This window comes from Xenopus tropicalis, chromosome 9 (assembly GCF_000004195.4).
Source record: "Xenopus tropicalis strain Nigerian chromosome 9, UCB_Xtro_10.0, whole genome shotgun sequence".
Taxonomy (NCBI): domain Eukaryota; kingdom Metazoa; phylum Chordata; class Amphibia; order Anura; family Pipidae; genus Xenopus; species Xenopus tropicalis.
The window spans coordinates 62,951,388-63,083,704 of record NC_030685.2 but is presented as its reverse complement, the minus strand read 5'-3'; the positions used below and the strand labels follow the sequence as shown (position 1 = coordinate 63,083,704).

At 39.0% G+C, this 132,317-nt stretch overlaps 4 protein-coding genes and 3 long non-coding RNA genes across 7 annotated transcripts; 3 read left to right on the top strand and 4 right to left on the bottom strand.

The window, feature by feature from the left end:
* The first annotated feature begins 33,169 nt into the window (after window positions 1–33,169).
* Window positions 33,170–70,248, top strand: LOC101734585 (RNA-binding protein 25-like). The gene is made up of 4 exons (XM_018097287.2): window positions 33,170–33,241; window positions 66,940–67,326; window positions 67,640–67,717; window positions 70,043–70,248. Exons 1-4 carry the CDS (start codon window positions 33,170–33,172, stop codon window positions 70,046–70,048), a joined length of 543 nt encoding a protein of 180 aa, XP_017952776.2. The 3' UTR covers window positions 70,049–70,248.
* Window positions 70,249–75,080: 4,832 nt separating this feature from the next.
* LOC116407516 lies at window positions 75,081–77,145 on the bottom strand. The gene is made up of 3 exons (XR_004220379.1): window positions 77,111–77,145; window positions 76,103–76,205; window positions 75,081–75,738 (listed from the first exon to the last, which is right to left on the bottom strand). It is a non-coding gene; the product is annotated as an uncharacterized LOC116407516 (long non-coding RNA).
* LOC116407823 (protein kinase C delta type-like) lies at window positions 77,146–78,251 on the bottom strand. Its single transcript, XM_031893866.1, has 3 exons — window positions 77,999–78,251; window positions 77,400–77,528; window positions 77,146–77,253 (listed from the first exon to the last, which is right to left on the bottom strand). Exons 1-3 carry the CDS (start codon window positions 78,122–78,124, stop codon window positions 77,146–77,148), a joined length of 363 nt encoding a protein of 120 aa, XP_031749726.1. The 5' UTR covers window positions 78,125–78,251.
* Window positions 78,252–78,740: 489 nt separating this feature from the next.
* On the bottom strand, window positions 78,741–81,050 carry LOC108648813 (putative protein kinase C delta type homolog). Its single transcript, XM_031893865.1, has 6 exons — window positions 81,014–81,050; window positions 80,497–80,603; window positions 79,925–80,089; window positions 79,469–79,560; window positions 79,288–79,350; window positions 78,741–78,888 (listed from the first exon to the last, which is right to left on the bottom strand). The coding sequence occupies exons 1-6, from the start codon at window positions 81,048–81,050 to the stop codon at window positions 78,741–78,743; spliced, it is 612 nt and encodes a 203-aa protein (XP_031749725.1).
* Window positions 81,051–119,884: 38,834 nt separating this feature from the next.
* On the top strand, window positions 119,885–121,605 carry LOC116407512 (putative protein kinase C delta type homolog). The gene is made up of 4 exons (XM_031892849.1): window positions 119,885–120,034; window positions 120,399–120,490; window positions 120,609–120,671; window positions 121,415–121,605. Exons 1-4 carry the CDS (start codon window positions 119,918–119,920, stop codon window positions 121,557–121,559), a joined length of 417 nt encoding a protein of 138 aa, XP_031748709.1. The 5' UTR covers window positions 119,885–119,917; the 3' UTR covers window positions 121,560–121,605.
* LOC101734647 lies at window positions 120,051–130,849 on the bottom strand. Its single transcript, XR_004220378.1, has 3 exons — window positions 129,864–130,849; window positions 129,492–129,609; window positions 120,051–120,547 (listed from the first exon to the last, which is right to left on the bottom strand). It is a non-coding gene; the product is annotated as an uncharacterized LOC101734647 (long non-coding RNA).
* On the top strand, window positions 123,666–125,807 carry LOC116407515. The gene is made up of 3 exons (XR_004220377.1): window positions 123,666–123,775; window positions 124,646–124,748; window positions 125,113–125,807. It is a non-coding gene; the product is annotated as an uncharacterized LOC116407515 (long non-coding RNA).
* Window positions 130,850–132,317: the final 1,468 nt, after the last annotated feature.

Sequence of the window (132,317 nt, the reverse complement as noted above, 5' to 3'; positions counted from 1 at the left end):
TTACGCGCCATTTACGATCGTTTGGATACGAAAATTGAATAACTTTTGGTTCGCAACCACAATATTTTCGTACGAACACAATACAAATTTTCACACAATTTACACCCATCAGAAATTTTTCCAATCATACTTATAACAATCAAAAATTTGTATATATACAGGACCAGCCTTAGGCCAATTGGGCCTAATAGGGCCCCGCACCGGGGGGAATAGGAAAAGCTGTCCCGTTCTCCCCCAACAACAATTGCCTGATAATAAAGCTATGGGTTCTGGGTCATAAAACACAAAGTAGGCACTGTATTCATACTGCTATCCCAGATAATGTACTTTCACTGTGTAGTGTGTGCTTGAGGGCCATAGGGTAGGTGTTAAGATTAGGGAATACTAGGCCATCAGTGCGCCTCATTTGCCCATCTAAATTATGAGAAAGTTAGGTGGAGGGGAAGCCTACATGCCTCCTTCATCCCTGCTCTCAGGAATACAGCTTTGCTGGACACTGGATGTGATGTATACATGGAAAGAAGTGCAGGTATTTGAGTGCAAATACCCAAAGTATGGTGCAAAGTACTGAGAAGGGTACAGCGTACTCGGGACACATTCGGATGAATTTAGAATAGCTAAAGATGCCTTTCTATACCAAACTTTCTATACCAAACCTTCCCAGTCCTGTATATATACAGCAGGAAAGTCAATGTTTTTCTCAGTAAATATATTTCTAATGGGGCTATTGACATGAAATTTACACCAGATATTGGTAACAACCCAAGTAATCCACACATACAAAGAAATCAAAGTATCAAGTATTGAACACGATTACTGAAATGTATTTAATACTTATTAGAAAAGCCTCTGATGGTAATGAAAGCTTCAAGGTGTCTCCTTTATGAAGAAACTAGTTGCGTGCATTGCTCATGTGTGATTTGGCCTATTCTTGCACACAAACTGTTTTGAAGGTTCCAGGGGCATCTTCTATGAAAAAATTTCCATAGATTTTCAATTAGATTTAAGTCAGGTGATTGACTGGGCCATTCTAGCAGCTTTATTTTCTTTCTCTGAAACCAACTAAGAGTTTCCTTGGCTGTGTGTTTGGGATCATTGTCTTGCTGATATTTTCACCCTCATTTCAGCTTCAACATCATGGTAGATGGCAGCAAATTCTTATCAAGAAGATCCCAGGACATTTTTCCATTCATCCTTCCTCCAATTATATGAAGTCTGCCAGTACCATATGCTGAAAACCTCCAAACGTCACTGCTGGTATGGTATTTTGGGGTGATGTGCAGTGCCATTTCTCCTCCAAACATGTTGTATGCAATGACATCCAAAGAGTTCAATTTTGGACTCATCTGACCAGACTATATTCTCCCAGAAATTTATTGCCTTGTCCAAATGTTGTACACCAAACTTGGAACAAGCTTCAACATGCTTATTCTTCAGCAGTGGAGTCTTGCGCGGTGAGTGTGCATAGAGGCATTGAGTGCATTACTTATTCTTTTCTTTGAAACAACTGTACCTGCTAATTCAAGGTCTTTCTGAAGCTTTCTGCTAGTGATCCTTGGCTCTTGGACAACTCTTCTTATTATTCTTTTGATTCCTCTGTCAGAAATCTTGAGAGGAACACCTAGTCGTGGGCGGTTTAGGGTGAAATGATTTTCTTTCCGCTTCCAGATTATGGTTTTCCATGCCTTTTTGTACCGCCTTTTTCTTCATGTTTTCAATACTTATTCCCTGTGTCATTCCACTTTATTACACATACCTTAATTTAAAGACTTATTTGTTTTTATTTCTTTGTATGGGTGGATTACTTCGGTTGTTACCAACATCTGGTGTAAATTTCATGTCAATAGCCCCATTAGAAATATATTTACTGAGAAAAATGTTGATGTGTTCAATTCTTATTTTTACTGCTGTATATATATATATATATATATATATATATATATATATATATACTTCTTGTTGTTGTTTTATATATATATACATATATAATGGGGAATTATTTTTATTTAAAAGTTTTGTAGTTTATATATTTCACAGCTAACAGCTATAATAGTATTAAATCCACACTGAAGATATTTGCATTAATTTTATCTGTTATTTGCAGCTTTTTATTTCCTGTCATTTGTTATTTAGTATAAGCAGCAGCTGAACAAATCGCCCATGGCTCACTTTCCCTGATGCTGACAGTGACATGCTGAATGTGCAAGTACATGTTTATTATTTACAAGCTTCAAGGTATTCAGGATACTTTATATTCAAAATATCAATTCAACCACATTTTACGCAAACTAAACTCTTTCCAAAAACTGGTAAATTGGGGATTACCAGTGTAATGTTGTTCCATCCATTCCTGCAAGAATGTTAACTGTTTATTTTAATGGGCATTAGCAGCTTAGCACTGGGTGAAGTAATGAGAAAGGTTGTGGATACAGGAAGTGGAAGTGAGGGGGGAGGAGCACAGTGTGTGGGGAATAAAAAAGCTGAGTTCTACCCTGGAGACTAACATCTCTGTGTGGGTTCTGTTACACCCTTGCACACAGTCATCACAACCAGGACTGGAATTAGAAAAACAGATCCCCAGGGAAATGTTGGAAGAAGGGACCAGGCCTGGACTGGGAGTCAAAATAGGTCCAGGCATTTCCATTTCACAGCAGCCCAATAAATAGTAACATTTTTTAAATAGTGACATTTGCCAAATTCCACAAATCTCCAGTCCGGGCCTGGAAGGAACCCTAATGCATGTATTAAATATGCTGCTTCAGAATGGGTCTACTATGGCCCTTTCTGTGTCAGCATTTGTATTTTACACATCAAACATATTTAGCAATAATTGAGAGACTATTCATATGAAACTTATATCTACAATTATACCTACAAAAAAAAATTGTTATGCCCAGACAATGCTTTTAGGTTCCACCTAAAATCCAGTGATGGTTATAACTGGAAGATGCAGCTCTTGTCTATGGACAATATTGGACAGATGAATTCCAAGCATTTATAGCTGGACAGAAAACTAAGAATCACACCTCCATTTACTTGAATGGCAATCACTTGGACCCACACAGTGCAGTCACAGGTCAGGTGATTGTTGTCGAGAAACACATGAAAGTGCTCAGTGCGCTTGGGGGTCCAGCGATTGCAATTCAGGTAAATGGAGAAGTGATTCCAAGATTTCTGTCTGGCTGCAAAACGTTCCGACAAAAAAAAAAAACCCAGTCTGCCTTTGACTAAATTATTTTCTTTCTTCTCAAACTCATTCTAGGTTTTACATGCTTAAAGTGACATTGAACAAAAAATCCCCCAAAACTGTCCAGGTCTCTATGAAAAAGTTTAACATAAAACAGTCCATTTATAAAACACTTTTTCCCATTGTAATAAAGTATATATTTTTTAAGACAAACCCTCTGGCTGCATAAGCCACACACAAACCAATAGTATGTATGCATGCAAGTTTACATTAGCCAATGAATAGAGAGAGACATATATTTTACCATTTTTACCATATTTTTACCAATTTTGTTTTGCTCATTTCTTGTCATGTGCTTAGTGCGAAACACACAGAACCAGCGGCATTCCTGGGTCTACTGTTGAGGCATATGCACTCTCTATGCAGAAGGAAACACATTTCCATTTATAAAATTGGACATTTAGCTCTTAAAGTTACGAGGCGTGGCTTATTGCAGCACAACCTTTAGATCCCCTTTAATTCAAGAAATTAACACAAGGCTCATTTATATGAGGTGTATTTTGCCACTTATGTGAATTTTAGACACTTTGTAAACCACATACCCATTTTAGCTTCCTTAGAGTACTTGCTGGCAGTTTAAATCTTTTGTGGCATTTGTAGTTGGAAAAGGGATACTGCCGTGTCCTGCACAATAATCCCAGTAGGCTATAACCTGGGCAAACAGAGCAGAAATGTCAAGTGTCCAATTATAAAGCATTTTGTTGTAGGGAAACTTGATTTGTAGATAAAATGTTGGGCAACTATTGAAACCAAACAAATCATCTCAGCAGCAAACATTTACAGTGTATAACGAGTGCCTGGGGGAAATGTCAATTGAAAAGGTGTTAAAATAATTATCGTTTTAGAGCTTTTTTTGGTATATTTTGTAAAGTATTTATAAAGAACTTATATGAAGCTTTCAGTTCAAAGGCCAATCAGAACTGTTACTTTTTAGACAGCATCAGACCGTTTGTATAGGTATTGTAGGTTCCTGGCATTTTGACATTAATAAAATTAAAACCTACAAAATCCACTGCTGCTGGGCTTCTATGCAATTAATCAATGGGGCTGCTTTCATAAAAGGGCAAAAGGGGTTTTGCCCAGAACCAATCAGGACTGGATGGTAGGTAAACCACTGACTAATCAATGGTAAGCCATTCACTTTTGAATGAAGATCCCTCATTTAAATTAACTTGAAGTGTTTAGCCATATAAATTTTCTTTAAATGCCAAAGTTTGGCTACAGAGTAATCAGGGCAATCTGTAGAGTGCACCAGAGCATTGTTAATCATCCCTGAATGCTGTTAGCTAGGACAACCAACTTGCTGCCATAATTATTTGTTCCATATATATACTTCTGATACTTACCGTATATACTCGAGTATAAGCCGATCCGAATATAAGCCGAGGTACCTAATTTTACCTAAGAAAACTGGAAAAACTTATTGACTCGAGTATAAGCCTAGGGTGGGAAATGCAGCCACTTCTGCTAAGTTTCAATAATCAAATAATTAATAAAGGAAGCAAATTGTCCAATCAAAGCTTATCCTATCACCTACATCTAGAGGATATCCTGGGCAGTTGGCACCCATCAACAGGATCCCAACTTACTAGTTAACATACATAACAAAAATACTGTCTCTGTGTTTGATACCATTGCACTAATGTGGTCCTTAGCTGACGCGTCTCCATAAGCCCAGTAGATGATCCAATTGTAATGAAGTCAGCCCAATTTGGCCCTAAATGTGGATGAACAAAGTGGTACCAGATCTGCGCATTCAGTAACTATATGTGGCCAACCCCTTAAAATGCAAATATAAGAGCTGGCTCTGATATGTGATCTATGCACTCATATGAAAACTCCAGTGGCACTTATAAGGCTAATAATGAACTTCCCTGTAGGAGTGGAAGATCTAATAATATGCTACCGGAGTGCTGTTATCACAGTGTATGGACTGGGTCTACATATCCCTGTAGTAAGCATCTTAATTTTCTGAACTGAGCTTAGAGTTCTAGACAAGGATCATTTTATTTCCTTGGTTCCCTCTCCATCCCATTTACATTTTTCCTTGGCCTACAGCTGAGCAAACTAAATGGAGAACTGCTACTGGTTACTCGCCTTTAACAGCAAAGCGGTTGCTACTTTCAATTCATATAATCATAATTGTCCGTGCAGATCTCTTTTCCGGTAGGAGAGTGGTGGGTGAATACAGGCTGCGCCGCTGGCATTCATAATCACAATTGTCCGTGCAGAGAGAGCTGGAGAGTTTTCAGATGAGTGCAAAGATCACAGAAAGCAGGAGAGTGCCGAAACCCCGCCCCCCGCGAGTACTTGGGCGGACGCGTATGCGTATCCGCTCTCCTACCGGAAAAGAGATCTGCACAGGCAATTCTGATTATGAATGCCAGCGGCGCAGGCTGTATTCACCCACCGCTCTCCTACCGGAAAAGAGATCTGCACGGACAATTCTGATTATGAATGCCAGCGGCGCAGGCTGTATTCACCCACCGCTCTCCTACCGGAAAAGAGATCTGCACGGACAATTCTGATTATGAATGCCAGCGGCGCAGGCTGTATTCACCCACCGCTCTCCTACCGGAAAAGAGATCTGCACGGACAATTCTGATTATGAATGCCAGCGGCGCAGCCTGTATTCACCCACCGCTCTCCTACCGGAAAGAAGTTCCTAATGTCATCTGCACGGACAATTATGGTTATGTGCATTGACAGTAGCAATCGCTTTGATGTTAAAGGCGAGTAACCAGTGGGTGGTGGGGCGGCGTGCTCGCCGAATGCCATTACAGCCTGTATTCACCCACCGCTCTCCTACCGGAAAGCTGCCAGGGAGCGAGGAGCGCTTAGTCCCTTTATCCCCCTCCATCAGTGTATTTCCCAACAGTGTATAACTACTAAATCATGCCGAATGCCATATTCACTCGAGTATAAGCCGAGCATTCGTTTTTAAGCACTTTTTTCGTGCTGAAAAACTCGGCTTATACTCGAGTATATACGGTACTTCATCTATTATACAGGTATGGGACCTGTTAGATGGGATCTTTCCATAATTGGGATCTGCAACTTGGGGAGGGTTATTTATTAAAATTCATACCTGAGTAATTTTCCTATTTTGATTAACTTTGAATTTTACAAAAATGCGAATGTTACCTTAATTTTAAAAAAACCTGGATTAAAAAAGTGACCTAATAAAACCATCACAAAAAACTTGAACCCCTTGAATTTGTAATTTTTACTCAAACCTCAAAAAACTTTTAAAATACAGGTATAGGACCATTATTCAGAATGCTCGGGACCAAGGTATTCCGGATAAGGGGTCTTTCCGTAATTTGGATCTCCATACCTTAAGTCTACTAAAAAATCAATAAAACATTAATTAAACCCAATAGGATTATTTTGCATCCAATAAGGATTATTTATATCTTAGTTGGGATTAATTACAGGTACTGTTTTATTATTACAGAGAAAAAGGAAATCCTTTTTAAAATTCAAAATTCTTTGATTTAAATGGAGTCTATGGGAGACGGGCTTTCCGTAATTTGGAGCTTTCTGGATAACGGGTTTCCGCATAAGGGATCCCTTACCTGTACTTGGAAAGCTTAAATTGCATAAATAGTTAAAATTTTAACTAGAACAGCTTCCATTGACTTTTACATGACCTCAAATGCTTTTAGATACCAAAGTTTAATATATTTGTTTTTTGAATCTCATTAATTTTACTGCAAAGAAACTTGAATTGCGGGAAAAAATTACATTGATAAATCTGCCTACTAAGTCTACTAAGAAATTATTTAAACATTAAATAAATCCAAAATGATTGTCTTGGGGTTATGTAATAAAAGGCACTAAGTTTGACCAGGGTCATTAACCCATAGCAACCAACCAGCAGGTAGCATTTACTGGTCACCTGTTTAAAAACAAACATCTTCTTGGTTGCTATAGGTTACTGCTCCTGGGCAAACTTAGTGCATTTTATTGGGTTCATCTCCAATAAGAATTACTTATATCTCAGTTGTGTCCAATAAGAATTACTTATATCTCAGTTGTGCTTAAATACAAGCTAGAGGTATGGGATCCCTTATCCGGAAATCCGATATCCATAAAGCTCCGAATTACCCTGTACTGTTTTATTATTTCAGAGAAAAAGAGATATTTGAATTATTTGCGCAGAATAAAGTCTTTGGGTAATAGCCTTCCCGTAATTTGGAGCTTTCTGGATAAAGGGTTTCCAGATGGCGGAACATACCTTGCTATACTTGTGCTATATTTGCCTAATACAACGTTAGCATTAATGCTTAGTTTCTAAATACAGCTTGATGAAAATGTTCTTTTTAATCTATTGTGAATATTTGTAAGTTGAGTCATTATCTTAAAGGAGAATGCAAGTCAAAATTTAAAAACCATACTGCCCAATAGTCCTCCTATTGTTTAGTAAAAATGCCACACTTTGGGCTCACCTAATCAAATATTTACTCAGTCACACTTACTTCACATTTTCTATCTGTTTTCTTGAACAGGCAGCCATCTTTAAAAATGTATTCTCCCTTCCTTTCCCTCCTTGCTTCATACTGCACATGTGTTTCATCCCCCTCCCTCCCCTCTGCCAGATCCGCTTCTGATTGGCTGGTGGGCATGTGTAGCTCAGAACAGGAGACAGGATCAAGTTACACACATGCTCAGAGAATAGGAAGGCTGCCGCTGGCACCTACAGGAAGGGGAGAGAGATTTCAGTGATGTCACTGTAGTCTTCACACTGCTGCAGGCTGCCAGCACCATATCTCAGAGAAGCAAGCAGGGATCTGGGAATTTAGATATGCAGTAAGTACTTAAAAAGAATGCCTTTAGACTTACTTTTAATTTATATTAACCTTTTGTTGTCCTTTAAAATGCCACCTTGATTACATGACTGTGTGTATGTTTTGTTACTGTTGCTCTAACTGTGCTCCTACTGTATACTTTTACTTGCACATATGGTGCTAGAAATGAGCTTTTAATAAATATATGGGAAGGATCAGAGAGGTGCCTGGGCAGCAAAAAGACAGATGGTTTGTCTTGGCCAGCTGCAAATGTATTGAGCTGCCCGGTAGGAGCAGGATTGAGTAGGTCTGTAGCAATAAACCTGTTTGATTTTACAGTTTGCCTGTGGGGCACAACTTTAACATTTTGTCCTTCTGCTAGAAGAAATATAGCAAGTGAAAAATAAATTCTGATTATCACAGCAGAACATTCTGCACCCGGCTTTTGTTCTTACATTATGCTGTGAAATAAATCCTGGCAAGTTGCCTAGAGTTACATATGAGATATGTCTTTCTGTTCATTTGTGCACAATTCTCTACAGGCTTTATTGGTTCTTAAATACGCAAAATGCTTTGAATCCTCATCGGCTGTTTTAAATAAATAAATAAAGTAAACCCAAAGTAAGGGTTCATGGCTTGTACCAAATTCACTAAATTAGTTTAGGCTTAAACCAAAATGTAAACATTTTTCCAAAGATTCAAAATCTCCAAATTCTTAGGAACTCCCTGCAAAATTAAAAGTGATATAAACAGTGATATAAATAGGCTCCCAAACTGTGGTCTTTTTGTTTTAGTTTATATAGAGATATACTGTATATGGCTCATTAGGTCTGCTTCCTCAGCCTATATTATTTTCTTACTACAGACAAGCCAAACAAGCTGTTTACAGAGTTGGACTGGGCCGTCGGGTCCCAGGAGAAAACCCGGTGGGTCTCTGGGGATAAATTTGTGGTGGCTGCAGTGAGGTGCCAGTTCCATGGGAGGGCTTGCATCAGGGGCAGGTAGGGGTCTGTGACAGTGTTAGGGAGGCCCAGTGGCTAGGTTGGTGGGCCCAGCACATATCAGACACTGGCTGTTTGTAGTGCTTTGCAAATTGGCAACTTGGGGTTGAATTAGCCAGTTAGAGCAGGCAAAACTTGTCAGTGACATGAGTGTATCCAGAAAAAAGGTAGGTTGAAGAACTCATAAATAGATGATGATTCTGTTGAATCATGTGCAATTGTACATATTAAGGTTGGGATACACTGGAGCTACTGCCACCCTGGACATGGCAGTAATTCCGGGGTTTCCATGGCAGGTCGCACTTAAATGAATAGGATAATTGTGCTAAATAAATGTTATGTCATTTTAACACCATGCGAGTGACAGTCCCAACGGAAGCATCAGATGCAACAAAAGATGATGCAACTTAGAGCATACTTGAAATTATGCTGGAATACTGGAGGGAAATGTTGCACTTTCCACAATGCCTTAAAAAGTGACCCTTTTTGTATTTGAGGCATTCCCTTTAGGAATACTTTGCATTTTGCACCTGAATGAACAAAAGCAGGCTGGATATATAACTCCTAGACTGCAGGCAAGGTACAGGCACCCATATTTTAAACTGGCCCACCAGTGAGGAGGAAACTGTATCTCTCAATAAAAATCCTTTCGAATTGCTCTAGGAAACCGCAGTGAGAATTTTGACTGCTCTATGTATACATACTTACTGTTCTTGAATGAATAACCAGTTTGCACCCATTATTACGTTTGAAACACCTACTCTGGAGAGCTCAGAGGCACAAACGTGTGAGTTTTAGAGAAAGTATACATCCTATTTTATAAATCACATGCCTCCAATCACACCTCTCTGCATATTTATAAAGAATAAACAAAAACATACTAGCCACTATTAATCAAGTACTGCTGAGTGGTATTTTCTTATACTTTGGCTCCAGTTTGTTATGAAGGTATCTGAAATGTTTGGAAAACTTGCGAACATATTTTGGCTTACAATGAGAATTAACATAAGGAAAGTAATTAAATAATTCACATTTTTAATGTCTTTCTCTGTAATAATATAACAGTAGCTTTCTCTTGATGGTAACTAAGCTGCATGTATCCATATTGGAGGAAAAACAATCCTATTTAGTTTATTTAATGTTTAAAGGAGAAGGAAAGTCATTTTGGCATTTTACTGCCAATAGATTTGCCACATTAGTGCCACCTAGAACAATATATTTATTCTGCAGAAACTATTACCATACCTGAGTAAACAGCTTTAGAAGCTTTCTCCCTTTGCGTAAGATAGCAGCTGCCATTTTAAGTAACTTCATGCCTGCAGTCTAGCCGTTCAGATCACACATTCCTAAGGGAGGGGAGAGGGAGTTGTTAGCATTCTGGTGGGAGAGGGAGCAGGAGAGAGAGGAAAGAACTGCATAGACTCTGGCTCCAGGAATTAAGGATGTTTCTGAGAGAGGAAGTCAGACACGTGAACATCATGTTTACAAAAAAAGAGACAAGAAATCCTGTGTTTCTTTTGATAGAGTACTCAGTGCAGCGTTTCTGTGAGTGCTTATGGTTGTATTTACATAGACCTTTCTGATAAAGCTTACTTAGTTTTTACCTTTACTTCTTTAAATTATCTTTAGCAGGCTTAAAATACAGGTATGGGATCCCTTATCCGGAACCCCTTATCCAGAAAGCTCTGAATTACGGAAAGCCATCTCCCACAGACTCTATTTTAATCAAATAATTCCGAATTTTAAAATGGATTCCTTTTTCTCTGTAGTAATAAAACAGTACCTTGTAATTGATCCCAACTAAGATATAAATAATCCTTATTGGATGTAAAACAATCTTATTGGGTTTAAATAATGTTTTATTGTTTTTTAGTAGACTTCCAAATTACGGAAAGACCCCTTATCTGGAATACCTTTGGTCCCGAGCATTCTGGATAACAGGTCCCATACCTGTATAGTGATCCAAATTACAGAAAGATCTGGAAAATCCAGATCTAGAAAACACTAGGTCCCCAGTATTCTGGATAACAGGCCCCATACCTGTATAGTGATCCAAATTACAGAAAGATCTGGAAAATCCAGATCTAGAAAACCCTAGGTCCCCAGTATTCTGGATTACAGGTCACATACCTGTAGTACACCATAGTGCTGGGCCTAGACACACAACCTGCTGCACCATTCCCAACATGTTTCCTCCCTCCCTGTGCACATGTGTGCAGTCGTTCCTGTGTGCGTACATGCGTGCTGACAATGAGGTGCCCCGATGTGCCAAATGCTGTAATGAGCTGGCTAGCACCCCCCCCCCCCCAGCACCCCAGCATTGCTCCCTAGGCACATGCCTCTTTTGCCTACCCCTAGTTCTGGCTCTTGTGCACTAGTTCAATAGCATGCAGTTTAAAGGGCTTGTAAGTACACATCCCTAGCATATTATTTATTAGAATACCAGGGACCACAAGCAATGCTGACTCATTATATTCATATATAAGCATATACTTTTCACTTTTACTCTACTATACATGAGACTCTACCATAGAATACATCTTGAATGCAAGTCTTGCAGCACAATTGCTTTTTAAATAAAGCATAGTTTTATTTGGCAATGCTACATATTCATGAAATGATTACTGACTAAAAAATCAGTAAAGAATAATTACATTCCATTCCATTGGCTACAAATTTCTATTTTTACAAAATGATGTGGTATGCAAGGACATGAAAACAAATCTAGACCTTAACGTACACACAGTTGATTCCTGTTTAATTTATCCTTTTGAATAAGAAAAGGACGATAAAATGGTAAATCTTAAAAAAAGAGTTCAAACCATGAGGCTTTTCAGCTGCTAAACAAAATCTAAGGCCCAAGTTTTCCTGGGATAGTGTAATTTATAAACAGCAATGAGGGCAGAAGAAAAGCTTTGTCTCAAAAGCACATGTTGTTACTATTAATACAGATTTCATCAAGGGGTCTATGAAATCAAGGGGTTGAAGACCTAACAGCCATCAAATTGAAATAGGTAAAAAGGGGGAAATAAATAAAATAAAAACTTGCATAACAGAATACAATATAGTGGGTGAAGATTCAGCTTGTAATCAGTTAGATATGATTACCCTAGCGAAGTATGAGAGAATTTCCCCAGCTCTGTCACAGAATACAATGAATCTGCTTTCCTAGGAGCTTCCCTCTCAGTCAGGGCTAGATGATTTAAGGTGCGCAGCATCTGTAATCTGTCAGTTTGGGTGATTTTCCATTACAGCGGCAAGGGCTGCAAAGTATTCCATTCTGACTGATATTTGCAAAGGGAATCCTTATTTTATCCTTGCCTAATTATGATTCTTTTAAGGGCCATAGCACAAAAAAATGAAAAAGCAGTTTTCCATTCTGCAATGAGTGATCAGGGAGCTGAAATGGCAGGTTGCCTTCATTTTAAGGATACATTTATGAAAGTTAATATTATAATATTTTTTTATATTCTCCAAAGAAGGTCCATTGAAAAGAGACAGCTTCCCCTTAGCTAATATCTCTGGTTCTTTATTAAAAGCCTTACTGCAGAACTAAAGAGCAATTGCTTTGATGCAGCAGTAAGGTAGGGAGACTAAGAGACCAGGTAGCACATAAGGGCACATTCACTTACCTAGACACAGTATGCAAGGAGCAATTTTAAGCCCAATCACTATGTTTTTTTGCACAGTGCATCTTTATTTCCACAATTACAACATAATTTCGGACAAGAACCGGTGATTTCTTTATGCAATTGCGCTGCACCTACCACAGTTACATCCGATTTAGAAAATGGACAGGTGTATTGCTCCTGTGTTTTGCACTTTGCATATTGCCCTACTAATAGGAAATGGCTGACGTTTACCCTACTGTGTGCAGACTTAAGACTAATGCCAGACGAGGCGTAGGGCGGATATTTTCGTCAATCATCCGCCCTACGCCTCGTCTGGCATTAGCCTAAAGGATATAGCACTCTCTGCACTACTCCATATATGGAGCCTGTGATCCAATTTTGATTTAATCTGCTTATTTTCACTTTGTTAATATTTAATATGCCATCTGTCAGCAGTTAACAACTAGGGATGAACTACTTTAAATGATCAAAAAGACAATTTTGATGGTGGAGCTTAAAATGACAAACTCATACAAAGATGGAGCTATCGTTTTGCAGGACGCATGGTATAGGTAACTGAAGGTGAGTTTTCCAGTTAAAAAAAGCTTTCTGCTACAGAATCACAGCAAAGATCTTTATTTGATGACATCAAATTAAACATGAAGTGCTAAAGTGTTTTAGGACAACCCCCACTCTTAAAGATATCTAATTGTGAAACAATAATAGATATTCAGGGCCAACTTTACAACAGGAGGAACTATTATTATGAAAGAATGAAGGAGTAGAAGCAGGAATATAGTCCTCTTAAATCTATAGTTTTGTTGGGTGTCTGCAGCACTTTACACTGGTTTTACTTTATACTTTATTCCCATCAGTACAGGAGGAACTATTATGATGAAAGAATTAATGAAAGAATGAAGGAGTGAAGGAGGCATAAGGTCCTCCCAAATCTTTTTGTTGGGTGTCCATCAGCCAACCACTGTGTCTGGTTTAGTTGCAATATCAAGTTCTGCCCTAGTGGATCTTAAAACATAAGCCCCTAAAACATCCATTCAAACATCAGAGAACTGTATCAGGAGTCAATGAACCTGCCTGTTGGTTTTTGGAGTGTGGGAGGCAACAATCAATCCTAGGGCCCCAGTGCTGCAAGTCAGCAATATTAGCAATGCTCCAGCATGCCACCCTCATCAGAAACAAACATACCTCCATTTGGATATCTTCTGGCTGAGATGCAATGCTTCTTTCCATGTGTCATCTACAGCCATTTCTACAGGGTACACCTCTCCTACACCTAGTCCTATCAAAGTAACCCCACAGAATTTCAGGTGTCACCTCTCTGAAGAGTTACAATGTGCCATTGTGATTGGAATAGTGCAATAATTTATATGCTGAGGACTTCCCATACCAGCCAGTTGAACTTAAGAAGCTGCTCAGATGAGTAGTAAAACATCTTCAATGATTACTCAGCAATTACTCCAGTTGCTTTAGATTTACTTATACTAGATACACCATGACCTGGATGAATGAAAATCTTCATAGTCATTTCTACAGGGGTTACTAAAAATCAAAACGGTCCATCACATCATATACTGTATCTTTTCAAGGAATGGCTTAAATATATAGATTAGTTGTTCCCAAAAGGTGCTTATTTTGATTGATTCTCAACAGAACTATAGCAGAGTGACTGTTAATGACCAAAATATACAGTACTAGGAAATATAATGTTGTAGAGGTTGTTCATGCCTTACATTAATGGCTTTCTTACTAAACATCTTACTGTAGATAACAAGAATTACTATTCGTACGTAAGATAACATAGTAATAATAAACATTTCTGTTTTTGTTGATTTATTTAAATTTTTCCCTCTAATAATGATTAATCCAAGCTAGAAGCTAAAGAAAAAACATTTGCAAAAGAAAAAAAGAAATAATAATCTTGCAGCTGGTCATTCATTAACTGGCAACACATGGGCACCATACAGCCAACATTCATAAAATTGGCAGAGAAATCATTTACATGCCCTCCCACTTCTGTGCCATCTGTAGTACATCCATTTCCCTCAAGGTGCTGTTTTTCCATCGAGTTTGTGCTGTTCTGATAAGAATGAGTCATGGTGGGCTAATCCGTGCTGGCACAACACACAGAGCCATACATAATGTGTCATAATAATGATACGTCTGTTACGGCAATTACAAAACCATCCTCAATAAAACTTGTCAAATATATTCAAAGGAATACAAGGAATGCAAATATTGTTACAGCAGAAACATTCAATTATTATGATAATTAAATTATATCATTTGTTTCATTTTTTTCTTCGACTTTTATTTAATTTCTAATATGGCAAAGTGCAAACAAACCAATAAATGGAAATAAAATTATAATGATAAAGCGGTAAATTCAGATTGGTAATGATGTTTATTGTTTTTGTTAGCATATTTTAGTTTGGGGGAAACAAGGCAGGGAATGAAAAGGAGGAATCCCATAATGCCATGATCCTCTCTCTGCCCCAGGAAGGATCCTTGAGGTTGGATGGAACCACACATTTAAAGTGCTAGATTAAATGAAGATGAACAAACTGAAAGCTTATTTTAGAATGCACAGCATGGTGCCAAATGCAGTTTTATGGATACAAATCTCCATAATTATTTCACACAATGCTGTCATTGTAGCTGCATGCTAAGGTACATGCTGTTCAATTGTGTTCAATGTGCCAATACGCAGGCATGTTAGAATCTGTTGTCATGACTTGCACAGAAGTTGTGGCAAACATTTTCAAGTAGTTATAGTGTCAATTCTGGGGCACCAGTATGCATGGCATTAAAGGAACAGTAACACCAAAAAATGAAAGTGTATAAAAGTAACTAGAATATAATGTGCTGCTGCCCCGCACTGGTAAAAGTTGTGTGTTTACTTCAGAAAGTCTACTGTAATTTATATAAATAAGCTGCTATGTAGCCATGGAGGCAGCCATTCAAAGGAGAAAAGGCACAGGCACATAGCAGATAACAGATAAAACACTATTGTATTCTACAGAACTTATCTGTTATCTGCTACGTAACCTGTGCCTTTTCTCCTTTTTTCCAGCTTGAATGGCTGCCCCCGTGGCTACACAGCAGCTTATTATATAAATTATAGTAGTGTTACTGTAGCAAACACACCAGTTTTACCAGTGCAGGGCAACAGTGCATTATATTTTTATTACTTTAAAGCTCTTTCATTTTTTGGTGTTACTGTTCCTTTAAGAGCAGCACAGTTATTTCCTTGGCGCAAGCCAATGGCTACTATTAATGCAACCAGCTAGTGGTGTTTCTAGTCTATTGGAGATGACCTTTCCTTAATTCAGAGCTTTCTGGATACTTGTACTACCACAGTTTCAGCTATGCTAGTCTTTCCCTCAGAATATACTAACAAGTCAGATACAGGGGCGATTCTCAACCCCAGTTTTTGCAATGCCTCCTCCAGGCACTTTAATTTACTGTGCCGATGAGGGTCCGGGGGGGCCGCATCACTAGTGCCGATTGGAGTGCAATTGGATAATTATACAGGTATGTAGACTGTCAGTGGGTAGCCCTCTCGTACACATAAGCTGTATTCATATTACCCATATTCGTTAACCTGTTTTGGTACCTGTTATTTAGACTGCTCAGGACCTTTGGGTTTTCCACATATTGGGTCTTTCCTTAATCTGTTACAGTTGAGCTCCAAACATCTCCGGACACGACATGCTGCTAAAACCAGGTCTTTATTGTTCCATCTAAAAACTAGACGCCTTAGTCTAGTTTTTAGATGGAACAATAAAGACCTGGTTTTAGCAGCATGTCGTGTCCGGAGATGTTTGGAGCTCAACTGTATATGATATAACTTCTCCCTTCAGCTACGGGTTCGGGGCCCTGAGCACCCGGACCAACTGTGGACTCTGGTGAGCTTTTTCTGATTCTGCATTAATTACAAATTTCCATTGGGGCCCCCTAGAGTTTTTTCACAACTGCGCTAGGTCTGGGGTGTTCACACCCAGACCTTTATATTTATTTGGTACGGGTTTTGATTTGTCATTCGTTTACATTTACTTTGTTATAAATACTATTTAGGGTAGAGGCTTTATTATTTGTTTCCTTAATCTGGATCTTCATATTTTAAGTCTACTAAAAAATCATTTAAATTAAAGATTAAATAAACTCAATAGGATTGTTTTGCTTCCAATAAGGATTCATTATATCTTAGTTGGGGTCAAGTACAGGTACTGTTTTATTATTAGAGAAAAGGGAAATCATTTTGAAAAAATGTGACTAATTTGCTTATTATGGAGTATATAGGAGATGGCCTAACTGTAATTAGAAGCTTTTTGGATATTGGGTTACCAGTACAAGCACTCCATTGAAATATATAGGAAAGGCAAAAATACCTTAAAAAACAGAAAAGGAGAGCACACTAGGAAGAAAAATTTAAAACCACACAAATGCATAATCCCTCTTCTGGACTAGTTCTATACAGACTGCCTAAACCCAAATAGCTGAGACACAAATATCATGAGGCACAGCTTCCAACTTGCAGTTCTGAGATGACTGGTACACGAGAGTAACCAGGTTAACACATTACACTTGTGTGCAAGCCATTCAGCCAACAGTCTATAATAAATGAATAGGGAGACAGTACTACCTCCTCTGAATTACCCATTGGGTTTTTAAGTGTTTTTAGCTAATTTTATCTTTTTGGCGCCTCTGTTTTGTCTTATCATTATACCGAGTCCACCCCAGTGGAGGGGTGTCATCCCCATTTTTCTTCTTCTACAGAGAGCGACTTCTTATTCCTGAGTGGGGTCAGGATAATCTCCCCACCTGCTTATACAGTGGTTGCCTATTGGTAACCCTGGATTGTGAGTATTAATTTGTTTACTCTATCATTACTCCTTGTAAAAATATATTACACTATTGGGGCTCTTGGTGTTCCCTTTTGTTTTTCATTTTATAATTAATTCAAGTCATAACAACAAATTTTAAAAAACTTACTTAGTCCAAATCAGTTGGATGTTGTGCAAGTTGAAGAGTTAGGTACCAGGAAAGGTCTCGCTCCACATGTATCGCCAAAAGACTCTGTTCCTATTGTGAACTTCCAGAATGTATTTTCCCGGCCCCTAAATATCCTACTAAAGGTGTAAGAATACAGACCCTTAAGCTAATGGGGGGTTTCTGTGAGAGCCAAGAGTAACCAAGGGCACATTGGGCTGCTGACTGATATGCAAAGCAGGGGCCTTGGAAAGATATTGTCTGTAATGCCACTTGCCCTTCCTGCAGGGCACCCAACCTCAGACTATGAATGTTTCTTGCAAATGTTCTGATATCATCAATCATTGGGTGTCTTCCTATAGCGTTATTTTTCTGTTGGCTTTAGCTTGTACCCATGTTATAGGCCCTATGAGTCCCATGTCCCAGATGTTGCTAAACTTGCATATTGGTGGCTGTCATTAAATTGATCCAAATTTGATTGATTAGATTGGGCAGCTTGCACCTACACGGGGAACAGTTCGGTGAGAAAGAATAGACCTTGGGGGGCACTAATATATATTTTTTTAACCTTTGACACTAGTGTGCTGTGCCTTCAATTTTGACCTACAATTCTGTAGGTCAACCAATGGCACTCATAAACATTGTATATTAGCTTTTGAAAACATGTTTTTACAGATCCAGATCCAGGACTATGTGCTGTAATGTCATAATGGACCCAGAGCAAATTTCATTGAAAATTTAAAGTTGCAGAAAAGAGGTGTCATGTATTACTAGGGACCTCATTTACAATGTCCCACACATTGTAAATGCCTGTCTTTTGGGGGGGGCATTGGGCAAACAGCTGCAGGTCTCTACACACCCCCTGCCTGTCCCTCTTAAATCCAGTGACCTTTTTATTTTCTCCTTTTTTCAGTTTAAATGGCTACTTCCATGGCTACACAGCAGCTTTGTTTATATAAATTATAGTATTGTTTCTGAAACAAACACACAACTTTTACCAGTGCTGGGCAATAGTACATAATATATTAATTATTTTGATACACTTTCATTTTCTGGTGTTACTGTTCTTTTAAAAAAAGCTGAAAGTTGTATTCATGCAAAAGGTCGAGGCACCAATCAACATACTCGGGAATTAGGAACCAGTAGATCAAGCCAAAATAGCAACTTAGATGCACCCATGAACTTTACAGAGAAACACTTATTTTTGGGCATTGAACCCAGGTCTTTGGCGTCTATTTATTTTGAATTTTCACACTATGGGGCTGATTTACTTACCCACGAACGGGTCGAATGGAGTCCGATTGCGTTTTTTTCGTAATGATCGGTACTTTGCGATTTTTTCGTATGTTTTGCGATTTTTTCGGATTCTGTACGAATTTTTCGTTACCAATACGATTTTTGCGTAAAAACGCGAGTTTTCCTATCCATTACGAAAGTTGCGTATAAAGTTGCGCATTTTGCGTAGCGTTAAAACTTACGCGAAAAGTTGCGCATTTTTCGTAGCGTTAAGTTTTAACGCTACGAAAAATGCGCAACTTTGCGCGAAAAATTCGTAAAGAATCCGAAAAAATCGCAAAACATACGAAAAAGTCGCAAAATGTTCGTTTTCAAGTCGGAACTTTTCCAATTCGGGTCGGATTCGTGGGTTAGTAAATCAGCCCCTATGTGTGTCACCACACAGCAGCCCGACATGATGTTGTGGCCATGGCCACGCTCATGATAGTGAAGTGGTAATTTGTGGTGCATGTCTGTATGTAATGTATAATGAGGGTCTAGTGCTTTGTATATAACCAATTCTGACACTTTCTGTGTCTCTGAATAAATAGGCAAACCTGCTTTCTACATTTGCATGTCAAATGCCAGACTCATGGAGCCATGTCTAAAAGGACAATAATTACCTATTTAACATGTTATCAATTATTTGTAGTAAGACAAAAGACTTTTTACTGCAGCTTGGATAATTCATGTTAGTACTGAGGCATTTTATGCTCCTAATATGCAGATAAAGAACCCGATGTTTATGCTCAAATTACTATTAAGCAAATACCTTTCTCTTTATAAAGCCATTACTATGACACAGCCTACTGACTGACCATTTAGGCATGACATATTCTGTACTTGGCACCTTCATACTGTATTTTGTGCAGCATATTCATCATCAAAACACATTTAGTTTAAGGGTGAAAATAGCTGACATAAGCATTATTGGCATTTCTATATGTTCAGATGGTACACCCTAATAACAGTAATAATTATTTCAGATAGTAATGATACTCTTTAACACTCTGTACAGCTCATAGGGTTTATAGTCCTGCATTTAAAAGAAGCTTTAAAGATCAAATTGCTTTTTAATTCATTAACCTTTTCTACTGTTTCCTAACTAGGGAATATTAACTGTTTCTGCATAGTGAATATCAGAAGGACCCACTGTGGATTAAGGTGGTTGCTGAAAAAACAAGATTCAAAATTTTAAACACATTCAAAATATTTTTAAAGATGTGAAATGAAACTGTTAGAGGAGTGCTGACCAACTTATTACATGTAGTGTGTCCCGATTAATTCTCATACAGCATGTTATAGGGCTGGATCTTATTAAAATAATGATGTAATACATTGAAATCTGTGGAGCCCTAGAGCAGACTGCAGGCCATACAAATTCTTTGGAGGGCCACGTCTGGCCAGGGGGCCTCCAGTTGGACAGCCCTGTTTTAGAGGATATAACTGCACCTACATCAGTAAATGAAGGCATCTTTAAGCTGACGGTTCATTTTCGACTGTAAGTGAAGTGTACAAGTGCAATGAAAGCACAAGTCATGATGTCTGTGTGAGATTCTTTAAACGCAAGTGTACTGCACCAATCACACAGAATACTGTGGGAACAATAGGAGCAGCAGTGCTGGTTTTGGAACAGGAGGCAGGAGGAACCATACAGAAGTACATGGTGATGCGAGTACTCTAATGAATTTTTCACTGACTGCAGAAAATTTGCACGACTGCAACCGTAGGACGTTAGGTAAATAAGCGTTTTCCCTTTTTATGTTGCTTAACATTAGAGTGACCATGAAGGTATTTATAGCATGGTTCAACCATTCTACAGTAAAGAGATAGGTGGACACCTCGAACCTGGACCTTGCAGGTGGCAGTTGAATGATACACAATTAATATACTTCCCAGATCAGAAAACATATTAATCAGGTTCCATGTGGCTAACACATATATATAGCAAACCCTTCAGCAAAATGTTAACCTCAATTTAAGTTCAGCGACCTTCTCCACGACGCTTGGGGAAGCCCATAAACGTTGAATCCAGGGAGTATTGTTTGAAATAGCTTTCAGTAAGGGCATTGTCACACAAGGCTTCTTCTCTGCCAGCATATTTACGCTAGGGGTAAAAATGCTGATCTAATTCCTCCTGCCCTTAATTTACTCTGAACTTACAGGCATACCATTGGCCTGTGCACAGATGGGCAGATTTCAGCACATAAATGCAAAAGTCTGCATATTTTTGCCCCCAAATCCTCCCCATCTATGCACTAAAAGGGTGATGTTGTGCCTGTCAGTGCACAGTCACGTCAGGGCACAAGGAAACAGATCTTCCCCTTTATCAGTATCTGGAGCTGGAGTTCTCTGGCACTTGGATAATCCCCAATGAGAGCTAGAAATCCAGGAGTCAAACACTTATGGCCTGTGCCTTGCATCATTTTCATAAGCTAGGGGAAAAATATGGTCATTTACATCAAGAGTTGCATTTAAATGCTGCAATGCAAAAGTCATACTATATATTGTAATGCCATTCATTTTTAGAAGCCCTTGGCAAAAGGGGAGGAAAGACAGAAATAAATTGGCTTCTTGTTTCAAATCTCAGTGGAACGTGAGAAATGATGACTGCAGCAGAGATCTAGGTTATATGAAGGACAGCATGGAGTCTCAATTAACAAAAATGACAAGTGTGCAGGCAGGAAAAATAAATGTTTTATAATGACCTGTCACTTAGTCACGCGGAGTCACCCAGGGAAGGAGAATTTTCAGCCACAATAAGGTGAAACTTTTACTTTTATGTATAGTATATTGTTGAAACAGACTGTATTTGGCTTCTAGTATACCAAGGGTAGTTACCTAAACACAGTAATTATATCAGTTTATTTTAGATGTGATATGGAAGGGTGACCTGGAGGGACAGACAGAAGTCATTTTTTTACAGCAGACAAAACATTCACAAATACTTACAAAGCCCTAGCTGGTTTACCTATGTATTGAGGAGATTACATTGTACAGGTATAGGATCCATTAACCGGAAACCCATTATCTAGAAAGTTCCGAATTACAGAAAGGCCATCTCTCATAGATTCTATTATAATAAAATAATTCAAATGAATAATGATTTCCTTTTTTCCTGTAATAATAAAACAGCACCTTGAACTTGACCCCAACTAAGGTATAATTAATCCTTATTGGAGGTAAAACAATCCTATTGGGTTTATTTAATGTTTAAATTATTTTTTAGTAGACATAAAGTATAAAGATTCAAATTATGGAAAGACCCATGGGATCTGGAAAACCCCACGTCCGAGGCATTCTGAAAAAAATATATTTGTCTGATATAAATATTAAGAACTTGGAAGCAGAGAAATGGCATGTATATGGGAATAATGGGTAAAATTATTTGTGGTTGTACAGCTATGGGATCCCTAATCGGTAAATCCATTATACGGAAAGCTCCAAATAATGAAAGGGCCATTTCCTATAGACTTCATTGTAAAAAAAAAACAACTCAAAGTTTTAAAAACAATTTCCTTTTTCTCTGTAATAATAAAAAAAATACCTTGTACTTGATCCTAACTGAACTGCATGAATTCATATTGGTGGCAAAACAATCCTGTTGGGTTTATTTAATGTTTAAATTATTTTTAGAACATTTATTTGCCTTTTTTCTTGAAACATCACCATTTTGTCATTTTGCTGCTCCCATGGCTGTTGGTCCAGGGTGGCACATTTGGGGATCAGGTCTACTTCAGTAAGCAATATTTCCTGCCTTACTATATTGAATTTCATGTGCTTGAGGGTTATTCTAGGGGCAGTGGGGGCCCACTGGTATCTTAAAGCAGGCCTGTTTGTAATTACCATTGTAGTAATTCTTTTGGAGGAATTCCCTTTTCCCTAATGTCCTATTAATAACTAAGATTATCTAAGATATCAGTGGTCTTGATGATAAACCACACATCACAAAAGTGTCTATAAATATGAAAATTCAAACTGCTGAGAATCCATGAGTTAGAATTTTTCTAAATTTGCCCCTATGTCAAACTGAAGGACCACTATACTATTCAAAGCTAATTCATTCCGCACAAGCCAATTATAGTTTCAATTAAAAGCAGTTCTATTTATACTCAGATAACAGAAATCCCAAAGTGCCGTGCCTATGCAGCCTCTTGCTTTGAGTGTCAAGAAATGCATGTTATGATTAATGACTTACAATTCTAGAAAAAAATCATGGGCAAGTTTGTTTTTTTTCCACAGGAATAGGCTATTTTATGCTAGAATATGGAAGTATCTAGAGATCAAAAGGGAACTGAGAACCATCAAATCTATAGTAAATTATAAAATCATGTTTTTTTTAATTAAAGAAGCAAAAGAGTATGATCAATGAGTCTCAAAAACACAGCTTGGTCCGGATGAAATAATCAGGATATAAATTATAAGTTTCATTTCACTCTTTAGAGAGAACCTGTGATGCAATATTTTTTACAGCATGCCTAGCAACTTAATGTCACCTTTGCATCTTTCTAGTTAGTAGCCATGCGACTTGGCTACAGTTTTACCATGCATTAATTCACAGTCATAAGTGTATTCCCTCCATGATTTCCATTCAAAGATATTCCAGAAATGTATCTTTTTGCCATTAGTCATATGCTGCAAAGAAATAAGTAAATGTGCATAATACTGTATAATATACCATAGGGACAATTACTTGCATATAGTATAGTATATTGATATCTAGACATGATCAATGGCCATACTATAATCGGATATAATTTCTTCTTACCAACCCATCCACTCGAAAGATTCTAATGCTATTCCTTCAGATACTACTTCTCTTGCATTCCTTTGGACATTGCTGCACCACACTAGTAGGATAATTAAATCTGGGTGCCTTTTGATGGTTCAATATCCCATGGTTCAAGTGATACTGGCAGTTTACCATGGTTAGAAGTAATGCTGATGTCTCTCTTAAAGTCTAATGCTATTTGTTGTGGCTCAGGTTGGGAGAAAAAATGCTTATCTTTCATATTATCAATAAAAAAAATTCAAGTTGTCAGGAATGCTTCTCATAGTTTCCAAGAGAGCACTTAAGGATTACAATAAAGGAACCCTATACCCCCGAACAATGTAGGTCTCTATAAAAATATATTCCATAAACCAGTTCATATGTAAAACTCTGCTTCATCTTAATAAACCATTTTCATAAGAATATACTTTATTAGTAGTATGGAGAAAATTGCCATTTTAAGAATTTAGGGCAGCCTCCTGGGATCATTTGATTCACAGTGCACACAAACAAACAAAGGCACACATACAGGCTAGGCCCCATCGGCCAGTTAATGGACAGAGTTCTGCCTTTTGCTTCCACACTACTTCCTGTTACAGTAAGTGAAAATTCTGTTTGTGGTGTTTTGTCTTTGTTCTTTTCTGTGTAAAGTTAATTATATCCCTTTGTCATTTATATGAAGTTATACAAATTTGCCTCCTATCACTGTTTGCATAAGCAATAAAACAAGGCAGCTTCCGTGCTTAAAGTTAAAAGGTAATGAAACCCTGACTTTTCGAATTAGCCCAGAAGACTTATTTCTCTGAATCTGACAAAGCCGCCTCTTTCACTGCTTGTTTTATCTTACACAAACCCATAAGACAAAGAGACATTTCTATATTGGCGCAGCAAAGTGTTCTATATGAAATATGGATGAATCTGTCTGTGTTGATTGATTGCATGTATAGAATGGCTTTGAATCCACCCGTCTCAAATAGAAGTTCCTAATAATAGCATTGTTTTATTTTTTTCTGTAATTGAGTGCTTGACAGTGCCTTTGTGGGAGCAAAATGTAGCCTGTATAAGCTAGTAATTGGCAAACAATGCCCAAATTCTCTACTGACTACATGGAAAGTATCAAAGGCTCTCTGCGCTGCATTTTTAAAGCATTCAAAGTGAAGAACAAAACTGTACATGCCTTGAACTGTTGCAGCTTGTAGTGTATTATATATTTATGTGTCATTTATGTGTGTGTGTGTGAACTTCATATTACTGCTATATACTGTATATTATTTCTTTCCAAATTATTTTAAGCTTTTTTCCGTTAATGCCTATTGTATTAATTAAGCTTTTAATTGGATTGTAAAATAACTGACTGGTATGTAATGGGGTCCAAGAAAAGAAATGTGAATATGTTTGTGTGTGTTATGTGGGCATATTAGTTGCATAGAAGTGTAACTTGTATCTCTTCTTTACTTATACATCACAGCTGATTTTTTCTTATCTTGATGTCCTTACTGATCAAATTGCAGAAATAAAAAGTATTTTGGAGTTCTAAACGTAATACTTATTACTGGAGGGCAATTGACACGTGGGGGAAGAACACAAACTTTAAGATGGCAGATGACGAATCAATTGATGATAAAGCAGTAAGACAATTAAGCCTTAGGGCTCTGGCACACGGGGAGATTAGTTGCCCGAGACAAATCTCCCTGTTCGTGGGCGACTTATCTCCCCGAAATGCCATCCCAGCGGCGAAAATGTAAATCAGGGAAATCGCGGGCAATCTCGAGGCAACTTCCGCGATTTCAGGGAAATCGCGCTGCCGCGTATGCCATCCCACCGGCGATTTACATTTTCGCCGGTGGGATGGCATTTCGGGGAGATTAGTCGCCTGCGAACAGGGAGATTTGTCATGGGAGACTAATCTCCCCGTGTGCCAGAGCCCTTATGCGGAAGTAACATTTGGGCTATAAGAGGTGCTCCTGCCATAAGGCAAGGTAAGCACTGTGTGGCCTGTAATATTTGGGGCTATGTCACATGCCGACCAACTTTATTCCACCCCAACATAACTGTTCACTGTCAGGGATGACATTGGCTTGTTATTGCACAGTTAAGGTGAATTTCTGCATGGAGGGGGAATCTGTTTTTCAAAACACATCAGTTAATAGTGCTGCTGCAACAGAATCCTATACAGGTACTAAAATTCATTTTTTGAAACAGATTTTTTATTCATTTTGAAAATTTGACATTAGTGAATGCATTTTCTTACATTTCCTAGTGCCCTCAGCCATGTGGATTGTGCTCTGATGTGCTACAGTCTCTCTTTGCTGCTGCACTGCAAGTTGAAGTGATATCACCACCCCTCCTGCCTCCTGCCACAGAAGCCTATTGACATAACAATGGGCAGGTGACAAGGTAACAGCTCATATGTCTAAGAAAGTTTTGAATCATTAAGGTCAATATCTAGTAGAGGTAAGTCTAAAAATACTGGATGTTCTGAGTTTTCTCGAAAACATCACATCTGAGCGGAATTCATCCGAGGGAATTCCCTGGCATTTATCACACTTTCACACCTTTGTGAGTTTTAACTTACACATAACTCAATGTGTACAACGATTATCATTGGATGTTGGTGACTCTATTACTCTTAAGGGTTTATGATGCTGAGGAAATTCCCTACCACTTAGTTGAACTAGAAAAAATGACCAGATGAGTGGTAAAATGCTTTCAAAAATACTCAGAAAGTCTAGTTGCTTTAGGCTAGTGATCAGAAAATCTGTCAATATTTTCTTTTATTGTGTAACTTTTTTTTTTTTACTCATAGGCATCTATGGGCTTTTTTTTTTTTTTTAAACTTTGTTTTTATTGTTTGTTTTGTAACAAAGTAAATTACATATAAAACATGTAAAAGAGAAAGTAAAGAAAGGGTTAAATTGAGATCAGATAGATAAATGTATTTTTCTTTTCGTTCTGAGCCTGATGTCTGGTTTATTTTCTGGGGCTGTCCAGTCAAGCAATCCCAGTGATGACCAATAAAAAGGGCAATCATTTGTGAGTTTTAAACTTGTTAAGCAAGTTGCAAAAAAATAATGAAGCAGTAGAATTCTTAATTAATTTAAGATTTTAGATTGGCTAGACTGGGGATGACTTTGACGTAGTTGGCCAGCTTGAATATATTGCAATATATGGACAAACAATCCCTGTTTTGTTTAAAGGGCAGGGCATTGCTTGGTAGCTTAATGCACAGAATATTGTCCTATATATATTGATAATGGGTGACTGCAGAGGGATTCTTGTTGTTTGTATGAATTTTGTGGTCCCAGCCTCAATGCACCCCCGCATAATGGTTTAAAATTTAGTGGTGAGCACAATTTTCCCTTTTTGATATAGTTTATACAGGAGCAGTGGCCAGCTCCATGTTGTAGTCCCTTTGAAAAATGTATAAAAAAGCAGTAAAAGTCTTGAGTCAGATGAAAGTGAGTGTAGGGCTGGCCAGACTGGGGATGACTTTGATGTAGTTGGCCAGCTTGAATATATTGCAATATATGGACAAACAATCCCTGTTTTGTTTAAAGGAAAGGGCATTTTTAGTACCTTAATGCACAGAATGTCTTAATATCTTATATATTGATAATGGGTGAGTGCAGTGTCTTTGCCTGACCCTTTTACACCCCTTAAAGGAACAGTAACACCAAAAAATGTATATATTTTAAAGAAATTAAACTATAATGTATTGCTGCCCTGCACTGGTAAAAGTTTTGTGTTTGCTTCAGAAACATTACTAGAGTTTAAATAAACCCTGGTGTGTAGCCATGGGGGCAGTCATTCAAAAGAAGAAAAGGCACAGGTTATATAGCTGCTAACAGATAAACCCTATAGAATACAATGGTGTCTTATCTGTTATCTGCTATGTAACCAGTGCCTTTTCTACTTTTTTCCAGCTTGAATGGCTGCCCCCATGGCTACACAGCAGCCTATTTATATAAACTATAGTAGTGTTCCTGAAGCAAACACCCCAGGTTTAACAGTGCAGGGCCACAGTACATTATATTTCAATTACTTTAAACCACTTTCATTTTTTGGTGTTACTGTTCCTTTAACTCTATAAATTAGGCATACCAAATGTAATTAAAGATGTACGATTTTCCAGTAAAAACATCCCTCCTAGTCCTGTGCAATTTCCCTTGTCACTCTGTAGGTGTTTAGATCTCAAAAAGGTTCCTTTAATTGCTTCAACGAGAATCATATAAAACCAAGAAAAAGAGAGTCGTGAGTGTAAACACAGCAGCCAAGATTCTCATTGAATTCACAGCTCTCAACATGCTGAGTAACAAGAACACTATAAGGTTTATATCCCCTTTATTCAGAGACCTTTTGACACTTGGTTACAGTGAAGTGTTTAACATGTCAGAGGTTGGTACTTTAGCATTCATCCCCTTTTGATTATATTGCCTTCTCGTTAGATTAGACAATCAGGTAACTTGGTACCATGTATGTTACATTATATGTGAAGAAAAAAAGGGTAGATGCCAGACAGACCTATCATTACAGCTCTCCAATCTCCGTCTATATTCTTTCGCAGCGGCACTTCAATTAAAAGTCGCTTTCGAGTAACTTAAACTTTGTCTTGCATGGAGAGGAAGATACCGTATCTGTGCGGATCGGGTTCCAGAAACAATGCTAATCAATTCCACAGCTTTACAGAGAAACGGGAAGTGTTGCATTACTTGGATGAGGGAAGCGGTATCCTTTGCGCACCGCTTGTGATATCTAGTGTATTAACACCTTCCTTATCGATGGAATGGCCTGTTTTTGCAGAGTTCACATACCAAAACAACAGGAGATCCGACCCCTAAGCACAAGGCTGTATCCTAAACATTTTCATAATAATAACAACAAGCAAAATGCTCTACTCATTGTTGTTCATTGAGCTTCAGAGGGCAGTTGTGCTTTTGAAGTTTGGAAAATATAATATAGGGCTTAAGGTCCCCCCATACACGGGCCGATAGTAGCTGATTTGGCAGCTAATCGGCCCGTGTATGGGCACTCCCAACGGGCCTGCCCGACCGATATCTTGCCTGAAATCGGCCAGATCTTGAACGGGCAGGTTAGAAAATCTAGTCTGATCGGGGACCGCATCGGCTTGTTGATGCGGTCCCCGGACCGACTTTTCCTATACCCGCCATTATAATTCGATCGTTTGTCCCCGGGCCCACCGTAGGTGGGGGATATCGAGAGAAGATCCACTCGCTTGGCGACATCGCCAAACGAATGGATCTTATGGTGTATGGGGACCTTTACTCCCTGATTGATAAAATCTGATCTCAATTTTCAGCCGCAAATCACCATAGGGCTCATTTACAGCCGCAGTGGGCAAATTACACCTTTCCACCCTTATCCTGTTGCATATAAACCACTTGGGTCAAAATGCACTTCTTGCTCCTCCTTAATATTGTGCCCAGTGTCACTCAGTCCTTCCTGCCTTCCATTCCAAGTGAGGCACTGCTGTATCTAGTGATGCAGGGGAACTTGCAACTTGTGTCCTATTCTTTCAGCGCCACTGAACTGCACTGAATGATGCAGGGCACTGAGGGAAACCTGGAGCTACCCCCAACTCCAGACCAGGCAGTAGTTTACTCTGCCTTTTAGAGCCCCGGTTTTGGTAAATTACCACAATTGCAGTAGACGCAGCATAATTGCATCAAGACTATCACCCATTTGCGTTCACGAGGATGTTGGAAATCTGGGAAAAATGTGCATTGTGGGGAAAAAACATGGTGACTGGCTCAAAATGGACTGCACTTACAGACGTAAATTAGTCCTAATGTTTTTTAACCCACAGTGCAAAGTTTTACCTTATAATTCCAGCATAATTGCAGACATGCTTAGTTACAACCATGGTGATTTGGTGCATTGCACCACAATTACCGTTTTGCCAATTCACTTCCTATGAAAATGAGTCCAATTTCCACAGAATTTGGAATAAAATGGCGTCACTCCCAGAGAACAGCATTTGTGGCTCATTCACATGTCATAAGCAGTTATTGATGTAATTTCAAGGAAATCCTTGAATCAACATCACGCCCAGGCTGGTGGTCATATCAGGGTTTCCTGGTATGTAATTCTAGGTGGGTTGTTAGGTGCACTATAGGCTCAAGCATCTTTCTAAATAGCATCAATATGCTCTTAGTGTCCATTTGTGTTCTTGGCAAAAAAAAATAAAATAATTTATATTGTTTATAAAAAGTTGAAGCACTAACATTTACTTTAATAAACATCTCTGGTTTCCCGCATGGTGGATATTGCATAATTAAAAATAAATTCCTTTTTTTTTTGGTTAAAATTGGAAGGGTTTTTGAAGTAACGGAAATTACATTAAAGCAGTTAAAAATTATCTTATTTTGCCCAGAAGTTGCTTATACCTATAGCAAATATGATAGTGTGAAAGGGCAAAATTTACTACAGGTTCAATTAACTGATGCAACCAATCAGCAGATAGCTTGTTCAAAAGAAAACATCTTATTGGTTGCTATGGGTTACTACACCTAGGGGAGATTTATTAAGACATGAACGCTCGCAGCATTCATTCGAAAATATGGTCCGAGTGTATTTTCGCCATTTTTTCGTACGCCCATGCGACTTTTTCGTATGTTTGCGCAACTTTTTCGTATGCCTGCGCAAAAAATTCTGAAAGGTTCTGCCGCTGTTTACAAAATTTTGACTTTCGGAATGCCAATACGATATTATCGTGACTAATACGATTTTTTCGTAAGCATTTTTGTGATATTTGCGATCTTCAGAAATTATCGTATCCAATCCGAATTTTTCCCATTCGGGATTAGAACTTGTGTTTCAATGAATCGATCCCTTAGTCCTACTTAGTGCCTTTATTACATATGCGGGTTAGAATTGTTTGGATCAGATTTTTTATTCTTTTTTTAAAGTATCATGGACAGAGAATCATGGACAGAGAAATGGGCATTAGAAGACAGACACATTTTTTAATAAAAACAGGTATTACAATTTGAAAACGATGCTAAAATGTCTGCAGGAAACAACATGAATATATCCAGGGTCTTAGCGACCCCTGGTGGATGCTTTTGGATACAGACAGATAAACCATGCTCACAAAAGTAAGACAAGTAAATAGAGTGCAGTATTTAACCACATCTAATCCTTACTTTTCAACCGTTTGAACATTATGCAGTCTGAGCATTTAATGTTAGGCCAATAAAAAGAGACCACATCTATATTTGTATATACTGTGTAGCTGTTCAAAATGTCTCATTAAGGCCCAAATCCATGTTACTTAATTCAGCAGCACTAAGGGGCACATTAAAACTAAATTCTTAATGCACTTGTGACAGGGACATGTGCTGCAAGGTGCAGAACACAGTGATGGTCAACCCCTTGTATAAAAGGTGGCAGGAAGGGTTTCCTACACCCCACCCCAACATGGCTCTAATGAATACAGCATCATTTTAGAATGCAGAGAACTACTGACACTAAGCACAGTGCAGGGCACAAGTGTACAAAAACATAGCAGTTTGCACCCTGTCCTGTACTTCATAAATGAGCCCTCTGCTCTCTCTCACTTGCAAAAGAGTTGGGTTGCCACCCAGCCGGTATTTGACCGGCTTATCCAGCAAATTGACAGCTAGGGTGAAGTGTGCTCCAGTTGCTGTTGCCCATATAAACTATTAATTCTTGTAACCCATGGCAACTAAATAGGAGGTACAATAGCATTTATCAGGCCTTTTGTAAGCCTTAGCTTACTAGAAATGGAATAAACTCCTTTGCCACTCTTGCTGCTGACTATGACCTACCAAACACCATGTTCTTTAGATATTTACAGGTCCGACGCTGTGCTGAGAGTCCGTTTACAAATTTGCCCAGACTGGCTATGTCAGATCTTGAATGCCTTGCATACCCCAGGTGTTGGTATCCTGTATCTCCTCCACACTTAACAACCAGAGATGTAACCCGTTTGTGGCCAGCCACACAAAATGGCTTTCAGACATGCCCCAACTCCCCTCTGAATTAGTAGCAATGATATCCTTATCCAATACTGCACTATACATAGGATGTTCCTTACTTCGTCACGTCTCCACTACATGGGCCTCTGCACTGACAACCTATGCTTCAAATATGGAGTGGTCCCAGTAACATGTTTTTTTTTGCCTTCTGGACATGCCCTATCATTACTGGGTTTGGGGGGATATGGTGGATTTCTTGCTGCAATGCTTATCCATGCTTTTATGCAAGAAAATATATAATATAGGGCCCCTGGGTGGACAATCCTACCATGATGGCAGCTCCAGATACTACTTGAATGCTCCAGATAACATCTGACGATTCCCCCCCACTTAAATTCTGCACCATGGTGCCTCCTCCATCCCCCCTCTTTTTCCTCTCCCCTTCTTTCCACACTCTCTGAATTTGTTGAAAAGTTAAAAAAGGTTACTTCTTTTACTCACTTTATACTTTTGTGTATCCTGTGGCAAAAATAAAGGACTTTAAAACTTTGTGCCTGTTATTAAATGTTCTTATATTTTGCACATCTCCATAAGTAGTTCAAGAGCAGAAAATAAAGTGTTAAATCTAAACGGCTATGTAAAGTTTTATCAAACAATAATAAATAAGGCACTAAGATTGCAATGTCAGCCTACACAGTGATGGACTGGCCATCCTAAGGCCCACTGGGAAAACGGGCATTGAGGGTCCTTTACTGCTTAAAGGAAAACTAAACCCCAAAACAATGTAGGTCTCTATAAAAATATATCACATAAAACAGCTCATATGTAAAACCCTGCTTCATCTAATTAAACCATTTTCATACAAATATGATTTTTTAGTAGACTGTGCCATTGAGTACTCCTAAATAGAAAATTGTAATTTTAAAGAAAAACTATATCCCCAAAATAAATACTGGAATATATATATCATTAAATGTTGCCCTTTTACAATCTTTCCCTTGATCCACCATTTAGACAGAACTCTGCCCATTAATTGGCTGATGGGGCCTAGCATGTATGTGTGCCTTGGCTTGTTTGTGTGCACTGTGAATCCTATGGTCCCAGGAGGCGGCCCTTAACTCTTAAAATGGAAATTTTCTATTTAGGATTATTTGTGGTTATAGTTTCCCTTTAAAGGAGAAGGAAAGGCTAGTAAAGAGTTAATCTCAAGCTGCAGGCATACCTTCAGTTCTCTCAATAGTGCCCTTAAGTCTCCACATATTTTACCTGTTCAGATGATCAGAAGCCAAACTGGAAGAAAAAACGCTGAGCTGTGTAAAGAAGATTCCCATAATGGTCCTGCACCCAGACCAAGACCAGCTACTCAGGAAACGCATGCGTATTTTACATATACTGTGAGCGCGCTTTCAATCTCACAAGCAGGAGCGCTCCCATATAGGGGGAGGGAGAAGATTTGCGCATACGCATGTACTTAAGTGGCGCCATGCTGGACTAATTTAAATATCCAACATGGCGGCTGAAATAGATGATAAAGAGCGTTCAGAACGAATGACGAGTGCTCTGAAAGTACTTGCAAAAAAGGTATGGGGGGGTGTCGCATTTTTAACCCTTTCCTTCTCCTTTAAGTACTAAGGCCCACCCCCTGGGATATCTGTTGGTTAAGTATTCATTCTGGGAGTTTAGTTCCTTTTTTATGCTATTATTATTTTATGCCTACTGGGAGATGCTCTGGTCCAACCTTTAGCCTCAGTGCAAAAATAAGAACAACTGTATTAAGATAAGTAGTAACTGTAAGCCGCTTTCACGCTGCCTTGTGTAGCTCTGCCCCTCCCAGCAAAAGCCCGGGAAATTCAAACAGCCAATTCTGGCCCTAACAACGGGTGGGGAAAGGGGTGCCCCTCCTAGCCCAGTCAGGCCCTGCTTCCCTACTCTGCGATACGGGTCATTGGGCCCCTAGATGTGCACTTTTATTTAAACATCATTATTTCTATTCATCATGGCAAATCATTTCTATTAAGCTCACTGCTGCCCATTACTAAACTCTGCAGTCTCTGGGAGTACGGGCTGACATGTATGTGTGCTGCTGCCACAAGTGTTTCCTGCGCTTCAGATAATGTGAGATTTGACAGTAATTAGTTTTCAGGAAGTCATTTAATGCTGAACAGGGCTTACTTTAAGTCCTCTTCTTGTCCTAATCAAAATGCTAATTATTCCAAATAGTACAAAACACAGAAATTAATAAAAAAAAAATCTAAGTTTCTCTTGATTTATTCAGAGTTTGTAACATACTGCCTTTGTATAACAGGAATTTGTTCATTAATTTAGTCTTAACTGTAATTAACAGGACAGAAATTTACACTAGATAGTGCCATAATAATGAATTATGAATTTTTGCAGGTTTAAAAGAGGGCATCAGAGGCAACTGACAGGTAAAAGGAGGGAAGGGAAAACATGAAAGGAGATCAATTGCTCTAGATTAAAATAGCACGGTAATATAAGGGCTCATTTACCTCTGCAATTTTCACTGACTGGGGGAAAACCCACTTGTAAAACCACTTTTAATAACAGTACTTCCATCAAAATGAGCTCCTTACACTAAAATTGATTATTTGGTAAGTCCTACATGGCCAGGTAGGGTTTCTTAGGCATTGTAACTGAGGGGGGTATACCAAGGTCCATTTTTTGTTTGTTTGTAGAAAGTGTCTGATATGTAAATATTTGTAAAATTGATTATTTATAAGTCCTACATGGCCAGGAATCCTGAGTAGTGTAGAAGTCAATCATTTAGGCTTCCTACTGTTTGGAGACCAGCTTGTGTCCAGGAAAGTAGTGATAAGTCCTGTATTTGGAGCATTTGGAGGTTTCATAACAGTTGTGATGGGGAGTTATTCCAGGGAAAATAGAAGGGATGCTCCTTCCCGTTGTCAGGATTATAAAGGGAGGGAGTACCAGGAAGACAGGAGACAGCTGTGACCAAAAACTCATGGTAAGAAAAGTGAGCCTAATGTAACATGTATATTAGTCTACTCAGCTTTTTGTGTAAATTGGTAAATGCCACTCGGCTATTTGATCTAAAATAGTAGCAACAATGTTGGGACATGCTAGACCTGCTCTTCTGTTAGTATACATTGTCACTCTGTATTCTGCCTCTATTTAATTCCCATATGAACGCCATCAGTAGGTAAATCAGTAAGAAAAAAGATCTGTACAAGGGTATACAGTAGAAAAGACCTATTTGTGGGATCATTAACATTTTTATGGAATGTATTCTCCCCAGCCATTAGATGAACTTGGATTCCCAAGTCTTTTTGTAGAGTCTGTAGCATTAAGGCATAATGTTGCTGATATAATTGATGTGGGTTGGTGAAATCAGTGGCATCACTAGTGGTGTAGCTGTGGTCATGAGGGGGCCCAGACCTGCTTCCTCTGTTGATCTAAGAAATACCCCCTCCTCAGTTACTCTCTAACCCTCTCTAAGGCGGAGGTAGGGCCAGTAAGGTGCATGCTGGGCGCCTTTGAAGATTTTGTGCATGGGGGGGGGGGGGGGCAGTGCATCATTAATATGCCAGTTGTGCAAATATTAACTTTTGGATATTTTATTGTTTAGATTTGTCACTCCAAGTCATAATTAAGCCTTTATTGCTTTATAGTAAATATATATATATATATATTTTCCCCATCTTTTCTTCCTTTTATACAGTGTCAAACTGGGACACCAAAGTCCCACCAGAGGATCTGATATCAAGAACACTTGGTATTCCAACAGGCCAGTCAACACTGCCTGTTTAATATGAGCTTGTCCAGTATAAAAGGCATTTTCTTATATATTGCTGTGCAAAAAATGTATTTTCTTTCATTTAAACTTAGAGAACACTTAATACGTTATTTAGAATTCACACAATGATTTTTCATCACCAGTAGATGGCAGATTTTACATAATAATGTTGTATTGGCATCTTCTATTTAACATTTCCACTTCAAAGTTATAGGTTGTTCTGTTAAAGTCGTATAACTTTATAGTTAAAGAAATAAAATATAAACTCCACATATTTAATATAATTATGCCATAATATTTAATATAAAAATTGTAATTGCGAGTAGTACTGGGAAAACTAGAAATTGATTTGAACAAAGTTCAAGATAAATGTTGTGTTTTGGCGGCCTAACACTGGAAGGCTTATTTATCAATATTACAATTTGTGAATTTTAGAGGTTTGGGGTTTTTTTTTCAAATCAAATAAACTCAAATTTTTACAAAACTAAAATGTTTGGTAATATTTATTAAAATATTTGCAAACTTGATCGAATTAAACTGTGAAAAATGTATAGTTTTCAATAGGTCTGCAAACTCTCACAAACTTGATTTGAAAAACTGCATAAATTTTGCATAGAACAATTCCTATTGATTTCTACATGAACTTGCAAGTTTTTAAATGCCAACATTTTATATTTGAGTTTTTTTTATTTTTTGCACTAAATATTAAACATTTCAGTTTCTGAAAGCATAATTCAAATTAATGAGTTTTAGCGCAGAAAAATGTAATCGCAAATGAAATTTGGATTTGAGCGTTGATAAATCACCTCCATAGGGGCAGATTTACTAATCCACGAACAGTCCGAATGCGTTTTTTTTGTAATGATCGGTATTTTTTCGGCTTTTTTGTCGCAACTTTGTGCCGCAACTTTTTCGTCGCCGTCGCAACTTTTTTGTATATTTTCCGCGACTTTTTCGCTGCCGTCGCAAAAAAATCGGATTGGTTTTTCCGCCATTTACAATCGCTCAATACGAAAAAGTCACAACGGCAACGAAATAGTGATGCAAAATACGATAAAGTCGCTGCGGTGATGAAAAAGTCGCGACAAATATGAAAAAGTTGCGACTGCGACAAAAATGCGCCAAAATTTCTTTTTCCAATCCGAATTTTTCCCTTTCGGGATTCGGATTCGTGGATTAGTAAATCACCTCCTTAGTGTCTGTGTATGGAGGCTCTCTTGGGACTCCTAGGCGCTGTTATCATTATATGTTTTATACATTTATTCTAATATAGATCTGACACCTAAAAAAGTGTTATTCTCTATAAAGTTACTTGGGCCAAACCAAAGAAGGAAGCCAAATCCTAGAGTATTTGAGGCACCGTGAGTATGCATTAATGAGACCCATTTAGGACACAGCAAAATAATAAATGTTGTTTTACTTTGACAAAGTCTCACTGTTTAGAACTGCCTATTTATAAAGTTTTAAAGGATAAGTAAATCTTTAAAATTGTTTGATGTAAAATTGAAAGAAAGAGGGCTGATCTGATGTTCTTCTGGGTGGGAAAGATATGATAAAAGTTATCTAAGGTTTCTAAAGTTCCTCCTAACCAGAAGAACATCAGCCCCCTCATCAAACCTCTTACTTTATCCTGACAACTTCCCGACTACTTTATGTTCAGAAAAATGACCACCAGGTTGCGCTGTTGTAACAAAATGCATTCATATTAGCAGCACTTTAACTTCTAATATTTTGAGGAGAAAAATAATGTAAACTGCTAAAGTGCTTAAAATAGCACTCTAATCAATTTTATATCAACTTGTTATTAATAATAATAGTAATAATAATGATTACATATTATTACTTATACTGTAATGTCACCCACTGTGACCTATAGCACTTATATTTGCCTATTTGTGTCTGTTAGTTACCCCTCCCATATAGATTGTAAGCTCTACGGGGCAGGGACCTCCTTCATCATGTGTTTCTGACTCTTATTGCAACTGCACTTTGTATTTATTGTATTTATTGTTGTACTTTGTATTTATCCATTATCTTTAACCCCCCTGTTTGTATTAATGTATTCTACTGTACAGCGCTGCGTACATAAGTAGCGCTTTATAAATAAAGATATACATACATACATACATACAGGAAAATACTGATTACTTCTACAGTTTTGTCAGAAATAACATTTTTTATCCTATTAAATAATTATCATTTTGTCAGAACCGGAACAGAAATTTCACATATATTTAAATTAAAAAAGTGATGAAAAAATGTCCAAAGTATAAGAATGGAGAATTTCTGTTAACGTAGAACGTGGAAGAATTGGGAGAATCTGTAAAAGTTTTAAACTTTACCCAGTTTTATTGAGCATGGTATTTACCTTACTTTAATGATACAGTCCAAAGCTCCCTGCAGTAAAAAATTCAAAGCCAGATGAAGAAGCCAAACTAAAAACAAGCAGAATGCTGTGTTTCGAGCTAATATATATATATATTTTATATTATCCGGAAACCCGTTATCCAGAAGGCTCCGAATTACGGAAAGCCCTTCTCCCATAGACTCCATTTTAATCAAATAATTCAAATAAAATAAACTGATTTCCTTTTTCTCTGTAGTAATAAAACAGTTCCTTTTAATTAATCCTAACTAAGATATAATTAATCCTTATTGTATGCAAAACAATCCTATTGGGTTTAATTCATATTTTATTGATTTTTTTAGTAGACTTAAGGTATGGAGTTCCAGATTACGGAAAGACCCCTTATCCGGAATACCCTTGGTCCTGAGTATTCTGGATAACGGGTCCTATACCTGTGTACCTGTATATATATACATAATATACAAAAAAACCTTTCTCGATAGTTGGCAGAAATAAAATGATGCTTACTAAGGCTAAGAATGCTATACATAACACACGGAGCAGCACCAAAGAAAAACAAATTACTAGGGCAATTAATAAATTGAAATAATGATAGCTAGAACTGCTTCACTGGGTCCATTTGTTATAGTTAAAAAAATCAGTAGTGAAAAAAACAAGCAAATGATTACATTTATGCTGGCCCAGAGACGGATAATAGCGAAACTATATCACATCGTAAAAGGCTAATTAAAAGCCATAAATCGCATCTTCAGTCTGTTTGTTAATAACCAGGGATGCAGGAATGCTATAGATTTAGAAAGGTAAAGTAACCCTAATTGGAGTATAGATAGATATATAATTATTATGGATATATAATTATTGGCTAGTACACTCAGAAGCATCTAGGGCCCCACTGAATGTAGCATGCTCAGACTCCTGATAATGAGCTCTGTGTTTTGCCCAATAAAGGGCTTTTTTTTAAATGTAAATTTTTGCAATGAAGAAGCAGCTGCTGCAAGAAGTAAATACTTTCTACCTAGGTGCAAAAAGAGATGTAGACATACTCCATCTTACTTCCCTCTTACTTTATACTGTAGATCAGTGATCCACAACCAGTGGCTCAGGAGCAACATTTTGCCCACCAACCCTCTTGGATGTTGCTGTCAGTGACCTCAAAGCTTGTGCTCATTTTTGAATTTCTGACACGGAGGCAAGTTTTAGATGCATAAAACCATGTGTACTGCCAAACAGTCTTCTAGAATATGCCAGTCCACATAACCAAATAACCAATCACAGCCTTTGTTAGTGACCACAACTTTTTTTATTTTTAAATGTAAAAAAGGTTGGGGACCCCTGCTATAGAGGGACTTTTCGACATTAGCAGAATAATTTATAGGAAACCACTGGAAAATATAATCCATGCTAGTTTGGAAAGAGGAATTTTCTAAGAAATGTGAGTTCTAAAACACATGGCTTATGGACTATTGGAATGTTGCTTTGTTTATGTCAGTGGTACAGAAACACTGAAGCATCCAAAGCCTTTCTATGTGTGTAATACTTGGAAAGTTACAGCTGCTTTTGTGTGGAATTTAATAAAACACCAACTGATATGGAACAGAAATAGATAAGAATGACTATAATCTTGATAAAAGCAACAAGCATGCCTGCATTGAGAAGGCTGCTATATGTCTTCTTGTGAGGATTTTGTTCCCGACTCTTGATAAATCTTAATCAATACTATTATAGGTCCTGCTTTAAAGTAACATTGATAATGCACTGATACCCCAGCCCCTTTCAATCCACCCCTGCCTGCTCTACCTGTCACCTATCAAGTCCATAATAAATATTGCTGCCAGGCTCATACATCTCAGCATCTGTTCTCCCATTGCAGTGCCATTCTACCATTGGCTTCTGTTATTTTGCCAGTACCGCAAATTTAAACGATTGACCTTAACATTAAAAGCATTCACAACTCTATGGGGGCAAATTCATGAAATCACGAGTTTGAATCCCGAATGGGATAAATTTGGATTGGATACGAAAATTTCTGAAGATCGCAAATATCACGAAAATGCTTCCGAAAAAATTGTATTAGTCACGATAATATCGTATTGGCGATCTAAAAGTCATGAAATTTTCGTACCAAATGATTGTAAACAGTGGGAAAACCTTTCCGTTTTTTTCGCACAAGCGTACGAAAAAGTTGTGTGAAAAATTTGGCGAAAATATGCTCGGAGCGTTCGTGTCTTAGTTAATCTGCCCCTATGCGAGCATCTATGAACCTGTCTCCAATATGCTTGTTAGGTTCTTTATCTGATCTATTCCTCAACACCCCATTCATTACCTCTTCACATACTCACATTCCAGACTTTGCTAGGCCTGCTCCCCTTCTCTGGAATCCTCTCTCATGTTCCATCCAATATTCTCCCAATCTCTCTGCCTTTAAACAAACTTGTCATGTTGCACATGCTTTGTCTTTCATTTCATTTGTTCCCATCTCTCCCCCTGTAGTTTCCTCAGTTTTCTGTGTGGTTAACTCCACCCCCAGCAGTATCCCTAGACTCCATTTTATGCACACACACACATATATTTGCTGGAGTGGATCATATTATGATCTTTTGACCTATCTCGAGTGTTCACTTTTGTGAAGATCTTCACAGTTTGGAATAAACATCTCAAGATCTCCAAGGTGCCATTCTGATTGAGTCAACTGTCTGCCAACACTGAGGTTGTAAGTTATTGCTGTCTCAAGACAACTTGATAAGTTATAGAGATCACACTTGCAATGCTTAGAATGGAGAGGCAGAACAGTCAGAAGACCTATTGATAGCTCTGGAATATAATGATATGATATGAGACGTTATACTAGGTATACAGCAACGTAGACAGCACCACATTGTCACACAAGTCTGTATATGCCAGCAAACTTTCAAGTTCCCAACATTGCAGTGACTGTTTATTGGAATTATATCATACAAATCTGCTTGCACACCATACATGCTTGGTATAGCTGTTTGCATCAGCACATTGCCTCCTGCCTGCAGCCCTGTAAAGTAAGTGGCAGTGCAACCTGTCTGCCTTGCAAACACAGGCCCTGCAACACCTCAGCTAAATCAGCTAAATTGATACATTTCTCTGCTGCTGAAGCATTAACTCCTTCTCTGCCAGCACAATGTCTCAGCACAGCACTACACATTCTGTGGAAGCTGATCCATAGAAAGAATTAGAAGTCCTTTCAGATCAGGAATTAAACCCTGAACCCAGTGCAAAACCAAAGCGCACAACCAAATTGACTTGGAAAGCTCAACAAACATTTGAGACTCAGCGTATCCTCATCTAGCCTAGCATTCCTTCAGTATACACTATATTCTGCTAAATGCAGTGCTCAATGCCACATCTCTTAGCTTGCTGATTCCTGATATTGCCCATCCCCAAACCTTGGGTCTCATACCCCTCTCTGCTTGCAGATTGTTAGCTCTTTTAAGCACAACTCTTTCTAACTCTTATATCAGTTTTGGGCTGTACTTTTAGTTGTTATCTGTATGTATGATGTATATACCCATTTACTGTATTGAGGTAGAGACCCTGATTATTAGTATTGGAGCAAAAGCATAGGGGGGTGGGGGGGGGGCAGTGCTGAAACTGGGGAGGGATGCTTTAATGCTGGGGGTAATGGGGAAGAGATTGTGAGACTGGGTGCAATATAGAGGTGACAAGGCTTTGGCAAGTGATGGGCAGAGAATAGTGTCCTCATTTATTATCAATTTATTCATAGGTGGAGGGTGACATTTTTGTTTGGGGAGGCTAAATATGGGCCATACATAGACTGACTTAAAGCTAATGTGAGACGTAAAAAATGAACCTCCCAACTACCTTTTGCGGTTCCCACTGACTACCAGGGATACTGTGAAAAAGTGCGGGGTGCTTTTTTCACCCTAAAATGCTTAGGATGTGGAAGAATTCATATATGCACTTCTGTGAGAGGTTCTCCGTCCATTTGTGTTTGGGATGAGTTAGCTTAAATATGTTTTAGTTTTATAGTGAGAACGGCAGTGGGTACTGACATCCCAGGCACATTATATACAGTCAAATGCAGTCTGTATTTACAAAACCAGCACATTATATGCAGTGAGATACAGTGGGGACTGATGGGGCAGATATTCAGGCCTGGGCACAATAACACTGGCACTGATACACAACATTGGTTTGTTTCCCAGCCATGCACTCATAAGGGTGCCACTGTAACTAACTAGAAATGAACAAAACAGTGACAGAAGAAAAAAAGTGCAAAGAACAACTATATAAAAGCACAATGAGCTTTTTTAGAGGGTATGAGTTAATTTAAGACTGGAGCTAAGGTAATAGGGATATTATAGATGCCATGTGACAAAAAAAACTACTTAATTTCAGCTAGTAATTCAGCCTTTAGAACATATATAGAAGAGTACCTGTGTGAGTGGGATGAAACCTGCAGCAAAAGTTCAGAGTTGGTTCTTCGGTAAAGTTACAGCCTGCAGATCCTTCTTATCAGTCTTCATTTGTGCACTGCCTACATCTGTGCTTTAATTGGTCAGTGTTACTGTTGGTCAAAAGAGCTGTGCTCTGATTGGAGAAGCCACAAGAAGAAAGATCCAATCAGAGCACAGCTGATTACAACAGAACCAGATTTTCAGGAAGGAGGAATGCAAGGAGATTTTACCCATGTTCCAGAGCAGTGCAAAAACTGAGTGAGTTTTTATTTTATTTGGTGCCTAGCAGGTTTAGGGAGGCTAATCCACCTATGGATTTGTTTAAATTTAAAAATTGACTAAATTTGAATTGCCATATTTCTTTGCAAAGATAAACTGAAAGATCTTCCATAGTGAAAGAAAGTCAGTACAGCTTGGCTTTGTTCTGCCTATTAGCGCACACATAGAGAGGATTTAGGCACAGTAAAGTACCATAGTACTATGTATTTTCATGCCGATACTGCTTTGTGTGTGTTGATAGGCTGATCCCGGGTCTGTCAGTGCATACACATCAGGGAGACAAAGGCAGCCTATTGCCCATGTCATGTGCCATTAGGCTAGGTTACCATCCCTTTGCATCCTGTGCCCTACCTTGCACATTTGAATTACACACAAGTTAAGTGATGAGTTGGAGGTGGGGTGCCCACATGCCTCCCCAGACTGCCCTCCAATGAATACAGTGCTGATGTACGTAGGCACTGCTGTAATCAAGGTGCAGACACAGGTGTCCGCTTTTTATAGTGTGCAAAAATACAAAAACGGTGGTGGTTTGCACTATTTTTTGCAGTTTGCACTTTGATGGCTTAAATCCAACTATTGTATGTAATGGCTGCCACCAGCCCTCTCTGCTTCCACAGATACCCTCACAAGTATATTTCAGATACCTTGTCTACTGGATCCAGATACCTTGTTATTGCTGAAAGTTCTGTAACTTCATTCTCTCTTGTTTTAAGTTCTGCATAACATTTTGTACTCCCTCTTTTGACTTTCCATTCCTCAGTGTCCAGCAAACTTCCCCATGGCAAATAATATAAATTATATACAGTGTGGTTGTGCTTGACTGAATACTGACATGCTACAGTATGCAGTATTTGAGACTCAGTAGCAGAGCAGACCATGCCCTGGACCAATTATATTTTCACTAGTTCTTATGCAAACTCTACTTATAGTTTCCAATGGAAATATGTTTATATTATCCTATATCCTATATTAAGTTAACTAGCGTAATTTTTTAAACATCTATAGAACAATTGCTAAAGTGCTTTAGTGTAATGCTTAAAGTGCTTCAATTATTTTCTGAACTCTCTCTTTCTCTCTCTCTCTCTCTTTCTCTCTCTCTCTCGCTTCCTCTCTCTACACACAACTACACACATATATATATATTAAAGGGGTTGTTCACCTTTAAATTAACATTTAGTATGTTGTAGAGAGTTCTGTTTCGAAAAATTTGCAATTGGTCTTCATTTTTTATTATTTGTGGTTTTTGAATTATTTCTCTTTATATTTAGTGACTTTCCAGTTTGGAATTTTAGCAGCTATCGGGTTCCTAGGGTCCAAATTACTTTAGCCATCAGGCAGTGGTTCGAATGAGAAGCTGGATATTAATTGTGTGTGTTGGAATAGAAAGATAACTAATAAAAATAAACAAAACAATTAAATCATAGCACCCCTGCAACATTTTGGCACCCCCCCAGTGATTGTAACTTCCCTCTTAATATAATTCCCAGTGCCAGGTTATCTTGGCAGAACAATGCAGGAAAAACTATTTTCAAGTCCTGTGAGGACACATCTCAGCACTGAATTTTGTTCTATTAGAAAGAAAAGCATATTCTGAAGACATAAAGTTGTAACAGTGAACAACAAGATAAATGAATTCTGTTCCTAGGCAATATGTAATGGTAGCTGCATTTCAGTTGATAAACTTTACAAAAGAATAATCTTAGCCTAAGGGCCAACTCGTATACCATATGCCCTTCTGTGTTATGTATTACTCTGCGGTACGTGTCTATCATATAAAGATATTATATTTATATGTATAAGATGTTACGGGACCTGAAACAGAGTTTATGTATATGCAGTACTTGTCCTTGTATAACATAAAGTAAGTGGCAACTATTATTAACCTTACTATGAAGTGCATACTACTAAACTGATTTTAAATTTGGTAGATCTTTCAGTTTTCCTTATTTAGGTCAAGAGTAAATGTTTTTTTTTAATGAAGACGATTTAGATTTAGGTAACAATAATTTCAGACAGAAGCAAAGGGATACACCTTTAATTAGTGATTATGAGACTTTTTGGGCTCATGTCTTAAATATATCAAATATGCTGTATAAGTCATTTAACTATAGTTATAATATGCAGGACAGAACATGTGATTTCAACCTAAGTGGCATTAGGCTGTACTTCTAAGGTTACCTAGTAGAGCTAATAAGCCGTACTTTGGAAGCTAATCCTTAATAGCCTTCAAGCCAAGCTGGGTCCCTCAACTGCTGCACTGACAATGGAAGCTCAAAGTTTGGGAAACTACACAGTATTTATAGTAATGGCTTCCATTATCTAGAAACCTTAGGGTCACATACAGTAGTTACCAGTTCTATTGTAAAACCTATTAAAACCAAACATTGGCAATCCAGCAGGAGTTGTATTGTAAAAGGTGTTGTTTACCTTTAAATCAACTTTTAGCATAACAGACATTGGTAGTCTGAGACAGGGCTGTCCAACTGGAGGCCCACGGGTCATATGTAGCCCTCTGAAAGATATTTATGGCCCCCAGTTTGTTTAGTAGCTTCATAGACTTCACTACGCTTTATGAGACACAACTGTCCCACTAAATGTATGGTTTTCAGCTTTTTGTTCAGCAGCTCTTCAGATTGGAATTTTAGTAGCAACTAACCGATATGTAAACCGATATGGAAGTAATTTGCCATGTACATTTACCAGAGAAGGAAAGGGTTAATCACTGGACATGCCAATTTGTTAGACACACAACTGATTATATTCATGTTCCTCAGACCCTGAGCTGTTGCTCCTCCTCGCTAAGAAATGGACTGACCCGGGGTACTATTCTAGTGTGCGCAGTGACACAATTTTCTTTCTTGTCCCCAGGATCTTTGCTGCAGCGCTGCGCTATGCACATGTGTAGAAAAGCAAAAGTTTTGGTTTTCACATCTAACAGATTACCGCACTGCGGGACATTCATTGAACTATCCGGCACTGCGGGATGCGCTGGCTGGAGCCGGGCTCTCTGGCTTCTTCTGCTGTTCTGCTTCTTATGCCGCTCCTTGTGCAGCGGTGAAAGGCCCTTTTATAAGCTTGTATATAAGCTGTATATGGGGGTACTGTGTATGGGGGGAAAAACTGGTACATAGTTATAACTTATAACTGACTGCCTTCTCTCTATATTTGTATTTTATATGTAGGAGTTGCTATATTGGTTTCCTTAGGTAGTACAGTATGAGGGTATAGCACATTTGCGTCTGATCCCGCCATTTCAACTATATAAAAGGAGTATGGCGTAGCCACAAAAGTGGGCGTGGTCAAAAAAATTGCCAAAATCTTTTGTCCCTCTTTTCATTTTTCAAATGTTGGGAGGTATGAATTTGTGACCCTGCCAAATCAGTTGATCTTTAATTTATGGCCGGCTTTACTTTGTTTACTTCAATCATTCTATTCCAACCCCATATGGAGGCACACAGCAGCTCACTGATGGCTTGAAACAACTATAATACAGGTCAGTTTGAGATTGGCAAGAATAACATCAACACATCCCTGTTTGGATCCAAAACACAGTTTGCTGACCTCTAGACCCTCCTCCCCCTCTTACCTGTTACTTGTCCAAACCATAATGTAGCTATAAATGGTTATAAACATCCTAAAAAATAATTTATATTTAATAGGTAATGTCCAAAAAAAAAAACTATTGTAAGCATTAAATACTGCCAAATTCTTCTGTTTGTAAAGGTGCAAAATAAAGCATATTAACATAGCTGGAATGAGATGCAGACCGTTATTCCAGGACATATTAGATAGATTTAGCCCAACACTTCATTCTTGGATTTAATCTCAAATTATAAGTCTTTTGGCTTACTGCGAGTGTCTTGCTGGCTTACTGCGAGGTCTGAACTAATTTTCTTTTCTGAAACAATACACACGAGTCCGTGGTAGTGAAGGTTGCGGAGTTAGAAGCCAAATTGCACAGGCTGCGTTACATTTGAAATCTGCACATGCATTGCCAAAGGACTGCACAAAGCTAATATTTTAGTGCTGTTTCAAATCACTGGAATGCTAAAGTGTCATCCTTCCAAAATCCCAGAGCCACTAAGCACTTAACAAATAATACTTAAAATGTAATTAATGTGTGGAAGGAATGGGTCACTGTTTCTCCTAATCAAAAACAACAACAGAATAACAGAATAAACGTATATTTATCTGGATAGGGCAGTGGGAATGCTACCATTGCAAATACTCACAAATTTTATCTCTAGTCCCTGCTGTAATCCATGAAGCAGAACATTGGATCCCAAATGTTTTAGTCATCACTGAACAATTACTACTTGCCTGTTACACCAGCAGCCACGGCTTGTTCTACTGCTGATATGACCTTACCGCAAACTGTGCCCACTGTATTCAACGCCTCCCTACAACCTAGGTTGATTATTTGTCATATAATTGCACTTCAATTTACCAAACCTTTCCACCTTTCACTCGCAGTCTTCCCTTTATATTGGTAAACAATAATAAAAGCCTTTCAAGGCTGCAAAGAATAGTGTCAATTGCTGTAGAGCACAATGGGCAATAGCAGAGTTCTGTCTGAAATTAAAATTGCTGGTATCCTGCAGTGAAGATTAACACTCATTTAGTCTGAATAGCAGCAGAAAGGAATAACATTACAAGGCTCATTTACAAAGGCAGTAGGTGCAAATATTGGGGCAGAGTAGCACCAGGCAAAACACATAGTTGTGCTCCTTTATATTTTCACTACCTATATGCTGGTCGCTCCCTGATTTGCAGAATAGGGAGCACGGCACAATGACGTTTGGAGCAAAGGAACCCTGTTATACCTGCCTTGAGCAGACATTAATTGTATGTATGTATAACTTTATTTATAAAGCGCCACAAGGGTACACAGCGCTGTACAATCTTACAATATACAGAATTACACAAAGTGTAATTCTTACAATATAGGTATCGGACCCCTTATCTGGAAACCCGTTATCCAGAAAGCTCCGAATTACGGAAAGCCTGTCTCCTATAGACTCAATTTCTCTGTAGTAATAAAACAGTATCTTGTAGTTGATCCCAACTAAGATAGAAATAATCCTTATTGGATGCAAAACAATCCTTTTGTGGTTAATTAATGTTTTATTGATTTTTTAGTAGACTTTAAGGAGAAGGAAAGGCAAAGTCACTTGGGGGTGCCAAAATGTTAGGCACCCCCAAGTGACTTGAAGCGCCTACAGTTTAGCCCGGGCTGGTGCCCCTGTTAGGAGAGAACAGCACCAGCCCAGGGTACCTGCAGCGATTCCTTCTTCCTGCTTTGCGAGCGCGCACATGCCCAGTAGTGGGAAAAGCGGAACTTTAACAGAGAAGTCGGCTTTTCACTCTACTGCGCATGCGCCTATGTGTAAGTCTTAGCGAAACGCAGGCTGAAGGAGGAAGCGAAACGCTCCAGGTACCCCGGGCTGGTACTGTTTTCTCCTAACAGGGGCACCAGCCCGGGGTACGAGGTAAGCGATTAAAGTCACTTGGGGGTGCTTAACATTTTAGCACCCCCAAGTGACCTAGCCTTTCTTTCTCCTTTAAGGTATGGAGATCCAAATTACGGAAAGACCCCTTATCCGGAATACCCTTGGTCCCGAGCATTCTGGATAATGGGTCCTATACCTGTATACAGAATTACACACGTGGACAAGTGTTATAATAAGTACAATAAATAAATATAAATACACAGAGAATAAGTGCCATGTGGTTAGAGACACAGTAGGAAGGAGGTCCCTGCCCCATAGAGCTTACAGACTAAGTGGTTGGGTAACAAACAGGCACAAATTCCAGGGTTCCTTTTGCACAATGTACCAGGTGCTGCTACTTGGGCTAAATAAATTGAATGCAAACACTACTTTTAAAATAGCATGCTCTGGTAACGCTACATGAATAACGGAGCACACTCACCAAACAAATTGCTGCAAGATGTTTTGAATGCAATATTTTGCATGACAGCAATAAGCAAATGTAAAAACATAAAATTTTGGGTTAAAATAGTGAATTGCACCTGGTCTTTGCACACAACCACACTTTGGCAAATGAGGCTTTAGCTATTTTGTCCCTTGAGAAAAAGCCATCTTAATATCACGGGGCTTATATCCAATTGCAAGGCACAGCTCTAGGTGCAAAAATGGACACACAGTTAAAATATTCAAAATGATATTCAGTAACATGTAACACTTGTCTATACCAGGTGTCAATATGAATGTTGCACATTCTTTGCAAAATAGGGAGCAAGGTGCACGGTGCGGCTTACTAGCACCAGGGAGTTCTGCACTTTATTTTTGACCTGAGAAGGTTGTTATTAATGGTTCTCTTTGCATTCTGTGCCTACAGGTTCTCCTACATACACTAAATGAACCATGCATATGGTTCCCCTGTGTAAAGTCGGACTCAAATAAGCTGGGTTAAACCACAAGGTGTTTATGCCCTTCAAAACATGGAACCTTCTGTTTGGGTTGTGGACAGTGTAACTCAATCATTATATGGGATGGAGTAAAACTCCCTCTAAAGTGGCATAAGATTCAAATTAAAGGTTATATGGCACCTCTTACATGTGAATAATCTGCTATTTTTATCTTAGCACTAGTTGAATGTATATGAAGTATTCCTAGTATATTCATTTAATCTTATCGGACCAGTGGCCAAAGCCCAGTGGTAGGCAGAACTGCAAAGCTTTACCATAACCAGAAATTGATAAACCGATGAAGCTGGTGAATTGGCACGCAGACCAAGATCAGGATAAGGAAGGCCAGTATAACTAGGATCAGTCTAATGGTTAAGTGTACAAGGAATATCCAGATAACTGGATATAGGTCACAGCAACCAGGAACCAAGAATATCCAATTAAAATGCACAGGGCAGGTAGCAGCAAAGATGAGATAAGGAACAGACCAAGATTTGAAAGGACATTCCTTCAGAGACAATAGTACCCAAAACTTGGGACAAGATGAGAACTACAATCCCAAGCCTTTCAGCACAAAAAGCAAAAGTTTAATCAGGGGAAGAAAAGGAGAATACTCTTTAAACTATGAAAGGGATACAATGAAAAACTGACTTTAATCAAATTCAGATTGCTTAGTTATCCAGATTTGTGTCACTAGGGCCAGTGGGCCACATAATGCAGATTCTTTTTATAAGTGCAGTAGAAAAGAATAGTGAGTCCCTTTCTCATCAGTGAAACAGCTATGAGCGATGCGCGTGGTCATTGTGAAATAATCAAAGTTATGAGAAAGAGGGACCCATAAAGGCTGCACCTCCCCATTCAATAGAGAGACATGAGTTCTTATATATAAAACATAGCTTTGATGGTTATATTTAGAGTACAAATGGGCTTCATACAATGAAAACAAAGGTATCCATAACAGGTGTTGTTATAGATTTCCTGATGCATGATGGGAGAAAAGTGTGCAGCTGCTAATTATACACACAGTAAAGGTGTGAGGATAAATTAGATAAAAATATACACAGGTACTATACTGTATCATCCCACTCTCACAGGTACCATACAGTCAGGGGTGGGCCAAGCTGACCGAGCGCCCTAGGCAACCTGGTCAGCCACCTGCCCCCCTGCCGCACGCTTTGGTGCGCATGCACAGTTGGGGGGGGGGGAGATGCAATGGGTCATTGCTACCACCGCTAATGACAAGTGGCGGGGGCAGTGACAAAGAAGGAGGACTAGGGGTAGGCTGGAGAGGCTCCTGCCTGGCGCCCCCTAATTGTTGCGCCCTAGGCAGCTGCCTCTTCTGCCTACCCCTAGTTTCGGCCCTGTATACAGTTCTAAAGGCTGAATCACTAGCTGAAATTAAATTGTTTTTTGTCACCTAACATCTATAATATCCCTATCACCTACCCTAACAGAAGGATGGTAAGTTACAGAGCTGCGGAATATGTTGGCGCTTTATAAATAAATGTTAATAATAAAAATAATAAAAGTTAACTCTTTCCCCCTGATAAAGCTCATTGTGCTTTTATATACTTGTTGTTTTTTGCACTTGCTATTTTTTCTTTTACTTTTGTCATTGTTTTGTATATTTCTAGTTAGTTACAATGGGGCCAATGTTGTGTATCAGTGCCAGTGTTATAGTGCTAGGGCCTGAATATCTGCCATCTGTACCCAGTGCTTCTCACTGTATATAATGTGCTGGTTTTGTAATTACAGACTGCATTTCACTGTATATAATGTACCTGGGATGTCAGTGCCCACTGCCTTTCTTGCTATAAAGGGGTGTTTCACATATAGGTTAACTTTTAGTATGTTATAGAATGGCCTATTCCTAACAAATTTGCAGTTGGTCTTCCTTATTAATTTTTTTATAGTTCTTGAATGCCTTTCTCTTCTGCCTCTTTCCAGCTTTCAAATGGGGGTCACTGACCCCGGCAGGCAAAAAGGATTGTAATTTTTCTTTACTTATTTTTTCATGCAGGCCCCTAACTATTCATATCCCCATCTCTTGTTTAAACCACTAGACCCTAGCAACCAGATAGCTGCTGAAATACCAAATGGAGAGCTGCTGAACACAAAGCTTAATAACTAAAAAACCATTAAAAATAAAAGAGGACCAATTGCAAAGTGTCTCATAATATCAATGTCTACATCATATTAAAAGTTAATCTAAAGGTGAACTACCCCTTTAAGCTAACTGATCACAAATGGAGGTAGAACCCCTCACAGAAGTGCAGGTATGAATGCTTTTACATCCTAAGCATTTTAGGGTAAAAAAAAACACCCCCACCCTACTTTTGCGCAGTATCCCTGGAAGTCAGTGGGAACCGCAAGAGGTAGTTAGGAGATTCATTTTTTACACCAGCAGCGAATCCACTAAGTCTCACATTAGCTTTAGGTCAGTCTATGTATGGCCCATCTTTAGCCTCCTCAAACAAAAAATTCAGCCTCCGTCTATAATTTTGATTTTGTTTTTAGAAGAACTAAGTAGAACTAAACAAATTTTTTCTAAAACCACGACTGCCAAAAAATATGACCTTTAGTAACTGACCCTCTAAGTGCTGAGTCCTAGTGGCTGAGCCTGTAATTACCAGTACAGAATGTGGGACCTTGTAGACTTAAGGTGCTTATTAGAACTATATTCCTACAACAGTGCTAGGAATTATATTAACCATATTATTATTATAGTAACATATTATCTGGATGCAGAACTGTACCTCACAGCAGTGAAAGGAATTAGTGAGCCCCAGCTCCTTGCTTGAGAGTATAGCTGGATGCAGAACTATAACTTGAGGGCAGGGAGTGAGCGGTTTTACTGAGAACACCAGGAGAAGAGAAATGGTCAGACAGACTGGTTCACACAAAAGGAAGTGGACGCAGGACTAAGGGGGGAGATAGGAGAGTAGTCTGTAGGCTAGGCAGATAACACACAAGGGGGGAACCATTAGCGAACTACCAGGGATTAAACAGAGGCAGAAACTAGAACAGAGCTGGGTCATAGCCAATAAGCTAGACAACTTGGCACCCAAGGATCAACACAAATCATGTCAGACAGGCCAAGGTCACATACTAACTAAATAGATGAAGCTTAGAGGGCACAGAGACAAGGTCTCTAAAAAACCACCCCAGCAATTGATTGGTGAATGGCTGTGGTTAGGTTTAACTCATATTCTTCCAAACAGGTCCTGACAGAGTAATAGGATCATTAAATAAGTTCAGATCCCAATTCTTCATAGAAACCAAACCCAGTTACAGCCACCCCAGGAAGTCAATCTTCAGTCAACTAAAATATATATGTAAAAAACAGAGCGACACAGGCCCATAGTGTGTATCATTTGTTAATTTATTACGCAGTAAATAAATACCTTTCCAGCATTTATTATTGCCCCATTGGTATTGCGGAATTGTATTGTATTGTCTCTAATATTAGAATTGCTCCTTTTCACCCAGGACAACAAAGCTTTATCACTGTATCATTTAGCATTATAGACCTAATAAAAGTCATATTGTGTCTCATTATCAATCATCTAATGAATGGGGAGGTACAGTCTTTCTGGGTACCTGATAGGATTCTCTTTCTCATAATTTTTTATTCCTTTGCTTATGGCTAGAAACACAGTTATAGGAGAGGTTCCTCTCACAATAGAGGAAACTCGGGAAAAAAAACACTTATCTAATGGTGTGAACAGCAGTGATATCCCACTCACACTGACACAAGATTGAAACATAGACCAGGAGAGGAAGCCATAGCCTTGAGACCCTGGTGAGCTCAGTTACAGTTTTATTACAGGCCAATCAAACCTACAAAGATGCAGAAAGTGGTAGGTCATTTTACATAGGCTGGACACAAAAGCCTTGAGTTTTAGATTTCTTTTTAATCATTTTAAAACATATACCTTACATATTCAGCTGCCCTGGCATTAAAGGGTAATTATATTGAGCAATTACACTACAGTAGGAACTCACTCAAATGCCAAAATTTTGAATTCTCATAACATCGAAAAATAAACACAAGTAAAGTTCATTCTTCTGACACCATAACAGACTGGCAGCCTAAATACCTTAGACTCTTGTTTTTGACAGTGCCTTATAATTTCAATGAAAGAAGAATAGTTTAGTAATGTAAAGAACACACATCTACAGCAGTTTCCCCAAGTATAATCTCAAGAGATATTTGACTTCCCATGTCCTATCGCTCAACAAACATGCACCTATATCTGGCACTGATGAGACCTAACAAGTTCCAGGGTTCCTCTGCGTCAATAGGTGTAAGTGTGATCGATTCTAACAGGAGGCAGGAAGGACTGAGCGCCATGCAGCACAACTATAAATTACTGCAAAGAGCACCCTTTAATGCAAGTAACTTTAATGAATGGGTTTTACACACAACTGACTATGGGCAAATTTGCGCAACTGCAGTATCAGAATATACTCTCTAAGATTGCTGCATATGTTTTATATAAGCAGGATGAGAATTTTGTTCACTATTAAAAAGATTTAAGTGACTGCTTTAATTTATCTAATGAGGCTTATAACATTAAAAAAGCAGGTGTGACATTTGGGATAGAAAGCATTTGGGCAACATAAAAGAGCAGGGTGGGGGGAATTGAATGGCTGTCACGTAAGCTTCTAGTGATATATATCTCTGGCAGATTATTATTACGGCAGGGAAACCATGAGGAAGACAGTTATTGTTAAAATACCTGCTGTTACAGTAAAAACTTGGAAGATAAAACGCTTTCTTAGCCAACATACTCCGGTATCAAAGCTTCTATAATTATGGTCAAGCAGAGATGACTGCATTTTGCAATTTTACTAGTCAAAGAAAGAAATTGAATTGGATTCATCTTTTTGTTTCCTCGTCTTAACATTAAAAAGTGAGTCTTAGGATAGATAAGCTCTCAGGGGGAACAAATGTCTAGAATTTCTGAGCTTTTTTATTTTTTTATCAACATAGTAAAAGGGTAAAATTATCCTCAAGAGCAATGGCACAAGTAATGAAACGTATCCCAGAGTTATCCCAAATCTCTTTTTAAAGTGGCATGGAGGATAGTTAGCGTAGCAATAGGATGTTTTAGATGAAGTCACTAGAGGTCTAACGGTTTTAGGCCCATGTAAGAGTTAGTGGGACACGCTTGTTGGTAGGTGGTAGGTATTGAATTATGTGCCACCAGGATCTTGTGAGTGCACCGCAATGCATTATAAATGAGGCAATCCATCTTGAACTTCAACAAGAATCAAATGCAATTGTGCCGAAAATATTCAAACTTTTTTTGATGCCATATCCAGTGTGTGAGTGACTAGTGATGAGCGAATATGTCCCGTTTTGCTGAAAAATTCTCAAAACTGGTGAAAAATTTGCAAAACTGCAAGAAATTAACGATTGCAGCTACTGGAAAACTTTTTTGACGGGCACTCACTCACATATTTTTATCATGCCGAATTCTTGCAGCAGTTTCGCAGAAAAATCTGGCAATGGCGAAATGTGAAATTTCACAGCAAATCCATGCCTGGTGAAAAGATTCGCTCATCAGTAACAGGCAGATTTATTATGGCAACACACATTGTCAGGCGTAATTTTTTTATGTGTTTTTTTCTTCTACCGGAACTTACGCAAAATAACGGCGTAAATTCTGGCTTTTGGACAGTGAACTTCTCCATATATTCTACACAGCTTTTCCCCCTGTTGTAACAGGAGCAGAGGCGCTCGGTTTGGAACTGGAGACAGGGCCATTTTAATAAATGGGTAAAAGGGCAAATTGCCCAGGGCACACAAGGGGGCTGATTTACTAAGACACGATTTCGAATCCGAATTGGAAAAATTCCGATTGGAAACGAACATTTTGCGATTTTTTCGTATTTTTTGCGATTTTTTCGGCGTCTTTACGATTTTTGCGTAAAAACGCGAGTTTTTCGTAGCCATTACGAAAGTTGCGCAAAGTCGCGATTTTTTCGTAGCGTTAACACTTGCGCGCAAAGTCGCGCCTTTTTCGTAGCGTTAAAACTTAAAAGGCGCGACGTTTCGCGCAAGTTTTAACGCTACGAAAAAATCGCGACTTTGCGCAACTTTCGTAATGGCTACGAAAAACTTGCGTTTTTACGCAAAAATCGTAAAGACGCCGAAAAACTCGCGTTTTTACGCAAAAATCGTAAAGATGCCGAAAAAAATCGCAAAATTACCGATCATTACGAAAAAAACGCAATCGGACGCATTCGGCCCGTTCGTGGGTTAGTAAATGTGCCCCAAGGACTTGGGGCCTACCATCAGACTTTCATCTGCTACAACTTTTGACTGAAGCATCCCCCACAAATGGCCATTAATTTTAATTTCTATTAGAATATATGTCCCTCAAAGATATATTTTGAATAAAAAGCTAGTATTTGTGATTACAGTTTATCTTTTCCAGCACTGTTGGTACAGACTAACATGTCTGGTATCTATTTCAGTAAGCACTGACTGTTTTTTGTAATTCCTGCATTTTTGTACTTAAAGGAGAAGGAAAGGCTAAGTCACTTGGGGGTGCCAAAATGTTAGGCACCCCCAAGTGACTTAGATCGCTTACCTTGTACCCTGGGCTGGTGCCCCTGTACGGAGAGAACAGCACCAGCCCGGGGTAGCAGCGAGTGCTTCCTCCTTCCTTTTTGCTTGCGCGCGCATGCGCAGCAGAGTGAAAAGCCGAACTTAAACAAGAAAGTCGGCTTTTCACTCTACTGCGCATGCGCCGGCCGGCGGATTTCGCCGGCACAAGAGAGAGGAAGGAGGAAGCGCTTCCTACAGGTACCCTGGGCTGGTGCTTTTTTCTCCTAACAGGGGCACCAACCCGGGGTACAAGGTAAGCGATCTAAGTCACTTGGGGGTGCCTAACATTTTGGCACCCCCAAGTGACTTAGCCTTTCCTTCCCCTTTAAAGGGGAATGCCACCCAAATTGTTTTGTAGCTGGATTTCAGGAAATTAAAATGGTATCTATTTATACTTTTTGAAGGATAGTGATAGGTATATTAAGGGTTTCTGTGTTGTGTAGGGCTCTTCAACATATTTTAGTTTGGAAGCCACAGTTCGCTTTTAAGTTCCCCTGCTTGAGGGTAGTCCTATAGGCAGTTGTGGGGGCCCACCAATGAGATTTTTGCCATGGGCCCACTGTTACCTTAAAATGGCCCAGACTGATGGCGGCAGCACTGGAAATACAAGGAACCTATATTGATACAAGTGCCTTTAATAAATGGGATTTTTTGCACAAAAAGATGAAGGTCTCAGTAAATGAGCCCCATAGAAATATAGATATTCCCAGAACTACATCAAGGTTCCTGTTCTGATAGCAACCCCTTAAATAGTGTATCCCTCATTAAAATGGTCTTATTATACTTGTCTAGTATCCCATGGCAACCAATCAGCAGGTAGCATGAATGACTGATAGGTTGCTATTGGTTCCTAGACAAACTAAGGACTTTTTATTACATTACTCTGTGTATTTCATATAATCTCATATTGCATTTATAGAACACCTATTAAACCAACATTAAAATATAATGACTAAATATTACATTTGATGGGTAACCAGGTATTTTTGCCAGTGTTGTTTGTTTGAGTGATTCCCAAAGTACCAGTGTAATGTACAAAAGATTTTGTATAACAGCAACCCTTTCTCTTTCTTTTCCCTTGTGATTTTATTTCATTTGTATTGTCACCAGGCGCCCGCTTCAAGCTTCCCTAGGCTGTATGTCTAATAACTCCAACAAACTGTTCCATCTGAAATATCATTTGTCACTTGCCTATTCGGTAAATCACTTCCAGCTGCAATAAATTCACTTGTTTTCTAAATACGCGCTTGTACTGAATGTGTATAATGGAGTCAAATCTCAGCAAACATTGATTCAGGGTGCTAAGGCTGCTGTGCGCTAATGTGACATCTCAACCAACGATTGTAGGGATAATGGTGTTAACGACAGTGCATTTAATCTGTCACTGCTAAATGGAAAGAGGCATGTGTATCATGTGCATCAGTCAATCACTACGGTGCAGACTTTTGCTTTGTGTTTATGGACATTCTTAGTATTCTCACGTAAATTACATATTACACAAATGGAACTAACCATAAAAAATATACTTATATCACATATTTAATTAAATTAGCGCACTGGTGTAAATCTACAGGGCATGCTTATCAAGACTGAAGTAAACATTCAGTTTTGTGTTTTGCAAAGACTCCTTATTTTGTAAAGTCTTTCTTAAGTGATAAATATACCATATACAGGTATGGGATCCATTATCTGGAATCCCGCTATTCAAAAAGAGGGTTGTCTAGCCATCTAAGGTTGCCACCTCTGCTCTAACACTAACATTCCTGGGCGGGCTATGATGCTGCAATTGGTGATTGGAGGCAAAACAATTCTATTGGGTATAATTAATGTTTAAATGATTTTGTAGTAGATTTAAGGTATGGAGATTCAAATTATGGAAAGACCCCATATCCCAAATAGAAATTAGGCTACGAAATGGTCAAATAGAATTGTGTGCTGCATCCGTCATGTGATTTTAAGAATTCGGATTTGGTTTGGCCAGACACTTGGGGGCAGATTTATCAAATGGTTCTAACTTTCCAATGATAAATCCACTTCTAAAATCCCATAGGAATAGATAGATTTGTTATGTATTAAGTTCTAAACTAATTTTTAAAGTAACTATAAGATTAAGTTTAAAATTCAACATTTTGAGTGTAAGGGCCCAGACATACAAATACACACTTTTATTCAATTTGATATTTTGTAATTTTCTTTGATTCAGAATGTTTTGTAATTGTGTTCTTTGATGTTGCAGTAGAAGATATGAAATTCTTGTCGAGTATTTAAGCTACTCGGCTGGCTTTGGGGTGGAGTATACACCCCTTGTACCTTGAGCTATACAGTAAATTGATTTGTCTAACTAAACATTCCACATTGTTTTCAACACAAGTGCAAACTTTATTCAATGAGTGAGTAATCAGTGAGTTAAATGGCATTTTGCTCAAATGGAATGTTTTATGCAACCAAGAAGTCCTCTTCTTGTACTTTACTGTTTGCCTAAGAGAAAATAAAGTCAAGATATCTTGTCTCTCAAGCAATGCTAACTAGTGAATAATAGGGTGCTTACAAGGTACTGTAGGTCCAAAAACTGGGTGCTGAATGGTAATACTGTCATTGATTCTTTATGTAGTTTATAATTGTAAATGAGGCTTAAATGGTGGCTACCAATTTTATTTTAGTGCTGTTCCTTGTATACAATTGAAAAGTGGTTAATAAAACACAGATAGCTGTTATTAATCATTCTCCAGTCAAATGAGTGCAGGAAGGGGAGTATCTCGGGGTTCTGTCTACTTATTATTCATTTATTCAGTTTGCATCTTGAGTTTGACATTGAAAGCAATGTCTGAGGGTATGCTGAATGCACAGAATTATGCAAGGCAAGAAGCTTAGACACAGATGTTTCTCTTCTATGTACAACAGCAGATGAGTTACAGTATTTAAGAAAGGAAGGGGAATGTATTGGGGCAGCATGCTATATTGAATCTGCCTGGAGCATTTGACCCATGCTAACATGTCAGATTCCAATCAGATCTGTAAAAAGAGCAAGAAATATAGAACTTATACTGATGGAAGTAGTAATATTGATGACATTTTCGGAGCAAAGTTGCACGTACAGTTAGAGTTCAAAAAATGCTAAATAGACAATAACACAAAGATGTAATAGCAGTATGTTATGATGGCAAAAGGATGTCCTCTTACATGTCTTACAAAGCTTGCAAAACTACCTACACATGATAGATTGTTTGATTGTGCAGTAGTGGTGGAACTACTGGGGGCTGTGGATGTAACTGCACTTCCCCCCCCCCCTTGGGGACTGGTGGAAAGACCCTGGGGTAGTTGCACCATGCTGTAAACAGTAATAGCTTTAAGGTGGGTGATGTTAAGGGGGGTCCCCTGATGCAAACTTTGCATCCAGATCTGCAGGGCTTTAGTTAATTTTCAAAAACGCATTGATTGATAAATAGAAATATATCGTCCACATCAACAAATGGCAGTGTTAATATGCTGGCCATATATAGGCAGATATAAAATGTCAATTTAGCCCTTACAGAAGTTGATTCATGTATAGGCCAGATGGGATCAGCTCAGTGTGGCCCAGCACGTAGGCCAAAGGTCTGCCAAATTACTCACAGGTCTAGTCTAATTACTGAATCGTATTCCTTCACATTACAGATTATATAGGTCAGTTACTTCATCCAGAATATAATGCTTAAGTAAGGTTGCCACCTGCCCAGTGTTCCAAATTAGGGAAACTGGGCAGGCTCTCTTAGATTAACAGTGGCGAAAGGCCAATCACTGATCGCCAATTCATAACCCACCCCTCAACTTCATTGGCTATACCCCTGATGTCACCTGTCACACCACGTGATAACTGTCCCGCCCCACTGCCCAGGTTTCCCCTGGTCAGAATGTGGCCACCCTATGCTGAAGCAGAAGAGGATTAAGTAAAGATAGGACTTACCAAACAATGAGCACCTGGAAAAGCCCCAAAAGCTAACATTATAGACAGAGCCCGGCACATAGCATTCCCACCCAAGGTATTACTATGTGGTCTGGTGCCCTACTTGCCCTCTTCCCCCTCTCCTGATCCTTCACATGGCAAAATCATCACTACTAGTGATGAATGGGTTGACCTGCAACCCACAGGACCTACGCAAATCACTAGTCCCCACTCATGTCCACATTGGCTCCCGACAGCCCACTTGCATCTCTCCTCTACAGATTACTCCTCCTTTATTGTGCCCCCACTACCACCCAATGTTCCTGCCCTGATTATAGGAAATAGGAACATAAGATGTACAATCAATTCTAATTCATAAACATGCATGGGAATACATAAATCTGGGAATCTAGTGAGTCACAGATTTTTTAAAATTGTATTGCTTAGTATTTTTTTCAGGAAAAAAAATCTTTATTATGGATACCGTTTAGGTTATTTTATTTATACATTTGTTTACTTCTGTTTTTCTCTGTAAATACTACTGTTTTATGATCCCTTTACACAGCTATCAATGTGCCAGGTTTTAGCTTTTTGCATCTTGTTTGGTTTAATTCACTGCAGTGTTTTCATAAGCATCAGCAGATTTTACATTTTTAAATCTTCTGAAGACATTAAGCCGTATTAAGTAGTAAATCAAAGAATAAAGATTCTTCCGACTTTATAAAACATGAAATTGTCTTATGGTGTTATGTTCTGTAAATGTAATAGTACAAAATGGATACTAAGACTGTTTTCTTGTTGCTGAGAAGCAAAATCTGAGTAATACAGCCTATTGGGAAAGGTGTTCCATTACTGGAGAGCAGATTTTAAACTTACATCTTCTCTTGTTTATCAGAATGTAAAATGTTTAAAGCTAAGAGGCATACTGAAGCTGTGAAGAGTAATTGTAATAATTTTAGCTATATACCATTATTTCATGTGTATTTTTTTTCCAAATAAAAAACGAACAACAATAGTGCATCCGTAGAACCCAATCTGGGTAAATGTGACCACTCTTTCTTCTTTAGACAGCAAAAGTGTCTCGAAATCTTCTGCGCCACCAGGAGTCAGTTGACCTGCCTGTATGTTTTTGGAGTGAGGGAAGAAACCAGAGCACTCAGAGGAAACCCACACACACTTGGGGAGAACATACCAACTCCTTACCGGGGAATTCCCTACCAGTCATTTGAAATTAAGAAGCCACTTGGATGAGTGGTGAAACGTTTTCAAGTAAAACTCAGAAAAGTCCAGTTGTTTTTAGACTTAATTCTACTAGATACTGCACACCCTACCACACTTTAATATAGTGTTTGGGATGTTATCTCTGATCTGTGTGGATGCTCCATGAAGCCTGGGATCCACACCCACACTGGCCCAGAAGTATTTCTGCCCTAACAGAGATCATGACCCTCAGTGAAGTCGGGGAGCAGGGACTTGAGGTAAAGAAAAGAACAGGTTATACCAATTCATAGCACTTTCTAGGAAAGTAAGTCAGTCAGCACTTATATAGAAAGAGCAGCTTTCTTGCTCCACCTAGGAGAAGAGAGTCAATGAGTAGTCTCTTACAGGCTTACTTGCCTTAGCTTAGGGACACAGAAGTGCCAGGGACTAGGTCAGTCTTAACCCTGCCCACACTCTACATGAGAGGGATAAACCGGTGAACTTACCCCCTGTCACTCTGTTGGTTGTCTTTACCCTGCCTAAACTCTGTATGAGAAGGGATAAACCAGTGGACACCATACTTCAACTGCTTAATCTGCATTACCATCAATTGTACTGCTGAAGTCCTGTACTACCTCATAGGAGTGTGAGTATTTTCACCCTGCAATTACATGCTTTGTCTGGAGCTCCTGGCATTTGCAAGAGCTCCTGCATCCATCTTATCCTTTATTGATGCTTTGCACTTACACTTGGCAGTGGGAGGTGTAGTTATTCAACACCCTCCATAAAGCACCTTCTATATTGCGAAGGCCCATCCTGTTGAAACTGTCGCATGTACCCCATGCTCTATCCTAGCTGGACATTTTGACTAATACAGCCAAATAGGGGTTACAATCATGTTTTAAATCCTACACAACAACAAAACTCCTAGACAATTCCTGTTTTTTTTTTTTTCTTATAAAGCTGGCCACACACCGATGGTCGCACGAAAGATCGTACCAACCCTCCACTGACATTTAGGGCTGAATCGTCAGATATGGAGGTAGAAAGAATAGGATTTCTACCTCCTTCTGCCGATTCAGCTCCGAAGACAGATTTTGCTCAGGCACCTTCAATGGCGCCCGATCAAAATCTTTTAACCCGCCCGATCTGCAAGTCGATCGATATCAGCTGCCTTCTGCTGTATCAGTCACCTCAGCGAGTTGCCATACACGCACCAAATATCTTACGAAATGAGGTTTTGTACAATATTCTCGGTACGTGTATGGCCAGCTTAAGGGGTCTTTCCATAATTTGAATCACTATAGGATTGTTTAGACTCCAGCATGGATTCATGCAGCTTCCCATCAAGTACAAGGCATTATTATAGAGGACAAGGGAATCATTTTTAAAAATTATAATTATTTGCTTCAAATAATGGTCTGTAATTTGGAGCTTTCTGGATAAGGGATCCCATACCTGTACTTCTGTTTGATCTATTATCACTAATAATTTACAATGACCCTGGGCAGAAGTGGGAAAGCATTAAAAGGCACAAGAGTGCACCCCTAATCCAGCGTCAGGTGTAGCGCACAGCCAGTACATAGGCCTGTTATGGGGGCCCTGTATCCTCCTATGTCAACCCATTCTGCCCCTCATGAATACATTGCTGCGGAACACATTTTGCATACTAATTTCCAAATGGTAAATGAACCCTAGTGTCTTGCTATTTATGTAAATCCATTTATGTAAAATGTCCACTTAGCAAAAACGAATCCCTATGAAGTACTAAATTAATAAAAAATGAAAAATAATAAATATGTCCTTAAATGTGAAGGCCCAGATCAATATTAAACAATATCAGAAGTTCATCTAAGGTGTACCTAATGTATAATATAGTATATAAAATTAATTGAATATGTTTGCCTAAGAGTATAAACTGTTTCATACTGATCAATACAACAAAATTCTAAAGATTAAACTATTGATGCATGTGTAATAAACAGGCCCTCCAATTAAAGATAATGTCTTTGAGTCTGGCAACCCTTGTATAGCATTCATAAAGATGGATGTATTTTGGAATATTCAAGGGTAATGCCAATCAATATATTCCTCAATGGTATCCATTAGAAGCTGCTGATATCAGTACATTTCTTTACAAAATAGTGGCAAAATCAAAAACTACTGAATCATTTAAAGAGTCGTATTTAAAGAAAAGAAGGGACAAATTGCTTTGCAGGCTGCTTAAGAAAGGAGCTCCCTCTGAAAAGTGAAGAGGAGGCCTCAGTCCCACCAACTCTACTTCATTCAAGTAGATATTTGCTGCAGCTGAGATATTCAACATGGCACAATCATGCACCCTCTTCTTTCTGTATTTCTTGATTTATTTTATTACCACTCTGCATATTTTTCTTAACATTTGCACTGCCAATGCTATTACCTGCTGCAACCTGCTGTGTTGAGTCTTCAGTGCTGTTATGGTCTCCATTGTTCAAACAGGATATTACTGAATTAGGGAGGGTCCAAAGAAGGGCAGAGAAGCTGGTAAAGGGTATAGAAAAAGTTATGAAGAAAGACTGGCCAAGATGGGCCTGTTCATACTGGAGAATAAGCCGCTTAATGTCACTATGTAATCTCCTGCCATCCTTATAAACATTTAACATGTCTTGCAGGGTATGCTGGGATAATGGAAAAGTTGTCCCTTGTCATAACAACCAATGAGACACAGACCAGCTTACTGGTGAGTATATAGATGACCTTGTCTACATTATTCAGCAGAACATTATACATGTATAATTTTTCAGCATGTATGCGCAGTATGATAATTTAAAATGAATGCACTAATATAAAATGTCTCCTTTTTATAATACAATTAACTTATTTCCCCTACCTATACCATATACACACATCTTAAAGGACATGTCAACCCCACACACAAAAATATAATCAGTGAACAGTCTGATGAAATGTTTAAATACCTGCCACTCTGGTTGTTCAAAGGTTAATAGTAAGGCATCTGCAAGGCTTTGCAACATCCCCTTAATATACATCCCCTTATTTACTCAGGATTCCTTCTCCTCTTCTGACCCACTCGATCCCCTTTTTTTCAAGAATTTACTTTGGCTGTTGGTTACTGGGCATGATCAGTTCTTCTCAGCTCAGATTACTAAACACACCCTCCAGTCTAGCAGCCAATAAAGAGATGGCATTGCTGGTATCCATAGAAACTCTGCTTTAGCTGGCTGCTCCTATTTTTTTCTCCTTACCTCCTCTTCTGAGCTCAGGTTAACCATTACAGTGCTCAATACAAGCTCAATACCAAATTCTGCCTGTGTAAGCCTGCATTCTTCATTGCACGAACTGATAATGTCAGAGGGAAAAAGGCCACCTGGTAACAGCTGCTGTTTTTTTTCGGGAAAATTTAATGTGCTGGCAAATGGAAGGGATACATGCATTACAAATTATGCCATTTGGGTAGGGGAGATGTGCCTAACTTATATACATTCTAGGAATTTGTAGGCTTTACATTTCCTTCAATTATGACATTCTGCTTTTCGACATTTTCAGCATTTCCTCCTTAAGACTGCTATATCATTTATAAACATACAATACATCTATAAAATGTACACATTGTTGCTTTGTAAAAGCTTTTTTAAAGCCACAGCTATTGATATGCATACACTAAGGGGCTGATTTACTAACCCACGAATCCGACCCGAATTGGAAAAGTTCCGACTTGAAAACGAACATTTTGCGACTTTTTCGTATGTTTTGCGATTTTTTCGGATTCTGTACGAATTTTTCGTTACCAATACGATTTTTGCGTAAAAACGCGAGTTTTTCGTAGCGTTAAGTTTTAACGCTACGAAAAATGCGCAACTTTTCGCGTAAGTTTTAACGCTACGCAAAATGCGCAACTTTTTACGCAACTTTCGTAATGGATAGGAAAACTCGCGTTTTTACGCAAAAATCGTATTGGATCCGAAAAATTCGTAAAGAATCCGAAAAAATCGCAAAACATACGAAAAAATCGCAAAGTACCGATCATTACGAAAAAAACGCAATCGGACTCCATTCGACCCGTTCGTGGGTAAGTAAATCAGCCCCTAAAAGTGTTAGTTTGATTAATGAAACCAATGTACATGGCCTGTTCTACTCTCCCCTGGTCCTTATTATTCAGCATGTATAATTTTCAGTTCAGTTACTCAAGTGCATATGAGTTTAATTGCCAAAAGCTTATTTAAGGGATTTTAGAGAGGTTGAGCTTTATTGCCATTTCCAGCTTGAATGGCTATGGGCAAGGATTGTGAGCTTATATTTAACTTCCACAATTATATATGCCTAAAATGTTAGTGCTTTAGTATTTACTTATGTTAATATCAGCAAATCTAAATTGGATCTACCTGGACACCCAGTGTAATGGCTTTTACCAGGCTACAAAAGGCAGTAAGGGTAGGTTTTAATTAGAGTTATGGGAAAAAGGGCTGTACCTTAGCTGAGGGGCTTGCTGGATTGGGTCTCTTTTAGGCATGCTATGTGGAAGCAGCATTCACCCTCCTGTCCATTTCGAACTGCAATTAAATGGCCTATATCTACTAGGTAAAAACTGTTATGAACCTTGGAAAACAGCATTGCTATTTCCCTTCCTTCTCTACAGAAATCTTGGGGTAATAGCACAAGGGCTATTCGTAGATATGATGTACTGTACAACAACAGTCATACTTCTGCTGAAGTTAAAGCTGGGCTGTTAAGATGCGGTAGAAGTAAGGGAAGAGAGCATTTAGGGACATTTCATATGCAGACTGGCTACTCAGTCTGGCCTGTGCCTTATATTTACATAATATGCTAAGCAGGGTGCAACCTCTGTATTAATAATAATCTAGTTGTTGCAGTTTCTAATTTTTATCCTTACTGTTGTAGAGTTCAGCGCTGTCTCATTTCTGCAACATTCTAATAAATATTTTTTTCCTTTTGGTATCTCATTTCAGCTCAGCTCGCACAATGCTAATAGTGTGCAGTAATAGCCAGATAGCTAAAGTAGGCTTTAAATCTCAAATCCAATACGATGTGCATTTGATGTTTTCTCATACATTAGACAGTTTTCCAATAATGTTTTTAAAAATGTAATATTAGCAGCCCTTGCCCTTGACGTATATATTGTCTGTAATGATGCATGGTCTTTATTGTCATAAAGCTTATTGTTATTCCTAAACTGATTGGGTTATTGATTATTCAACTGCAACTCTATTAGTCTGTGTTTTGTTGCTTTAACCATCCTGTGTGGCTGCCTTGTAATCTGGAGTTTTAATACCACTAGCATCCATACAATAAAGCAATTGCTGAACTGACTCCAGATGACTAGGAAAGTAGGAAACCACTTCTCAATAATAAAATTAACCCTAGTGTGTGTGAATGGAATAGACTGTAAGCTCCACTAAAGCAGGGACTGTTGAGAATGATGTAAATCTCTGTAAAATGCTATTGTACAACAGTTGACTATAGTTGTACTGTATTGGTTAAAGGAGCCTAAGATGAAGAACCTTAAGGAAAACCAAAAAACATCAGTCCGAACTTTCTCCCTAATGCATTTTTTGGGTGCATTTTAAGAAGGGCGGTTCCACCATAAGAAAACTCAGAATCTGACCTTTTGGGACACTGTAGAGCAGTGATCCCCAACTAGTGGCTAGCGAGTACCATATTGCTCATCAACCCCTTGGATGTTGCTCCCAGTGGCCTTAAACGAGGTGCTTATTTTTGAATTCCTGGTTGGTTGCATAAAAACAGGTGTACTGCCAAACAGAGCTATGTAGGCTGCTAGTCTATATAGGGGCTACCAAATAGCCAATCATAGTGCTTATTTGGTACCCCCGGTAATGTGGATCACGGTTAAAAAAGGTTGGAGATCCCTGCTGTAAAGTTTGACAATGTATTAATTTCTTTTAAGGACCCAGAAAATGGTGGAACCCATTATCATTGTACCCCTTGTGCCACCTTTGGTGGAGGCAAATGTTTACAGTTACCTGGTGGGTCCTTAAAGGGAGGTTTAGTTTTGTAGACATGGAATTGTGGATAAATATAAGAAAGAAAAGCAATTTTTTGTCACATGAGAGCTGAATAAACCTATTGTTACTTTAAATCTCTTGCCATCTCACCATGAAGTGTTCCCCAGTGCTACTGTAGAGTAATGATGGGTTAAGTCTTCCATTGCAGAATTCATTAAATTTCACTTTCACATTCCTGTAAGGGATGACCGTGGCAGTTGGGAAAGGAGAGAGAAACATCATGTGAAAGAAGAGGAAAGAAAGAATGTGGAGAAGGCGAGAGCAAGAAAGAGAGTGGGAGAGGAAGAGAGAAATGGCTTGAGAGAAAGAGAGAGAAAATTGATAAAGAAAAGAACAAAGCAAGAGATTCCATGTTGAAACCAGAGAGAGACAAAATCAAGGAGAAAGCTAGAGACCTAAAAAACGACAGGAGCCGGGGAAAGGAAAAGGAAAGAATCAGAGATAAAGGAAGGGACAGAGACAATGAAAAAGAGCGCAGTACGGAGAGGGAACCAGAAAGGGATAAAAGAAAAGAGCGAGTAAGAGAGGATGAAGCACAAAGAGAAAGAGAAGAAGAGAAGATCAGTCAGCAGTATGGAACAAAGGTAAGTAGAACCCTCGCTGCATGACTTGCATAGTTATTTGGCCTCACCAAAAGTATTAGCAATTACTGTTAACTGTGCCACAACGGTTTCTTGTATGCCATCAGCACATGATGCATCACTATATGGGTCATTTACATAGTGCTGCTGATGTAATAACTTATAAGTTTATCTATCTGTAGCTAAGACACGTAGGTAAAACAGAGCTTGAATGTATATATTCCAGTTTGTGTGCTTTAGATTTGGTTCATTATGCTGTTTTAATGTGATCACACACTGACCAGCCCTAGAAGTCTAACCTGTATACTTTCACTAGTCTAAAGGATCAGATAATTCACCAAAGAGGACATTAGAGGACCCTGTGAAAGAAAACAAATCTTCAGCAGATAAAGAGGTAACAACCGAATACCTGCATTACTTGTAATATCTTTCTCCTGTAGTCTAGTGCATTGTAGTGTGTATGAGTTTAGGCTGCCTTAAAATGATGTCCATGCATAAAAGGATAAACTGTTTTCCTTTAAGCATGCATAAAATTAACTTTGGAATTTGTGACAAGAAGCCTTTTCTTTTCCTCATCAAGGGCCAGAGATATCCTTCTTTCCTTAATACATTCTATTTGCAAATAAGTTCTTCTGTAAGACCTTACATAGAGGGGTAAGCATGGAAATAGTTCAGATTCTAAAGCTGGCCACACATGCCCAGATTTGATATGGCAGCGTGTCTAACCATTTGGGCATGTACACCAGGTCAGGTGACCTTTTCTACGGATCTGACACAGTGTCACTAAGAGGATGTTAGTAGATAAGGAAAGGGAGACACAGTTCCACTTTACATCCTGCAGTTCCTATTATTGAGCTGTTGGCCTGAACAAACAGAACAACAGAAAGGTGGCCACACACTTTTATGGCCACTTGTACAGTCTCTGTTCATTCAGCTTTCAGGCTGATTGGTCGGATACACTAGTATACTAGCAGGAGATCAAAGGGAAATTTGGGATTTTCAATAAGAATCCCGGACTGCGGGCTGAGCTGTGAGAATCAAGACTGTCCCATGGAAATCAGGACAGTTGGGAGGTATGTACTTTACCAATAAATCTTCTTAGTCCTCTGAATTTGTAGAGAGGAGGGACAGGCACCATTGCATGACTGACCTTTATATTGCTATAGTAATCCTGATTCTAGAGGATACAAGGGACTGAACAAAATAATCCCTTCCCCCTCCATATACCAGGCCATGTTACTTGGTTGGTACCACATTTATGTGGATCTGTGAAGCCCCCTTTGGTCTCTGGAAGGTGCAGAATGCCATTAGAGCTAAAAACGTATTATTGTACAAGAGAACTCTGCACTTGGCAGCCTCCCAGTCAGCATCACCAGACTCTGAAAGGTCACTGCTTCAGAATACCTAAGCACAAACGGCAGAACTGGGAAGCAGGATTGGCGGCTGCTATATTTGGGGGCTCATCCTGTTAGGGACTCCACCTCAGCAATCATCATGCTGAAATTTGCGCACTAAAGTCCAAAATATGCTTTTCTGTGCTCTCCTGCACAGGCTTACCCCCAGTACAAAATAACCCCCTAACCCCTCCATATACCAGGCCAGGTGACTTGTATCAGTCAGTTGGTACCACATTTTTTTACAAGGTCTTCTACCTTGTAAGCATCCAACATAGCATAGTGGATCCGTCTAGCAATGGATCCTTTAGATGCTCTGGAACTGTTTATGATGTCCTACCATGAAACTAAGAGCGAGTCAGAGGACCTAAAGATAGATGAAAATCATTCTGACTGGTTCCAGTTAGCTTTTCCTTGTCCAATTGCTTGTCTGAACCAGTTTCTGTGAAACCCGAACAAAACCAGGAACTGTATGTAATACTGCCCTGTCTCTATGTAAAATCAAGTTGGGAGAAAAATTAATCATGAAGAATGCCATCTTCTAGGAAAGAAAGGGAGAAATGACTCCCTTCAAGGCTTAGATGGTGCCTTTTTGGAGACCCAGTATCAGTAAATAAAAACACAATCAAACCATTTTGAGGTTTACCAATATTAAGTTTATTTTTATTGATTTGAAACAACAGATACTACAAGACATGCAGGTGTTTGTACATAAATGTATATATACACAGATTAAAGGGGAAACATGAAGTCAGAGTGTTTGTTAAAGTTTATATGTAAAGCCGGTTGCCATGGATCACCTAGGTTAGAGAGTGACAGGAAAATTGAGGGCGTTTAGGGGGAAATATGTAGTGAGAGGCAGAGAGGGCAAAAGAGTTAACAAGCTGGCATGTATATTATTATATCAGAAGTAGCTAGTTAAAGATACTTAAAGGGCATCTATCACATAAAAATGGTTCCTCCCACCAGAGGTGCAAGCTAACAGAGCTAGTGAGTGAGTACTCTCTGTGCCTCAGCATGGCCGGCCGCACTGGGAGCTCACTTTCAGTACAGGGGGCAGAGCGCTTGATATGGTTGTTTCCCCCAGCGGGGGAGTTGTCTCTGTTAGCTCATATCTACAGTGGTGGAAACAATTTGTATATGATGAGTGAGAGAATAGTAATTTAAGTCTACATGTTACTAATCATATGAATATCTCACATTCATAGGGGACCAGAAAAAGATTCCAGCAACCAATGGAGACATATGTTTCTTAAATGAGTCTATGCACAAGGAAGTGAAGTGTCCCATATATACATATTCATACATTTATCTCACCTTCACAGGTGTAGCTGGGTGACCAGGGAACAGCTCCAGCAAGCAACAGAGAAGTATATTTCCCATGTTACAGAAATATTTTATTTTTTCATCTTAGTTCTAGTTTCATTTTAACTCCAAAGCCTGACTGTTATCTAAGAAACAGTAACTGTTTGTACAAGTGTTTATATACATATCTGATTACCTACACTCAAATAAATCCATTTTCTATTTACATTTTTATGCCTGATTCTGGTGTTTATGAATCTGTATTATTATGGGTCTAGTTGATTCAATTGATAAGATGTGTTTTTAATACCAGGAGCATGTCTGGAAGTTAAAAATCATTGAGGAAAGGCCGCGTTGGTCCTGAAACATTTGATCATTTGTAAAGCACCTTGGAATAAAGTTGGGATCACCCGTTTGCTGCAATAATACAGGTACTGGTTTTCTAATTTGTTCTTGGAAGCTAACAATTCAAACTGATTGATTATATCAATCTAATGTTTTACTTTGTGATATCACTCGAAGATAGCCGCTGGTGGCTCGTGATTGGTCTAAGATAGGGATGGGCGACACGTGCGTCAGAGAAAGCACGCCCACGTCAAAGGAAGCGATATGCAGTGAATTTTATGGTCGTGCAGCAAATTATTTTGCCCATCCCTACTCATAGATTTTAAAAGTTGACCAACCACAGGCCACTAGCTATGCCCACCCCCAGCCCTCCCCTCTAGTGATATCACAGACCATGATAAAGCTTGTTTTATCTGATCAAATGCTTGAGCAATTATAAACTGTTTCGTAATTAAGAAAGAGAAGTTAAGTTAAATCTAAGGTGTGTTTTATGATGTCTCTAGTGGATTGTGATTGGCAAAAAATTATACATGACCAGTCACAACCCTTTAGCTATGTATAAAGTCTGGACGACTGACGGATTTGTAGAATACTGTGTTTTTTTAGGGTGTAAATTGTTTAGGTTTAAAAATATACTAGAACTGAAATCACATTATTATGGGCCTACCTGAGCATTTGCTAAGATTCACTTTAGCTAAAAAGTTAGAAATGACAAACTGATCAGAAAGATGAGTTCAAAGTAAAAGTAAAGTCTTTTGACTTGTGATATCACCAGAGGGATGCCACTAGTGGGCTGTGATGGGCAAAAAATGACAGTCACAGCCCACTAGCTATGCCCACCCCTCTCCCTTCCCTCTGGTGATATCACAGATCATGGCAATGAAACACTGGGAATCAACCTAGAGTGATGAATTACTATTTGTATCCATTGCCACATGTTTAAGATGTTGAAAATATTCTCATAGGGAATTATCTGGCAGGTTTTTTTATGTTTGATTTATTCTAATTTTCTGGACCAATGGTAGGGTGAGGGGCATCCTTACTTTCTAAATGTTATGGAAATGTATTTCTTTATATTGGTTGGAAATAAGGATTTTGGCTAAATTAAGAAGAAGGGGGTAGGCATTTGGGATCTCTTCAGGCCAGTAATACTGTGTTTTTATTTTTACGTACTATTTAATAGGGTGTAAATTGTTTAGGTTTAAAAATATACTAGACCTGCTATCACATTATTATGGGCCTACCTGAGCATTTGCTAAGATTAATTTTAGCTAAAAAGTTAGAAATGATAAACTGATCAGAAAGATGAGTTCAAAGTAAAAGTAAAGTCTTTTGACTTGTGATATCACCAGAGGGACGCCACTAGTGGGCTGTGATGGGCAAAAAATGACAGTCACAGTCCACTAGCTATGCCCACCCCTTTCCCTTCCCTCTGGTGATATCACAGATCATGGCAATGAAACACTGGAAATCAACCTAGAGTGATGAATTACTATTTGTATCCATTGCCACATGTTTAATGTTCTCATAGGGAATTATCTGGCAGGTTTTTTTATGTTTGATTTATTCTAATTTTCTGGACCAATGGTATGGTGAGGGGCATCCTTACTTTCTAAATGTTATGAAAATGTATTTCTAATAAATTTGAAAGGACCCTTTATATTGGTTGGAAATAAGAATTTTGGCTAAATTAAGAAGGGGGTAGGCATTTGGGATCTCTTCAGGCCAGTAATACTGCGTTTTTATTTTTACGTACTATTTACTAGGGTGTAAATTGTTTAGGTTTAAAAATATACTAGAACTGCTATCACATTATTATGGGCCTAACTGAGCATTTGCTAAGATTCATTTTAGCTAAAAAGGTAGAAATGACAAACTGATCAGAAAGATGAGTTCAAAGTAAAAGTAAAGTCTTTTGACTTGTGATATCACCAGAGGGATGCCACTAGTGGGCTGTGATGGGCAAAAAATGACAGTCACAGCCCACTAGCTATGCCCACCCCTCTCCCTTCCCTCTAGTGATATCACAGATCATGGCAATGAAACACTGGGAATCAACCTAGAGTGATGAATTACTATTTGTATCCATTGCCACATGTTTAAGATGTTGAAAATATTTTCATAGGGAATTATCTGGCAAAGTTTTGTATGTTTGAGTTATTCTAATTTTCTGGACCAATGGTAGGGTGAGGGGCATCCTTACTTTCTTTCTAAATGTTATGGAAATGTATTTCTAAAAAATTTGAAAGAACTCTTTATATTGGTTGAAAATAAGGATTTTGGCTAAATTAAGAAGAAGGGGGTAGGCATTTGGGATCTCTTCAGGCCAGTAATACTGTTTTTTTATTTTTACGTACTATTTTTAGGGTGTAAATTGTTTAGGTTTAAAAATATTCTAGAACTGCTATCACGTTATTATGGGCCTAACTGAGCATTTGCTAAGATTCATTTTAGCTAAAAAGTTAGAAATGACAAACTGATCAGAAAGATAAGATCAAAGTAAAATTAAAGTCTTTTGACTTGTGATATCACCAGAGGGATGCCACTAGTGGGCTGTGATGGGCAAAAAATGACAGTCACAGTCCACTAGCTATGCCCACCCCTCTCCCTTCCCTCTAGTGATATCACAGATCATGGCAATGAAACACTGGGAATCAACCTAGAGTGATGAATTACTATTTGTATCCATTGCCACATGTTTAAGATGTTGAAAATATTCTCATAGGGAATTATCTGGCAGGTTTTTTTATGTTTGATTTATTCTAATTTTCTGGACCAATGGTAGGGTGAGGGGCATCCTTACTTTCTAAATGTTATGGAAATGTATTTCTTTATATTGGTTGGAAATAAGGATTTTGGCTAAATTAAGAAGAAGGGGTTAGGCATTTGGGATCTCTTCAGGCCAGTAATACTGTGTTTTTATTTTTACGTACTATTTAATAGGGTGTAAATTGTTTAGGTTTAAAAATATACTAGACCTGCTATCACATTATTATGGGCCTACCTGAGCATTTGCTAAGATTAATTTTAGCTAAAAAGTTAGAAATGATAAACTGATCAGAAAGATGAGTTCAAAGTAAAAGTAAAGTCTTTTGACTTGTGATATCACCAGAGGGATGCCACTAGTGGGCTGTGATGGGCAAAAAATGACAGTCACAGCCAACTAGCTATGCCCACCCCTCTCCCTTCCCTCTAGTGATATCACAGATCATGGCAATGAAACACTGGAAATCAACCTAGAGTGATGAATTACTATTTGTATCCATTGCCACATGTTTAATGTTCTCATAGGGAATTATCTGGCAGGTTTTTTTGATTTATTCTAATTTTCTGGACCAATGGTAGGGTGAGGGGCATCCTTACTTTCTAAATGTTATGAAAATGTATTTCTAATAAATTTGAAAGGACCCTTTATATTGGTTGGAAATAAGGATTTTGGCTAAATTAAGAAGGGGGTAGGCATTTGGGATCTCTTCAGGCCAGTAATACTGCGTTTTTACGTACTATTTACTAGGGTGTAAATTGTTTAGGTTTAAAAATATACTAGAACTGCTATCACATTATTATGGGCCTAACTGAGTATTTGCTAAGATTCATTTTAGCTAAAAAGGTAGAAATGACAAACTGATCAGAAAGATGAGTTCAAAGTAAAAGTAAAGTATTTTGACTTGTGATATCACCAGAGGGATGCCACTAGTGGGCTGTGATGGGCAAAAAATGACAGTCACAGCCCACTAGCTATGCCCACCCCTTTCCCTTCCCTCTAGTGATATCACAGATCATGGCAATGAAACACTGGAAATCAACCTAGAGTGATGAATTACTATTTGTATCCATTGCCACATGTTTAAGATGTTGAAAATATTCTCATAGGGAATTATCTGGCAGGTTTTTTTATGTTTGATTTATTCTAATTTTCTGGACCAATGGTAGGGTGAGGGGCATCCTTACTTTCTAAATGTTATGGAAATGTATTTCTGAAAAATTTAAAAGGACCCTTTATATTGGTTGGAATTAAGGATTTTGACCAAATTAAGAAGAAGGGGGTAGGTATTTGGGATCTCTTCAGGCCAGTAAGAGGAGTAAAAAGAAAGAAAAATCTTTCCACGAATATCCTGATGTGTTTCCTGCTGTGTGCACTTGTTCATAGAAACATTAGACTTTTTTGAGGACATTTTGATAATAAATGTATTTTGACTAACTTGCCTGAGCGGATCCTTTTGAAAGCCTAACCCTCTTTTTATATATTTTTCCTTGCAGAAGGTATGGCGTATCAGCACCAAGACTGGGTGCATTATATTGTGAGCCTTATACAACTTAAATATTAAATACCTTCTAATACCTATCTAATGTTAGCAAAATAAATTAAAACATGTCATTTAGTTTTTATTGAATTAATGCAATTAAATTCAACCCTTTAATAATATAATATGCATTTACCATTTGAATGTCATTAATTATGTGTCTAGTAGAGTAATTAGTTAATAAGCTTCCTACTATTATCAAGGCTTATTTTGCTGGTATAAATACTATTTTAGCATCCTTAACATATTGGCAACAGAGTAGTTGTAATATTGTTAGATGTAGGTTGAGGTGTCAACAGAGGGGAACCATAATGGCCTGTGACTGGCCGAAGATTAGCCAGTCATAGGTCACCAGCTATGCCCGCCCCCAACCCTCCCCTCTGATAACAGCACAAACCTGGTTGTTAAAGTTAATAAGCCTATTATAATAAAACTATTATTATCGGGCTTTTTTTGCTTTTATAAAAACTATTTTATCATCCTTAAGCTATTATTAAGTTGTTATTAACAAGGTTATCCTAATAGTGTTGGTGTAGATTAAGGTGACAACAGAGGGTACCGTGGTGGCTTGTGAGTGTCTAAAGATGGAAGATTAACTAGTCACAGGCCACCATATAGGCCCACCCCCAACCCTCCTCTCTGTTGACAGCACGGGCTATTAAAAACTGGGGAAGGAAAAGAAAGGAAAGGGAAAGAAAGGTAAAACAGTAACTGGTTAGCATTAACACGGGAAGAAGGGAAAGTTTTTTTTTTTCTTTTTTTTTTTTTTTAAACTTAAAACAAAAACAACAAATAACCACCAGTAAGTACTTAGATGACAATATTCCAGATGATATATGTCTGGGCATAGGATCTTTTAGACATACTTTTCTGTGCCATTGTGGTGGAAGTATATTTGTGGCATCAGATTTATGATGGAATTTAGCTCTGTGGCTACTAACAATATATAAATCTTAATTAAGAAAGTATGTAAAAAGCATATAAGTACTTTCTCTGGTGGTGATACTTACCTATCCCACAGTGCTACCAACCTGCACTTATTAGATCAGTTGGTATTTAGAACCTTCCTGTGAAAAAGAAAGGAGGTGAGATCAAGGCTTTTTAGGTTTAATAAGATAGAGCAGAACAGGTATATCAATCAGTAAATTACAATTATTGCCTGCAATGAGCTGACAGGTTGGTCAGGGTGGCCTGAATTAGGTTCATTTCCACTTATTAATTCTTTTGCCAGGGAGTATAGAATTTATGGCTCTGACACACAAGTAACAGTCTGCTAGTATCGTAGATTCAAAGTTTGACTCGTGTTGTTTGACTAATCTTGACTGGCAACCAAAGTAGGAAGGCGAAGTAACAAGTTATAAAAGTCAGAGATAGAGAATGACAATAAACAACATGTGCTTGTGTTGGTTGTTGAAGGAATGATACACTTACCTCATATCAAAGGATGGAGAAGTGGAGGAGTAAGCCAGGTGTTAGCGGATAGTATGGTGGAATGGCTGCACAGCTTTTGGGTGGTCATTTGATGGGAATCAATCTGCAAAAAATATTCTGGTAAAGAACTGCTGCTAATAGAGTTTTAAGGGTACATTTATGATTGCTCAAGTCTTTCTCCAAACTCTTTGTTATTTAAGAAAGCCTGCTTGGGAAAAAAAGGTATTTTTGCCCGAGTTAAGGAATTTACACAGGTTTCCTTAATAATTGCTCAAGCTGAAAGGTCCCTTTGTGCTATGAAAATGTACATAGGCAAGTTTGTCACAAGGTTTTTGCCGGTAACTGCCTTTGGTATATAAATACTATATATTAATAAGAAATTAAGAATGAAGAATTCAAGGCATAGAGAATGATTCACTTCCAGACTTACTTTTACCCAATCATAGTATGATAAATGAGGGACTTCCTCTGTTGCAGAGCCTCACTAAAGGTCAGAAAGAACACCCCAATTGTGTTAGATCTTTGGTAAAATTAAAAAACATATTTTTCAAAAACTTGGTCTGTAACCCGGGGTTGGGAGGCTGGGGGGGGGGTGGTGTAAACCAATAGCAGATGCCTATTAAATATTTCTGGGTTTAAGTCCTGAACATCTAAGATGTTTTTGACACCTTTGTAGGTTAAAGAGGATATAAACCAAAACTAATACACTGGTAATTTTGTATGAAAGTGTGCCAGAAAATAAAGGGTTTGGGCATTCTATATATTTTGCTTGTGCTCTTCCACTTTCTACCATTATTGACCACCCAGTGCCCACCCTCCCTCCTCTCCTGTGTTGCTACCACCAAACACCAGAAAATTTACAAACAGCACAGACTACTCATCAGAAAATGCAGGGGCACAGTCAATAGAGCTCAAAAGAACTGTGTTTAGCACAGGGATATTTTCTGAAGTAATTTTTTAAAATTTCTAAACTCAATTATTCATTCTAGAAATAATATGTTAGCCTACCTCAAACCTCTACCTTGCTGGTGGGACAAAGATGATTATTTGTCCTTCCAAGTTGGATCTGTGTAGGTGATGTCCTTGATCATGCAAGTCCCACTGATGTTGTTTACTGGGAAGGGGATGTTGCTGAGCCTATCAATTGGTTTCTATAAAAAAGAATGAAACAACACGAATAATTATTCACTTTAGCTAAGGTGATAGGAAACATACATACTAATACCACCATAGTGCTATGTTAATTCTGGGGGAATTCCCCGTGCCATCACATTGCTAGATTCAGTTTTGCACTTACAATTCTTGGTTTTAGAGGGGGTTCCAGTCTTAGTCTTTTAACATTCCTCCAATTAACCGAAGATAAAAAAGGGTGGTCCTGGACGTTGGCACACACTCCAAGGCGTTGTTTGACATTTTTCTTCAAAAGCTAAAAAAAATAATGAATAATTGTTTTTAAAAATTTCAGTTATTTCGCTGTATACCATTTAGTAAAATTTTTACACAAGAAAAAAACCCCCAAAAACATTTATAGCTAAAGGCTTTGTGGCCTTTTTTGGCCGGGTTTTGACCCGGAAAGCTAGTTTTTTCAAGGCCTCTTTGTCCGGGTTTAAAACCTGACAAATGGGGCAACCCTACACATAGCTGTGCAATCATAATAGACTATTTAACATATTAACTGTAGGTAATCAGGATATTTGAAGCCCAAATAAAGCCATAAGGGAGATGAACATTTGGATACTGAGGACATGGGACTCCCTATGATTTAAGCAACAGGATTACTGTAATGGCAGCAGCCATGTGTGGACTAGGATTCAAAATAAGTCCTTGCATTTATTTAAGTACACTGAGGCCCAAGCAGCCCCAGTTCAGTTAGAATCTCAATGCCTTTTTACCAACCTGTTTTATAAAATCGCACAATTCTGGCCTAACCCGCTCAGGATAATATGGCTCCCTGTTCATGATGGTCTCTAGTTGTTCTTTAGAGGTTCCATCTGGCGAAAAGGGCAGCTTGCCGGTGGCCATTTCATAAACGACAACACCGAATGACCACCAGTCTGCTGATGCGTCGTATGCAGTGTTCGCCAAAACCTTAAAAGGAAAGATAATTTATCAAATAGCAAAAACATTCTTAAATAATTCTTTATATTATTCCTGCCTCATCTGTAACTGCTCAAATAACCGATTTCTAAAATTACCACCCAGTTTAAGCCAAAAATATTGATGCTTTAATAAAACAGGTATAAAATTGTAGGTTGGGAATGCCTGGGCCTTAAGCAAACTATGCGAGCACTTTGGGTCAGATTTAATAGAGGCTGAGTTGTTATTGTCTACTACAGAAAAAAAAAAATATATATATATATAATTTATATTTTTAAGTAAGCAGTTTTTGGTGTTTAGTGTGTAGATTGAGCTGCAGAGAGGTGGATGAGTGAGCAGTTTGGGTGGCAAGAGGCAGGGGGCTGAGCCAAGTATTATTTGCCTTTGGTACCGATACTATTTATCAAATCAACATACCAAATGCCAATATAGTAAAATGCATACTGTAGCTATGGGAATAATAAATAATAAGTAAAGAGGAGTAATTATATTCTAATAAAACCGGGTGCCAAGACATACCAGTATCCCTGTAAACATAGTTTCATACCTCAGGGGCCATATATCCGTATGCTCCGCTAATACCATTGTAGGCCTTTGAGCCTTTGAACTCATGGACACAGGCTAGGCCAAAATCGGCGATCTTCACGTGGCCCTCTTCATTCAGCAAGATGTTTTCTGGTTCAAGGTCCCTGTAAGGCATAAATTAGTTATTATTCCATTAACTTAACTAAAATAAGTCAGAGAAAGTGACTGGGAATGATAGGAGAAATCACAGGGGAACAGGGGTTCTACCCACAAATCTAGGCCTGGTCATTCTGCGCTCTTAGTATCTAACTACTTTTATTCCTTTGAAGTTATGGATATTAAATATTTTGGTGTGGCTATTGCACCCCCAGATAAGCACAAGGTTCAGAGTTAGGGCCGTGGCACACATGGAGATTAGTTGCCCACGATAAATCTTTGTTACTGCGGGCGACTAATCTCCTTGACTTACCATCCCACTGGCAAGAATGTAAATCACCAGTGGGTTCGGAAATAAGCCCAGAAACAGCTAAAAAAACAGAGAGGAATTTGAGAAATGTTCTTACCGATGAACAACCCCATACTCTTGCAGGAACTGTAATCCAACTATTATTTCCGCTGAATAAAACCTTTAAAAGGAAATAAAATAGAAATCATAAGACACTTATCCGGTCTCTTTTGGTAAATTAGGGGGAACCTGGAGCTCCCACCACCTCCAAAGGTTGTCTCAAGGAACTTGTTACTTACCGCACTTCATGGCTTTTGAAGTATCCCTTTTGCTTGATAAGCTGGTGCAGCGTTCCGCCTCTGGCATACTCCATCACATATAATACGAGTGACTTGTTATAAAACAAAAGGTCAAATATAGAATTAGGTCAGAACAGAGGAACAGAATTTATACAATTGGTTTTATAATTACCATAAAAATATAACTGCAGGTTAGGCAAAACCAGTAGCATAACTTGCATCTATGGGTCCCCTGCAATAGAAATTTGCATCCCCCCTGTGTTTGCTCTTGCTCTATTGCTGCCCACCCCCCATCCCCTCTACATGTGCTCTGTGCCAACAAAACCGGCAGGAAAGAAAATATAAAATGTATAGTGTCCATCTACTGTGAATATATTATGTGAAATACTTTTATTAGCAATGTAAGCATTCTTGGGAAGAGGAAAATAAGCCCTCAGTAAACTCACTGCCCTGTACCTCAGTTTGGAAGGTTGCATATGCCCGTATAAGAAACGGACACAGCCTTCCTAACCGCAGTATCGCAGCCTCCGTCTTGATATCTTTGTGGCTCATCTTCTTTTTCTTCTCTATAATCTTCAAGGCAACGTGTTGCTTCTTGATGGCATAAGAAGCCAACATCACCTACAAAAGAAGCAAGAAGGAAATCATTATTACTTGGTCCCTTGTAAGGACATGAGTGAATCTGATATTACTGATGTCTTAGAAATGGTCCCTGATAGTATAAATCTTTTCAAAAGTGTATTGATGGAAACAATAAAGGGAAGTAGAGACTGAAATATTCTGTATCCCCCCTTTATCCATTTATTATCGGGGGCATATTTATCAAAGTGTGAAATTAGAGCTCCCTCCAGAAAAATTCACTCACTTTCTATCTATTCTTATGTGATCTTTAGAAGTTGTATTCATTAAAAGGTGAAGGTTAGAGTTTACTATTTTATAAATACACTTTTAAACTCTAAACTCTGTAGTAAACTCTAATTTGACACTGTGGGAGTTAGCTCTGACTGCGCGGGCTCCTGATTACTCACCTTGCCAAAAGAGCCTTCACCCAGCTTTTTCACCAACTGATAATTATTGATATCGAGGGCTGGCGGTGTTGTGGCCTCCACTCGATACCTCTTCTTATCTCTTCTTTCTAGGGAAATAAAAAAATATTTAATTTAAAGTTCCTTCCATAGATATACCTTATGGGGTATATTTATCATGCTGTGTAAAAAGTGGTGTAAAACACCATAAAAATACCATTTCCCTGAAAACTGGATGCATCACTCTAGGGCCAACACATACTTGAAAAAATCCCACTGAAAAGTCCATGTTGTGTTGCCAAAAGCTCACAAGCGAGGGGTTCTGAATTTGTGCATTAATGATACTGCAATGTATATTCATTTACATTAGGGCTGCCCCTCTCCTGCCCAGGACACCTCCAACAGGTATTAAAATGCACCAGTGCAGTTATCAATAGTAATTACCAATTAGTTTTGATCATCTTTGTACCCATCCTGTGCCAGAGTGATAGATAATTAGTAATAGGTTTGCTGTCCTTACCAGTTGGACTTCTGCTTCTTCTTCTCTTCTTATCCATGTTGATATTTATCAATTTGTCTTCTTAGTCTCTTCTTCTTCAATAAAAATCTATATACCTGCAAAAAAAAGTCGCTCTGACTCCAAAATCTCCAAATTATTCGCAAAGTCACCAAGGAAAGGCTCCTGGATCTCCTGCTCCTAACTGGCAAAAAAGTCAGTTAAATACTGGTCATTGGTACGATCCAGAGAGCTTGGCTGAGAGTTTCCAACTGTCACAGTCAGACACTAACAATGGGGAACTGCTGGCATTAAGCAGCAGTGACGCTGGTGCTAGAGCCTAGGAAGCCTGCTATGTTAGGGATACTCCTAGGAGAGCAAAATAGGAAAATAAATAATTACATACAAAGATGGAAATAACAGTTGATTTTTTAAAAGGAAAATGATGCCTTCCCAGGCATCGTATATATAGGGCATCTTAGCTGTGAATGGAGTTAAAAAAAAACCACTGCCATATTAAAAGTTCTGGCCAGTATAAGGGTGGCACAAAACAAGCCTTTACTCAAAAATAATTATACAAAAAAGAAATTTATTTAAAAGGCATAAGTCACATGAGTGACACAGTTGCCATTTTAAAAATGATTTGGGCTATGATGAGACCAAAATCAAACTTTTGGAAACATTTTAAAGCAATATGCGAGGCCAAACCTTAAAAAAAACCTTTCTCCTATTCAACACATTTTTAGACCTTACACAAAAATGTAGGCAAAAAAACATGCACATAGTTATATATAGACGCCGAGGGCCAGTGCTTATGTTGGTAGTATGATGCATGTCATAATAAAAAGTATCACATTTACAATCCCATTACTAGCATTGTGTGTTTTGCCCAGTAGAGCAGATAATCTGTGTGTGCTATGGCTCCCTGATTTTTTGCTGAGCGAATTGGCTGTGAGTATCTGTATACAAAGAGACAGGATGCCTGAGCCCCACCGTCCCAGGTATCCGTACAGCACCCTGTGACTCTGTGCCACATACATCTCAATCTGAACACACAGTGCTATGTGTATTAGCTCAACACTGTGGCTCTTGGCTGCTTCCCCCAGAGTCCTATCCAGGTGATGGAGCCCTGGTGACAAGTGCAGAGCAGTGTCGCTTTAAATGTTTGTGGCACTCTCGTTAGGCACACTATGTAAAGAGCACAACATAATTGTGTGAATTATGTTGCGCACCTAAGAAGAATGCCACACACATTTACAGTATGTGGCACAGTCATTTAATGTATCAGAACATGCACATAGTTTTTCTAAACTAACATAGTTTCTAAACTAAAAGTCTTCCCTAGGAAATGTCCAGGGCCTTATTTATATATTGACACCCGAGAGCCAGTGTCTAGGGTGACAGCTTTTGGGGGGAAGCCCTTGGCTGCCAATATATTTGATTTTATAATTAAAAAAAAATCCCCCAGCTTCAACAGCAGGTTTCTTTAGGAAATCTGGTTACGGAGCTGTGGGGTAGGGGGGTGGTCCGTGCTGCAGAATTCCACTATACATGGGTTGCACTGGACCTAAATACAACACTGGAAATGTTTCTAATATCTCTTATTAGGGACAATTCCACTGATGTATTTAGGTCCAGTGCCAAAATATATAACCTAATATAGAGATACCCCTATCTGAACTGTGTCATTTGACTAGTTCTCTATCCAATTATATGTATGTTGGATTCAGTATATATGTATATTCATTATTACATATTTGCGAATGCTGAAGTGGAAAGCACTTATGTTGTCCACTGACCTGGCGGCACCCGAGTAGCGGAGGGCTCCACCCAAAGCCAAAGGTGGCTGTTATAGGCAGAAGTGTGAGCTGTGACCGGGACCTTGGCCATTGTTCTGGGGTTTGGGTTACCGAAAGTGACAACTGGGGGCTAATTTGCATCTTCATTAGTAAATAACAAGCAAAAATGTAAATTGCCAGTGGGATCACAAACATGGAGCCGCGATTTCCCCGAAATCGCAGAAGTTTTCTCTCAAGGGGAGATTAGTCGGGAGTGACAAGGGAGATTTGTTGCGGACGACTAATTTTCCATGCGTGCCAAAGCCCTAAAAGCTTTCCCACAATAATTGTCACATTTACAGGCCTAAACTTCAATTGCTAAAGACAAAATCCCTTATGAACAAATCAACACCTTTGCCAGTCTCTTGGGACCACCAAGTGACACCATGAAACTACTGAAGATGAAATAAAAATGATTGGGACATAAATAAGATCTGCTAAATAAAACCACCGTAGGGATACCAATATATTGGCATGAGTGCACTTCTTCCATAAAAGTTGCAGTTACCCAGGGTGCTTTTTTGAAGTGCATTGTTGCATTATCTTACACAGATGTGAATGCTAAGCTAGTAAGCCCTACACTCACTCAAAACAGATTCATTAGTAAAGAATTCTATTATTTCAGTCTTATTTTATAGAGGCTGTGTTTAAACTAAAACTTGCTTTTCCTAGGTATAAACTACACTTTTAAGAATGGGCACTTTTAACAAACACATGCTTCATGGCTATATTGAATTGAATTATGCGCAAGTTCATGCATTGATGTAAGGGAAATGTGGCATTACTGCCAGTAATTGATGCTCACTTGTAGTTTAACTGCTGACTCACCAAGAGTACTAGTTAATGCTTTTTTCAAATTTGTTTTAGGACAAAAAGGAATCGTAAGCTATTACTTTCATAAGTAACCCATTCCAAGCTGTCTGAAGACATCCCACATACATTATTAAGGCTTAGCCAGACCCTTAGTATATAGAACAGCCTGAAGAGTGACAGCAGGAACCTGCGTGGTTAGTCAGTAGTCTTGCACAGACATTTGGTTCTAATCACATGACTGCACTAATAAATATAAATATGGGTTTTTATCAATGATTTTGAGCTAACCAACCGTGCAATACTTTTCCACTTTGGTCACAAACTGCTGGAGATGAGGTGACTTGGGAGCATCTCCATCAGTTGAAAGATGCAAGTGGAAAATATGATCTGAGTGCAATTAGCCATTCATTTTTGGGTTCATGGCCTGGTTTTAATAAATTGTCTAACATACAATCTTTATCCAGGTTTCAGGCATGCCTCTTCATCAGATGTCACTCGCCCCTGATACATTATTGGTGTTAGTGCTCTTAGTGCTCATCTACAGAGCTACATCAACCATAAATCTCCTTACTGTATGCAAGAAACCCTCTCAACATTATGTTAACAAAAGGTTATCTGGGGTCTTTATCCACCCCCCCCCCCCAACAATTTGAAAACTTATAGCGGTGGTGGAAGTTGCTGAAAACCTGTAGAAGTATGGGAATAGGACAGTAATTATGGGACATTCTATGAAGAGATGGGGGCCTTGACAGACTGGTGTGAATAGGGGGGACTGAGCCAACAGATGACCCAGAGGTTAGCCATGAGGACCTGATGGAGAGAGACAATCAGACTAGGCATCAGACTCAGAGAGAGAATTAGACTAGGCATTAATCCCTAAGTATAAATAATGTAAGTGTTGTTTTAGTTTATTTGTAACAATTGTAACAATCGCTTATTTTATTATTCAATATATATTCAACCCACAGGGTGTGCCTGTGAGTTGAGTTACTGATGAACATTTTTGTCACTGGAGCTCATCCTGAACAAAAGTATTGGTTAGAATTTTCAGCACTGATTAGACAGAATTGGTAAAAATACTGTATAATATTATCGGTTGTATGTTAAAACAGCATGACATTTACCTTTATTTTAAATAACAACCAAAATACTGTTTGTTCCAAACCCGATGCACACAAGTAAAATACAAATCTTTCCATATAATTTGGCAAAACATGTAAAACAAAGCCAGACCACTTAATAATTTACATTCCCAATGGCAAGAGCAGATCAACATTTCGTTATTTCACAGTTGAGCAATCAGTCTTGTGAATCGACAGTGTCAGCTGCAGGAAAAGGGCACACAAGCACAAAGAAAAGGATATCCCTGACGGTTCATTTCAAATGAAAGCAGCTTCTAATACAAAATATATGTTCAACATTTACTCTAGGCAATTCAATATGTGAGCTTGTTCAGCTTGTAGATTCATTTAAGGGCCGTGACGCACAGGGAGATTAGTCGCGCCAAGTCAAATGTTGGATGGCATATGCTGCGCCGCGATTTGCCGAAGTTGCCTTGCGAGGAAACTTCGGCAAATTGCGCCGCCTCGTATGCCATCCCACCGGCGATATGGAAAGATTTAGTCGCGAGCAACTAATCTCCCAGCAATATCATCCCACCGGTTAGAATGTAAATCGCCGGTGGGATGGCATATGAGGTGCCGCGATTTGCCGAAGTTTCCTCGCAAGGTGAATCGTGGCGCCGTGTATGCCATCCCACCAGCGATTTACATTCCAGCCGGTGGAATGGCATTGCGGGGAGATTAGTCGCCCGCGACAACGGAGATTTGTTGTGGCGCGACTAATCTCCCCATGTGTCACGGCCCTAAAGCATTGTAAATACAAATGATAATGATGCATTTCTCATTCTAATACTGCAGTGGTAAGAAACGAAAAGTTTAGTGTTTAGTGAAAAAGGTTAGTAACACCAGAGAATGACCCGATGGCCATGCCCTGCATGCATTTAGTATTAATGATCAGGTTATGAATATGGTTTGTGTAAGTTTATATTGAATGGAGGAGACTGGGCAGGTCTTGTTTTATACTATAAATAACAGATGGATGAAATGAGTTAATAGCAATTGCACTTTATTAAGAAAAAGGGGACATCTGCTTACTAGAAAACATTTTTTACATATATACATTATTTACACATATACATTATTTATTATAAATGGTATATCAAGACAAATAAAGAATTCTTGCATATGCAACAATCACCCATAAATGCAAATACAGTTGAAATGCAACATTATAAAAGCCTTTACACTGGGGCCACATGGGTTGACAAGTTTGTTATAGCATCTCTGTAGGGGCCAGCTACATCAATGCAGGGTGCTTGCACTAGGGTGGGCCCATAACATCATTGCTAATGTTGCACAAAGCCTACTGGCTGCTATATTAAGAGACGGATTTTAAAAATTCTTATTAGCATTAAAAAAAAAAAGTCTGCTCAGAAAAAACTCATTTTAATTAATCTCGAAACCCGAAATTGAAAAATAGCTTAAAATTTGAAAATTGATCTGCACAAACTCACCATCTTTAGCTAGCAAGTTTTTTCGTGTTTTCAATTTTAATTCACAATTTTTACTGGCAAAAAGTTGGATCATGGTACAAAATTAAATTAGAATGTTGCTAAATCTGCCCCTTGGTATCATGTTGCAGTCAAATGCTTGGGTGATTGATATATTGATCTTTCCTTAGTTGGTACTACAGGTATAGGACCCGTTATCCAGAATGCTCGGGACCAAGGGTGTTCTGGATAAGGGATCTTTCCGTAATTTGGATCTCCATACCTTAAGTCTACTAAAAAATCAATAAAACGTTAATTAAACCCAATAGGATTGTTTTGCTTCCAATAAGGATTATTTATATCTTAGTTGGGATCAATTACAAGGTACTGTTTTATTATTACAGAGAAAAAGGAAATCAGTTTTAAAATTCTGAATTATTTGATTAAAATGGAGTCTATGGGAAAAAGTCTTTCCGTAATTCGGAGCTTTCTGGATAACGGGTTTCCGGATAAGGGATCCCATACCTGTATAAGAAAATTCTATTAAACCAAGTCTAGTAGAAAGAACTCAAAAGCAAATCAGCCAAAAGAAAACATTTCTATGAAATCACCAGAGTTATATCAAAGGTAAATAAACCAGCTACAGTAGATAAGCTGTGAAAACCATTCTTTTGCTATAGAAACTCATATTTGTTTTTATGCTTTCTTCTAAATAATTATAATTACTCTATCTCTGCATGTAGATAGAATATACTGTATAATAAACTCATTGTAGCTTTTTATTAGGGATGCACCAAAGCCAGGATCCGGTTCGGGGATTCGTCGGAATTCACACTCCCGGTCAAACCACGTGAAGTTGAACTCGGAAGTTGAAACATTTCCAACGTATGTGGTTCTTTTTACCCCTTCCTTGTTTTGATTTGCTTGGTATTCAGCCGAATCTTTCACAAAGCTTTCGGGGTTCGGGCGAATCCCAAAATAGTGGATTTGTTGCATCCCTACTTTTGATAACTGGGAATACTTTAAAGGAGAAGAAAAGGCCAAAATGTTAGGCACCCCCAAGTAACTTTAATCGCTTACCTTGTACCCCGGGTTGGTGCCCCTGTTAGGAGAAAACCGCACCAGCCCAGGGCACCTGTAGTGAGCGCTTCCTTCTTTAGCGTTTCTTCTGCGGCAAATTCCCTGGGCCGGCACATGCGCATTAGTGTGAAAAGCCGACTTTGTTGTTAAAGTTCGGTTGTTCACTCTAATGCTCATGTGCAGCGCGCCAACGCGGAAGGAAGCGCTCGCTACCTAACATTTTGGCACCCCCAAGTGACTTAGCCTTTCCTTCTCCTTTAAAGTATTCCCAGTTATCAAAAGTAGGGATGCAACAAATCCACTATTTTGGGATTCAGCCGAACCCCGAAAGCTTTGTGAAAGATTCGGCTGAATACCAAGCAAATCAAAACAAGGAAGGGGTAAAAAGAACCACATACGACTTAGTGACTTGGGCTTTCCTCCTCCTTTAAGTTCTTTGAGAAAAATCAATGTAAGTTTTACTCCATTTTTACTGGGAAAATGATTAAATTCATTTTCAATGTGATGATAGAGCATTTATTATTAATTTTCCTAGATGCTTCACATCAGGATTTATCTTATCTGTGTTTGTCTAACAACTGTTTAACCTGTTTAACTTTGAACCATTTTGCCCCTTTCAGCCACTTTCACTTTGTCTATATAAATAACTAGCAACCACAAGACTCTGTTTTTAGCGTGGGAACTTAGAAAGTCTGAGCTAGAAGAATAAGCTGAATACGCTTGTTACAAGTATTGTGACAAATTGCATTGTAATATTAAATAGTTTTACTGCAAGCCACTTATGGGAATTTTCTAAAATAACGCACCCAAAGCTGAGTATTTGGTGTGTTTTTCTCATTTTTGCCAACTGTTTAGCTGAGAAAATGTAACTCCTGTGTCGGGTATAATTAATTTGGTAAAATAGTCACCTTTCCCATGTGCTCACAGCATATTACACAAATTACAAATATCAAATATTTTACATATGCAGTAGCATTGCAATTAAGGAGGAAAATCAAAATTATCATAACCCCCACTGTCACTTTTATTGATTTTGACATGTGTTTCCCAACTTCCTGCACTGTTTTTCCCTACATGTGGTAACTGGTCTCTCATTTTAGTTCCTTACACTTCTATCACTTTTTTTTTCAGGTGTTGCCTTCCCTTTTGGGTCCTTGGTAGTTTAGCCCTTTTAGAAATTGCATTTTGTTTTAGATCCAGATAAGACCCATCTGCCCAATATTGTTTACTTATTTGCCAATTTTTGACCCTGGCCTGGGCAATAATCTTTAATTTGCTATGTAGATTCTATATAAGGATACATGTCTATCTTGGCTTTTTGGATATCCCCAAGGCATCTTGAGGGATATATCTTGCTGTATCTATAGTTAATGCTTGCTATTATATGATTTTTTTGTTACATAGTTACATAGTTACATAGTTACATAGGGTTGAAAAAAGACCATTGTCCATCAAGTTCAACCCATCCGAGTAAACCCAGCACACAACCTATACTAACCAATCTATACACTCACATACATAAACTATATATATACAACCAGTAATACTAACTGTAGATATTAGTATCACAATAGCCTTGGATATTCTGCTTGTTCAAAAACTCATCCAGGCCCCTCTTAAAGGCATTAACAGAGTCTGCCATTACCACATCACTAGGAAGGGCATTCCACAGCCTCACTGCCCTCACCGTGAAAAACCACCTACGCTGCTTCAAATGGAAGCTCTGTTCCTCTAATCTATAGGGGTGACCTCTGGTGCGCTGATTGTTTTTATGGGAAAAAAGAACATCCCCCAACTGCCTATAATCCCCTCTAATGTACTTGTACAGAGTAATCATGTCCCCTCGCAAGCGCCTCTTTTCCAGAGAAAACAACCCCAACCTCGACAGTCTAACCTCATAGCTTAAATCTTCCATCCCCTTTACCAGTTTAGTTGCACGTCTCTGCACTCTCTCCAGCTCATTAATATCCTTCTTAAGGACTGGAGCCCAAAACTGCACTGCATACTCAAGGTGAGGCCTTACCAGGGACCTATAAAGCGGCAAAAATATGTTCTCATCCCTTGAGTCAATGCCCTTTTTTATACAAGACAGCACTTTATTTGCTGTAGTAGCCACAGAATGACACTGCCTGGAATTAGACAACTTGTGATCTACAAAAACCCCTAGATCCTTCTCCATTAAGGATGCCCCCAACACACTACCATTCAGTAGATAGTTTGCGTTTATATTATTCCTACCAAAGTGCATAACTTTGCACTTGTCAACATTGAACCTCATTTTCCAGTTTGCTGCCCAGTTTTCCAATTTTGTCAAATCGCTCTGCAAAGCGGCAGCATCCTGCATGGAACTTATAGTTTTGCACAATTTAGTGTCATCAGCAAAAATAGAAACAGTACTCTCTATGCCCACCTCCAGGTCATTAATAAACAAGTTAAAAAGCAAAGGACCAAGGACTGACCCCTGCGGTACTCCACTAACCACACTGGCCCAATTAGAAAATGTTCCATTTACCACCACTCTTTGTACTCTATCCTTCAGCCAGTTTTCTATCCAATTACAAATATTATGTTCTAGGCCAATATTCCTCAATTTGATCATTAACCTTCTGTGCGGTACTGTATCAAACGCTTTAGCAAAATCTAAGTAGATGACATCAACTGCCATTCCAGCATCAAGGTTCCTGCTCACCTCCTCATAAAAGGCAACTAAATTAGTCTGGCAAGATCTGTTACGCATAAAACCATGCTGGCACAAACTAATAGTATTGTGAACTGCAATGTATTCAACTATCCTATCCCTTATTACCCCTTCCAGAAGCTTTCCTACTACTGATGTCAGACTAACAGGCCTATAGTTTTCAGGCTGAGAACGAGATCCCTTTTTAAATAACGGCACCACATTAGCAATCCGCCAGTCTCTCGGCACCATGCCAAACCTCAACGAATCCTGAAAAATTATGTGAAGAGGCTTGGCAATCACAGCGCTCAGCTCATTTAATACCCTGGGATGAATCCCATCCGGTCCTGGACCTTTGTTTACCTTTACATGTTCAAGTCTCTTTTGAATTTCCTCCTGAGTGACCCATGCGCCAGTAGCTAAATTACTAGCACTGGGTATATTAAAAGGGAAGCCTTCATTATCTGGCTCCTCAGATGTATAGACAGATGAAAAATAAGAGTTCAAAATTTCAGCTTTTTCCCCGTTCTCATCAACCAACATACCTCCCCGTGATAATAAAGTTCCCACCCCTTCTTGCTTCATTTTTTTACTATTCACATAATTAAAAAATAATTTTGGATTCTTTTTACTCCTAGCTGCAATATCCCTTTCCATCTCTATTTTAGCTTGCCTGATAGCTTTTTTGCATGCTTTATTTGCTTCCTTGTACCTGATGAAAGTTTCCGCTGTCCCAGCTAACTTGAATGCTTTAAAAGCACGTTTTTTATTACCAACCTCGACCTTAACTCTTTTATTCAGCCATAAGGGTTTTGCTTTGCGATGCCTCTCCTTGCTTACAAGGGGAATATACTGTTGTGTATACCTGCAAAGCAATGTTTTAAAGATGTTCCATTTTCCTTCTGTGTCTAACCCCATGAAAAGCCTTTCCCAGTTGACACATTGCAGAGATGCCCTTAAACTGGCAAAGTCTGCACGTCTAAAATTGAGTGTTTTAGTTACTCCCTTATAGAGCTGTCTCTGTAGCATTATCTCAAAGGAGACCATGTTGTGATCACTGTTCCCCAAATGCTCACCCACACAAATGTTAGAGATAAGTTCAGTATTATTAGATATTACCAGGTCCAAAATAGACTCATTCCGAGTAGGTTCTTGAACCACCTGAAATAAAAAGTTGTCATTTAGCATATTTACAAACCTACTAGCTTTTTCTGACTTAGCCACCCCATTACTCCAGTCAATGTCCGGATAATTAAAGTCCCCCATAATAACAACTTGACCCAATTTTGAAGCCTCCTCCATTTGCAAAAGTAGCTGGGCCTCATCCCCCTCATCTATACGGGGTGGTTTATAGCATACACCAATGATCATTTTCTTTGTGACCTTCAGCCCTACTGAAATTTCTACCCAAAGAGATTCAACGTTTTCATTGGTAATGTCTTTATTACATGGCTTTAAATCTGACTTTACATAAAGACAAACCCCTCCACCCTTTTTAATCCCTCTGTCCCTCCTAAAAAGCGTATACCCATTTAAATTCACTGCCCAGTCGCATTTTTCATCCCACCAGGTCTCAGTGATACCAATTAAGTCATAATTTTCAATACATGCAATAGCCTGCAGCTCCCCTATTTTTCCCGACAAGCTACGCGCATTAGCCAGCATGCAGCGGAGATTACTACTTCTTCCTCTACAGCTTACATTAGCTAAAGGACAGTTAGAGTTTCCTTTTCCCATCCACTTCTTGTTACTATGGTAATTAATGGGATCCCTGTTTTGGCGTCATTTTCTGCACAGGGGGAAGGTTCTTAAGGGTTTGCTCTGCTTACACGCATGTTTTTTTTTTCCCTGAGGAAAATCATGATGATGTGAGTGAAACGTTGAAATTTCTTTTAATTATGTATTAAAATCAGTTAAACCAAGTGAGTCAAATGAGCAAATGCAACCTTGTTTTCCCAGTTTTAGAATTCAGCAAACCCTTGCAAGATTTAAGGTCATAACTTATAATTTCAATGCTTTGGACTGGTGGAAATTTCCAGCCAAAGAGCATATTGGGGACAAGGAGAAATGCTTTGACACTTCACTGACTGACAGGAAATTCAGATTTTTACAAATCAGCCCAAATCAGTTTCTTCCTTTCTTTTTCGGCAGGAAACTGGTTTATGTTATAAAGTATAGAGACATAAGCTTATAGAAGGTCTAGTAATATGCGGGCTGACCCCACAATCCACGGGACCTCCAGGTTTACCCTTAGATCGGGCAGATTAGGGTTGAAATTTGGGCGAATTTACGGGTTTGGATTGGGTAAGGGTCAGACTGGGGAAGTCCTCTGCTCCCAAAGTTTCCCTGTATTGAAACCTAAGGCACATGCAGAAGTAGCCCACAGAATGGAAATATGTGGGTACGGATTTTGTGCAGGTCCTACAATGGCAACATTTTGTGGGTTAGGGTCGGGTGTGGGTTAAGGTTTTGTGGGTTAGGGTCAGGTGAGAGTTGAGTTTTTCCTGACACACAGATCACTAGTAAGGCCCACATGCTGTTGTTTCTTTTAAACTTATCAACTTAAGCGAAAAAGATTCTGTATGGCCTGTCTGAACAAGTAAGAGGCTTTTCTTCATAGTTTTTTTCATGATCGGGCTATCCGCATCATTATTCTTTAGCGTTCTCAATCTTTTTGGAAGCCTTGTATCTGCAGTGATCCTTGTAAAGTGGTATTCCATCTTCATTTTGCTTCATCCATTGATAAACAGTGTGAGTGTCACTAGAAGGACCAAAGGGAAAAGATTAATAGAGTTTCACAGGGCACGCAGACAAACCAAGGGCACACTTACATGCTAGGTTACATTAGCCAATGAATTGGCCGAATCTTACAGTTTGGTAACATTCTTTGACATGCTATGTATGCTAAGTATTATTTTTGGGGGTATAGTTTTTAGTGTTGTGTACCCCCTCAGTGTCACTAAAAAGGCATAACATATTCTGTAAGTAGGGTTGCCACCATTCTGAAAAAATTACAGGTGATGGACAGTAACATAAAGGAGCAGGGGCTACAATGCACTACAGCGAGAGGGCAGGTTCTAAAGCCATCCAGGAAGGAAGAAAGGTAAGTTTGGGTTGGATTGGGGGTGGATCAAGGGCAGGCTAGGGCTTATCTTAAGGGTATTACAAATTTTCCGGTAATACTAAGTGGCAACCCTATCTGAGTAAAATATACACCATCATTTTAGTAAAAGAGCTGCACTAGAAAACCCTCAAGCGTGCCTCAATCTTGATTAAAATTAAAATGATGAACACTCAATTCAATTTCTTTCCCAAAAAATTTGACACATCTGTCAAAAATATGCCTTGAAACTGATACAGGTCAAACCCAGTCACAGGTTACAGATTAATATATCTGAATTGTCACCCTGTGGTACTTACCAACTGCATCGCTATTTTGTTTCCTAAATCCTGTTATCAGAATGTCGGGTAGGTGCGGACAGAATAGAAAGACTGAAATGCCAACACTCTCCCCAACCCAAACACACTTCATTTCTCTCGGAGCTTGGGTTTCTGATATCATTTTGTATAAAGTGCAATTCATTTATCACCCGAGGAATACTGCCTGCTTGTTCATTCATGGCGGCGACTAAAGTTATATATCAACAAAGATTTGCTTCAGTCCTGCATCAGAATGAAGCATGTATCAGGAGCTGGGGAGAGCAGGGCTTAGCGCTTTAGGCAAATCATTTTGTTGTTTAGTTCAATGTACAGTCAGTTCTAAAATGCTGAAATCATTTTCAGAGGGTAGGAAAAAACCTACAGATAAATTTGTCTCCTGCACAGGAAAATGCTTAGAAATAAGCAGCCAACTTTCATCTCTAAATATAATAATAAATGATTGTACAGAAACGACTATTTGGAAGCTACACCATGCTCCAGGCAATTGCAATGTCTCTTGTACACTGGTAAAAATCAACAAAGGATTTTTCTGAGCTGTTATTTTGTATATTTGCCTTGAAATTGTCACATATTGTCATGTTTATAAATGGTTTCAATGTCTATTTTCTATCACATACACAGTTTAAGGGGCAGATTTATCAATAGTCATATTTTTTCCCTTGATATTGTGCCAGCTATGCCACACAGAATGGAACTTGTCAGTTATACCACATGTTCTGTGTGGCAATGATCCAAGATGTCCACAGTAACCCCCTAGCTTGAATCTTTTGGATGCCAGTGGCGCTGTACATGCTCAACGCCACAGCTGAATTTATGAGTTTAGGGGTTATCTAAAAATATAAAAATTTTACCAAAAAGGGAGGTTATGCCTGTCACAGTTGCTGATTATCCAGGGCTGTATATAAGTTGATTATATTAATCATTTATATATATAATTGATATATTAATGATTATATGAATCTGGATTTGTTACTTATCAAACTTGTACCTGTATTTTATATTGTATATATATCATTTAGACCCTAAAATCAGGTAACTGATACCTGCCCAGCAAATGTGTGAATCAGCAGAAAATAATATGGGGGCTACTGGGGCTATTTTTGAGGCATAAATCTTCATTACTAAGGGCTCTGGTACACGGGGAGATTAGTTGCCCGCGGCAAAACTCCCTGCTCGCGGGCGACTAATCTCCCCGAGTTGCCTTCCCCCTGCCATCCCACCGGCGAACATGACGCGGCGGCGCGATTTCGCGCAAATCGCCGAAAAAGATTTCCCGAAATCGCCCCGCCGCGTCTGCCATCCCGCCGGCGACTTACATGTTCGCCGGTGGGATGGCAGGGGGAAGGCAACTCGGGGAGATTAGTCGCCCACGAGCAGGGAGTTTTGCCGCGGGCGACTAATCTCCCCGTGTACCAGAGCCCTAAAGAGCTGCAGTCAGAAGCTTGTTATTAGAGCCTGAGATAATTGGGAGGTACAAGATTTGGAGGTTGAGCCCTTCTTCAAATGAAAGAGAGAAATCACTTCCAGCTGTGGCTATAAAATGTTTGAAAAACAATTAGACAACGCTATGGTATCATGGTTAGTCATGTGACTTCTTACTTGCGCAGGTTGCAGTAATGTGGGGGAAATTAACGTAAACTCTGGTGTTTAGCGTTAAAAATAAAATAAAAAATAAGTGCACTGATTGTCTCTATGATGCCATTTGATTCCAAAATATATGAACATTTCATTCCTACCTTGATTTCAGTACAAAATAATATATTGCAGTGTATTTGAAAAACCACATCTGCTATTATAAATTGCCAGGTTTTTATGAATTGCTTCCTATTATATCATATAAAACACATCTTTGAATATTACGAATGCTTTTATGGTTTTCAGATGGAAAGGACAGGGTGGGTACATCACAAAGCACTCAATGATAAGACACTTTTAATACCCAAGAAATTCATTTTATAACCCTTAATCAGGAAATAAAAGAAACAGTCTATAAAAGCTTTCCAGCAGCCGCTTGGCATACAATGAAATCAAGAAATCAGTTCTAATCCAGAGCCTCTAAGCAGTAGCCAGACGTGTGTTTATCATAACGCACAACAGCAGTATTCTTAATCTAACCCACATGCATCTCCCACATATAGATTTCTGTTATGTTCTCTGTTATATTGCTGCATGTTGCCTAACATTTTACATTTAAAGGTTCTATCTATATATACGGCACCTACAAGTAACACCTTTCTTGGCAACTAATAGTCTGTTTAAATGGCAAAGGTTTTAACTCCCTAATCTTATATAGAAAGCCATGCCATGCCTTTTTTATCTTCCTGTGTTAAGATAATGGCACACAAGCCATTTTCCGATCTGCAGCCTTCAGCTCCCTAGGTGTTTGTGCTAGCAGTTTATTCAAATTAAAAAAGAAAAATGATAGTAAAGAGTTTTAGTAAATCTGACTTAACTCACCTTGGCGTGGGGGCTTCTCTGCCATGAATACTTAGGGGGCAAAAGTTTGCCATGAAATGTTTGGGGGCCACAGAAAGTATCATAAAATGATGGCAGGCCAGACTGCCATGAAATGATTGCGGCCAAAATATGTTCAGAAATGTGCGGCCCATAGTGGATCTGTGAAGGTTAACCTAGTTTTTATTTTAATTGGTGTCAGGGGTTAGGTAGCTGGGACCAGCTTTCTGGGGGTAACGCTGCCCTTGGCACAATTACAACACATGAGAGTGTAGTCTCTTTTAGGCAGTTTATTTTTCACTTGGCATCAAAATAACAAAACAGACTGTTCCAAAATAAAATCCATGCCACTAAATGGGCTCTAACTAACATGTTAGTTGTCCTGGGACATATATAAGCTCCGTCCTGCACTTTTCCAGGTATCCGGATAGTGACCTTACCACATTGTATATGACGAAAATGCTGACAAACACACATTGTGTTTCCTATTTTAAATTACTATCATCCTCTACATTTAAAATACTGGATAATACTACCCACTCATACCTACTGTGGCATAGTAACTGGAAAAAAGTGTATTTCTCCCAGAATGCTTGGCAAAACAGAATATATGGGAAGAAAAACAAGGGTTTTGGTTATTCAGTCTGGAAGGCCAGTACAGGTGTTGCAACTGATGGCACCACCTGTGGCAAATGTAAGGCGCTGTGAGTGAGCTCTTTGTCAAATAAGTAGTATAAAGTGGATGAGTTAAATATTTGCAATTTTCTTGAATTAAGTTGTCATAATAGTGGTGGAAGCACTGTCAAAATCATGTTTTAGATATATTCATGCTCACACAAAATGCATGCACAGTTAGGGCTCATAAACTAACATTGTGTTGTTCATTGAAAAAACCCCATAGGAACCAATTAGCATTCAAGTTTGACCTAGTCTGGTCAGTATAATAGAAAATACCTGACCGGTTTCTGTGGTCCTCAAAAAATGTACATGGACAGAGTTAGAGTTCATATAATATTAAGATAACTTAATGCACTCTCTGCAGAATCTGGATCCTCCACATGTATGTATGTATGTATAACTTTATTTATAAAGCGCTACTTATGCACGCAGCGCTGTACAGTAGAATACATTAATACAAACAGGGGTATTACATATGTAAGCAGTGGAGGTCTAAAATGCTAGTTATATGAATAGCATATAGAGACTAGACTCTCTGTCATCAGATTGGCCTGGATTACCCCTAGTTACTGTGGTATTGTTCATACGTTAGCAAATAAGGATAAATTATTTTCATGTATTTCTTTCCCGTGAAATTAAAAACTGATGCAAAAATATAAAGTGAAGTCCAACTACATGATGTTTTTGTCAGCATGATCCTCATTTGGTTGCATTCAGGCGTATACTTGTTCCAAGCACTTGCTACATAGTGTTTCTCCAATTATTTCACAAAATACAGTGGATTAGAAAAATGTTCTCTGGCATTGAGATTATGTTGTAAAGTTCCTCTATTGTCTCATTCGCACATAAATTACTGCCGACGAGCTGGGCTGAGTTGGGCGCAGTCCAATATCTCAGAGCGCGTATTCTGTGTGGGTGCACAAAACAAACCTATTTGACCTCCAACAAACAATTGCCATTTCTACAGCTCTATACATTATTTTCTTCTATACAACAAAGCATTATTCTTCTTGGTGTCTTTGTGTCTAATATTTATCGATTTAGTTTAGTTTTATCATTATCTATTATTTCACTACGTCTAATGATTATTGTACAAACTCAATTACTACATTTTGCTATTTGTCACCTTTACATTCTAAACCCCTACATTCTTGTCATCTAGAAAGCATTTGTTTTCTGTTTTATCTCCCAATCCTAATGTCAGAGAAGATAATCACACTGATTGTGCCTGTCGAGAGGCAATGCAGTAGAATTGATGGCGGGTCTCACTCCCTTCATCATGGAATACTGTGAACGTATGTAATTACTGTTTAGTCACTGTCATCACCTCGTCGCCAGTTATCCTCTCATCTTCTTGTTTCCATGAAAGAACATACACTGCTGGCAGCTTTTTGTGTCGCCTATTACGAGAGAGGTCTTTTTGTCACTTTTCCTTTGTTACAGCAAATATATTAATCTTGTTAGTTATTATCTTCCCTTTTCATGGTGCTTTGGGTGTCCTTAAAAAATAGATAGTAAAAGAAAAAAAGAGAACTGGGAATTAGTGCATAAGAGCCACAGCGAAGTGTAACTTAAGACACTTTTATTTTACCAAATGTAAAGTACAAATCTATATATTTTTTTTAAACAAAAGACCTTTATGAAAGGGACAAAATCAAAGCTCTGGCAGGCACATTGGCATAATAATATATTAAAGGAAAACTATATAGCTGGAATGAATACTTATATTCAGTAAATCAGTAAATATTGCCCTTTTTACATCTTTTCCCTTGGGCTGTGTTCTCCCTCAGAGACTACCTGATAGGAAATAATGCATCAGAGGTGCAATAATGTATCAGAGGTGATTGCAATCCATGGGCAATAAAGTTTGAACTCTGTTAATTGTTACTAGGTGTATGTAGAGAGTTGAATACTATGATAGTACAAGCAAGACTGAATGAAGAAATCAGTGTTGAGTTTTATTATCGGATGGGTAAAAATATGCACAATCTTCAAATATATGAAGCACCAGACAACATTTCATTTGGGATTTAGCTGATTCATATGACTTATTGCTGTGTGCAGTGAACAAATCCAAATCTGTGCTGCCATGTTACTTTAAAGCTTTAGATCATCTCATTACATACTGTACATCCATGTCATATAGTGAAGTCTATGTAGCCTTTGGGAAGGCTGGGAACAATAAAAATCCTTTGTAGGGCCATATCCAGCCCACAGGTCTCCAATTGGAAACACCTGTTCTAGACAACTGAAAGTGACATAACCAGATTATGCTTTATTTGGATTGGACTCAAATTTGAAAATGCAAATTATGTTTATATTTGGTTTAGTGTTCAGATAAATCTTTTGTGAATAATTTGGTATACTAGCTGCATGATTTGTTTCAATTGTTCCCACTACTTATCTCTGTGAGCTCTGTAATCTATTCTTCATTACATTCATATCGGTACCTCTGGTTGTAATATGGTTATGACTGCACTGTAATAATAACATTTTTCTATCCCAGTTATGGTAATTAACCACATTGATGCACTTCTTTTTTTGTTTTTTTTTGCAGCTTTATTCGTAAGAGTCTACAGAGTAAAGAAAATCCAGAAGACCAGACTGAAGCAGACGAGTGTGGTGTGACCCAAGTTTGTTGCTTTCTCTTTTATATCTACACCAAGAAGTTTTAACTGTAACTGTTCTGCACATACGTTCATTGGGTTGATGAGTCTTTTATCGTCTAGATCAGGGTTCCCCAACCTTTTTTACCCAAGAGACACATTCAAATGTAAATAGAGTTGGAGAGGGCTGCGATTGGCTATTTGATAGCCCTTATATGGACTGGCAGCCTACAGAAGTTTTTTTGTCAGTACAGAACTTGCCTCCAAGCCAAGAATTCACAAATAATCACCTGCTTTGAGGCCACTGGGAGCAACATCCAAGGGGTTGGGGAGCAACATGTGGCTCACAAGCCACTGGTTGGGGATCACTGGTCTAAATGGTCAAGGCCTTTTAACATACGGTTCATCTCACCTCTTTAGGTGATGTAATTCAAACAGTGTCTAAAGTGGGATGGATTAAGCCCTGAAAAAGCAGTAACAGCACAAATTTGGATATACATTCCGAAAGTCATCTGTACAGGAATCACTATAATAATTAAAGTGCAATCAAATTATGGCAGAGGGATATTCAGGACTCTTGTGTATTTTTAGAAAGTAACTGACTTTAATGATGATCTACCACATTGCCTTTTGAATAAACACGCAGGGGTTATACCCCGCTTGCACTTTACTTGTTGTGCCGGCTGAAATAATTTCTACCACATTTTACCACTAATGGGAGAAAGAACTCAACATTGGTTAAGATAGGTTTAAAGTAACGTCAAAATAATTGTAAAGCCTTTACTTATTCTAGAGTGCTAGAAGCCAATTATAAAATCTCAAGCAGATGGTCCTGCACTCTAACAAAGTGAAACAAAATGTTTAATTCCTCACTAAGCTGGAGATGTGAACAAGAAAGAGGTACATACGAACATATATGGTTCAAGTGTTCGAGTCTGCCCTTATTAAAGGGTTATGGAGTCACACACAAGAAATGTAAACATCGACCCAAATGCTATATTAATGTGATATGATAGTGCAAAGCTGTTATTGGAGACTTATTGGCCAAACAAAGTACTTAAGTACTTTCAAATTATGATTCAGCTAACTGGAAATCCAAAAAAACTAGTATAGTAGAAAGATGGATAAGATGTATGGAAGACCTTAGAATAATGGAGGATTTCACCTTTATGTGAAAAAACTTTACATAGGATTACATGGAAACCATGGTTAGATTATGAGGAATCACAATGAATAAAGAAGCAAGTAGTGTTCTTTGAGACTTTGTAATAGATTTTAAGATTTCTCTTGCTATGTGCACCAAGTCTTCACTGCGGTGGAGTGTTTAGAATTTTATATACTGCGCATGCGTGAGTGAAATAATGCACATGTACAACTGATGCAAACAGGCAGCATAGCAACACCTACTTAATGGACATGAGATGGAGAAGACATACATGTGCAGTTCATGTGAGTTTAACGTGTTGCCATGCATGCACAATAAAAAAAAAAGACACACCTTGTCATTACAATATCAAAGAAGCTAACGTGCAATAACAGAAGAGAAAACAAAAACAATACAAACTTTGTAAGAAGAGGGAAATGTGGACAGTATAACAATAGGGTGATAAGGGCAAATCCAAAGAAGAAAGGGTGGCAAGGCAAGGAGACAGGGAGAGCAGAGAGGAATGGTGGAAAGAGATATGGGGGAGATGGAGAAGAGAGGGGAATAAATGGATATCTCCATATTGGGATTAACAATAAAACAACAATAAAAAAGGAACTTGGGAGACAAAGGAAAGAAATAAAGGATGCGTGATAAACATGGAGAGGAGACAGGCAGAATGTGGAACAAAAAGAACAGCTAAAGGGAATGATAGAACAGTGAAATTAACATCCATTTTAATCATGAAATGCTGGGGGCCACACATGCTGCCTCATCGGAAATGCTGCAGGGCCAGACATGATGCCTATGATGAATTGCTAGGGGCCACACACACTGCCTGTCATGAAATGATGGGGGGCATACACTGTGCCTGTCATGAAATGATGGGGGGCATACACTGTGCCTGTCATGAAATGATGGGGGGCATACACTGTGCCTGTCATGAAATGATGGGGGGCATACACTGTGCCTGTCATGAAATGATGGGGGGCATACACTGTGCCTGTCATGAAATGATGGGGGGCATACACTGTGCCTGTCATGAAATGCTGGGGGGGGGTCTGACATGCTATGTATGTCATTAAAAAGCCGAAGGGGTGCACACATGCTGCCTGTCATGAAATGCTGGAGGGGCCACATGCACTGCGTGTCATGGAATGCTGTGTGTGTATGTGTGTGGGGGCGGTTTGGGGGTGCTGACATGCTATGCATGTCATAAAAAGCCAGAGGGGTGCACACATGGTGCCTGTCATGAAATGCATAAAATGCAGGGTGGTCACAGTGTGTCTCTCAGTTAATGCCATTGGGCAATCATGAATTAAGTTTTATGAAATAAATAAAAAACAGCCCCAGAAATCCATGTCTACCCATTGGGCACTACCTTTGCTAATATAAAATTATAGGAAGAATTATGTTACAGCTTATATCTGTTCCCCTTGCCCCCTCTCTCCTTTTAATTCTGTACCCTTATCCCTAAACAATGCAGAATTAGAGCTGTATATCCGGATGGCTTACTCATTCTATAGCATGCAACTATAATTTCTTAGGATCAGTACAGGCAAATACATTTATTTTGTATTCAGCTATAACTAGAGAGTTATATAATTCCCTTGGGATGAAAGGGCATGGCAATGTAATGAAGCTTTATTTCTGCAGTATGTTTTATCTGCACCTACTAACACTTTGAAAACTAATATGGTCTTACTTATCCTTAAAAGAAGGTTAATATTGAAGCCATACTAAAACCACTGCACCAACTCTTTATCTAATGCAATATCCACAAGAACCAGTATCCTGGAGAAGGTGCTATCTTCTGTCAAAACCATTGTATTTTTGGAGTTGCAGCATCCCAGACTCTTTACAGAGCGCTAGATGTTGGGTTGATCCCGTAGGCGGAGCCTGGTTTCCGGCAACTCTAGGTCTAAAAATGCAGTGATTGCAGCAGAACAAAGTGCCATCCCCTGAATATCAGGGCATAGCTGGTATACGCTTTAAGTTCATTTTCTCTATAGACTATTTCTAACAGATACATGACAAATGGAAATTGTAAGCAGAATAATAGCAATCATTTATTTTAAGAGAATATTTCGAAGAGAGTTGGAGAGCAATACAGACAGCAAGATGTGTCAGTCATTCTGAAGTATGTTCCTTGAGTATTACCCTCAGTTGCAAAGCTCTGGAGATTCCACATGACACCAGTATTAGTAGTGATTCAATCTCACCCCTTTCTAAGGGTACTGGACCTCAAGGCTATGGGAAATAAATACCTGAAGCAACTTTTATTTCTATATATTTATATATATATATATCTTCAGCCAGCCACTATCACAAAGTAATGCTTGCATCATCATGCCATACCTTTTGGGAAGTGTGAAACATATTGCCATAGTAATAAGAATTATAGCTATGTTCATTGGCAAGAAAGTCTTTGGCCTTGGCTTTGCTGCACTGTTCCTCACAACCGCACACATATCAGGCTGGCTTGTGAAGTTGTAGGGGCAGTGGGCACAATCAAAAATGCCTGCTAAAATCTAACCTCCTGGATTTGATGTATATTACAAATCATTTATAGCCAGAACTGAATACATCCCTATTCTGCCCACCCAGCTCACCTTCTGGAGTATTCACTAAACCAGAAAAACATAATCATTTGAAGGTTCAGTTACAGCTATTGAAAGACTTCATTGCCTTCCTTATAATCACTCATATACTAAATTGTTCCCCATGCTGTTTCCATTTACTCAAACTAGAGCCAAGGCCATCGGTTTTATGAGTCTAATTACTGGGAACTATTTTTGCTTCTGATTTAGGGACTATTGAGATTCAGGCTATGCCCGGGCCTTTTTAAGTTTGCACCTTTTTTAGAGTTCAACATCAGATCTGTACAACTGAAGGCATTAATCTTTTTCTCAATATTGCTGAATTCAAATATACAATTAGAGTTCTTGATATATTTACAATCCTCCCCAGTTTGCTTCATTGTGTGCATCACCATCCAATATTATTTTCCATCGTCAAACAACACACGGCCTGGTTGGTAAGCTCAGTCAGCTAGCAAATAGGAGAGGGAAACAATTCAAAAACCACAAAAATAATTATTGTACCTAATAATAAAGACCTGAGAATGCCCCCTTGTTTACTATGCTTCCTCAGGTGAAACTGCTGCCCAGTCTTGAATTGATGTCCATGGTTAATGCAGATATTTGTATAAGGTGAGGTACTTACTGCTCCTGGGACTATCCGCTTTACCAATATATTATACCTGTGACTCTCAGTCATCAGAAGCGGGCCCTTGTGTATGTTGGAGGCAGGGTGTTGCTGTTACCACCATGTTATTATAAAGAAATGGGCCCTAGTGGTTCTTAAACTGTAAAGGATTTATTAACAGGGTTCACAGAGGACTCTTCCCAGAGGATACAGTTGATCTGCATTTACTCTTAAATACAGATTTAAGCACCCAGTACTTGCCTCTCAGGGGTCTGTCATTGAACAGTGGATTATTACAACTTGAAACTGTCAGTCCCAGCTTTCAGACTTCTTCTCAAGTGGAACCTAGGTGATCTACACTAGTCCCTAGGTCTGTATATTTGGGGAGCATATTTATTACAGTGTGTAAGCCAACATCACCCGTAATGTTGCCCATAGCAACCAATCAGCAATTAGATTTGAACAGTCACGTACAAGTTGCTATGGCCAACATCATCGGTGATGTTGGTTTACACACTATGATAAATATGCCCCTTGGTCTTGTCACAGAAAACAGGAACTTTTTTCCATTCTATAACTATGGGACTGCCTAATCAAAAGGGTAACTATGTTATCAATCACTTAAAGTTTTTTCCCTTTTGATTATTATTCTACAATAAATTCTGGCTATGTGTTGTGACCCCACATGTCCCCATGCAGCTTACTAATGCACAAACATAACTATGGAGGAAGCAGGTCCCACGGTCACAGGGGTTCCCAAGGAACAGGGGGGCCCAGACCGCAGGATCTGATTCCTTTATAGTTTTAGAGAAATATTCCCTACCTCCTACTAGTGGGTTGGGGCGCCAGTAGGGGGAAGGGGGACAGAGGGCTCGGCATCCAGTTGTTACGCCGCTGTACTAATAGGGGTATTGTAAGATTTTTTTTTTTTTTACAATGTATTTATTGCCAGTGGTTCATCCTAAATGCTCCACACAGATAAAAAAGCTTTACTTCCAGAGAAGCAAGCAATCATGCATTATAAATATGAATGATTTACACTGTATACTAAAAAGCAAAGCACAAAGTATAGCTAAGAATACCTAATAACACATACATTTTAAAATCTAGATTCAATTCTAATTATGTTTCCTATTTTCCTTTAAGCCCAATTCCCTGGTGACTGCAAGTCTTGCCCGTGCCACATTCCTCAGCCAACATGTTTTGGTTACAGAATCACCACCTTGTCTCATCTTACAAATTGTATTTGGTTCAATCATTAACTCTTAAAAACCTATTCAATTTACATACATTTCGCAACAGTCACAACTGGAAAACTACTACTGTTACAATTCCCTAGTGGGTTGGATAAAGCTTTTGTTTTTTTCAAGATTTGGTAAAAGAAGCAAAGCATCATTTTGTAAATTGTTGACTGTCAAGTGAGCTTTTCCGATTCCTGGTCATATGCAGATTACATTTCTCTGCTGTACGTGCTAATGTACTGTACATAAATGTGACTTGGTATAAATATATACTGCGTTATACTGCACTACTACATGGATGTAAATCCAATGAGCCAGCATCTCTAAGTGATCTCATCCAAACTGACAATCATATGATTACAATCGCAACTTCACAAACAATAATTTAACAGTAAACAGCACTTTGAACTCTTTAAATATTTGCCACTGCGGTTGTTCAAAGGTTAATAGTAATGCCGCAGCATCCTCTTAATTACTTAGGATTCCTTTTCCACCTCTAACCCACTCAGCCCCCTCCCTCACGAGTTTACTTTGGCTGTTGGCTACTGAGAATGCACAGTTCTTCTCAACTTAAATTACTCTTTCCAGTCTAGCAGCCAATTAAGAGATGGCATTGCTGGTTTCCATAGAAACTCTGCTCTAGCTATCTGCTCCTATTTTTTTCTCCTAACCTACTATCCTGAGCTTAGCTTAACCATTACTGGACACAATGCAAGCAGAACTTTTAATCAAAGTAAGTGCTGCCTGTGCAAGCCTGCATTCTTCATTGCATGAACTTGACAGAGTACTGATGTGCTGTTTGCAGATGTAAATGTCACTGATGATATATTCAGAGGCCGCTAGGTAAAAGCTGCTATTTGTTTTTGGAAGATGAGATGATGCTGGCAAATGAAGGGGGTATATTTCGTACAAATGTGGACTACAGTGCCCACCATCATTTTACCTTTAAACTTTGAGTGTACAGGTAGCTGCTCTCCAGCAACTAAGCACTTAATCAAAAATAACCAAAAATTTTGTCCAATAAAAAGGAATTACCAGGTGTAATATACTGCTTCTCCCTTAGTGGGTGTTATTTCATGCTGAAGAGCAGAGCTAAATGTTTGGGACTTTAATGAAGACTTGGGGTGACTAAGCCTCCCTAAACCAACATCACTAAACAGAGGTGCCATACATGAAGTTGCCACTGCAAAAAGGGTTGCCACCTTTTTCTGTCAATAATACCAGCCTTCGAGTGGGGCCACATCATTTTGAGGTGGGCTATGATGTAAGGGGCAAGGAAATTAGCAGGCTGGGCAGGGGACAAATGGATTGGGCCAGGAAATGAACAGGATTATAGGCAGAGCAGATTTTGGCCCTTGGTTACAAAGGGTGGATGGCAGTGGAGAGAGTCAGGAAATAAAGGCATTTGTAGTGCATTACAAATTTACTGGGAAGTACATTGCTGGTAAATTTGTAATACTGGTGCTGGCCCCAGCTGATGATTTTTTTTTATAAATGCCTCTTATAGGAATTTTGTGTATATATAATGATTTGCTTCATTGTAAGCTAATAAAATTAGTAACAGGGTTGATAACGCAATTAAATATACAGGAAATATACAGTCATACAAGGATAAGCACACAAAGCCCTATAAAAATAAACTGTATAGCCAGAATAGTGTATAACAATTCCCTATCCAACATTCACAACTAGATGTCATCTCAATACAATATCAATATGTTTAATATTACATGTGATGCCTTCTGCTGCTACAGGAAAAATACAGATAAAACTCTCAGTACTGCAACGCCCAACCCCCATCATGCTATTTATCCTATAACAGTGATCAATGCCCCGTATAGCAAATACAGTGGTGCTTGTGTGGGTGTATAATATAACAGCACAGGCAGCTTGCATGGTACCTTGTGACAAGGCTACTACCTTCTGTTTATGATTTTTTCCTTTATACAGAATATTCTCATTTATTTCTAGTTAAAAGCAAACTAACAGGTCACTGTAATGTCTCTTTGGCTCTCTATGCATGCAGCATTAAAGTCACACATAAATCAATATCTGTACAGCGCTGCGTACCCTTGTGGCGCTTTATAAATAAAGTTATACATACATACATACATATGCAATCTCTACATTCTTAAGGCCTCATTTGCAGAGCTGAACTCAGCAAGCAAAAGGCCACAATAGGCCAATTTGTGCACTCTGCAAGCTGAATTCCACCATCTGCAAATGGCTTCGGCTTCTGCGCGCCAGTTTGGCACAGGATATAAGAAAGGCGGGTGGGAGACACGTAGCTGTTATTCAGGCAGGGTCGGGACTAGGGTTAGACAGAAGAGGAAAGTGCCCAAGGCACAATGAAGGGGGGGCATGTACCTCTTACCCCCAGTCCTGCTCCCCAATCCATGGCATCTGCTCCCCTCCACCTGGTAGTCAGTCTGATTTCTCCCCCCTATGCATCACTGCACTCGCGTGCTGGGGGGGGCAAGTGGCCAGCCAGGTTGCCTAGGGCCTGGCACTGGCTTAAGGTAGGAAAAGCAGGCCATGCAGCCTGCATTGGGGCCCTGTCCTTACCGCCTGCCCTGATGCTGCTCTGCATACTGAGCACCGGATATTTCAGAGCACAGTATACAGGGGGGCTCTGGCTCTGTGTCCCCGGGGTCAACAATGATCCCCTTATAACCTCCTCTGTATCATAGTTTACCCTTTTACAGCAAAGAGAAATTCTTCAAAATGAGTCTTAGTATTCACCTCATTCAAAGTTATGATTTTTTAAGAAAATGTGAATACAAGGATATTGTACTACTTTTCCTTTGTGAAGTTTAAAGCAATGTGATTTCAATCCGCGCTTGACTGCACACGACTAACACATTTGAGAATGTACTCCTTTATATTAGGAGCCTTATCTATATTCTAAGCACTTTTTGGTTTCCAGAAGCAAGATTATCCAGTGATACAGATACCTCTTGATTTTGTACCAGGTATAAGTTTCTCATTATCAGTTTTCTTTGAATGTCTTTCCAGGCACCTATCTTAGCAGAGGCCTTTTTTTTAAATAGAGAGTCAAATACTGCTGAAGTAGGATTATAAGACATATTTGTGATTAGATAAATTACGGTCTTCTGTTAGGCCCTGCTCTAGAGATGAAATATCACTCTATTAAATGGGTTAAAACATTTTTTTGGCACGGTGCACCGCATAAAGCACTGCAGATGGAATGTTTTATTGTTTTGTTTTCATCGCCATAAAGAAAGAGCTGCCATTACCCCACGCTCTTAATGATGTTTCCTAGACTTTAGTGATGAAAAGTTGCAGAACTGCTGATATATATAGGCATTCACCAAAGGGTGCATCTGAGTAAAGGAGCAATGGTGAATGCAGTTAAAAGACAAATATAAGCAAAGTATTTTTTCAGTACTTCAATTATTTGGGCAAAAAGAAAAAACAAGTTTCTCTTCTATAATCATTTAAACTTTTATTAGGATTTAGGTAACAGTTAAAGATGTATTTTCTCTTTGTGTCTAATAACTTCCATCTATGACCCATCAGCTGGCAACAGATATATGCAGTGGCCATGCATATAGTTCTTCTACTCTGTATGGCTTCTCCTGCACCAAAGGCTTTTGATATATTTCTGCAGTTTCTCTACACATGCACAGTCAGGGTCAGTCCTAGACTGGGATTCCAAATAGGCCCTGGCATTTCCAGTACACAGAGGCCCAAACAACCCCCACCAACCCACTAAATAGTAACTGTCTATGGCATCTTACAGCAGCCCCTCTGGCATTTGCCAAAACCCATAGATTGCAAGTCCGGGCCTGGTCAGTGTCCTGAATTTCACAACCAATTAGAAAGGCCAGACTGTACAATCTATATTCCTAAACATTAAAATCTGCATAACTAATATATATATCAAAGGCATGTTTACTTTAAATTAACATTTTTTTTTGGAAGCCTCCCATAGGAATCAATGGCACTCTGCAGCTCCAACCCGGCCCAAGGAAAGTCTCCCATAGGGCTCAATGGCACCCTGCAGCTCCAACCCGGGCCAAGGAAAGTCTCCCATAGGGCTCAATGGCACTCTGCAGCTCCAACCCGGCCCAAGGAAAGTCTCCCATAGGAATCAATGGCACTCTGCAGCTCCAACCTGGCCCAAGGAAAGTCTCCCATAGGAATCAATGGCACTCTGCAGCTCCAACCCGGCCCAAGGAAAGTCTCCCATAGGAATCAATGGCACTCTGCAGCTCCAACCCGGCCCAAGGAAAGTCTCCCATAGGAATCAATGGCACTCTGCAGCTCCAACCCGGCCCAAGGAAAGTCTCCCATAGGGCTCAATGGCACTCTGCATGTCCAACCCGGCCCAAGGAAAGTCTCCCATAGGAATCAATGGCACTCTGCAGCTCCAACCTGGCCCAAGGAAAGTCTCCCATAGGGCTCAATGGCACTCTGCAGCTCCAACCCAGCCCAAGGAAAGTCTCCCATAGGGCTCAATGGCACTCTGCAGCTCCAACCTGGCCCATGGAAAGTCTCCCATAGGGCTCAATGGCACTCTGCAGCTCCAACCCGGCCCAAGGAAAGTCTCCCATAGGGCTCAATGGCACTCTGCAGCTCCAACCCAGCCCAAGGAAAGTCTCCCATAGGGCTCAATGGCACTCTGCAGCTCCAACCTGGCCCAAGGAAAGTCTCCCATAGGGCTCAATGGCACTCTGCAGCTCCAACCCAGCCCAAGGAAAGTCTCCCATAGGGCTCAATGGCACTCTGCAGCTCCAACCTGGCCCATGGAAAGTCTCCCATAGGGCTCAATGGCACTCTGCAACTCCAACCCGGCCCAAGGAAAGTCTCCCATAGGGCTCAATGGCACTCTGCAGCTCCAACCCGGCCCAAGGAAAGTCTCCCATAGGGCTCAATGGCACTCTGCAGCTCCAACCTGGCCCAAGGAAAGTCTCCCATAGGGCTCAATGGCACTCTGCAGCTCCAACCTGGCCCATGGAAAGTCTCCCATAGGGCTCAATGGCACTCTGCAGCTCCAACCTGGCCCATGGAAAGTCTCCCATAGGGCTCAATGGCACTCTGCAGCTCCAACCTGGCCCAAGGAAAGTCTCCCATAGGGCTCAATGGCACCCTGCAGCTCCAACCCGGCCCAAGGAAAGTCTCCCATAGGGCTCAATGGCACTCTGCAGCTCCAACCCAGCCCAAGGAAAGTCTCCCATAGGGCTCAATGGCACTCTGCAGCTCCAACCCGGCCCAAGGAAAGTCTCCCATAGGGCTCAATGGCACTCTGCAGCTCCAACCTGGCCCAAGGAAAGTCTCCCATAGGGCTCAATGGCACCCTGCAGCTCCAACCCGGCCCAAGGAAAGTCTCCCATAGGGCTCAATGGCACTCTGCAGCTCCAACCTGGCCCAAGGAAAGCCTCCCATAGGGCTCAATGGCACTCTGCAGCTCCAACCCAGCCCAAGGAAAGTCTCCCATAGGGCTCAATGGCACTCTGCAGCTCCAACCTGGCCCAAGGAAAGTCTCCCATAGGGCTCAATGGCACTCTGCAGCTCCAACCTGGCCCAAGGAAAGTCACGATACCGGAGCTTGAATGAATCCGAAATTTTGTAACAAAGTACGAAAATGTTGTGCAAATGTACAAAAAAGTCACAGATAATAGGCACAGTACAACCAAATACGATTTTTTTGTATTTCGTACCTGTCGTACTTTGATAAATGTGCCCCTTAGACTGTTGCCATTAGTCTTTATTTTCATTTTCAGGTTTGGCTTTTAGGCCTCAATTATCATAGCATCCAGGCAGCTGCTTGGAAGACAGAATGGAAAATGTATAGGGATGGGCCTGAAGAGAAAGATAAGTGATAAAACAGTTGAAAATAAGCCATTTTTGGATACCAAGGTAAAAGTTGCATGGAAAGCAACATAATAGAAAGGCTGATAAAATAAACAAACAAAAACTAAAAAACCAACTTGATAATTGCTTAGAAAAGGTCTATCCATAACATACTAAAAGTTAATTTAAAGGTGAACTTTCTTTTCCAGAGATCAAGCCGAAAAAAATGCTGCATGATGGAGTGGATTAATCCCTTTGCTGCTCACCAGTCAAACATGAGAAAGCCTACAGGATCCTGATTGGAGGGGCTGGATGGATCTATGGAACAGTCTGTACCTTCACAGAGGGTGCCTGAAGCTTTTTGTGTATATTCCCTTATATCACTGAATATATATAATTGCAAGAGACAAAAACAGCCATATAGTCAGTCATCCTTCACCCAGTTCTAGACATGGTATATGCCCCCCAAAAAAGCTTACGTACTTATGTTGTTTCCCAAAATCAGGAGTTCTGGTAGCTCTATTATGGCTTGTGTTGTAATTGCTTAATCATGGTAAAGCCATGCACTCCCAGTGTCAGAATGGGGGAGTGGGATCCACTAGAAAACCTGGGCCCCCCACCAGATAAGGGCTGCTTCCAACACATCACCCAATGCCACCCCCTCCAGCACCAATATTTCCGCTGTTGATAATTGCCCAGGGCACCCTATTTCCCCCTCTGCTCCACCACTGCACTGCATAGCCTGCCCATGGGGGCCAACAGGACAAGGATCCACCAGGTCTTCTTTCAGTACCATTGCAGGTTAGTCCAACCTTACATATTTTTCTATATATGCATTGATATAGCTGGGATTTTTTGCTTATCAAAAAATATATGTATGTTGTGGTGTCATGTGGTCCCAATGTATCATAGCTGGGGTAGATAATGATGGCTTGATTGATACACATCATCAGGTGCATAACTTGCAATCCCTTTAGCTCAGATGTTGCAGGACTACAGCTCCTGGGATGCTTTAACATCTAACAATATAAGGAGAGATATAAGGGGTTGTAGATCATCAACATCATTGCTGTTGAAGGTTTGTTTGCCTTTATTATGAAATGTTTTGTGGTTTGTATACGCTTGCATGAAATATCTCTACTCTGCAACAGTTCCTGACATAGGGATAAAAATAGTGCTATAGTTTTTCCGTAGGCAATAAAATGAAGCTGATATAGTTTTCACCTAGCCATCACTTAAGGTCTGAGCCAGACACTACCTAATGTGGAGAGAATCCGCAGGAAGCCATTGCTTCACAGAAGAGAACTTTATTATTTGTTAGAGCATTCCCGCTGTTACTGTGCGCTAGGTATTACTTTCCCCTCTCTAATGCCAAGTCTGAGGCTGTATGGCTTCATTTTTGTCACCTCAGGAGGAACCAGAACATCTGCTGTGTCAGCATTTGTGCAAAGTGCTTACCTGTTACCGTCTCTTCTGGTGCTATACAGCAGACTCTACAGCCAGTGATTTACAACTTATTACTATTCACACGTTGGGAAAACATAGAGAAGACAAGATTTTATAGTGAAGCAGTTGTTAGTTCTTCATCAATGATTTACAAACACTGTTTTCTAAAATGGCAATATGTGTACCATGTAGTATTTCTAATTATTTTCTAATGCAGCAGACAATATAAAGTCACTGACTGCAATTCAAAGTAAGTAGCCAATGTTTGCTTTAGTTTTCTGCTTTCCTATGTTGGTGGGAACTGCGTTGCAGATCACTTGAACATTAGGAGACTTTGTTTACAGTCAAGAGTTTGCCTCTTTTCCCCAAATAAATACAGCATGTAGAGGTCGACTTATGTCTTCAAAATAGCAATGTTCTGCGTAATGTGCTCTCAATACTCTGCATAAGAGAGCTAAGTTCTTGCTCAACTCACTTTGAGTTTCTTTGGGTGTAAGTCAAGTAGAATAGGTCTTTAAATTCGCCACAGTCACTTAAAGGGAAACCCTGTCTTCTAAACCAACATTTTTAAAGAGCCAAATACAATTATTCCGTATTTCCTCTTTGTCACCCAGCAAATCAAACCAAATTTAAAATTCAAAATTTAAATCAGCCAGTCTCAATTAGCTTCACTCGCCCCTTCGCAAAATTGGTCCAGGTGCCTTGCCCCAGACCCTTCACTCAGGGAAAATTTTTCCACGACTATTTCTTCTTTAAAAATCACATAGATCAAAGTTTTTCATGGACCCCACTAATTCAATGGTCCGGATGCAGCGCCCCAGACCCGTAGCAAAGGGAGACCCAACAGTCACAAGCACATTTTCTCAATGGGTGCTCACACAGGTGGAGGTGGTTAAGAAAAAGCTTTATTCACATTAATCCTTTGTTTGGAGTGTGCACCTATTGAGAAATTGTGTTTGAGCCCCACACAAAACAGAAACCCATAATATACCTATACACCATCCGTTTCTTGAAAAAGTATGTATAAATACTTTTATTTATGTGCTGAAATCCAGCCGCAACCAGTTCTTCTCTTTCTGCATCATTTGAAATCCTGGCAGGGGAGGAGGGACTAAAACATTAATGTCAAAAATGGTAACAGCTTCTCCACAGCTTACAGACAGCATGCAGGCACTATATAATCCACAATGCACTGCACTGTAATGTTCCTTTCCTTATGTGAAGGGAATTATGGGATTTGGAAGATATAGCCACCTCTAATGTGCACTCTGTTCCAGTGGCCAAAGACCAGACACTAAGCAGGGTTTTTTTAAATGTAGTGTGGCTTACCAAAACCCATGTACTTGTATATGAGCGTACGTACTATACTTTTGTCCTACTGTCCTCCTGTGTGCCAAGAAAGAGTTACAGTTACATGCTATTTTCTAGGGAGTCTGCATTGTTGTGTCTCATACAGTTCTTTTGGTAGGAACAAAATCAGGTTTACCTATCCTTATATTAATTAAAAATGATCTGTAGATATTGCTGGAGCCAATAACCACACATTTGCACTATTGTCTTTGGTGTGGTACAGGTAACCAGATATCATAAATAATGTTCTTGAGAAGATGACCTTTCTATGTCTCTCCACAGACAGCTGAAAGTGGATCTTGCTCTTGTATCTAAGTAAATAACAGATACATGTCTCTGGCTTACACTGTTTTCTACTGATATTAACTAATCTATAGACAATTCTCTCTTCCTTATTTTGCCATGTGTTGCTTTTCCTTCCACTAACATTTTGGGGCCGATCCAATAAAGGTCGATAACGCTTATAAATAAGTACTGATTCATCAAAGTCATTTCCCATGCATTAAGACGCATATCGCATGCACAAAAAAAAAAATAGCATGCGTTATTTACCTCGCATTGCGTTAATACTCGCATAGAAATAATACTAACGCATGAACACAAATGAAGCGTTAAATGCGCTAAATATCGCATTAGTCTGTGCGAATATTAACACCTACTTGAGGCAGGCGGTAATTATAGAAAAGTACAGTTCATGAGCTTTTGGCAACACAATATGGACTTTGCAGTGGGATTTATTCAAGTCTGTGTTGGCCCCAGAGTGATGCAGCCGCCAGTTTTCAGGGAAATGGTCATTTTCAGACCAGTAGTTTTCCGAAAGTAATGGTTATGTGGTTAAATTGTGCGCTAATATAGCAAGCAGCGAAATATATCGCGCGCAGCGGGAAATAATGCAAGAAAACGCTCATCGCAAGTTAAATAACGCAAAGAACATCGCGTCTTAATTATGACGCCTGTTCTTTTAGTGAATCGAGCGTTAAGTCGCAAAAAATAAGAAGCGATAACATTTTTAACGCATGCTATAAATAGCGCTCGTTTTATCGACCTTTAGTGAATCAGCCCCTTTGTGTTCAGGTTATACTTCCATTCCCATTTTACCCATCAACCTTAAAACCTCATACTTGACAAAAGCTGATTAACAGCAAGACAAAGTAGACACCATGGGCCTGATTCACTAAAGGGCGATAAAACGTGCGCTATTTTTATTGTGTGCTAAAATTTTTACCGCGGCTTAATTTTGTCGATTTTTCGCACGATTCACTATAAGCATACTCGCGCTTTTTTACGCGCGATATTGCATGCGTTATTTAACTCGCGAAGACTATTTCAATGCGGTATTTGCTGGTACATGTGCTAAATTACCCCCGCGAATAGTCGCCGCATATGAATGGTAGCTTAGAAATAGTGTATAAAAATTGTCGCCGCATATAAATGGTGTATATAAATATTAGCCACATATAAACGGAAGCATATAAATAGTAGATGCTTATAAATAGTAGCCACTAGTGATGAGCAAATGTGTTCTGGTTTCTTTAGTGAAAAATTAGCAAATCTTTCGAAAGATCCACAAAACGGCAAAAATGTTGTGCGGGCAAAAAAATTGTTGCTGTAACTATTATTTTTTGACGCTTGTATCAATTTTTGTATGTGCGGTGAATTTTTGCGTGGCAAATTTTTTCATGCGTTTTGCCATTGGCGGATTGTTTTGCGAAACGCATGAAAAAATCCGCCGCAAAAAAATTCAACGCACGTCCAAAAATTCGCTGCGAATCCATGCCTGGCGAAACATTTCATCACTTGTAGCCAAATATAAATAGTCGCGCAAATGAACGCACGCCATGTTAGCCATAACATTTCGCTGCAAACTGGCGGCTGCGTCACTCTAGGGGAAACACAGACTTGAATAAATAACACTGTAAGTCCATATTTTATTGCAAAAAATCATTTACTGTACTTTTGTATAATTTTTCGCCTGCCTGTAGTAGGTGTTAATTTTCGCATAGCCGAATGCGATATTTAGCGCACAAAAGTTATAGTGAATCATGCGATCGTATTCTTTTCAGCGCGGAAATTAACGCATGCGGTAAAACTAGTGCGAGAAATAACCCATGCGAAAATGGCGATTTTTCGCACGCGATAATACTATGGTGAATCGTGCGCAAATTATTTTGCGTTTTTTAACGCAAAAAAGCGTGCGATAATTTTTATCGCCCTTTAGTGAATCAGGCCCCATATGTGATCTATCACATCTGTAAAATTCAGCTAGTCTTTTAGTCTAATGGGGTTTTTATTTTACTGCCAGCCGTGAAAGTTAAATGCTCGCCTCATATTGCAACTTGAACACATGGTCTGTATGTGAATTACTAAACTTGAAAACATCAGTTCCACAGTGTTGGCTCTCAGGTCCCTGAGTCTCAATGCTGTATAGTTTATGATCTGTGGTAGTAAAGAAGTTAAAACCACTGCATATTTTTTAAAGAATTCATTTGATAGTCCTCTAGTCTCTAAAGGTGGCCATAAATGGGCCGATTGTAGCTGCTGATATCGGCCCCTTGGACCGATTTGGCAGCTTATCGGCCCGTGTAGGGGCAACAACGACTGGCCTGCCCAATTGATATCTGGCCTGAAATCGTGCAGATATCCATTGAGCAGGTTAAGACATTCAGTCGGATCGGGGACCGCATTGGCTCGTTGATGTGGTCCCCGAACTGACTGTGGCCCCAGGGCCAAATGAACGAATTAGCCTAAATTCCCCCGATATCGCCCACCCGTAGGAGGGGATATTGGGAGAAGATCCGCTCACTTGGCGACCTCGCCAGGCGAGCGGATCTTTACGGGCACCTTAAGGCTTTAATTTTAGACTGGATAGTAGTTACTTCTCTCAATACCTATTTGAAGACTAGCCAGTTAAGTTAAGATGGATTTATTATCTAAATATTTTTCGCCATATTATTTCTAATTTACCAAGGTTAGTGTAAGCCCACAATCCACTTTCTGACATAGGTATGGCCACTCTGCTCTTCTGATGATGCCCAATGGTCATGATCTAATTGCCATTAAGGATGGTTATCTACTTAGACCAGGGGTCGGGAACCTTTTTGGCTGAGAGAGCCATAAACACCACATATTTTAAAATGTAATTCCATGAGAGCCATACAATATGTTTGGCCTTGGATGCAGCGGGGCAAGGCAGGGTGGGTCCCAAGTATGCCGGATGCGGAGGAGGGCGTGGCCTGCGGTCGGCAGATAGAAGACACGTTCTAAGCCTTAGGCTTAGAACACGTCTTCTATACGCTGTGCGCAGGCCACGCCCGCCGTTACTTTTTTATTAAAGATTTGGCAACGAGCCAGATGCAGCCATCAAAAGAGCCCTATCTGGCTCCCGAGCTATAGGTTCCCTACCCCTGATGTAACCTAAACTCATACACACTACACTGCACTAGACTACATGAGAAAGATGTCAAAAGTAACGCAGGTATTCAGTTATCTGCTGAAGATTTTGTGTAATATCTAAAAATGTGTTGAATAGGAGAAGGGTTTTTTTTAAGGTTTGGGCTCACATATTGCATAAAATTTTTTCCAAAAAGTTTGATTTTGGTCTCATCATGCCCTATACGTTGCCTGGGAAGGCATCATTTTCCTTTTAAAAGATCAACTGTTATTTCCATCTCTGTATGTAATTATTTATTTTCCTATTTTGCTCCCCTAGGAGTATCCCTAACATAGCAGGCTTCCTAGGCTCTAGCACCAGTGTCCCTGCTGCTTAATGCCAGCAGGACAATGCCCACTGTATGCTGCAGTTTAATCCTGCTCTAGAAGTACCAGGAAAGGTTTGCAGCCCATTAATATCCTAGCCAGATATATCACTATTAGTTCCCCATTGTTAGTGTCTGACTGTGACAGTTGGAAACTCTCAGCGAAGCTCTCTGGATCGTACCAATGACCAGTATTTAACTGACTTTTTTGCCAGTTAGGAGCAGGAGATCCAGGAGCCTTTCCTTGGTGATTTTGTGAATAATTTGGAGATTTTGGAGTCAGAGCGACTTTTTTTTGCAGGAATACAGATTTTAATTGAAGAAGAAGAGACTAAGAAGACAATTTGATAAATATCAAAATGGATAAGAAGAGAAGAAGAAGCAGAAGTCCAGAGAAGACCTCAACTGGTAAGGACAGCAAACCTATTACTAATTATCTATCACTCTGGCACAGGATGGGTACAAACATGATCAAAAATAATTGGTAATTACTATTGGTAACTGCACTGGTGCATTTTTTTAAAAAAAACTTTGTTTTTATTTTCATGTCATCAAACAATTCTGTTACAGTTCTAGTCATCATACAGTACTATTACAATTTTTTATAACAATGTGTTGTCGTTACATGCATGTCTCGTAAGTAATAGTTTGACAGAAAGAAAAATGTAACATTTAAGTTCAACATTTTAGCAAACTTTTGAACTTTTAGCTCATACTTTTTCATCCTGGACTGGGTTCATAGGTTTTGCAGGTACTGGGATGCTTCGGTCAAAAAGTGGGTTTTCTTTGAGTGTTTCTATGTCATACCATGTGGTTTGTCTGAATGTGTAAACCCTGAGGTTTCTAATTGTCTGAGGTAGGGAAGATATGTATATAAGCCATGTGTTGAAATTTTTTTCTGTCATTTGTTCTTTCCTTGTTGTTGCCTCTAGCCAGTCCATGTAAAAAATATGGTGCAGTTTTTGTTTTGCTAGCGTTATTGATGGGATGTGTGGGGTTAGCCATTGATGTAGTATTGTTTTCCGGGCCGCCGCCGACAGCCTCCCTGCCAGTAGTTTTTCAGGTTTAGTTATTATTATTATTAACATTTATTTATAAAGCGCCAACATATTCTGCAGCGCTGGTTAAGAGTGTATATGATTTAGTTGTGCTGAACAGTGCCCATTTTTGTTTTATTTGGGGGGGTTTTCCCCTCATCTGTGCCCAGTACGAGGCTATTTCATGCCAAAAGTCATGTATTTTGGGACATGACCATAGGTTGTGTATTAGGTTGGTTTTTGGGAGGTGACATTTGAGGCATTTATCTGATTGAAGGTTGCCCATTTTATATCTCCTTTCTGGGGTTAAGTAGGAATTATGTAGATTTTGTATTGTCATATCTTGATATTTGCATGTTGTTTTTCGTTGTCTATGTTGGTTAGGGTTCTAATGATTTGATATATATTTGCTGTGTTTTGGTTTTTGTTTTTATCTTTCCAGATTTGGTTTTTTGGGCTGTTTTTGTCCTTTTACGTTAATTGTTTTACAATCTGGGTTGTATAGTGGATTATTTGCATTTGCAGATATATGTGTGGTGTTGTGAAGGGGTATTTTTTGATCATGTCTGCTTGAGATATTATGGTGAGCACTGGTGCATTTATGGAAGTGTCCCGGGCAGGAGAGGGGCAGCCCTAGTGCAAACGTATATACATTGCAGTATCATTACTGCACAAATTCAGAACCCTCAAATGTTAAAACCATCAGTGTCCCAGCCATTTAAAAAGGCAGAGACCAATAGAATTCTAGTTTTACAAATGAGACAGACTCATTGTGTCCTATTTAGGCAAATAGCAAGAAACCTGTGGGTCCCACTGCAGATTTTATTGCCAAAACCCTGGACCTTAACGCATCCAAACACCAGTGTCACCAATGGCCAACAATTTTTTAATCCCAACTGCTCTGTTCATGCAGATCCCTCAAACCATACACAAGAAAGCTAGACATGTCCTCCTTGGGCACCTAGGTCTGAAAGACTCCACTGAAAAAAAATTGTGTAATTAAAGTAAATCAGTAGAGCTGAATGACTGCATATTTCTTAGAACATATAGGGGTATATTTATCATGCTGAGTAAAAAGTGGAGTGAAGCATTACCAGTGATGTTGCCTAGGGCAGAAAATTTATGTTTTACTCCACTCTTTACACAGCATTACAAATATACCTAATAAGTTATATCTATGGAATGAACTTTAAATTAAATATTTTTTTATTCCCCTAGAAGGAAGAGCAAAGAAGAGGTATCGAGTGGAGGCCATAACACCGCCGGCCCTCGATATCAACAATTACCAGCTGATAAAAAAGCTTGGTGAAGGCTCTTTTGGCAAGGTGAGTAATCAGGAGCCAGCGCAGTCAGAGCTAACTCCCAGAAAATCCCAATATGTTCTATTCATTGCTATAGTATATTTAGAATTGTATTTATAAAATAGCAAACTCTAACCTTTACCCATTAATGAATACACTTCTAGAGATCACATAAGAATAAATAGAAACAGTAATTTTTCTATAGGGAGCTCTAATTTCACACTTGATAAATCTGCCCTCAATGATAATGGGATAAAGGGGGGATACAGAATATTTCAATTTCTACTTCCATTTATTGTTTCCATCAATACACTTTTGAAAAGATTTATACTATCAGGCACCATTTCTAAGAATTGTCCCATTTAAGACATCAGTAATATCAGATTCACTCATGTCCTTACAAGGGACCAAGTAATAATGATTTCCTTCTTGCTTCTTTTGTAGGTGATGCTGGCTTCTTATGCCATCAAGAAGCAACACGTTGCCTTGAAGATGATCGAGAAGGAAGAGGAGATGAGCCACAAAGACATCAGGAAGGAGGCTGCGATACTGCGGTTAGGAAGGATATGTCCGTTTCTTATACGGGCATATGCAACCTTCCAAACTGAGGTACAGGACAGTGAGTTTACTAAGGGATTATTTTCCTCTTCCCAAGAATGCTTACATTGCTAATAAAAGTATTTCACATAATATATTTACAGTTACTCAGTAGATGGACACTATACATTTTATATTCTTCTTTCCTGCCGGTTTTGTTGGCACAGAGCACATGTAGAGGGGATGGGGGGTGGGCAGCAATAGAGCAAGAGCAAATACAGGGGGGTGCAAATTTCTATTGCAGGGGACCCATAGATGCTACTGGTTTTGCCGAACCTGTAGTTATATTTCTGTGTTAATTATTAAAAGAAATTGTATAAATTCTGTTCCTCTGTTTTGACCTAATTCTATACTTTACCTTTTGTTTTATAACAAGTCACTCGTATTATATGTCATGGAGTATGCCAGAGGCGGAACGCTGCAACAGCTTATCGAGCGTCAGGAATATTTCACCAGCCATGAAGTGCGGTAAGTAACAAGTTCCTTGAGACAACCTTTGGAGGTGGTGGGAGCTCCAGGTTCCCCCTAATTTACCAAAAGAGACAGGATAAGTGTCTTATGATTTCTATTTTATTTACTTTTACAGGTTTTATTCAGCAGAAATATTCCTGGGATTACAGTATCTGCAAAAGTATGGGGTTGTTCATCGGTAAGAACATTCCTCTCTTTTTTTTTTAATCTCTGTTTCTGGGCCTATTTCCCATCCCTCTTCAGATGTCTTATCCTGCTTATTTTAGCTACTATCTTGCAAAAACGATGGAACAACAAACCCCATTGTGAATAAAAACCTGGCAATGGATTTGTAACATGGGTAGATAAGGGTAGATTTTGGTGGGGCCATTACTCCCCCAGATAAGGCACAAGGTTCAGGGTTAGGGCATTGGTACATGGGGTGATAAGTCGCCTTGCGATAAATCTTTGTTACTGCTGGCGACTAATCTCCCCGCAATGCCATCCCACCGGCAAGTATGTAAATCGCCATTGGGATGGCATATGCGTCGCTTAATTTCATCACACACCTACAACTGTTTGACTGAAATTAAATAGAAATTATTGGCATTCTATGATCAGGCAAAGTGTTATTTGCTAATGCTATCTGAACAGATCATGATAACATGATGACACAGAAAGGTAGATAAATACTATCTTAGTTCATGAAGCCTCATTTCACTTTATTGTGTCTATTCCTGTAACCTCTTTTTACTATGCGACTTCTCAATATCATACCCCTATTTTTTTGTTGTTTTATTTCTGCATAATTAGTAAAACTCTTTCCCTTTCCTTATCTTCTGCTTTTACATCTCATCTGAATGGACTCCTATCTTTCCCAGTCACTTTCTCTGACTTATTATAGTTACAGTAACAGAATTATAACTAATATATGCCTTACAGAGACCTTGATACAGAAAACATCTTGCTGAATGAAGAGGGCCACGTGAAGATCGCCGATTTTGGCCTAGCATGTATTAACCAGTTAGGCTCAAAGGCCTATCATGGTATAGCTGGAGCATCAGGATATATGGCCCCTGAGGTATGACACTTCATTTACAGGGATACTGGCATGTCTTGGCACTGTGCTTTATTGAATATAATTACTCCTCTTTATTTATGCTCTTATTATTCCCATAGGTAAAGTATGCATTTTACTATAATGGCATTTGTAATGTTAATTTAATTTAAATATTTTGAAAGAACAGGGAGAAGTGATTCACAGGCCACAGACTAGACCAAATAGTATTGGTACCAAAGGCAAATAATACTTGACTCAGCCCCCTGCCTCTTGCCACCCAAACTGCTCACTCATCCACCTCTCTGCAGCTCAATCTACACACTAAACACACAAACTGCTTGTATATATATATATATATATATATATATATATATATATATATATATATATATATATATAATGTTCTTTCTGTAGTGAGTAGACAATAACTACTCAGTCTCTAATAAATCTGACCCAAAGTGCTTGCATAGCTCGCTTAAGGCCCAGGCATTCCCAACCTACCTGTTATACCTGTTTTATTGAAGCATTAATATGGTTTGCTTAAACTGGGTGGTAATTTTAGAAATCCATTATTTGAGCAGTTACAGATGAGGCAGGAATAATATAAAGAATTATTTGAGAATGTTTTTGCTATTTGATAAATTATCTTTTCTCTTAAGGTTTTGGCAGACACTGCATACGACGCATCGGCAGACTGGTGGTCATTCGGTGTTGTCGTTTATGAAATGGCCACCGGCAAGCTGCCCTTTTCACCAGCTGGAACCACTCAAGAACAACTAGAGACCATCATGAGCAGGGAGCCATATTATCCTAAACATGTTAGGCCAGAATTGTGCGACTTCATAAAACAGGTTGGTAAAAAGGCATTGAGATTCTAACTGAACTGGGGCTGCTTGGGCCTCAGTGTACTTAAATAAATGCAAGGACTTATTTTGAATCCTAGTCCACACATGGCTGCTGCCATTACAGTAATCCTGTTGCTTAAATCATAGGAAGTCCCGTGTCCTCAGTATCCAAATGTCCATCTCCCTTATGGCTTTATTTGGGCTTCAAATATCCTGATTACCTACAGTTAATATGTTAAATAGTCTATTATGATTGCACAGCTATGTTTAGGGTTGCCACATTTGCCAGGATTTAAACCTGGACAAAGAGGCCTTGAAAAAACTAGCTTTCCAGGTAAAAACCCGGACAAAAAAGCCAACAAAGCCTTTAGCTATGAATGTTTTTGTTCTTTTTTTCTCGTGTAAATATTTTACTGAATGGTATACAGCGAAATAACTGCAATTTTTTAAAACAATTATTCATTATATTTTTTTAGCTTTTGAAGAAGAAGGCCGAACATCGCCTTGGAGTGTGCGCCAATGTCCAGGACCACCCTTTTTTTTCTTCAGTCAAGTGGAAGAATGTAAAAAAACAACGACTGGAACCCCCTCTTACACCAACAATTGTAAGTGCAAAACTGAATCCAGCAATGTGATGGTACTGAGCATTCCCCCAGAACTAACATAGTACTGATCATCCCACACTCAGAGTAACTATTTCATAAGTAATGTTTCTGCCTATTGCTGCACATTATTTCAGTCTTGTTCTGATCCTGTGTGCAATAGACTTTATGTGGTTGTGTGAGACATTTCATAGACAATTAACTAAAAAAACACAAACATTACGATGTTGGGCGCCAGGTAGGTACCTCTCCTGCCTACCCCTAGTACACGCTCCCTTGTCATTGCCCCCACCACTTCTCCTTAAGAAAATCATTACATGGTCTCAGATTTCACAAATGACTCCTTGCCCTGTGTGCTATTTCCCCTTACCATTTATGACTGATAGGGAGAGGTGCTGTAGAGTAGAATTTTTTAGGAGAGGTAAATATTGGGGACAGTTGCAGGGTAGGAAAAAAGCTTTTGATGTAAAATAAAAATACTATTTAGTTTTTTAGGCATAAAATGACATCATCATTTTTCATTTCATCTATCTTTGCAATAATAGCAATAAAACAAAACAATTGTTCATCTCTTACTTCACTTACTAGGTGTACTTACTAGGCTGAAGTGAATAATTATTGTATAACTGTGTTGTTTCATTCTTTCTTATAGAAACCAATTGATAGGCTCAGCAACATCCCCTTCCCAGAATACAACATCACTGGGACTTGCATGATAAAGGACCTCGCCTACATAGATCCAACTTGGCTGGACAAATAATTCATCTTTGTCCCACCAGCAAGGTAGAGGTTTGAGGTAGGCTAACATATTATTTCTAGAATGAATAATTGAGTTAAGAAATTTTAAAATTCTATTTCAGAAAATATCCCTGTGCTAAACACAGTTCTTTTGAGCTCTATTGACTATGCTGATTTTTTGATGTTTGGTGGTATCACCACAGGAGAGGAGGTAAGGTGGGCATAAAGAACTCATCTATAGACATCTAATAAGCATTTACTATTGGTATACAAATTCCCCAGCCTCCCACCCCTGAGTTACGTAGGGTTGAAAAAAGACCAGAGTCCATCAAGTTCAACCCTTCCAAGTAAACCCAGCACACACAACCTATACTTACCAATCTATACACTCACATAAACTATATATACAACCACTAATACTAACTGTAGATATTAGTATCACAATAGCCTTGGATATTGTGATTGTTCAAGAACTCATCCAGGCCCCTCTTAAAGGCATTAACAGAATCTGCCAATCTGGAAAATACGTTTTTAATTTTACCAAAACACAATTGGGGTGTTCTTTCTGACCTTTAGTGAGGCTCTGCAACAGAGGAAGGCCCTCACTTATCATACTATGAGTGGGTAAAAGTAAGTCTGGAAGTGAATCATTCTTTATGCCTTGCATTCTTCATTCTTAATTTCTTATTAATATATAGTATTTATATACAGTACCAAAGGCAGTTACCGGCAAAAACCTTGTGACAAACTTGCCTATGTACATTTTCATAGCACAAAGGGACCTTCCGTTAACTCGGGGAAAAATACCTTTATTCTCCAAGCAGGCTTTCTTAAATAATAAAAAGTTTGCCAGAAGACATGAGCAATCATAAATGTACCTCTAAAACTCTGTATTAGCAGCAGTTCTTTACCAGAATATTTTTTGCAGATTGATTCCCATCAAATGACCATCCAAAAGCTGTGCAGCCATTCCACCATACTATCCGCTAACACCTGGCTTACTCCTCCACTTCTCCATCCTTTGATATGAGGTAAGTGTATCAATCCTTCAACAACCAACACAAGCACATGTTGTTTATTGCCATTTTCTATCACTGACTTTTATAACTTGTTACTTCGCCTTCCTACTTTGGTTGCCAGTCAAGATAAGTCAAACAACACGAGTCAAACTTTGAATCTACGATACTAGCAGACTATTATTTGTGTGCCAGAGACATAAATTCTATACTCCCTGGCAAAAGAATTAATAAGTGGAAATGACCCTAATTCAGGCCACCCTGACCAACCTGTCAGCTCATTGCAGGCAATAACTGTAATTTACTGATTGATATACCTGTTCTGCTCTATCTTATTAAACCTAAAAAGCCTTGATCTCACCTCCTTTCTTTTTCACAGGAAGGTTCTAAATACCAACTGACCTAATAAGTGCAGGTTTGTAGCACTGTGGGATAGGTAAGTATCACCACCAGAGAAAGTACTTATATGCTTTTGACATACTTTCTTAATTAAGATTTATATATTGCTAGTAGCCACAGAGCTAAATTCCATCATAAATCTGATGCCACAAATATACTTCCACCACAATGGCACAGATGCAGGAAACATACAATGTCTAAAAGATCCTATGCCCAGACATATATCATCTGGAATATTGTCATCTAAGTACTTACTGGTGGTTATTTGTTGTTTTTGTTCTAAGTTTGAAAAAAAAACCAAAAAAAAAAACCAAAAAAAAACTTTCCCTCCTTCCCGTGTTAATGCTAACCAGTTACTGTTTTACCTTTCTTTCCCTTTCCTTTCTTTTCCTTCCCCAGTTTTTATAGCCTGTGTTGCCAACAGAGAGGAGGGTTGGGGGTGGGCCTATATGGTGGCCTGTGACTAGTTAATCTTCCATCTTTAGACAGTCACAAGCCACCATGGTGCCCTCTGTTGTCACCTTCATCTACACCAACACTATTAGAATAACCTTGTTAATAACAACTTAAGGATGATAAAATAGTTTTTATAACAGCAAAACTAGCCCCTGATAATAATAGTTTTATTATAATTGGCTTATTAACTTTAACAACCAGGTTTGTGCTGTTATCAGAGGGGAGGGTTGGGGGCGGGCATAGCTGGTGACCTGTGACTGGCTAATCTTCAGCCAGTCACAGGCCATTATGGTTCCCCTCTGTTGACACCTCAACCTACATCTAACAATATTAAAATTACAGTATTACCAACATCCTAAAGATGATAAAATCGGATTTATAATAGCAAAACAAGCCCCTGAAAATAATAGAATAAAAGCTTATTAATTTTATCAACCAACTTTTTAACTTAGCTTTCAGCTTATTAATGCTCTGCTGTCATTAGAGTGGAGGAGGGTTGGGGGCGGGCATAGCTGGTAGCCCGTGATTTGCTAATTTTTAATGTTTGGCCAGTCACAAGCCAAAATGGTACCCTTCTGATGACACCTCAACCTACATTTAACAATATTAGAACTACCCTGTTACCAGCATGTTAAGGATGCTAAAATAGGATTTATACCAGCAAACAAGCCCTTGATAATAGTAGGAAGCTTATTAACTTTACCAACCAGACACATAATTAATAACCTTCAAATGGTAAAAGCATATTATATTATTTAAGGGTTGAATTTAATTGTATTAATTCAATAAACACTAAAAAATCTGTTTTAATTTATTAAAGTTATTTAATATGTTCATTTAAAGTAACCAAGCACAAAAATAGAAGTTGTATAAGGCTCACAATATAATGCGCCCAGTGTTGGTGCTGATACGCCAAACCTTCCGCAAGGCAAAATATATAAAAACAGGGTTAGGCTTTCACAAGGACCCGCTCAGGTCAGTAAGCGAAGATAAATTTATTATCAAAATGTCCTCAAAAAAGTCTAATGTTTCTATGAACAAGTGCACACAGCAGGAAACACATCAGGATATTTGTGAAAAGATTTTTCTTTCTTTTTACTCCTCTTACTGGCCTGAAGAGATCCCAAATGCCCACCCCCTTTTTCTTAATTTAGCCAAAATCCTTATTTCCAACCAATATAAAGGGTCCTTTCAAATTTATTAGAAATACATTTCCATAACATTTAAAAAGAAAGTAAGGATGCCCCTCACCATACCATTGGTCCAGAAAATAAGAATAAATCAAACATAAAAAAACCTGCCAGATAATTCCCTATGAGAATATTTTCAACATCTTAAACATGTGGCAATGGATACAAATAGTAATTCATCACTCTAGGTTGATTCCCAGTGTTTCATTGCCATGATCTGTGATATCACTAGAGGGAGGGAAAGGGGTGGGCATAGCTAGTGGGCTGTGACTGTCATTTTTTGCCCATCACAGCCCACTAGTGGCATCCCTCTGGTGATATCACAAGTCAAAAGACTTTACTTTTACTTTGAACTCATCTTTCTGATCAGTTTGTCATTTCTACCTTTTTAGCTAAAATGAATCTTAGCAAATGCTCAGTTAGGCCCATAATAATATGATAGCAGTTCTAGAATATTTTTAAACCTAAACAATTTACAACCTAAAAAATAGTACGTAAAAATAAAAACACAGTATTACTGGCCTGAAAAGATCCCAAATACCTACCCCCTTCTTTTTAATTTAGCCAAAATCCTTATTTCCAACCAATATCAAGGGTCCTTTCAAATTTATTAGAAATACATTTCCATAACATTTAGAAAGAAAGTAAGGATGCCCCTCACCCTACCATTGGTCCAGAAAATTAGAATAACTCAAACATAAAAAAACCTGCCAGGTAATTCCCTATGAGAATATTTTCAACATCTTAAACATGTGGCAATGGATACAAATAGTAATTCATCACTCTAGGTTGATTCCCAGTGTTTCATTGCCATGATCTGTGATATCACTAGAGGGAGGGAGAGGGGTGGGCATAGCTAGTGGGCTGTGACTGTCATTTTTTGCCCATCACAGCCCACTAGTGGCATCCCTCTGGTGATATCACAAGTCAAAAGACTTTACTTTTACTTTGAACTCATCTTTCTGATCAAACAGTTTGTCATTTCTACCTATTTAACTAAAATGAATCTTAGCAAATGCTCAGGTAGGCCCATAATAATGTGATAGCAGGTCTAGTATATTTTTAAACCTAAACAATTTACACCCTAAAAATAGTATGTAAAAATAAAAACACAGTATTACTGGCCTTAAGAAATCCCAAATGCCTACCCCTTTCTTCTTAATTTAGCCAAAATCCTTATTTCCAACCAATATAAATGATCCTTTCAAATTTATTAGAAATACATTTCCATAACATTTAGAAAGTAAGGATGCCCCTCACCCTACCATTGGTCCAGAAAATAAGAATAAATCAAACATAAAAAAACCTGCCAGATAATTCCCTATGAGAATATTTTCAATATCTTAAACATGCGGCAATGGATACAAATAGTAATTCATCACTCTAGGTTGATTCCCAGTGTTTCATTGCCATGATCTGTGATATCACTAGAGGGAAGGGAAAGGGGTGGGCATAGCTAGTGGGCTGTGACTGTCATTTTTTGCCCATCACAGCCCACTAGTGGCGTCCCTCTGGTGATATCACAAGTCAAAACACTTTACTTTTACTTTGAACTCATCTTTGTGATCAGTTTGTCATTTCTACCTTTTTAGCTAAAATGAATCTTAGCAAATGCTCAGTTAGGCCCATAATAATGTGATAACAGTTCTAGTATATTTTTAAACCTAAACAATTTACAACCTAAAAAAATAGTACATAAAAATAAAAACACAGTATTACTGGCCTGAAGAGATCCCAAATACCTACCCCCTTCTTCTTATTTTAGCCAAAGTCCTTATTTCCAACCAATATAAAGGGTCCTTTCAAATTTATTAGAAATACATTTCCATAACATTTAGAAAGTAAGGATGCCCCTCACCCTCCCATTGGTCCAGAAAATTAGAATAAATCAAACATAAAAAACCTGCCAGATAATTCCCTATGAGAACATTAAACATGTGGCAATGGATACAAATAGTAATTCATCACTCTAGGTTGATTCCCAGTGTTTCATTGCCATGATCTGTGATATCACTAGAGGGAAGGGAGAGGGGTGGGCATAGCTAGTGGGCTGTGACTGTGTTATGTGTAAATTTTTTGCCAATCACAGACCACTAGTGGCATCCCCCTAGTGACAACACAAAAAGAAGTCAAAAGATTTTATTTTTACTTCTCTTTTTAACTTTTTAGCTATGTAGGCCCATAATAATGTGATAGAAGTTCCATTTTGGTATATGTTTATGCCTAAACCCTTTAAACCCTAGAAAATAGTTACATACGTAAAAATAAAAACACAGTATTCTACAAATCTACCACTTGTGCAGACTTTATTATGGTCTGTGATATCAGTAGAGGGGAGGGATGGAGGTGGGCATAGCTAGTTGGTTGTGATTGGCCATGTGTCATTTTTGGCCAATAACAATCCACTATTGGCATCCCTCCATTGACCTCATAAACCACACCTAAGATTTAACTTCTCTTTCATATGAAACAGTTTATAATTGATCAAGCAATTGATCAGATAAAACAGGATTTATCATAGTCTGTGATATCACTAGAGGCGAGGGCTGGGGGTGGGCATAGCTAGTGGCCTGTGGTTGGTCAACTTTTAAAATCTATGACCAATCACAAGCCACCAGCGGCACCCCTCGAGTGATATCACAAACTAAAACATTAGATATTGTTTATTAACAAGATTTAATCAACTTCCAAGAACAAATTAGAAAACCAGTACCTGTATTATTGCAGCAAACGGGTGATCCCAACTTTATTCCAAGGTGCTTTACAAATGATCGAACGTTTCAGGACCAACGCGGCCTTTCCTCAATGATTTTTAACTTCCACAAATGCTCCTGGTATTAAAAACACATCTTATCAATTGAATCAACCAAACCCATAATAATACAGATTCATACACACCATAAAGGCATAAAGATGTAAATAGAAAATGAATTTATTTGAGAGAGTGTAGGTAATCAGATATATATATATATAAACACTTGTACAAACAGTTACTGTTTCTTAGATAACAGTCAGGCCTTGGAGTTGAAATGAAACCAGAACTAAGATGTAAAAATAAAATATTTCTGTAACATGGGGAATATACTTCTCTGTTGCTTGCTGGAGCTGTTCCCTGGTCACCCAGCTACACCTCCAAATATGAGATAAATGTATGATTATGTATATATAGGACACTTCACTTCCTTGTGCGTAGACTCATTTAAGAAATATATGTCTCCATTGGTTGCTGGAATCTTTTTCTGGTCCCCTATGAATGTGAGATAATCATATGATTAGTAAAATGAAGACTTATAATTACATTCTCTCACTCATCACATACAAATTGTTCCCACCACTGCTCTGCCCCCTGTACTGAAAGTGAGCTCCCAGTGCGGCCGGCCATGCTGAGGCACAGAGAGTACTCACTCACTAGCTCTGTTAGCTTGCACCTCTGGTGGGAGGGACCATTTTTATGTGATAGATGCCCTTTAAGTATTGTTAACTATTTACTATATATATGCTATATGATAAAATAATATACATGCCAGCTTGTTAACTCTTTTGCCCTCTCTGCTTCTCACTACATATTTCCCCCTAAACTCCCTCAATGTTCCTGTCACTCTCTAACCTATGTGATCCATGGCAACCGGCTTTACATATAAACACTCTGACTTCATGTTTCCCTTTTAATCTGTGTATATATACATTTACTTTGAGAAAGGCTGCTGCTGTGGCTGAAACGTCAGTTCCTGTAATTTTTACCTAAATAAATCACTGAATATTTTCACCATAAGTCCTGAGTGATGAGATCCATTTTTTGTTTACTATATATACATTTATGTACAAACACCTGCATGTCTTGTATTATCTGTTGTTTCAAATCAATAAAAATATTTGGTAAACCTCAAAATGGTTTGTTTGTGTTTTTATTTATTCCACTAAATACAATGCTTGGGACCTGGAGTTTCCCAGATAAGGGGGTTTTCTGTCATTTGGATCACCATGCCATTAGTCTTCTAGACCAGATAACAGCAGAACCCCAGAAAACATCCTGCAGAACACAAAAAGATAGGTGACAGTGGCAGCGTAATTTAATCTGCAATACTTTAAGGGCTCTAGCACTGCCAGCCTCATTATGTAACTTAGAAATATTAGGGTTTTAAGGGTTTCTTTTTGGAATGAAAATACAATAAACCCTCCATTTACAAAGCTCTCAGGCAATGCACCTAGCCCAGTTTATTCTTTATAATATTGCTCCCCCTTTCAAGGATGCAGTTCCACCATGAAGCTTTAATGTACTGCTACTGGGTTTCCAAAAAGCACCATCTAAGCCTTGAAGGGAGTAATATCTCCCTTTCTTTCCTAGAAGATGCCATTCTTCATGGTGAATGTTTCTCCGAAATTGATTTTACATGGAGACATGGCAGTATTACATACAGTTCCTGGTTTTCTACTTAAAGTTTTGTTCAGGTTTCACAGAAACTGGTCCAGACAAGCAATTGGACAAGGAAAAGCTAACTGGAACCAATCTATCTTTAGGTCCTCTGACTCACTCTTAGTTTCATGGTAGGATATAATAAAGGTACCAGAGCATCTAAAGGATCCATTGCTAGACGGATCCACTATGCTATGTTGGATGCTTACAAGGTAGAAGACCTTGTAAAAAAATGTGGTACCATCTGACTGATACAAGTCACCTGGCCTGGTATATGGAGGGGTTAGGGGGTTATTTTGTACTGGGGGTAAGCCTGTGCAGGAGAGCACAGAAAAGCATATTTTGGACTTTAGTGCGCAAATTTCAGCATGATGATTGCTGAGGTGGAGTCCCTAACAGGATGAGCAGCCAAATATAGCAGCCGCCAATCCTGCTTCCCAGTTCTGCCGTTTGTGCTTAGGTATTCTGAAGCAGTGACCTTTCAGAGTCTGGTGATGCTGACTGGGAGGCTGCCAAGTGCAGAGTTCTCTTGTACAATAATAAGTTTTTAGCTCTAATGGCATTCTGCACCTTCCAGAGACCAAAGGGGGCTTCACAGATCCACATAAATGTGGTACCAACCAAGTAACATGGCCTGGTATTTGGAGGGGGAAGGGATTATTTTGTTTAGTCCCTTGTATCCTCTAGAATCAGGATTACTATAGCAATATAAAGGTCAGTCATGCAATGGTGCCTGTCCCTCCCCTCTACATACACCCCAACTGTCCCGATATCCATGGGACAGTCACGTTCTCACAGCTCAGCCCGCAGTCCCGGATTCTTATTAAAAATCCCTAATTTCCCTATAAACTCCTGCTAGTGTGCTAGTGTATCTGACCAATCAGCCTGAAAGCTGAATGAACAGAGACTGTACAAGTGGCCATAAAAGTGTGTGGCCACCTTTCTGTTGTTCTGTTTGTTCAATAACAGGAACTGCAGGAGGTAAAGTTGAGTTGCGGCTCAACTTCTCTACTAACATCCCCTTAGTGACACTGTGTCAGATCCGTAGAAAAGGTCACCTGACCTGGTGTACATGCCCAAATGGTTAGACACGCTGCCATATCAAATCTGGGCATGTGTTGCCAG

Coding starts and splice junctions, on each gene's coding strand:
- LOC101734585 (XM_018097287.2), top strand. CDS start 33,170: ATGGCGGCTGAAATAGATGATAAAGAGCGTTCAGAACGAATGACGAGT. Junction 33,242..66,939: donor TGAAAGTACTTGCAAAAAAG/GTATGGGGGGGT, acceptor TGACCGTGGCAG/TTGGGAAAGGAGAGAGAAAC. Junction 67,327..67,639: donor GTCAGCAGTATGGAACAAAG/GTAAGTAGAACC, acceptor TACTTTCACTAG/TCTAAAGGATCAGATAATTC.
- LOC116407823 (XM_031893866.1), bottom strand. CDS start 78,124: ATGGCCACCGGCAAGCTGCCCTTTTCGCCAGATGGAACCTCTAAAGAA. Junction 77,529..77,998: donor TGTGCGATTTTATAAAACAG/GTTGGTAAAAAG, acceptor TATTTTTTTTAG/CTTTTGAAGAAAAATGTCAA. Junction 77,254..77,399: donor CCCCTCTAAAACCAAGAATT/GTAAGTGCAAAA, acceptor TCTTTTTTATAG/AAACCAATTGATAGGCTCAG.
- LOC108648813 (XM_031893865.1), bottom strand. CDS start 81,050: ATGGATAAGAAGAGAAGAAGAAGCAGAAGTCCAACTG. Junction 80,604..81,013: donor AAGAAGCAGAAGTCCAACTG/GTAAGGACAGCA, acceptor TTATTTCCCTAG/AAAGAAGAGATAAGAAGAGG. Junction 80,090..80,496: donor GTGAAGGCTCTTTTGGCAAG/GTGAGTAATCAG, acceptor CTTCTTTTGTAG/GTGATGTTGGCTTCTTATGC.
- LOC116407512 (XM_031892849.1), top strand. CDS start 119,918: ATGATCGAGAAGGAAGAGGAGATGAGCCACAAAGACATCAGGAAGGAG. Junction 120,035..120,398: donor ATGCAACCTTCCAAACTGAG/GTACAGGACAGT, acceptor TTTTATAACAAG/TCACTCGTATTATATGTCAT. Junction 120,491..120,608: donor TTCACCAGCCATGAAGTGCG/GTAAGTAACAAG, acceptor TTACTTTTACAG/GTTTTATTCAGCAGAAATAT.